Raw genomic sequence first — 103,505 nt, forward strand, 5'->3', positions numbered from 1 at the left:
AATTATACATAAAATTTCATATATAAAAAGGACTAGATTTTACCGTATGATTAATTGTTACAAATTTTATTGCAATTTTGACTCATTTTTTTGCCTTTGAAATATGTTGTGTAAATTAATTTAAAATATTCTCAAAATATTGTCATTAATTTTTAAATATATTGTTCTTGAGATCAAAATAAAAAATAATGATATAATCGGATAATTTTAAAAAATTATAACAATTTAGATATAAATAAATGCATAGATTAATAGGGAATTTCAAAGCCTGTTAAGGCTAAGCAAATTGGCTTCTTTATGCATGTCCTATATTGTAATTGCATTTGGTGTATGCTTAAGATTTTGTGGACAAGCAGGTTCTATAATCCAACACTACAATCTACTTGATCAAGTCAATCTAGAAGCCAAAAAAAGCCTACCTCCTACTAATGATAGCAACGAGGAAAACTACCCTTTATGATCAAATTTAGCATATAACTCTCCAACCATATCTTCTCTGTTCCAACAAATCAACTCAAATTCTGGGAGTAAACTACTGCTCCTTAAATTGAGAGACATGCTGCGACGTTTAGGCTGCTTAATATACAGGAAAATGCTATACTTGGGCCAATTGGCAGTTTTGTTTCTTTTAAAAGTGAGATGTTGATTGAAACAATTTTATGATTACCGATCTTGAAAAAGAGAAAAACAAAACAATTTACAAGGAACTTAACAGCACCAAAACAGAGTAAAAAAAGCTGTCTCCATAAGGTCAAGATACGATGGAACCTGAATTCTCCGCACCCCAAGAGCAAGGCAAAATTTTTGGTTTACTTCGTAATGCAAGGCGGTCAAGTTATCTTTTACTCATAACAAGAACTGAGCCTTTTGACTGAAGGGTCCTACAACTATTAGAGCAATAAAAGTTCGAACTTTAACACCTCAGGCTGAGGAGTTCGTGAAATGCTGAAGAATGAACTTTCGTATTTGATTCTGTTGTCATGCAAATTTGTAGTTGCTGACGAGTTTGGCAGTTTCAAATGAGGGCCAAATCTTGTGACTAGTGTAAGCCTGCCGTATAAGAATTCTCTACTTGAGCAATATTTAACAGCAGAACTTCCTGCTCCTTGAACTAGATATTAGGGGCAGTTTCACAGCACATTTTTCATGAGACTTGAGAGAGAGATGGCAGAAAATGTGGAAGACAAAGCAGAGGCAACCCAGGCATCAATTGCTGGCAAAAGGAATATTGGAAGTTCGAAGCAATGTAAGTTTAGCATTTGAAGTATTTTACGAACAAAAGAGTTAGCATTTGGAATCCCTCAAGCCAAAACTCGAACATAATCTGTTCTGTGTGATTTACTTGTATGTGGAAATTTGAAGGATGAATGCGCAGAGGTAAATTTCTGTTTTTTCTTTCTAATTGTAGAGAGTTTTGCTAACATCATTTCTAGCATCTTGTTAGAAGTGAATAATCTACCGTATGGAAAATTCAATAGAAACAGGAGAAAGGATTTTAAACAATTGGAAATTGTAGAAGAAAAATTGAAGCCCAAAATGGCAGATTAAACCAAAGAGTACAGGCTTGTTTAAATATGACGGCTGACTGTATTACAGCAGTCCTTACTGCATTCAGCAAATTCTGAGGTGTTTGAATCCTGACCAGTAGTAGCATACGTTGTAGAGCAGCAAAGCTCTGATTTTTTCCCCCTTAAGATCGCTTTTTAGAGTGTCAGGTTTGAGAAAATATAATTTGAATTAAGCCAAGAACATCCCCTATTTCCCAAACATAAGCAAATTAAAGGCAAGTTGACCAGCATGAATTGTTTTAGATGTTACGCTCCCTTTTTTTCCGATGGTTTTGTCTGAAATGCAAACTAGCTCAATACTTTGATGCTATTAGGTGCTTCTGTTTCAGAAAGGAAGCATAAGCCTATCACTGTTACTATTTGCAAATATACACTTGGCTGAAGCAAAGTCTGATGGACCTACTTTGCTGTTGCAGCTTCGGGCGCTGGTACAGGTCCCCGTAATTGTAGTTGGACTGCTCTTCAGCAACATATCTCTGGTTTTGATCTTAATAAGGATGGTATCCTTTATCCCTGGGAGACATATGCAGGTAAACTTCAGAGTCTTAGAGAGGCAATTTTGAATTGATGTTACTCCTATAGTCTCAAGATCTGTTTGCAATCCAAAATGCAAACCTGAACTCATTTCATGTGATCTTAACTAGAGTAATCTCAGACCTGGAGGGAAACATTGAAACAAGCTTAAATGCATGATTTTTTTCTTTGTAATCAGGACTTCGGGGTATCGGATGGAATGTAATTGCCTCTACCATCTTGACTATTGTTTTCAACGTCACATTCAGTTATGCTTCTCTCCCGGTGTGTAAGAAGTTCTATATGCCTACTCTTATTTGTTCTTGACCTGGACGTTGAAAACCAACATGCTATTGCCTAGAAAGATTAGATAAAAAATGCTATAGATTCTCCAGTTCAGCAGGCATAAAGTAAGGGAGCAGACAACTGGCTGGAAAAAGATTTCTGATTTGAAGCAGCAAATCCAATTTTAGCAGTAGGATGTAGTTACTAATTTGGTGGTGGCTTGATGTTATCTTTGTAGGGATGGGTTCCTTCTCTTCTGTTTCCTGTATACATTGAGAACATCCATAAAAACAAGCATGGAGATGATACAGAAAATTATGACAAAAAAGGAAGGTAACAATTACAGTGCATTATTACCCAACAGTGCTTGCGGTTAAGGCAGCTTTTAATGGTTTATTTAAATCTGTCATATCTATCTGCAGTTTCTTCTCAGATGATTTTGAAATGTTGCTGAGCGACCTATGTCCTCCAAAATCACCCAACAAACTCAAACTGACAGAGCTTTGGAAGATGCCTGTACATATCATCCGGTGGTTAGTTCAGGACCTACTCATGTCAATTCCCATATGATTTCATTATTGGGCCTCTAAGTAGTAGCTAGACTTATGTTACAGGATAAAAGAGAAGATGGGATGGAAAGCTCTGTATTTTTTGGCCAGGCTAGAAGCTATTTCCCTGTCAAAAGAGGCTGACGATTTCGATAGAACTTTGTACATGGCTAGGAAGCAAGCAGAGACAAAAGTGAAGTCCAGCTGAAGCAAATTTTTGTTGTCTATTTTCTACAGAGAAGTGAAACAATATTCTTGAGTGTCAGAAATTGATATGATCAGATTTGCATATTCAAAGTCCAGATTATCTGGAAAAATTAAGTATTTAACAGAATGAAGTCAGGAAAGACCATCATCGACTTTCAGCTGCTCAACAATTCCAATGTAAACAAGCTTCATGCATCAACTTGATTTGAGGCAATTATCTCTAAATGAAACGGGCAGTAACTGCGTTAATTTGTGCAGTTACATGCATGAGTTCGAAATCACACTAGCTTAAAGCCTACAAATAAAAAAGCTCTTTGTAATTATATCCTTCCATGTTGAGGACCCTTAGAGTTGCCTGAAGTCCCAAGTGTATCATCAAGAACCACAGATTTTCTGTCCAGGAATAATCAAATATGTCCACTAATGGGTGGAAGTTAATATTCTCAAGTAATTAATACAATCTTTGTGAACCCAATGTATTTGTCCATACTTCTATTACTATCTCTATCATTCAACACTGGAAGTACTTTCCATGAAGAAAACATCTTGATGTTCATGCTGCCAAGACATAGTGGTAATGTGAATGCTTTCTGATATGTTGCAATCAAAAGTTGCAGGCAAGTACATGTATACGCGTGGTCCAAGGTATAATGAAGCACCTGGACGCCATAGATAACATAGTAAAGTGATTAAAATGTGATAAATTCCAGACTTATTGCGTCACCAAAGCTAAAAAGTATTGATGAGTTAATTTGCTCTTACACTAATGACATCAGTTGTACAAAAGTAGTACATTGTAAGGAAATTGACCAAGCCAAAAAAAGATGAACAAAAAACAGTTGAGTACATACAAGCATATTCAAAGTACCAAATCTTGCAGACTTGGCTTGACCTCCGGTATTATGTTCTTGAAATTTTTGTGCCAGGATATTCAATGAACTGATGCTAGACTTTCCACATGCATAACAGGTCCATCATCAATACACTGATAGGGATGGAGCTCAATATTCTTAAATGACCTGTTTTTTAGATTGTATGCCAATATGAATGAAATGTTAGCAACTAAAATGTCCTCATATTCTCCACAAACTTGTTAGAAAAGAGTACTGGCACTACCAACCGATATTGCCCTTTCCCCTAATATCCACTCCTCCGCTTGGATATGACTTTGGTAATAATGAACAGGGTAGTCCAAGACTCCTTCAAACCATATTCTCTCATTCTTATAACCACAGTATCATCTGTAGATTTTCCAGTTGTAGCCAAGTAAATACATCCATCCTTTTTTTTTTTTTTTCCTCTCTTTGTTCTCGTATCTTACATGCTAACTATTGTCTTCTTTAGGGTCTGCTAATACTGGTCCGATAGGGAAGGAGTGTGCTGATCTGTGGCCCAGGATTGCTAGTGCTGCTAATGCCATCGTTTGAGATTTGGTCTGCCTTGTCACTTTTAGTTAAACTTTGACAAGTACAAGATTTTGTATGATATTTTTTGTGTGTGAATGGCAGTTGGCTTTGCTGAAACTTGAAGCTCTTTAGCTCAAGTATTTTTCCTTTTTTTTTTTTTTTGGTTTTTAATTATTGTTCAGTTCCCTTTTGTTTGAACAGGCATTCCCATGGTTTGCAAAACAAAAGTCTAGCTGTGAATTTGGAAGGAATTAAAAACTGGTAGTATTATATAGAAGTGGTGATTCAGAGGATTCGCTTCTGATTACCGTTCGCTTTGGATCTGTTTCGCTAATGGAAGATCTCATACGACAAAGATCTTAGGATCAGCTCAAATGTAGAAAGTTTTGGGTGGTGGTGATTTTTTTTTTCTTTCTATTGCCCATGCACAAGGCAGACTTGTTGAGTTAATAATCAGAAATCGTATTGATTCCATTAAAGAGTTTCACGCACATTTTGCTTGCACAATTGTCTCTCTTAAAGAACTGCAGGCAGTTCACTTGACTTTTCTCGTCTTCTAGTTATTACTTGCGAGTAAACATAGGGTTGAATCTGAAATTGGTAATAGTAGTTAGTGTCTCTTACTGTCTTGCTCTCTGAGAATTACTCACAATGGTACCTTTGTATCTTGACCATCGCAGGATAAGAATTGCATTTTCCTTGTTTGGATTGTGAATTTCTACGGAAACGTTTCTATGAACATATTTTTCAATTACTTTTTAATCTCGCATGCATCAAATTATTACAGTATATTTTTTTTTCTATAAAAACTTTTAAAAATAGTAATCCAACGGGGAGTGTCGATTTTTTTGGTCCAGAAGAACGATCTGCATGTTATCCCTAAAAGTAGTATAGGCTAGGCAGCAAGTTTATATGGTGACAGAAGAAATAACTTATATGTTATCCCCTTTGTATATTGATGTATCCAAGTGCTACACTTTTGTTGTTGATGCGCTTCCAATTGCTATTTCTGTTCATCCATCCACGATTGAGTTTAAGTCGATTTAGACTATTGAGATTGGCCAGATTGATCACGTCCAAATAATCGATTTAATATTTTAAAGTTCCTCGGGATAATAAAGAAAATCTATCTATTTTAAAGTTCCCCCAGCAAGGATGCAGGCGCAGCTGCTGCTGCTGCAGACAATTCTGATCAATAAATGGTAGAAATGCGTTGACAAACAAAGCGATCATTTTTTGTATGGGCATCCAATACGTTGACAAATTATAGTCAGCGGCTCCTAAACGAAAGTCGGTCGATGGAGCCCGTGTGATATGCTTTTATGACGTGTTTTAAGAAAGACTTGAGGAAGACTTTTATAACTCGGTTCTAATGTGGAAGACTTGAGGAACTTTCCAAAAATGAAGACCAACGCACTTGACAATGCTGGTGTAAAGTCAAGTATCTGAAGCCTCCTCGCATAGTGACAGTTTTATAGATTCTAATTACCATTTCACAGTCTTTAGTATATTTGTTGCAGACTTTTGGGCAGTATCTTATGGATTAATTGGGATAGAGTAATCCCTTATTTTAATACATTAGGTGTCTTGTTTGCCACGTGAAGCTGAAAATGGACAAGAAGCGCCATGTGCCAACTAATGCCCGCTGCTCCATGTCCTTTGCACCTCCTTAGTGTAAATTGCTGACCAGTTCTACAGATGGTAGCTATTTAAACCGGACAAATTAGACAGCCATCGATGCCCGTTGTAGATTGCCGACTACCCTTTGTGAGGAAAAGGATGGCAAGAAGTGTTGGCATTTTGTTAGCTATCTTTTGCTTCCTGCTAGGCTCAGCTGCAGCAGACTGCAACATTCTCAAGGAGAAAGGGAAAGATGGACTTCAAATCACCTTGAAGAACTACTGTGAGGCTTGGAGGATGAATGTTGAGCTCCATAACATCAGGGATTTTGATGTTGTGCCTGATGAATGTGTTTCATACATGGGCAAATACATGACATCAACTCAATACAAGGTGGATTCTGAGAGGAGTATTCATGAATCCATTGTCTATCTCAGCACCAGCTGCAATCTCAAGAAAGATGGCACAGATGCTTGGATCTTTGACATTGATGATACTCTTTTGTCCACTGTCCCTTACTACAAGAGAAATGGTTTTGGGTAAGTTATTTCAGCTATATATAAGATTCTATTATTCATTCGCTTTAAGCCTGATTCCTACCATTGTTTTTAATAGGGGAAAGAAGTTGAACTTGACCTCTTTGGAAGAGTGGATGAGCAAGGGCAAAGCACCAGCCCTTCAGCACTCTCTGAAGCTTTTCAATGAGCTTAAATCACGAGGAGTCCGGATCATTTTGGTTTCTTCAAGGGTGGAGCATCTCAGATCTGCCACAGTCGACAACCTTGTCAATGAGGGCTTCTTTGGCTGGAGTAGTCTCTTATTAAGGTCTGGATATGATTTCTTTTGCTAGCACAATATGCATCCTTTTAAAACATGATTCTGTGCATCCGCTCTAAATGGTGCCTGCCTATCTTTTGAGATTATTCTCATTGCTCTGTTGTTGCAGGGGAGCTGATGATGCATGCAAGGACATCCAGGGATTCAAATCTGATGCAAGGAAACAATTGATCAGCAAGGGATATCGCATTTGGGGCATTCTTGGCGACCAATGGAGCAGCATTGAGGGGCTTCCAAGTGCAAATAGAACATTTAAACTTCCAAATCCTTTGTATTATAGTGCCTAAAAATCGCAACAGTCCTCATACTCAAGAAGAGTCATCTTTTCTGCTTAATATTTACAGTCCTAGTTGCATTTAATATTTTCCTAACAATCGAGCTTGTCGTGTCCTAGCATATTTTGTCATCCCCGGTTATAGAAATGGTCCCTGAAGAATAAAATTCTGCTCTTGTGCTATCAGTTATTTCCCCTTCAAAAAGCTTAAATAAGGATCTTAAGTTCATTAGCCGTTGCTTGCAAATTATTTTCCAATCACGCAAATTATGTAATTAAATCAATCAATCTTGCACCACAAAAAGGTAATACCTGAAGGAAATGAACAGACCTGAGAGATTAAAAGAAAAAAAAAGAAGTTAAAAGAAAAAACAGTGCTGAGAGATTCAAGCATATTTCAGAGTACACAACTTGCAAATTTGCCTTTCAGAGTATTACTTTGTCGAATCTTCTTGAATAATTGATCTATTTTGGGTATAATCATATATGCCACCACCTTTTGTGTCTGCATAATTCTATATAACTGCAGTTTGGGGAATTCAATGAATCTGTTTGTCGTTTCATCTAAACAAACAAGGGATTCTCGACCAAATATCCCTTGATTATCCATTCCCAACTTCATTTGTATTGAGGGATTCGACAAAAGATTTTTTTTAATCCACTCAAATTCTTTTAAGCCGTTTGAATTATTTGATAAGCATTTGAGTTTGAAATTCGCCAATTATTTAATTAGTATTTAAATGTATTTAAGATAATGGGCTACAATTTTGACAAACTCAAATAAGTCCCATGCAGAGTAAAACCTTTCACGAGCCAATTTTGGTCTTAGGCCTTGGATGCCATAATAAGTAGTTCCAACAATTAGGCTCACGGTTTTGTCTCAGCTTATGTGCTGGAGTTTCTTGCTAGAATCATATATATGCTAGCTGACTGCATTTTACTGCCCAGATACAGCAAGGACAATCACCAGGCAAATTTCAATTTCATTCTCATAACTCGGAATATTTCAATCACTTTTACCGTACAAGTTAGGACAGTTTACATGGGAAAAGAGACAAAACTTGCTAGGCCAAAAACCAGATAACCAGTAGTACGTAGTAATAATATTATGTCCAGCATTACATAAGGGCTATTGATGCCATAATAGATAGCTGTCTAGCGAGGGATTAACTCAGAATCCTTTTTTCAGGACATCGAACAATTCACGCACGACCAGTCTCTAGCAAATTTCTAGGCCTAAGATTTACTGTTTACTGGTTCAACGAAAGCCTTCAGTCAATACCCCAAAATACATGAACCAAAAAAAAAAAAAAAGAACGAAGGAGATCGACCAACATATATGATATAACCATAATAAAGATAACAAACAGTCTGGTAAAACTAAGGCATATTTTGAGCCGTACACCCACCAAAGGTTGGAAGATTTTACCACGTTTCATCTCTCAAAATTTCCCAGCGGGTATCAGACTTTCCTCATACCTTAGAGGACCAACATAGGATTCCTGGCCAGAATATGTGTGAATTTCCTTGAGTGACTTGGTTTTTACATTGTAAGCCAATATGCTATGAGAGCCTGAGATCAATAACTCCTCGCCGGGCTTGGTGAAGAAGAGAGGCTCCCACCCCCTCACACTTCTCAAATTCGCTCCACCAGATATAGCGCACAAAGTAGCCCAAGATTCCTTCACACCATATTCTCGCATAACAAAAAGCTCGCACTTGAATGTATAACTTCCAGCGGTATATCTAGACATGCAAAGGCATCCGTCCAAAACTCCCAGCCTGTAAATAGGCTCATTCCCACCATGTACCACCGCTGGCGTGGGTAATTTGCTAAATCTGTTGGTGGTTTCATCAAAACAAACAATCAAGTCATCATTTTTATCTATCCAATGTAAATTACCGTTGGCTAAAACCGCTGTTCCCCTGAGTTTGTAGGGGAGACTAACTTCTCTCAAAGTTGTTCCCCTCTTCAAGCTGACAACCAAAGCCCTTTGAGAAGGAATTGATGAATAAATTACTACTTTGTAATCATCTGACAACTTGTCGAAGCAAAGTCCATAGGCCACTGGAGAATAAGTTATACGGTTTTCACCAAACAACATCCTACTGCTAAAGTTGATCAAACCTCTGAAAGATCTTGTTGATGGGTTCAAAAGGTAGAAGTTACAATGATTATAGTAGCAGTACCAGGTCTCATAAGTACTGAAGAGCACCAAACCATTACAAGATCCCAGAAAATTTAAATACGGTCGATACCAACATTGCCTAGGAATCTCTTGGATTGCATACTGATCGTCTAAAGAACTAAAACATCTTTTGCCACAACACCAGAAGATCGCGTGTTCTCTTCCTTTAGTCGCCAAACTGAATCGAGGATCGGATAGCAAAGAGTTCCATAACTTGCAAACCAACTTGAATTGCAATATCGATTTCACCGGTAGTCTGGAGAGTATCTCAACAATAATTTCCTCTGGTATGTGAACGTGTACCATAGTGGTCGTCCTTCCAAGTCTTCTGGGGCGTATATGGTTCTCCAAACAAAACTCGTATATGAAGAAACATGCTAATTTAACTTAGGGTTTGTCACGTTCACATTCATTGGGCAGCCGTTAGCAAAAAAAAAACTTTTGACTAGATTGTTTAAGAGCCCCAGCTTAAGTATTACTACTAGGCCGAAGCCTAGCTTACCTGTAAATAGAGAGAGTAGCCTTTTGGTATAAATAAAATTGTCGCTTTTAAAAAACCCCTCATAAACTACCTATTACTTATATTTTCCTCTATCTCTCTCATCATAAATGTCAAGAAAGTATTTTTCTTATTGTAATTTTTAATAAAATATAGTGTGATTACACATTTTATTTTGGTGAATTTTTTTTACCTGTTTATATTCAAAACATAAAATCAGATCTCATAAAAATGATTTCAAGAAAGTATATTTCAAATAGTAATATCTTTTATTACTTGCACACACATCATGCTCCTTGAACACTTGTATGCACGTTAATATAGGAGGCAAGAATATCAGTTATTTTTGTTTTTTTTTTTTTTTGAAGAAACCCATAAAAACTGGTTATTTGCGTATTTTCTGATAAGCAATTAATTCTGCCCATGGACCTCACCTCCTAATCAAAGTTACTGACCAAGAAAATACACTAAGCTGCTTGCAGATTCATACCCAAAAAAAAAAAATTGTAAATTATCTTTTTACCTTCATATGGTTTGAAGCTTTACCACATAACCGTGTATGATTTAAAAATATGCACATAACCTATACATGAATTAAGTTAAAGTGTCATCACTAGTTTTTCCATTAAAACCAACTATCAATATTAAAAAGTCAAAATCAAACTAATAAATTAATAAATTCACCCTTTCACTACTTTTTTTTATTTTCCCAAATACAATGAAAAATTGAGATAAAAAATAGATAAATACAAAATAAAAAATTGCCGTTAAAGATTTGCAGTCGTTAAAAATTTTGTTTTGAAACCTATAATGATATTTGCAGTCGTTAAATATTTGTTATTTTCTAATTCTTATTTATCTATTTTCTATTTCCATTTCTTCTATTTTTTATTTGGAAAAAATTATGATTTATTAAGATCTAGTAAGTCAAAGTATAGTTTTTTTTTTAAATCATCTATTCTCTTCCCAAAGGAAAAAAGAAAATGGGAAAGAAAAGGAAAAACAAAAACAAAAAAAAAGTAGTGAAAGCATAACTTTGTCAATTTATTACTTTGACTTTAACTTTTTTAGATTAACCGTTAATTTTAGTAGAAAAGCTAATAACGACACTTTAGTTTAAACCGTGAGAGCGTTATAACACTTTTAAGTTTTAACTCAAATTATAAGATGGTTATATCAAATTTATTAAATCAGGATTACGTAGTAAAGCACCAAACTACATTAGGGGAAAAAGCAGTAAAGCACCGGAGCCATATGATGTTCTAGAAAATTAATCAAAATCCGTCATAGAGGACATGAGACAATCAATGCACGGTGTTGCTAGCAAATTACCATGACTGAAGTAAATTGGCCGTAAGCTATTCTATTGAATTGTTATCAGTTAGAAAGCAAATGTCCACAATTTTGATGATATGGGATGCAATTAGTAGGTTGATGACTGCATTTGTCAGCAAATTCTGTGCTAAAGTAAACACTGTTTTGAGTCAATTAACTCCGGAAGAAACGAAACCAATACACAAATTGTTTCATAATCTGCTGCCACGACTGGATATTTCCGCTTTCATATGGTTCGGAGTCCAATCCAACCCACTGATTTGAAAGTTTTATTCTCTCTTAATTTTTTCCTTACGAGAGCTTTTTGAATTTTTTTTCTTTTTTTTTTGTGAAATTTGAAATTTTATAAATTTAGAATCTAGTTTCTTAAATCTGCAACTTCTCTATTATTATTAGATTTAAATTTTTCTTTGGATTTAAACCAATTTTAATTCATAAACGTGTTATCGGATCAACCCATGGATGACCTGAATTCGACCTTTTTTTTTTTGGTTCATCGAGTTCGACCTGATCCTGATCCGAACCTGCAAAGTTTCAATTCAAATCCATTAATTTCATATTAGATTCATGTCATATCAAAAATTGCCAACCCTAGCTAATTGTCTAGTCCGACCGCCAAAGTAGAGCTCTCAAATGAATTGAGCTACTCCTGAGCTTAGCTTGACTCGGTTTGTATAAGTTTGAGTTTAGCTCATTGGTTTGGTTCTATTCAAGTTCGAATATAATATTAGTTTGGCTCGACTTGCAATTCGTTCCAATTTGGATTTTCTTTACTGCTTCTCTAAAACAAATTTTAAATTATTTCAGAAACTAAAGTATAATATGCTAAAAGTTTACTGATTTTTTTTTAATGATATGTACGTATGTATATCATAGAGGTATAATATGAGCATTCACTACCTAAGTTCTTACACTCACCTGCAAGTTTTCCCCTTGTGTGTGTGTGTGTGTGTGTGTGGGGGGGGGGGGGGGGGGGGGGGGGGGGGGGGCTTTGCTCAGAGTTGAATTAGTATATCTATATTGTTTAAGCCTGAATCATCATTATGCAAAGAGAATTCGCCTAGAAGCAATAACAGAGCCAAGAGCATTTCACATCTTCGCCAGTCAAGATGAGAAGGATAGACATGGAACAATTTTGCACCAATACATCAGAATATTTGGCTAACATTGTCTGCGCAAAGGACCTAATTCATATTTGAACGCATTTTATATGTGGAAGTCTTTGACATGATAAATTTCAAATAAATAGGAAACCATAGTTATTCAATAACAGAATATTGAAGCTGAGGCACTTGGTGCATTATGCTAACACTGGTGCTTCAGAGATGCCTTCCCTCAAGAGCACCGATTGGTTAGTGCAACTATGGATGAAGGTAAACATCTTTCACCCATTCAATTTGTGGAGTCCATGCTGAAGTCCTGCACTGGCCAAGTCTGCAGCTTCAACTAAACTTTTAATCCATCTGCAGCAAACTAGGTGAGTTAAGCAGAGAAGAAAGTGCAGGACAAGATGCCTTAAAATCAAGAACTGGGGTTCTTATGTGGAGTTTTAATTGAAGGTAAACATATGCTTCCCACTCATTTAGTGGCGGCCATGCAAAACTTCTGGACGACTGTGGAATCTGAGTTGAACTTTAAGAGTCTAAGAGTCGGGAATTCTGGCATTAAGTCAGAAAAGAGAAAAAAACAAAACAAAAACTTTTGGATAATAAAACTGAAAGCTTTCGTATTAGGCTTATAACATTACTCTAGCAATATGCTTAATTCATACCAGCTGTTATTGGTTTATAGAAAAAGAAAGAGAATATTCTAGTATAATGCTGATATTCGGAATTCAACATATTGCATTTCTTCTGCCCATAAGTTCCTTAAAGCAAATTTTGGTTGACTTTGTTGGGGAGAAAATATCTGTCTATTATTGGCAATCGCTTTTAGGGTGATGTTTAGGGATCATCATAGGAAAGAACTTGACAAGGTAGTATGTTTAGCATCTAAAAGTGTTACCTCTATCACCAATAATTAAAAAAAGATGAGAAGATTTTACACCTAAATAAGAATTCCAGGCAGGTGTAAAGGACTACCTGATTTGCTGAAATGGTATATTCAAAGCCAACGATCATCACTGCCAAATTTTATGGTACAGTTGGCGTTGATTTTGTCAACATCCTCTCCACCTTTTCCATCTACCTTATGTAGCCTGCCTACAAATTGTTCTGGCATCATGCTAATGGTCAGCTTTCTGAGAGAACTGATATACTTTAGCCCCTCGGGAAGCATTTTCATTCTCCTGCACTTGGAAATTTCCAAAGTAAAAAGCTTACACATTGCTCCTTCGGCAACCTCCCATGCTTCTAAACTGTACAATTTGGAGAGTTTTAAACACCTGAGCTCAGGAAAACCTGTGGCAGAACAATTCATATTCTTTCCCACGAATGCCTCAATTTCTAAGACCAGGATCCTTAGGTTGGGAAGCTTCCCCAGTGTTTCCATTGGATCTCGTTCAAACTCAGAACCGCTTAACACAATCTCGGTAAAGCTGGAAGAGATTGTACTAACCTCTGGTACTTTTCCCATATGCCCTTCCATTCTCAAAGATTTAAGTACACCACAGCTGAACAAACTTGGAATGAATGACACCCGCTCTTCAGAGTAACAGTCAAAATTTTTTATGTCAAGCAATGTCCTTCTCAAGTGGCTCGAGTTATTGTTTATGCAGTTGATTATCTGCACCAAGTCCTTCAGCTTCCCTTCCACAGTTGCTGCTAGACTCCGAAGGTTGGTCAGCTTTATGAGGTCCTCAGCACTGCAAACATTTGTATCTAAACCTTCAAGTGTCTCCAGTTCATTCAAGCCATCCAGTTTTAACATACCACAATGATCAGGAGTTTGAAATGCCAGAGGGAAGTATAGATGTCTTAGTCGTTTGAGCTTCCAGATGACATTTGAAATTGTCAATGTACAATCATTCCGAACCCTCAGGTCGAGGGTTTCCAGGTATAAAAATTCACCAACAAATGATGGCAAATCCTCCAGGTAACTTCCTCGAAAACTCAAGTATCTCAAGAAGAATAACTCGCTCACTCCGTCTGGTAGCTTTCCATCCTGAAAACATACTTTATCAAAATCCAGAACTCTTAGCCATCTATGATTACTGAAATTGAAAAATTCCTGTCGCCATGTATGTTCTTGCCCTGATTCGTCAGAGTTGAGGATTAAAAGAGACCGAAGGTTAGCAGAGGGGCAAACATCAGCTAAGTTGTCATATCTATTTAAATATATAGCACACCTTTGTGCAGATGACCTCATTCGTGGATGATTAATGGAAGATTCCATGACCTCATAAAATTCCTCCTCTTCTCCAAGTGATATGCTGAAATCTCTTATTAGATCATGAACGTGGCAGGACATGAGTTTTACATCTGAGACTTCATCTTCATGCAGAATTACCAGGCTCCTTACCACCAGTTCACCAAAATATCGCACTGCAACGTCCATCATTGTTTCTCCGCGTTCCCTGTACTTAGTTGATATCAGACCTTCGGCAATCCAAAGCTGGCACAATTTGTCTACCTGAATCCCTGAATTGTTTGGGAAGTTTCCCAAATAAAGAAAACTCTCGCTTATACCAAGTGGCAAACTGTAGTAACTTAAAGATTCGGGACCTCTTCCAGAAGAATTTATTATGCCAAGGGTGACTTTCACAGATTGCAAATCAATTGTCCTGCTTCTCAACATACTGGCGACTAAAATTATAGCCAATGGTAAGCCCCTGCATGATGAGATTAAGCTCCGTATATTTTGTTCCAGTTCTCGGCCTTGCTCTCCTAGTTCCTGCTGATCTGAACCATCTTCTGGTGGGATTCTCCGTATATTTTGTTCCAGTTCTGGGCCTTGCTCCCCTAGTTCCTGCTGATCTGAACCATCTTCTGGTGGGATTCTCCGTATATTTTGTTCCAGTTCTGGGCCTTGCTCTCCTAGTTCCTGCTGATCTGTAATGAAGCCAATTAACCAAACATAAGATTAGAACATAAAATTAATATAGGTTTTGTCTTCTCTAAAAATCTACCCAACAGGAATATGTAAACTACAACAGTTCCCATCTATTAGTCAAAATCATATTTGACAGTAAATAACATTGGAATTTCCAAAATTTTCCTCATTTTCAATCATAATATAAGTTTAATTTGCAATTTGCTGCTCAAAAATTACAACTCTAGTTGCCAATTAGCCCCTAAAGAATTTTATATTGGATTTACCATGCTATATATATATATATATTAATTATTTCAACTTTTGTTTTTTCCTCTTTATCTTCTCTTTCATTTCCTCTCTTATTTTTCCTTTATTTTTATTTTTTTTCCATTCCCTCTTCTCACTTCTTTGTTACTACATCAATATTGATAATTGATTGAGCACAAGCTATAAGTTTTATATTTATATCCAAACATTTTTAGTTTCTAGATTATATATTGTTTGTGATATAAGTAACAAACTAACTACAACCTCCAAGAAACTTTATGTTGGAGTATGTGGTTAATAATTGGTGATGAAAACTAACGAATTAGTAGGCAAATTTTGGCAGGATGAAAGAATGAGCAAGAAAAATTTGAGAAAACTACACCTTGTAGCCCCTCAAAATATATGTTGTTCTTGTTACGAAGCATATTTAATTCAAAAAGTTTAAATTATTAAGACACATATATAAAAGTTAAAGTTTGTGATTAATCAATTACTAACAATCATAAATTGCTTACTAGTGTCAATACAATACATAACGGTTTAAAAAAAAGATGTTATAAAGAAAAATAAAAAATAAGTAAAATATCAAGGATAATTTCATTCTTAAACATGAATTAGGAAGTCAATTGAGTAGAAAATTTTTAGAGGGTAAAGTGCAAGTAGAGTCATAGTTGATAGGAGTATAACTACAATTGTTAAATTGAGGGTATTCAATTCATTTCACCAAACCTTTACCTTTGAATATGAGGCAAAGTGATTAAAAAATAAGTTAAGGGGGGCCTTAGTGCAATTAATCCGGAAAGATTTTTACGAATAGTAGTAGTAATCAGTTAATTATCCCAAAAAAAAAAAAAAGAAAAGGTTAAAGAGAGACTGACCGTCCTTTAACGCTAAGTCCCGCCAATAGGACAATAATTCCCAGCTTCGTTCGGGATCGAGATTTTGCATATCCCAGATGAATCCCGCACCAACACGAACAGCTAAATCCCTCTGCCGAGTGGTCAGGATGAATCTGCTAGCATTCTCCTCCCCAGTTGGCAAGGCCATGCGCAGGCTATCCCAGAATTCATAGGTACAACAATTGTCCAGCACAATTAGGCAAACATTTTCTTGTAGAACGTCGTGTACCTGTTGAACCAACTCCACGTCCTCAACGTCCACCGTCGACATCATCATCAACTCTTTGTTCTTCTTCGTCAGTCGCGAGGAAAGCAACTGGTCGAGTATATTGACCAATATATCTCTAATCGTCCAGTTGATACCGACGTAGACCCAGGCGAAACACTCAAAATGACCCCGAATCTGATGCTGGTTGTACACTTTGTTTGCAAGGGTTGTTTTGCCGATTCCACCCGCGCCGCAAATGGAAGCAATCACAACTTTGGCATCAGTGTCTCCAGGGACTGAAACTTCTGCCAGTCGACTTATGGCATCCTCCAATCCAACAGTATGTTCCGAGTCGTTGGAGTAATTAGCTCGAGAAACCAGCCGTTGGGCCTTTTCTGGGATGCGAGAAACTTTTATACTTTTTATTTTATCATAGCCCATACCGAGATCCGGAGCTTGTTCTCTGCCGTAGTCGACAACAGCGTCCATGAGCTGGCTATGGATGTTTTCCAACTTTTCTCCGCCCATGTATCCAGATGCTGTACTCTGATCGCCACGACCACGTGCAGATCCTCCAGATTCATGTTGGAGGCCATAAAATTCCACCTCGTTCTCAGTTGTAAACAGCAGACTTCTGATCCTTCTTTTAACTTGTAAAATCCTCTCAGATTGTCGTTCTGTTTGTGTATGGGATTGTACAAGCTTCAATGCATCAACGAGATCCCGCAGTCCATCGCAAAAAGGAGACAAATCCAACATGTCTACCCCAAAAGGTGACCCCCTTTCATACATCAGATATAGAAGCCTTTCCCTGGTAGCCGAGAGGATGTTAACCAGGCTGGTCATCTTTAGGAAACAGAACAGTCCGTGCCAACTGCGGGAATGGAAATACTGCTGTCGTGAATTTAGTTGCTTATATTTTTCTCGTCCGACAATCTTTTTGCGTCTTTATATAGGAGAACGGATGATATATGCCCTCCTTCCACCAGGGCGGAGCTACCACCCCAGAGTAAGTGGGATCAAATTTTAGTACAGTAGAATTTATTTTTAAGAGCTCTTCTCTTGCCACTGGGTATGCCGTGTCCCCTTAATCAGTCAATGGTCAACAACCATCCCCCATTCTCATTGTCTTCGTTTCTTGAAAGGGCGGGAAAAGGGAAAAAAAAAAAAAAAAAAGGAATACTCGCCACAATATTTGTTCACATTGCATTGTAAATAATTAAATATAGCCCCAAGCAGGGTGGTTTGGATTGAATATGTATCCAATTCTTTTTTTTATTATTATTTCCGTATGGTCAATTGGTTATAAATAATTTTTCTTCTTTGAGCATATCTGCACATGGAGGCGGCCGGCGACATATTCTCCGGTGGATAGGCAACTTGTGTACTTGAAAATGGTAAAGTGCAATTAACAATTTCAAAGAATTAACGATTCTGGGTGAAAAGGTAATAAATTTTTCTCCCTACCATTCTCGGTGAAAAGGTATTTCAAGTACCATTCCCATATACCAAACAAGGGGTTAGTTTTTAAGTTACACACAGGATTTATCATTCCGTGCTAAGTCACCATAATGGGGCAGTATTGATGAATTTAAATGTGAAATATTTTGGTGCATGCCCCACTTCGGTCTTTATTCAAATTAAATGCAGAGTATAGCAATATGCCTTAATACACTTTATTTTCTTTCTAGTTTTCTTAAATAATTTGCATAGTTAGATCGCTCTGGGAAAACTCTTAGATATTCGTTAATTTGGATGGTAGTTATGGAGAAATATATATATTTATCATAGTATTAAATATATTTAACTAATTTTCTCCCTCCTAAGTTACATGCCCAAATGAAGAGAATTACCAATTATCTGGTTTATCCGTTATTATCCAACTTTTCTAGTGAACAATTATATTCTCTTTTTCTTCTAACAATTGTTATCTTTTCTCATCAATTTAAATTATGTTATTTATGGATCCTCATTCTTCTAACAACATTTTGTTTTTTTTGAATAACTTCTAAATTGTTTTTATCCATATAGATCGAGTAATTTTAATTAGTCCGACTACAAATGTTGCAGCTATATGTTTAGTAATATTCAGAACTAAATATTCATTCTTGAAAAAATGGATTGCTGCGTCTTTTGTATTTAATTTAATACAAATATGTAGTTCTACGTATATGATTATTTTAACAAATTACTAAGCATTTCAAAGAATGTCTATCAACTTTTTTTGTATGCATTGCAATATTCGTTGTATCTTAGTTATACCAAAAATATGTATATAAGTATTCAAAAATTGGTACGGTATTTGAACATTTAAAATATATTAATTTTCTAAAAGTTAATATTAATGTATACTTAAAAAATATGTTGATATTTATTCTTGAATTATTTATGCTTGCACAAGTTCACTAAAAATAAAAAAAAATTAATATGCTAAAGCATTGGCTAAAGTGTTAGTTTTCTTAAAGAAAAGGTGGTCTTAGTATTCGTTTAAAGAAAATTTTACAGTAATTTTTTTTGTTTAATGAAACAAAAAGGAAATTATTCAAAGTGTTTCTCAAATTTGTTGCATTTAAAGAACGTCACCCAATGGCGATAATTAATAGAGTATCTAACGCACAAATAGAGGTTAAGAAAATATAAAATTTGTAAAATTGCCTAAATCCATTTTTAGTCTAACTGCAAAGACCATCGAATCAGGAGCCTTACAAGTCGAATCTATCCAATCCAAATCAATTGATGAAAATCTATATCTATATCTATATATATTGAAGAAGGGGTTTTTAGCAGAGAGTCTTTTAATGGCTTCTAAACTTTTCATTCTTTTTTTTAGATTTTTGCATTTATTTTAATACATAAAAAGTAGTGGGTTATAACTAACCCTATCACCAATCCAATTTAAAATTTAAAATTTAAAACTTTTCCACTATCTTTTACCTCATCTTACAACCGCTCCTACAAATCCTCTACTCATCATCCCACGCTTCCCCCTACATTTCCTCCCACGTTTCCCACTCCAATCTATGTCTATATGTATGTCTCACCAATTTTGTTTCAAAATATACATGTAATCCTAGCAGATGCCAAGTACCGGATTGCACCATATCAGTTCCAGTTGTCATTTGAGAATGATACAAAAATAGTGAAAATTTTAGATGATTGTGCAACCATCTCCCGTTTCAAGTTCAATTTGGTTAAATTGAGACATATAGAATAGTACATGGATAACGATCTACAATTGATAGATACGTCCCCACAATTAATATCATTTTTATTATATTTCTGCAAATCAATTGCTATTAATTAAAATTTTTTATTTATTACAGATGTAATTGGTTTAATTATATCTGTTGGTCCATACTATCATATATCTACTAATAACAAAATTGGTCGGCAGATACTATTGGTTGACAAAAGGTTAGTTAACAAATCTCGACATCTTTAAAACTTTTTATTTTTAGAGAATTTAGATTTGCACTTATCAAAATTTTGTTAACACAGTTTGACAATAGTTCGATTCATATTGTGGGAAAATTTGCTAATGATGATGGTGAACGGTTATATCAGTCTGCTACAAAAAATAATATTTTAATAGCATGTGGTATTTGCGTACGAAATTTCAGAGGTAAATCAATTGCTTTTAGTTATATTTTATATTATTTGAATAACTTTTGAGCGAACATAACTATACTATGCAGGACCATCATTGTGTACAATTGGAGTTAGCAAATTATATATTAATCACAATTTAGATTTTACTCGATACCTGCGCAGTTGGTGAGTTCCTCAGTAACACTATACCAAACTATTAATATTTTTTCTTACTCTTATTTACATGTATTTCAAAAAATTGCATGTTTGAAAATAATACATGTGCCCGCAAGTTAGTTATGTGACTGAGATCAAACAATTTTACAACACCACAAGCACTGTTGTTAGCAAATTCAAAGAGAATATGGATATATGAATATACAATCATGCCCACGGTAAGGTTACTCAATTTTAATTAATTACCGAACGAATTTTTTTAATTTATAATCATAACCTATATCTTCTCTCATTCTTATTAGATTAAATATTTTTGAATACTTGCTTACATTCAGAGCATGAACATAGAAAATATGTTGTACGAGTTACGCAAAAATTGTAGACAACTATGTGAAGGTCATTTTTTAAAGACAGTGTGTATGCATTGTAATGACGTGGTTGACACTGTTATTAGGTAATTAATTTCATGTATATTTAATTTCAATATATTTTTCTGTATTATATATAATATTTTATTAGTCAAACAGATACAATGTTAACATACAAATCAGAGATTCCAGTGGTAACATGCATTTTAATCTACAAGACAGATATGCACAATTCGTATTTGGTTGTGATGCTTTTTATCTCAGAAAATTACAAAGGAAAGTAGAATTTCTTAACATATATTTATTTTTCACAGTACTATTCATAAACTATGTAAAAAAATACACTAATTTCGTACATTTTTTTGGAAAAAGACGGTTCTTGAATGATATACACATTCTATCATATTTCAAGCTATTGTTAAACAGATATTACATTTTAATTTTGTTGCTACAATTTTTTCACCATTATTTGCTCACCTTTTTATTTTTATTTTTTTAATAATGTTAGTATCGTGCGTAGCACGGGTATTCTCACTAGTCTATATGTATTCAAGAAGGGGTTTTTAGCAGAAACCCTCTCAATAGCTTCTAAATTTCTCATTCTTTTTTCTAGATTTTTGTATTTATTTTAATACATAAAAAGTAGTGGGTTATAACACACCTTATTACCAATCAAATTTAATTTAAAATATTCCCACTATCTCTTAACTCATCCTACAACCACTCCTACAAATTCTCTAATCATCATTCCACGTTTCCCCCTACATTTCCTTCCACGTTTCCCACTCCAATTAAGAGTCCACTCCAACTATCTCTTAACTCATCCTACAACCACTCCTACAAATCCTCTAATCATCATCCCACGTTTCCCCTCACGTTTGCACTTATCAAAATTTTGTTAACACAGTTTGACAGTAACTCGATTCATATTGTGGGATAAATTTGCTAATGATGATGGTGAACGGTTATATCAGTCTGTTACAAAAAATAATATTTTACTAATATGTGGTATATGCGTACGAAATTTCAGAGGTAAATCAATTGCTTTTAGTTATATTCTATATATTTTGAATAGCTTTTGAGCAAATATAACCGTACTATGCAGGACCATCACTATGTACAATTGGAGCTAGCTAAATCACAATTTATATTTTACTCGATACCTATGCAGTTAGTGAGTTCCTCAGTAACACTATATCAAACTATTAATATTGTTTCGTACTCTTATTGACATGTATTTCAAAAAAATTGCAGGTTTGAAAATAATACATGTGCCCGCAAGTTAATTATGTGACTGACATCAAGCAATTTTACAACACCACAAGCATTGTTGATAGCAAATTCAAAGAGAATATGGATATCTGAATATACAATCATGTCTACGGTAAGCTTACTCAATTTTAATTAATTACTGAATGAATTTTTTTAATTTATAATTATAACCTATATCTTCTTTCATTCTTATTAGGTTAAATATTTTCGAATACTTGCTTACATTCAGAGTATTAACATAGAAAATATGTTCTACGAGCTATGCAAAAATTGTGGACAACTATGTGAAGGTCATTTTTCAAAAACAGTGTTTATGCATTGTAATGACGTGGTTGACACTGTTATTAGGTAATTAATTTCATGTATATTTAACTTCAATATATTTTTTTGTATTGCATATAATATTTTATTTGTCAAACAGGTACAATGTTAACATACAAATCAGAGATTCCAGTGGTAATATGCATCTTAATCTACAAGACAGATATGCACGATTTGTATTTGGTTGTGATGCTTTTTATCTCAAAAAATTACAAAGAAAGGTAGAATTTCTTAATATATATTTATTTTTTATAGTACTATTTATAAATTATGTAAAAGAATACACTAATTTCATACGTTCTTAATTATCAGAAAAATGGTGATAGGTTGTTCAGCCAACGAATTAATTCATGCAAAGATCGTGCATTTTCATTTGTAGTGCGCACTCCACAAAATTCAACAGAGTTAATTAAATCACCAATTTTGACTTTCGTACTAAAAGTGGATTGATGTGAAGAGTGTTCGTACTTTTAAGCAAGATTATCAAATCGAATGCTTAGTATTTGTAAGTATTTCATTTTAATAACATTCAATTACATTCATTGTAGAAATATATCATTCCCTTTTTTAATATAAATTTTTATTTTTTTTTCAGGACCCATCTTCCGAAAAAAGACAGTTCTTGAATGATATACACATTCTATTATATTTCAAACTATTGTTAAACAGATATTACATTTTAATTTTGTTAGTTCAATTTTTTCACCTTTATTTGTTCACAATTTTATTTTTATTTTTTTTAATAATGTCAGCACCGTGCTACCGTGTGTAGTACAGGTATTCACACTAGTTTTCATGTATTTGGTATAACTTATAAAATTATAGTGTAAACGCCAAGCAAGTTGTATAAATTGATAAAATTTAAGTTTATCACCAAATTGTGTGGATCTAAGTCAACACTTGTAAGAATTATACTAGTAACAGTTTGAATTAGACAAAACCCGACTTATAGGTCCCCAAAGTAGTTTTCTCGTTTCTATGAACCGTGGAGGAAAGGGTTCGGAGCTAGAGTTACTGAATCCGGCTCCTCTTCCAATTCCAAATTGCCCTGTTCATTAAAATTTTCTTTTCTCCCTTCAACCTCGCATCACTGCTACTATTAAATTGCCCTCCCTTATTGTAGTTTCTACCAAGAAGTTCATTGGAGCCGAGGAACCTTCAATCTCGACTAATCCGGTACTTCCATCTGCATAATGCATGACATGCTTTTCTTTTCCACTATTTTTCTTTTTCAGTTGCGTTTCGGGGAATGGGTGTGTGAATCTAGTTCTTCTTAGTATGATCGAATACATGTACTTAATGCGCTTCCTCAACTATGAATTGGTTCATACGATATTAAAATGATGTATAATGGATTTCACATGCAGGAGGAGCCACAAATAATTTGCATTCGCGTTTGTCCCGCGGCAGATCGAATATGTCAATTATCCGGCACAAATACAAACCGATAAACACTTCAGGTGAACATGAAGGCATCCCAATAGCAACAGTCAATCGGAAGCCTGTTCGTAGGATATGCAAGTGCCAGTCTTCAGTCCTTGCTGAACTTGGAGAAAAGGGAAAGCTCCAAGACACACAACCCAGATTTGGCCCATTTTACCGCCAAGATGAGCCGGCGGTCAATGGAAAGAAGGAAGCGTGGGATAAGGTATTGGAAAAATCTGAAGACAGGAACAAAACCAAAGAAGATTACTTGTTTGCTATAAGAAGGATAGAGAAAAGAGCCAGGGCTATTTATGCTGATGCGGATTCAGGAGACCTGGATGACTTGACAGAGTCTGAGTTCCGCTGGATGATGATTAAAGATGGTTGCTTCTTCCTCCAGTTGGCATTATTCATCCTTGGAGTTCCGTCCATGACATTGGGGTATTCTTCCAATCACATAATTTTTGGCAAAAAAAGGAACAATGAGGACGTCAAGAAATGGATTCAAGCGATGTTCTTTGTTGGAAATCAATTACCACTTTTGGTGCTAAACGAGTTAATGAAGCAAAGGTTTTTCCAGACAATTTTGCCTGAGGTGGACAAGGAAACCCCAGCAGACGTGCCCAGGAGGATCTTGTATGAGTCACTGATTTTTCCTGCTCGAGAATATATGGAAAATCAAACTATCACATCTCCAACACCCCGGAGCGGACAGCAACAACCTTCTGACTTGCTCCTTGCCCTTCACATCTCGATGTGTGGGTTGGGAGGAATTCTGCGGAATGCCAACCTCCTTGCAAATGAAACAGAAAATGTTGATCTGGAAGCCGGCAGGGGTGTCAACCAGGCCAAGGACTTGACTTTCAGTGCCATGGAGTTGAAAAAAAAGGGAATTTATTTTCAAAAAGAGGAAAAGGTGGGATGTACATGTACTCATAAGATTAATTTTAATGACTGCTTCCTCTTCTCTCGTCTTTACTTGCCGGTTTTTACGGTTGATGATGATACGGAATTAGTATTCAAAAGCTTGAAGCTTTACGAAGTGAGTCAGGGCAACCACGAACGCCAAGTGAGATCCTATCTGCATTTGATGAGTGATCTCATTTGTACGTATGAGGATGTCAAACTCTTAGCAGAGACCGGAATCATCAAGGCAGACAACCTTTACCTTAAAGAACAGTTGCCAACAATCTTGGGCAATATGGTCGGCCAGGACAAGATCAACACTTCAGACCACCCTACTTTGAGGGTCAGACTTAGGGATTACAACACAGCTCCCTGGGAAAAGTTCAAAATAGTGGCTTTCTTGATTTTTGTCTTCACCGCAGTCCAAACATTCTTTGCACTGTTTGGTTACATCAGACCCCCACATTAATGGCTTCCCACAACTTCAAGAATTCAGTGATTGGTGATCTTTGCTCTTCCTTCCTTACCTGTACTAATGTTTTGACTCGTGCAATGCACCAGTTCTTGCATTTTAAACTGGAACAACAATATTTCATATGTGAAAAAAATGTATATGAAAGGAAAGAGCTAAAAATAAAGTTCAAAAAAGTGTTATTTTACTGTTGATATCTATCAAAATGTGTTGAAAGTTATGTTAGGCATTAGGCAATCGCCCCATTCATCAACTTGAGGAAACTATAATACAGCCTTGAACATTTGACTCCCTATTGATAGAATTGTTGTAGTGCCTATTTGCAGCCTACAAGAAACACGATACTATATTTTGGCTTACACACCTTCTTCTTTGTTGAATTATTAAGTACTACATTCAAAGGAAAAGCAATGTTCTATCTACGAGAGCTACTTAAAATACTAAACCTTTTCCTTCTGCTTTAAAACCATCTCACTAGTATTCTACAAACAAAACACCCCTCCAATGTTTTAGAATTTGTACCAATGTTCTTTCATCGAAGAAACTAATATTTGGATAATTAAAACGTGTGAAGCGCCACTTCAAACCTATTTTGGAAAAAAAGACAAAGTAAAATCTATGAACAAAAGAAATTTATAAACCAAGTAGCTTTTTTTTTAAAAAAAATCTTAAAGTAGCTTGAATGATCACCAATAAAAAGAACTTAACCAATATTAGTCTTTTTTGGATTCTATACCAGATTCCTCCACTGCTCTCACTATCCAAGTACCCCAGTTAGTTTGTATACAATAATTCCAAAGCCATCATGCACCTAAGGTAATGGTTACATATCTGAGTTCAAGACTTCTAAAGGATTTGTTGTTCTCCATCCCCAAGTGAAAAAAAAAAAAAAAGTGAAGAGAGGGGGGGGGGGGTGAGGAGAGGAACAAGAGAAACTGTACAACTAAGATTTTCATATAATTGTACGATTGTTGTATATTTTATATGATTTGACATATATTTATATTTCTTTGTTGGACACACAATTTTTGTTCTTACATACCAACTTAATAATTTAATATAACCTTAATTATTAACGTACAACACCTTTTGAAAAGGGTAAAAAACAAAAAAAAAAAAACCCCCTATGGTAAACCTAATATACAGAAAAGCTCCTCATGGTTTCAAAATATACAACTTTACCCCCTCATACTTTGAATTAAATTGTAAAGGTGACGGAATCCGTTAAACTTAACGAAAATAGACAAAATGACCAAAATTCCCTGATATAATTAAGCAAAAGACAACTCAAAAAAATCATTTGTTTTATTCTCTAAATAGAGAGAATTAAGGGTTAAGGGGTAGAATAGGTATATTTGATAAAAATTAGGTATAAATTTTTTTTTTTAGGTTCCAATAAGTCATTTCCGTTAAATTTAACAGATTCCGTCACTTTTACAATTTAATTCAAAGCATGAGGTGTCGTGTTGTATATTTTGAAACCATAGGAGGGTTTTCTGTGTATTAAGCTTACCACAAGGGGTTTTTTTTTGTTTTTTACCCTTTTAAAAATGTACAACAACTATACCAATTATAGAGCAGATCCAATTGTATTGGCCCTTCTCCGGGGTTGCATACCCATTTTGATGGCTGAATTTTGCTAAATAAAGAAACCAACTTGCTTATTTGTAAAATGTAGCATTTGCGTGAAAATAAGCTGAGAAGTTGTTTCGATTAACCACTAACCACTTTCAATAAAATGAAACTTAATCATGTGAGGTTTGACTTGATGGAACAATCTTAAAATAAAAATTATTTTCATTAACGAGCCATTGTTATTATATTCAAATTACCCTCAACTTATCTTGTAGATATACACGGTCAAAATTATTTTCCTCTTGAATTTGGACGCTTTCCCTTTATACTAGCACTTTTGTCAAAAATAAAAATAAAAATAAAAACACCTGATGTAATTCATTAGCCCGGAACAAAAGAATAGACGGCCGGTTTGATGGTTGACATTGGCTAAATAAAGAACAACCAAATTGCTCATTTTGTAACATGGTCACTTGCCTGGTATAGCAGCACAGGCCCGACAGCCATGCATCCTCCAGCTAATGACGCACACACACCGAATCAAACATTTGCGCGGAAAATAATTTCGATCGCCGGTTTTCAATAAAAATGGCACGTGATTTTGACTTGATGAAATCAATCTTAACCATAACAAGCGGCGACGATTTTGTTTTCTTTTTGCGATCGACTTCAAAAAATATGCTCTTGGTAGAAACTAAGACTTGCCATTACTCGAACAAATTATGACTTTAGCGCAATTTCAGGAGTTTGTATAGATATAGAATTAGGTGTTAGACATACATCACACAAAGGAGACCAAAAAAAAAAAATATAGATATGAATAGAGATTCAAACAAAATTTGCAACAGGTACTCTGTCAATTTGACCTGCTATCACCAGGCAAATGTTATCAGTTACTCAAAATTAAAGAAACTACTTGCTTGCAAGCTACTGCTAAAATTTATCAGTGCAAGTTGCAGAAAGAATGCATGGACTCGAAATTATATAAACGTGTGTAGTTGAGATAATTTTCTGCTGCTATGACGTGCTCCAGTACCCAAAGAAAAAAAAAATTGGTTGGTAATGATGATACAGGAAAGCTCTTTATTGGCTAGGCATGACCATATTTAATATCTACTATCGGTCGATTTTTTTTTTTTTAATTACTATTAGTCAATATTAAGCATAAACTTGCAAGCGAATTTTGAACTTTATCAGGGGGCGAGTTGTAAATAGGGATAGAAGACGAGCCAAACTATTCGATACTTGAATCGAGTTTGGCTTGATAAAAATTCATTTGAGTTTAGTTCGCAAGCTAATTAAAATAAAATCTGGTAGTTGTAGAGAGAGCTGGATGAGTTGCTTACGTTTAGACAACACTTTCATACGATTTCGCATTGTTTCAGGGAAGCGAATTCACCGGCTGATCGTCTGGCAAATTATAGTGCCGACTCTACAGCAGGACAGGCTCTTCATCTATGTTTTCAGAACCGGACCGGATAGCGACTCGGCCAAGGTCAGGGGTCAGGGGTCAATGGGTTCGACCGGGGGGTCGATAGGGGTCGAACCGGATGACGTCATAAATAAAAATTATTTAAAAATTAAAATATTATATATATCATATCTAATAATATATTGATATTAATAAAGGTATATTCATATATATTTGATGTTTCAAATATATTTAACAAGAAAATACAAAAAAATTAGAACAATCAAGTAGCAATTTATATTATTTAATAAATATTAACAAGTTTAGAATTAAAATTATGAATTTAATTGAAAAATAACATCAAATTGTAGGACAATATTTATAAAGTATCAAATATTTGAGGTATACGAATAAGTTTTAATAATTTAGGGGGCCAAAACATAATATTATAAAGTTTGAATTTTTTTTTAAAAAATTACTGTTGAACCGGAAAAATCGGTTTTTTCCCGGTCAAACCCGGTCAAACCCGAATTTTGACCGGCTTTGACCGAGTTTTAAAATTTCCGGTTTTCTAAGTTGACTCGGACCGACTACCTGGCCGGTTCCCGGTTCGACCGGTTCGACCGGCCGATCCGATCCGAGTTTGAAAACAGAGCTCTTCATGATCTCATTTTCAGAAGGTCTTTGAAGGCTAGGCGTGACCATATTTGTCATGTTATTAGTCAAAACTAAGTATAACTTTGCAAGGTGTCGCTGAACATTACAAATACAAGTTATAGAAAGAATTTGAACAAATGTGTTGCCACAAGTACGATAATCAATATATATAATACGGGATAATTGAGATATATTAGCTGAAGTATCCATGTCAATATGACATGCTAGCAAGCAAAATAAAGGCTGTTTTTTTTTTAATCAAGGGAAGCTCTTCATTGGCTAGGCATAACATCGTTATTTGTGTACGCATTATCTTGCAAGTTGTTGCAGAACATCGTTATTTGTGTAGAGAAGTGGAAATTTTTTTTTGCTATCTCTGTCAATATGACATGCTAGCCAAAGAAAAAATAAAAATAAAAAAGACGTAAGGATCAAGAGAATTGAAGCGCTTCATTGGTTAGGCATGACTTATTTGTTACTAGATAAACTAGTACTAGATAACCTCATAGTCTCCTGCAGTACTCAAAAGACCAATAGAATCAGATAAGTTTATGCATAGCTAAACAAAACTTCCCAGTGATCCAGTTGGATTACGAATAGATTTCTATTCTCAAGAATATTTCGACTAAGATGGAATTTGGCCCACCAAAGCCAGTTGGCTGAAAAATGTCTTGTTGAACAATTGATAACATTTCTTTTCCCATGCAATAGCCCCTGAACTTATCTCACTCTTTGAATCAAGTACATTTGGAACTTTTATGGACCTTTTTTTTTTCTTTTGTGAAGTTGTAGCTTGTATTCCTGGTTCCTAATAGTGCATCATTATGTCCTGTCTAAACTTTGTCATTTGTAAAACAGATTTTTTTTGTTGCATATCCAATTTCCAGGTATTCCGCTACAGGCCCTTCAAATTAACGTAAATTTGTCTAGTTTAGATATTAGTTGAACTATCTTAGTCAATCTAAGAGAGTAGCGGACAAAAGAAAAGTTGTTATGATCATGAAGAGATGCTATTAAAAATAAATTTAGAAAAATCTCTTGTTCTTTCTCAGCCAAAAATCTCCTCAAAAATTTAGTGTAAAGATACAAAAGTCAATAAATGACTCAATTTCAATCTTTTCACACTTCTACAAAATTGATTAAGTAGTCAAACATAAAAGGGTAAATTCCACTTCGGACCCTCAAAATTCAGATGCACTTCTGCTTCAATTCTTAAACTTCAATTTTAGACTAAAGTACTAGTTGACATAGAAAACCAGGCCAGCAATATGAATGTATCTTAATAAGTTGTTGGGGTTAAATGGTGTCTTTAAAGGTGGGAATTGGAAAATTTTTTTCATCTTGATCTGTGAGAATCAGCTGTTAAATTTACGAGGGTCGCTAGAGTGACTTTGTGAGTAATTATGGCCTCTAAGCACTCGACTTTAAATTCAACTTGATTTTGGTACAAAAGATATGATCAATTGATTTTGCATCTATATTTTCTGGAATTGTTTGATCATTGTTTCAGTTACCGTCCATGCAAAATTGTTAGCTTTTCCGTGCAAACTGTGTTGTAAATCAGAAAGTTGCTTTGACCAAAAAATTAAACTTTCCGGCCTTCCACTAAAATGCTTTCCCAAGAACTAATCCAACTCTTCAATTTTACGGTACTTTGTTTGTGTGACTGACCCACTCGCTGTCTCTCTCTCGTTAGGTACTAGATCCGGGGATAAATTCTCAGAGAATGAAGCATCTGGTGTAAAAGGAGTTTGAATTTCCATGCTTAGAAATTCTCTGTTACAATCCCTTGCTTGTTTTTAAGGTGACCTATACTAATTCGATCATGAGATCAATTGCATGTTGCGTCATGCACCATACTTAAATATGCTTCTATCTACACTCTCAGCACTCAGCACTCAGCAATGGCAATTTTTTTTTTGGTTGCCTGTCACGGTATCCGTTGGTCGACTCGGATCGCACACCTGACTGTGGTGGGTGAGTCTCCCAACAAGGGTGATTGCGTACGCAAAGTTTTGAATCCAATACCTACTTAAACGGAACCAAACTGCTTATCACTTGGCCCAACCCCGATTGGTAATGGCAATTGATAATTGATGTAGTTGGTGTGTGTAGAATAGAATAGGTTATTGAAAAGAATCTGTTAGATTTATAACATATAGCACTGTGTGGCTTTGTACAAACACGTGCATGTGGTTTCAATTGCTAGAGTTGATTGTTATGAAGGCATCCCTATACTGTAAAGTATTTTTGGTCAAGATCTTTTTCACACGTTTTCTTTTCATTAGGTGGTGAATTACAAGCCTTGATGTTAGGTGAAGTTGATTTTCTTTCTTCCTCCCTTAAGGGTACAACATACTCCAAGTTTTTATAGGTTATTAGTAGTATTTTTTGTTATCCTAGATGAATGAAATGTAAGGATAGTATTCTATAAGCAAAACTTGGTAGGCTAAAACTTGCTTACTATAATCTCAAGTTTGATTGTAATTGTACAGCAATCATTTTTTACAACTGCACTTCTTGCATTCTTTGGTTTGTTTATTCTCTTCTATAAATGAAATGGAAATCCATCTTAACGTTAACAAGCAGCAACATATTTTCCATTTAGCACGCCTTGGAAGTTGACTTTAAAAGTGACAAACAGCATGGCAGTGATGACTGCAAATATCATTATTATAAGTTTCAAAACTTATATTTTTAATGACTACAAATCCTTAATGGTTACTTTTTATTTTGTATTTATCTATTTTTTATCTCCATTTTTTGGTATTTGGAAAAATGAAAAAGTAGTGGAAGGGTGATCGAATTTGTTAATTTATTAATTTGATTTTGAGTTTTTAATATTGATAGTTAGTTTTATCTCGATGGGCAGAATTAATTACTCATCAGAAAAAATACAAATAACTGATAATTCATCACATCTTCAAAAAAATACAAAATAACTGATATTTCATAATAGTCTACAATACTCTTGCCTCCTACATTAACGTGCATACAAGTGTTCAAGGAGCATGATGTGTGTGCAAGTAATAAAAGATATTAATATTTGAAATATATTTTCCTGAAATCATTTTTATGAGATCTGATTTTTTGTTTTGAAAATAAACAGGTAGAAAAAATTCACCAAAATAAAATGTGTAAATAGATAATCCTTGTATATCCATTATTTAAAGCAAATATATAATTTGTAATCACACTATATTTTATTAAAAATTACGTTAAAAAAATACTTTCTTGATATTTATGATGAGAGAGATAGAGGAAAATATGAGTCATAGGTAGTTTATGAAGGGTTTTTTTTTTTAAAAATATCATAAAGCGACAATTTTATTTATACCAAAAGGCTACTCTCTCTATTTACAGGTAAGCAGTAAGCTAGGCTTCGGCCTATTAATACTTAAGGCCTGGTGCAAATTTTTTGAGCTGAATAGAGAAGCTCGGGCTGACTTTTCTCGTCCAAATTTAACTGTGCGTGGACTCTTAAAAAATTTAGTTAAAAGCTTTTTGGCTGACGGCTGCTCAATAAATACGAACGACAGTTTAACAAACCCTAAGTTGAATTAGCATATGTTTCTTTTCTTCATATACGAGTTTTGTTAAGAGAACAAACTTACGCCCCAGAAGACTTGGAAGGACTACCACTATGGTACACGTTCACATACCAGAGGAAATTATTGTTGAGATACTCTCTAGACTGCCGGTGAAATCGATTTTGAAATTCAAGTTGGTTTGCAAGTTATGGAACTCTTTGCTATCCGATCCTCGATTCAGTTTGGCGACTAAAGGTAGAGAGCACGCGATCTTCTGGTGTAGTGGCAAAAGATGTTTTAGTTCTTTAGACCATCAGTATGCAATCCGAGAGATTCCTAGGCAATGTTGGGATCAACGGCATTTAGATTTTCTGGGATCTTGTAACGGTTTGGTGCTCTTCAGTACTTATGATACTAGTTACGACTGCTATAGTTGTTGTTACTTCTATCTTTTGAACCCATCAACAAGATCTTTTAGAGGTTTGATCAGCTTTAGCAGCAGGATGTTGTATGGTGAAAACCGTATTACTGATTATCCAGTGGCCTATGGATTTTGCTTCGACAAGTTGTCAGATGATTACAAAGCAATAATGGTGTATTATTCTTTATCGTTTCCTTCTCAAAGGGCTCTTGTTTTTAGCTTGAAGAGGGGAACAACTCTAAGAGAAGTCAGTCTCCCCTACAGGCTTAGGGGAACAGGGGTTTTAGCCAACGGTAATTTACATTGGATAGATGAAAATAATCAGGAGATCATTGACGGTGACTTGATTGTTTGTTTTGATGAAGCCACTAACAGATTTAGCAAATTACCCCCGCCAGCAGTGGTACGTGGTGGGAATGAGCCTATTTACAGGCTGGGAGTTTTGGACGGATGCCTTTGCATGTCTAGATATACCGCTGGAGGTTATACATTCAAGTGCGAGCTTTTTGTTATGCGAGAATATGGTGTGAAGGAATCTTGGGCTACTTTGTGCGCTATATCTGGTGGAGCGAATTTGAGAAGTGTGAGGGGGTGGGAGCCTCTCTTCTTCACCAAGTCCGGCGAGGAGTTATTGATCTCAGGCTCTTATAGTATATTGGCTTACAATGTACAAACCAAGTCACTCAAGGAAATTCACACATATTCTGGCCGGGCATCCTTTGTTGGTCCTCTTAGGTATGTGGAAAGTCTGATACCCGCTGGGAAATTTTGAGAGATGAAACGTGGTAAAATCTTCCAACCTTTGGTGGATGTACGGCTCAAAATATGCCTTAGTTTTACCAGACTGTTTGTTATCTTTATTATGGTCCATCTCCTTCGTTCTTTTTTTTTTTTGGTTAATCTATTTTGGGGTATTGACTGAAGGCTTTCGTTGAACCGGTAAACAGTAAATCTTAGGTCTAGAAAATTGCTAGAGACTGGTCGTGCGTGAATTGTTCGATGTCCTGAAAAAAGGATTCGAAGTTAATCCCTCGCTAGACAGCTATTATGGCATGAATAGCCCTTACTATGTAATATTACTACGTACTACTGGTTATCTGGTTTTTGGCCTAGCAAGTTTTGTCTCTTTTCCTATGTAAACTGTCCCAACTTGTACGGTAAAAGCGATCGAAATATTCCAAGTTATGAGAATGAAACTGGAAGCTGAATATGTACTATTTGCCTAGTGATTGCCCTTGCTGTATCTGGGCAGTCAGCTACCATATATATGATTCTCGCAAGAAACTCTAGCACATAAGCTTAGACAAAACTGTGAACCTAATTGTTGGAACTACTTATTATGGCATCCAAGACAAAATATGCTAGGAGCAGAAATTTATTCTATAACCGGGGATGACAAAATATGCTAGGACACGACAAGCTTGATTGTTAGGAAAATATTAAATGCAACTAGGACTGTAAATATTAAGCAGAAAAGATGACTCTTCTTGAGTATGTAGGAGGACTGTTGCGATTTTTAGGCACTATAATACAAAGGATTTGGAAGTTTAAATGTTCTATTTGCACTTGGAAGCCCCTCAATGCTGCTCCATTGGTCGCCAAGAATGCCCCAAATGCGATATCCCTTGCTGATCAATTGTTTCCTTGCATCAGATTTGAATCCCTGGATGTCCTTGCATGCATCATCAGCTCCCCTGCAACAACAGAGCAATGAGAATAATCTCAAAAGATAGGCAGACACCATTTAGAGCGGATGCACAGAATCATGTTTTAAAAGGATGCTTATTGTGCTAGCAAAAGAAATCATATCCAGACCTTAATAAGAGACTACTCCAGCCAAAGAAGCCCTCATTGACAAGGTTGTCGACTGTGGCAGATCTGAGATGCTCCACCCTTGAAGAAACCAAAATGATCCGGACTCCTCGTGATTTAAGCTCATTGAAAAGCTTCAGAGAGTGCTGAAGGGCTGGTGCTTTGCCCTTGCTCATCCACTCTTCCAAAGAGGTCAAGTTCAACTTCTTTCCCCTATTAAAAACAATGGTAGGAATCAGGCTTAAAGCGAATGAATAATAGAATCTTATATATAGCTGAAATAACTTACCCAAAACCATTTCTCTTGTAGTAAGGGACAGTGGACAAAAGAGTATCATCAATGTCAAAGATCCAAGCATCTGTGCCATCTTTCTTGAGATTGCAGCTGGTGCTGAGATAGACAATGGATTCATGAATAGTCCTCTCAGAATCCACCTTGTATTGAGTTGATGTCATGTATTTGCCCATGTATGAAACACATTCATCAGGCACAACATCAAAATCCCTGATGTTATGGAGCTCAACATTCATCCTCCAAGCCTCACAGTAGTTCTTCAAGGTGATTTGAAGTCCATCTTTGCCCTTCTCCTTGAGAATGTTACAGTCTGCTGCAGCTGAGCCTAGCAGGAAGCCAAAGATAGCTAACAAAATGCCAACACTTCTTGCCATCCTTTTCCTCACAAAGGGTAGTGGGGAATCTACAACGGGCATCGATGGCTGTCTAATTTGTCCGGTTTAAGTAGCTACCATCTGTAGAACTGGTCAGCAATTTACACTTAGGAGGTGCAAAGGACATGGAGCAGCGGGCATTAGTTGGCACATGGCGCTTCTTGTCCATTTTCAGCTTCACATGGCAAACAAGACACCTAATGTATTAAAATAAGGGATTACTCTATCCCAATTAATCCATAAGATACTGCCCAAAAGTCTGCAACAAATATACTAAAGACTGTGAAATGGTAATTAGAATCTATAAAACTGTCACTATGCGAGGAGGCTTCAGATACTTGACTTTACACCAGCATTGTCAAGTGCGTTGGTCTTCATTTTTGGAAAGTTCCTCAAGTCTTCCACATTAGGACCGAGTTATAAAAGTCTTCCTCAAGTCTTTCTTAAAACACGTCATAAAAGCATATCACACGGGCTCCATCGACCGACTTTCGTTTAGGAGCCGCTGACTATAATTTGTCAACGTATTGGATGCCCATACAAAAAATGATCGCTTTGTTTGTCAACGCATTTCTACCATTTATTGATCAGAACTGTCTGCAGCAGCAGCTGCATCCCTGTTGGAGGAACATTAATAGATAGATTTTCTTTATTATCCCGAGGAACTTCGAAATATTAAATCGATTATTTGGACGTGATCAATCTCAATAGTCTAAATCGAGTATTGGTGCAACTATAACCGGCCAATAAAATTTCGTTTTTTAACCAGCTAAGAGAAATCCCTTCAGCAACAAAAGTTTTCTGGGTTGCCAAAATGTGTTGCAGGGTTACCCGGCAAGACAGTGGCTAATGCCATATGTGCAATTATTTCTATGTAAATTGAGTTTTGCAAAGGTATCAAATTCTCTCACTTTTCCAGCAGCCATTTCCACAGCTATGCTTTAAACTCAATCGTGGATGGATGAACAGAAATAGCAATTGGAAGCGCATCAACAACAAAAATGTGGCACTTGGATACATCAATATACGGACGGTGAGCATTATGCAATATATAAGTTATTTCTTCTGTCACTGTATAAACTTGCTGCCTAGCCTACACTACTTTTAGGCATAACATGCAGATTGTTCTTCTGGGACCAAAAAATCTACACTCCCCGTTGGATTACTATTTTTACAGTTTTTATAGGAAAAAAATATGCTGTAATAATTTGATGCATGCAAGATTTGAAAAATGTGTTCACAAAAACGTAAAAAAATTTTCACAGAAAATCACAATCCAAACAAGGAAAATGCAATTCTAATCCTACCCCAAAAGGATGATGGTCAAGATAAATGTTACAAGTACCATTATGAGTAATTCTCAGAGAGTATTCCGGGTGCAATTGGCAAACCAGTAAGAGACGCTAACTATTATTACCAATTTCGGATTCAACCCTACGTTTACTCGCAAGAAGAAATAACTAGAAGACGAGAAAAGTCAACCGAACTGCCTGCAGTGCTTTAGGAGAGACAATTTTACAAGCAAAATGTGCATGAAACATTTTTAACCGAATCAATTAGCGAAAACTTTCTACATTTGAGCTGATCCTAAGATCTTTTGTCGTATGAGATCTTCAATTAGCGAAACAGATCCAAAGCGAACGGTAATGAGAAGCAAATCCTCTGAATCACCACTTCTATATAATACTACCAGTTTTAAATTCCTTCCAAATTCACAGCTAGACTTTTTGTTTTGCATACCACGGGAATGCCTGTTCAAACAAAAGGGAACTGAACAATATTTAAAAACAAAAAAAAAAAAGAGGAAAAATACTTGAGCTAAAGAGCTTCAAGTTTCAGCAAAGCCAACTGCCATTCACACACAAAAAATATCATACAAAATCTTGTGCTTGTCAAACTTTAACTAAAAGTGACAAGGCAGACCAAATCTCAAACAATGGCATTAGCAGCACTAGCAATCCTGGGCCACAGATCAGCACACTCCTTCCCTATCGGACCAGTAATAGCAGACCCTAAAGAAGACAATAGTTAGCATGTAAGACATGAGAACAAAGAGCAAAAAAAATAAAATAAAATAAAAAATAAGAAGAAGAAGTTTGAAACATCGAAAAAGAATATAAAATGAAATGCAAGAATGAATTTTGATAATTATGAGAGCTTCTAATAAGCAAATCTTGCTGGTCCACGATGACATTTAAGTGGAAATTAATAAGGAAATTAGCTAACACTTGCTATTACCGTCCATTGCTTGGTCAAGTGCAACAAGATTCAAAATACTTGTATTTAAGCATGCATTCGCACATAATCACCATGGTTTGAGCAAATTGTATACCTTTCATTTCACCTTTAGGATTCACAATGACACCCGCATTATCTGCATAAAGACAAACATTAACTCAGGTATCAAACATTGATCAAATGAAAAAAGATATCCCAAATCCCTGCGCATGATCCCCAAGCAAACAACAGACAATATGAATACTAGTCCAAGTATTAACATAAAACAAGGGAATGCAAAGAAAAGCAACTATGAGCTCATGCGCTCCCCGTGGAGGTAATTCTATAAAGGTCATTCCCAAAACATGAAAAAACCCAGTGGAGGTAAATCTATAAAGGTCATTCCTAGAACACCAAAAAAAAAAGAAGAAGAAGAACATGTCAACTATAAGCTTCTACTTAAGTTGCAATCAATGGTATAAATAAGACTTGGTGGATAATGATGATAATATATGTATCATGCAGCCCTTAACCTTGAGAAACATTTGAGGGCAATTCACACTTATGCTATTTGCAACTATTTTTTCAAAAAAATAAAATTTTCAAAAATATGTAGAACCAATTCAGAGTTGATTATGCATTGGTTAGCAGTTTTCAATAACACACCCCAGATAAATTGTCTGCATTGCTATGCGTATTTCAGGCAGAAGATTACACAAGCACACATCTGAAATGTTATTGTAGATTGACATTGTAATTTAACAAATTATATGTAGAAGCTCTTGCTAAAAATGTAGGGCTCCAATGGAGCAGATTTGAGCTTTAAAAAGCTATATCATATCTGCAACGAGGGGCGCCTTTGCTTTTCCAGACGTGTAACTGTATCAACCACAGAACATGAAGGTGGATACCTGACTAATGTCTGGTGTTATCTAGTTACCAGCTATTAGTAAAGAGATGGAAAAACCACTATACACAGGTACATAAACATGTAAAATAGATAGCTGAACTGACAAAATGTTCTCAGGTGTAAATCTCTGAACATGATAACTATGATAAGCAAGTAGTCGGATGAACCCAAATATCATGGGTATTGATCACAAACAAAGACCATAATAATACAATGATAATGCTTCAACCCAAATAGATCCATAAACCATCTTCAGCCAAAACAAAGAAGCAACAGATATGGAACGGATGCCAGGTAGCAGGACCCTCCTGAGACAAAAGGCTAATGAATACTTGCATAGACACATCTGACTAATTTGTTTATCTACAAAGATGCAATACTGCTGTGTATTGCATTTAGGGCCCATATGGAGCAGATGTATGCTTAAGAGGTTTTAATACATCCGTAACGATAGGCACACTCCCTTTTCCAGACTTGTAACTGTATTAACCACTAAATGTATGTTAATACCTGACTAAGACTGGGAAGGTCATCCAAGTACAATAGGAGATTCAGCATCCAAACAAAATAAATGTAAAAACACACTTTATCCATCCCACTACAATGAATGAAAATTCTGGTTAACTATTAGACCATTGCATGTTATAACCTGTCATTTATTGCAGCTATCCATCTAAGAGCTGGAAGATATGAACAATCTGTGAGTAGCGGTAATACTTAACCATCTATGAGAAGAAATGTATCGAATTGCGAAAAGTGAGATCTCATAAGGAAAATCCCACTCGATATAAATTCGACAATATCATTTCATTTGGCTGGACTAAGGAAGCATCATATCTTGTTACATTCATAGGCTACAAACGTAACATGGCATATGATGCATCAAGACAAACCCTAGCCAGCGAAAGCTAGTTTTGGCAAATCTCCTTCTAAGCCTAAATTAAAACAAGTTTTCCCCAGTCAACGTCCTTAAGAGTTAATTTAAAACCATAGTCTGCAAGACACATTATTAGCTGGACTTTAAACAATCAACACAAGTCTCCCAAGTACCACCTAACAGCAAAGAAGACCCCCGCAGAAAGAGATAGCCATAAAAAAGAGAAGCTCAAAAAAGCACAAGACAAGTAAGTAAACAACTCTCCGAAGTACACCCCAGAGCTAAACAAATAGTCATAAACATACAACTCTCTCAAGCAGCACCGAAGGACTAAGCCAAAAGAATTTTGTGAAAATGGGAAGCAAAAAAGAGATTCAAATAATGTGATAGAAATGTATCAACCTTGACAGAGCATGGTTCAATATGATTAAAACCCACTCGATCTTATGACTGACATTCATTTTACTGTAGCTGGTCTCAGGAAGCATCACGTCATGTGCACATAACACTCAAATGTTCTTGAGAAATCCACACATCAAGATGCTGCTTAGCCAGCCATCACTTCTGCACACCAAGTAATGACTTACCTAAGAACATCTCCTTTCCTCTCATGACTTGCGTTGTCTCAGTACAATCAGATGAGTACTTTCAAATTAAAAAATTAAAGAAAAAATCAAATTCCAGCAGTGTTGTAAAACAATCCTATACAAACAACCAAGACCAAACAATATATTCTTTAAAGCCCAACGACAAATGATTGAAACAATTATCCTAGATACACTTATGCCTTAAATAGACCGAGAGCTGACAAAGAAGGCTCTTTTGACAAGTCAATATCCACTGAACCGCTAATGACACAAAAAACACCCAAAACATCAAAAACATAGTAATTAATCAATGACCCAACTAACAGACAATGCATATCATTCCTGAAATCTAACATCTAACTCAACTTATGCGACATCAGCAAATGAACAAAAAAGGAGAAACCCAGAATCTTTACGAATAATGCAAAGGGTAAAAGAAATGACCTTCAAAATACATATAAACCCCGTCCTTTCGGCGCCATGGTTTCCTCTGCCTCACGATGACAGCTGGCATAACCTTCTTTCTCAAATCAGGCTTCCCCTTTTTCACAGTAGCCATCACCATATCTCCAACACAAGCCGACGGCAGCCGATTGAGCCGGCCCTTAATCCCTTTCACCGATATAATGTAAAGATTCTTAGCTCCTGTGTTGTCGGCGCAGTTCACCGTCGCCGCCACCGGTAAACCCAGTGACATCCGGAACTTGTTCCCCGCCGACCCACCTCGCCCTAACCACAAAACATTAAACCAAATACAAAATTAAAAAAAAACAAAATTTTGACGAAAAAGAAAGGGAAAATGGAAGGGATGGAGCAATTGAATGTACCTCGCTTCGACATTGTTGTCAAGTTTTTCGAGTCTGGACGAATAACGGTTCTTCTTCGGTGCCCAGGTATATATGCATATATATAGAGAGATGCCTGCAGCTGTTGTAGAGCAGGGAGTAAATTAGGGTTTTAAGGGTCTTAGATAGCATTTCACGCTTTTCTTTCCAGGGCTCCGTAAAGCACACCAGAAAGCGTGGTACACAGGTTTGCTAATTGCTATATCAATGAAATTTGGGCTGGAGACCGTTTTGAGCTTCCCTCCTTAAGCCCAAAACCAGATTGGGCTACAACTTCAGTGCTGAGCCCAAAGCTCATGATTTTTTGGTGTTGAAACTTGAAAGAACTACTTTTATTCTTTCTTTTTTGAGAGAGATGTCACGTATTCTTTTTGTTTGGGTTCCTTTCTCAAAGTGTCACTTGTTCACATAGTTGATTGATAAGTGAAAAAGGGAAAAATGATAATTTTTTGAGTGGCTCTTTGAGTTTCTGCTCGTGTTATCTTGATTTCTCATGCTTAAGAAAAAACAAAATTTTAAGGCCCATCAGGTTCTTAAATCTCAATTCTGAAGCTTTGCATTCTCCAACTTTCTTTTTCTTTGATGTGTTCGGCATCTATGGAATGGTTTCGGAGGAGGATATCTCTTGAAACGCACTCTTCTGTCCTGCAAGGGTGAAATCCAGTGATTCCTTTGAGATTAGAGTACAAAGATCCAGCAACTTTTGCTTAGGTTTCATGTGCTTCAATAGCATGATGACTAAGGCAACAATGGCGTTAAAATGAATCTGGTTTCATGGGCATATGAATTTGGAAAAAATCCAAGTTGCATAAGTTCTGAAACAAGAAAATTTTGAGAAAGGAAAACCACTACTAACAGGTCATGCATTTAAGGGACAAAATGAAAACCAGACTGACATGGCCAAGCCTATGGCCTCAGGCTCCTCAGACATCTTTCTAAAAGAAGAATCCATGAGAACAGCAGTGAATGTGTAACATCATGAATTGGTTCAGATGTTTAATGTGGTAGAACATATTTGAAAAGAAGTGGTGAGATCTAAACCATCTCTTGAAAAGGAGTAGCTATGATTTTTGGTTCAGTATCTAAACAAATAATAGTGCCTTCGCATCAAACTCGATAGAGAATCAATGGGAGAATCAATGGAAGCTATAAAGTACAAGCTTCAGCTTACAGAGAAAATTTCTACAGTTATGTAGTATGCCCTTTGTACAAGTTGTAATACTTACTGGTCCACAATGTGTGTAGAACATCTATAAAAGTAAAACTACTAAAACATCTATGCCTCGATAGCTTGTTTGGATCTTATGTTTAAGCATGAAAACACACACACATTTAGGATACAAAATCCAACTAAGAAGCTAAGATCTGCATGTAATAATGGAGATCAAACACCTAGACTTCTTTAGACGCTTTATCTGATTTAGATATTAATAATCAACTTCAAATCCATCTACGTTTCTCTAGCTTTGATATCTAGAAGTCAGCAAAACTGGTTGCTTAAATCAGCAAAATGCTTAGTACAAGCTGACAAGAATACCAGAAAGAACAGAGCTGAATCATGGAACACAAGCCAAATGAAGCATGTACAAAGATCAGAATAGTGGAAGCAGGGCAAGTATAAATAGGAATCTCGGAGCCTGAACCTGTAATTTGTTTAGTTGTTATGGATTGGAAGTTGAACATTTTGTCTCAACTACACTTTGAAATTCAAAAACAGTAAAGAAAGAGACACTTCGAACTTCTAGGTAATACAAGCAGAGAATTTTATGTGAATGCATACAGTAAATTGAAAATAAGCAGAGAAAAATGACTGACAATCAAAGAAAGTGCAACTTCTAAAGAACTATGCACAAAATTCTGGAACAGCAGCGTACCTCGAATGTAGGTAGATTAAATAAGAAATATATTGGATGATTAGTTGCCATAATAATGACACTGATCAAGACCAGTAAAGATATATTATAAGAGATCTAGCCATGTTTAAGTTACATTTTAAGTGATGGTAATTACCACGTGATAATGTTGAAGTACAGTGGTCAGAATATGAAGCTTTTGCACGCTTATATTAACTCCAGACCTATACCTTGCCAAATTCCATGTAGATACAAGAAAACAGTCATCTAAACTGTCCACCTCATTATATTCAAGATGATTACCTAAAATAAGAATAAGATCATAAAACTAACGAAAAATTAATCAAATTACATAAATTAAGCTGTAAAACACAATCTTAAAACAAATTCACCTCAACAGCAATTAGTTCCCTGTGCTTTTCACAAATGAAGTATTATGGCATCAAACCACAGAATGAAACAAAGAAAACTCAATGAACACACACACATACACACACACACACACCCCCCCCCCCAAAAAAAAAAAAAAAAAGAGCCCACAACTAAACACAAAACTAAACAAGATAAAAGAACCATCTAGAGACCTTTCAGTTCAAGAATCCTAAATCCAAGTAAAATCTCTTTCCATAGTACTAAGCTGATATACTTCATCAAGAAAAAGAAGCAACATTGCCTAAAAAAGACGCAGCAAAAGCACAAAGAGAGGCAATCTTGGATACTGGAAAGCACCACAAAAACATATCATGGAGGCAAACAACTGAAATTTAAAGAAGAAGGAGATCAGAAAACTGACCCTCATTATACTCCATTCCCTGGTAAACAGGAACTTCACACCATTGCAAACAATAACTACTGATTGAGAAAAGCTTCAGTCGAGAGAGTGAGAGAATGAGGGGTCCTTGAGCTTAGAATCTTAGCAGGGAGTAGAATCAAGTCCTTAGTATAGTATGTACTCAATGTTCGAAGCTACAAATTCAATTAACACTATGTAGGTAGAAAAAAATTTAAAAAAAAATTGCTATGTAGTAGAAAAAAATAAAAAATAAAACTCAGCAGCGCTTGGTCTCCGTGGAATAAATTGCCGAGAGAGAGAGAGCAAAATTTACTAGTGTGAAATATAATTGCTAAACAACGTAGAAAAAGGCCTACTGCCATTAGATGATGAATTCTGAAAATCGAAGACTCATCATGGTCAGCGCCAGCCTCGTGGCATTTGTAGGTTTCTCCGGCTATAGAGAGAGAAGCAAACGAATTTACAATAGTACAATACACTTGCTGAACAACATACAATAGGCACTAATGTGACTGGCTGATAGATCCCAATAAACTGAAGTCTCCTCCTACCCAGCTCCAGCCTCAGTTAGAAAGATCAGTGCCGCAGCTTACCTCTTTAACAAAACATTTCTCCATAAAATGGCTAATGCATAATCAAAGGCCCTTAAATCTTTTCAAAATTAAGATTAGACTTACAATATCTCCAATGGATGGATAACATGGAAGCAACCTCTGCATGCAACAACAGGAAGAATATGAACCATGTCTCTTTCCTTCCCAAAAATTAATGGGCATTATTCTTCAGCAACAAACACGGTCAGTGTTCTTTGGGATGCAGTAAGATCACCTCTCATGGCTTTCCCTGGTTGTAGTAGGAAAGAATGCCATAGTACATTTGCATAAAACCAAATGCTAATGTCAAAATAGAGGAAATAATAAACATCCATTTTAGCGGCTTTCGCCACTGCCAGGGTCGATTTCCTACTATTTCTCTTTTAATAGAGTGCATATTGCCAGATGAAACCAAGACATCCAAAGTTCCTAGAAGTCCTAGTAAGTCTGTTGACTGTCCTTGAACAACTTCTTCAGACTCAAGGACTTCCCTATCTTGTGTTGTATGAATCAGCTCACGAATAAACTTAAAGAAAGTAATTACCTCAGGTTCAACCCCTTGAGGTTCCTGAGCTATCTCATACTTTAAAAGACACCTTAATAAGAGCCCTGTGTGTCTGTCAACCCTCAATACAGGCAAGTATAAAACAGCCCCAAAAGCATTGGACTCATAACGCATCCCTCTAATCCCCAAATCTCCTTCTAGCTTTCGTATTTTAACACCATGTTTACATAACTTGGTCGCGGTACCAATGTCCCCTATGTCATCATCCTTTTTTGCAACACCTATGTTTGAGCGACCTTCTGGACCAAGCATGATGGATTGTAGGCAATGGATTAAGTCCATTGGTTTTGAATTCTGATCAACAATCAAGAACTTGTGTAAGGTCCTTTTTCCCAATTCCAGTGGCTGCTTACATTTAAGTGTTTGTTTAAGTACTTTAAAGAAACTAAGATCCATAAGTTTCTCAAGCACTATGAAAGGGATTTGATTTCCAACAAAGAACATGGACTCTAGCCACATGCCCATGTATTCAGTGACGCATCCTGTGCCAAAAACAAGATCGTTCTCCGGGAACTTTAGTTTTGCACCAAGAATTGAGAATGACAACAGGAGAAAAAAGCAGCCGTCTACTACCATTATCTCTTGGACCACATCCGATGTCAAACCATCCAGCACATCATCAGCATAAGCAGCCCTTACTTGGGTTTCCATATCTCCTATTGCACCCATTATTGCTGATCGCAAACATTGCGAGTTGCATAGTACATGGACAAGAGCTTTCTCTTTAATACCCTCCTGAAATTTATCATAATTTGCCCTGTAGTTTGGACCAAGTACCCAAAGCTTTCCAAATTTTTTACCATGATAGTCTGGGTTATATACCAGAACCTTGCGCTGAGCTGCTGATGCTGGCTGAGCAATGTTCTGGTTTGGACTAGGGAGGCTTTGCATTGGGGTGCAATGATTAACTCAAAATCTATGAATCAAAAAAATATAAACTTTTACCTGCAGTCATAATGATCAACCACATGTAAGTACCTGTGAGATTATATATTACCATCAAGCAATGAATTTAAAAAGTAAAGCAACCAAACTAGAGTATATTTTAGACTTTGAAAAGTAAATGAAATCACAGAAATACAAATTTACACTCATTTTGGTTGGTAAGGACTTTCATCAAATAGAAACTTTAGAAGTCACGAACTCTCAGAGGAGGTTAAAAGAACCAAAACCACAGTAAATTTGACATAGACGAGGTCAACAAAAGGACTAACAAAGGTTAATTCCAACGATAAAAAGGTTCCTGATTAGTTTCAAGTAAAATCTTCACTATCAATCAGTATTTGTAGTCCGATCCACACGATTACAGCTCAAGCTTTGTGAACAAGCAATGAAGATTATATTACAGTCAAGCCCACAAAAATTACAGCAGAGTAAGCTGCCAAGAGAATCGCATTGGTTAACTCCAAACAATGGGGGATCTACAATGATATTCCATTTGGTCAACTAAAGGGAAATTAGAGACAGTAAATAGTAGTGAATAATCAACAAAATAATCAACAAATAACAAAGTCAGATGATGCTTGATCATTCATCATCAATAGAGATCCATTGATGCTTACCGAAAAGGGACGATCTGTCTTAGATTATGAGAAGATTCCCACCAAAGAAATAATCCAGCAATAACAGCTTAAATGTGCGAAAGCTAAGATGAAATGAGGTACGTCTTTTTCTATTCTGAGAAAGAACGAGGATACTGCCAGGCAAATGCTTTGATCACTTTTCTACGTACTTTTACTGCTGCCCCCGTCCCGAACCAGCGTTTTCAGGCCATGGCACCGGTCCGATTCCATAGTAAAGACGGAAGCCGGTTGAACCGGCCATTTCCGGTTTTCAAATTAGCTCTAAGTCTGTTTTTTTTTTTTAATAGGTATTGAAAAATTACAAGATTCTTTGCCGGTGGCAATAATCGATCCGCGGTTCTGCGCTGCGGAAGCGAAACATATCAGCCAACGCACCAACGCTTTGTGCGACCTCAATAACTAGAAGAGCGGGAACATACAAAATCTACGCATCGCATAAAATAGCAAGCCATGTAGTAGCAAGTGATGACAGACAAAGGGTTTGTTTGGCAAATGAGTTTTTGTCCAAGTTTGTCTCCTCCATTTTTTTAATAACTTTAACTATAATAATTTCAAAAAAAATTTTAAACTATACACTTCAAAATATCTGAAACACACCAAAAAGATTTTTCTTCCTCCTTTCTTCCTCTTCCTCCCCCATATCAACCCACCACCACCTTTGGCGCTGATCACCTCTTTCGCCGCCAACGCCAAACGCCGACCATCTCTTCCAGCGCGGGTGTCGACAAAGGTAAGTTTTTTTTTTCCTATTCTCACTCTTCCTCTCCATCTCCTCCTCACCAATTGCCGACTGTCGGCGCCGATAATTGTAGATTTTTTTTTTCCTTTTTCCGCTCTCCTCCTCTCCCTTTCTCTCTCTTCCTCTCCTCCTCCCCTCCCATCTCCCTCTCTTCTCTCCTATTTCCGGCCACCTCCCTCCCCCTCCCCTTCCCCCCGGCAATCTGGCCGCACGACTAGATTTGACCACGTGACCAGATCTGGTCACGAGGCCAGATGGTGCCACCAAATTGAGTCAAGCGATCTGCGAAGGGGAGGGGAGGAGAAAAGGAAGGGAGGAGAGGGAAAGAAAGAAGAAGATAGGAAAAAGAAAAAAATAATAATACTGCAACTGCCAGCGCCTGTTGTCGGCGGAGGTTTGAGCGCCAGCGGCTGACAATTGGTGAGGTGAAGGAGAAGAAGCGGAGAGGAAAGAAAAGGAAAAAGAAAAGAAAAAGTTTTACAAATCTTACAAAATTTACTATAACTTTTACGGCTTGCCATCCTCTGTTCCCAGAACTACTCCTGTCCCTCTGTTCCCTTGTTACCATTGGCTGCCACGTGGATTCTTCCTTTTTGAAAGCAAGTGAGCCAAATTTGTAGAGTTAAAAATCATTTTTTGTCTTGCTAAACTGCAAAACCCCCTTTAATTACTTGGTTTAATTTATGCATTTTCTAAGTAGCCACCAGTACATTCTTCTCCATATTAGCCTCGTTGCTGGTAGGTCTAAACATATGTGCTTTTGCTAGCATGGAGAAGCGAGAAGATTTGTTAAGAAGAGAGCATCAATAGCCATCAACAACCAAGTATTCTTCTGAATTTTTCTTTGGTCTTTTTATGTTAGATTTTCAAATGAACTTAGAGATAATGGAAATTTTATTTTCGTACAAAAACGTAGCATTTGTCTGTAGAAATTTTAATGTGAAACGTAAAAAAATCTGATAGGGTGTTAATTTTGATTTCCCAATTATATGTATGGTAATATAGAAAATGTCTAAATGACTAAGTGAGCATACTTATCCATTGATGATGTACACAATACACATTGAATCTATTTAAGTTTTTAAGAACGAAGGCGGAAAAATTCGGCCATGATGTCAGTACAGAGGCATCCTAGTTTGCGAGGATGATGATGATTTACCCATTTCTATTATTCTGTGAGAAAGATAGAAAAGTCCGTAAAACATCATTTATAGTGAATTTTTAAACAAATACCCATAAAACTCATTTATCAAACCGAGCCAAAGTTTGAAGTGGTGATCTCTCACCCCACCAAAACTTAAAATTTTTTTGGGCTATTGGCCACCTCTTTTCTAATCAACCTCTTTAGTTAATGTGTTGATGGTTTCTTCCACCTTTTCTAGTTCAATATTTTGAAGCTTTCTTTTCTTTTCTTTTCTTTTCTTTCTTGAGTGCAAGTTGAGTTTTTTTTTTTTGGCACTTTATTTTCATTTGAAATTTTCTTTTCTTTGTTTTCAATATATTGCCTTTCTTTCTTTCTTTTTTTTGGTGGATGGATTGAAAGCTTCTTTTCTTGATTTGCGATTTCTTTTTTGTTTACTTGAGGTTTTCATTTCTTTTTTATGGTTGGAGAAAATTATAATCCATCAATGTGAAATTTTATTATTTTTGTGGTTGGAAAAAATTATAGTGTCAATGTGAAATTTCATGCGTCTACAATTTTTTTTAGGGGACTTAAAAGTTGTTTTTCTAATTTTGGGGAAGCTAATGATTTTTGCTAATGGTTGATTGAAGATACTATAGAAGTGGCTAATGATTGATGCTAATGGATGATAATGGATGGGTGATCACTCTTTTTATCTTATTGCTTTCTTTTTCTTTTTCCTTTCCCTTTTTCCCCGCACTTTTCCTGGTTTTTTCTCCTCACTTTTATTTTCTTCCAAAACTAGAAGAAAAAGATAAAAAGGAACAATAAGGCATGTCCCAATACATGTAGCAATGCCGGAACACCACGCCAATTGCAGCGAAATTCGTGGCCACATGACTACCGGCTAATTCCTTAAAATATACGTATAAAAAAAAATTATCCGTCAAATGCACGTCTGACTGAGGGGCTTTCTTATTCTATACGGGCTGTGCTGACTCAGCACGGCCGAATCACAAAAAAATCTATCCGGTCAACATCTAGTTTGGGCTGAGCATTTGTGTCAGCGGACGTGCTGACTGGGCACGTCCGCACCTGACACAAATAGGTTTGTGTCAGGTGCGGACGTGCCCAGTCAGCACGTCCGCTGACACAAAGGTCTCTCGGATAACATTTAAAAAAAAAAAGTTTTAGACTTTAGGATTTTTAGAGTTAGGGTACTTTAATTTGGTACTTTAATTTTCAAATTAACCTGATTAAACTAAATTTTAACCGTAATCCTAAATATACTTCATTTCATTAACATTTAAAATAAATACATTAACCTAACCTCATGATTCATGTCCCTAGATGCCTTTTCCACATGTATTATTATTAAATCATTATTAAATGCATAATAGTTGTTAATTAACGAACGATTCATGTATTCTAATAAACAGGAATTAATTATTATAATCACTTTGTGATTGTGATTGGCATACATAATAATACAACCAATTCGGATAATTATTTTTTCGAGACAACGTTTTTGCATCTATATTTTTATTATATTTTAACTACATTTTTAACTATATTTTGGATAATTATTTTAACTATACCTTGCACGCAACATATATGATATCTTACAAAAGTCCTACTACGTACATGAATTATTCATCTACATCAATATCAATCCAAAAATTTTTTTATTAATATTTGCAGATTACTTCATTTTTTTATGCAATCCAAAAATTTCTTATGTTTAGTTAATTAATATATTTTATGCATGTAAAAAAGCAATAATTTTAATTAGTTATTTCTAGTATTTCTATATGAATTATATTACATAGTAATTCGCCAAAAATTATACGATTAAACAATAAGTCGTAGTCGACAACACTATATCACTATATACACTAGTTAACTCTTTTTTAACACTTCAATATTGTAAAATTATAAATAAATTATCACACTTTACATTAACTATTAATTAATAAACTATAACAACAACACACAATGCAGAAAACAAGTTTAATTAATGTCATTTGATGACAGTATAATATAACATGTAAATACATAAATAATTAACATAATATAAATAATTAACATAATTATTTAACATGTTTAATTAACATAATATAAATAACTAACATAATTACTTAACATGTTTAATTAACATAATATAAATAATGTAATTAATAAATGCTGTAATAATAATTTAAATTACTAACCTGTATGAATCCGAAGCCAAACTGAAGGAACGAATGCAAGCAGAGGACGAGCTGCTATGATATACATGAGACAGAGAAAGCGAGAGATTGACGGACGTGCTGACAGGTTTGTGTCAGGTGCGGACGTGCCCAGTCAGCACGTCCGCTGACACAAATGCTCAGCCCAAAGTGGATGTTGACCGGGTAGATTTTTTGTGATTCGGCCGTGCTGACTCAGCACGGCCCGTATAGAATAAGAAAGCCCTCAGTCAGACGTGCATTTGACGGATAATTTTTTTTTATACGTATATTTTAAGGAATTAGCCAAATTCTACCGTGGTAGTAATAACAAAATAGCAAATTATTTGGGTAGTCACCAAATTTTTCGAAAAAGTTGAGTTTTAACCAATCAATTATTAATAGCATATTTTTATTCATTGAATTATCAAAAGTATAAATTTTAGACCATTCCATTTGATTTCACTATTAACTCTCTCAGATCTAATTATTAATAGTATATCTTGTAAATCGTGTAGGCTCTTAAATTTGGTAGAATTAATGGTGGAATTAAACGGAATGACCCAAAATTTACATATTTGATCGTTTAATGGATAAAAATATATTATTAATAATTAAATGACCAAATTTTGACTATTCAAAAAGTTCAATGGCTATCCGATTATTTTGCTCAATAACAAAAATGGGCGATGACAAGCACGTCCTATGCAAATGATCACGGGATGGCGTGCCATGTGCAAAAACTACACCAACGCTCAAGGGGAGTGTACACAAATAGGTACATCCCTTGTCCAGGTATCATACACAGTGACTATTAAAAGCTAGTGATACAATAATGCCTTTTAGATAAAAATTTACTCTCTATAAATTGTCTACCGTTTGAATAAAAATTTAGCATCTATAGATTGTCCTTTTTTGTCTGAAATTTGAAGAAATTTAAGTCAAAGTTGTAGATATCAAATTATTTACCTATCTTTTTTCAACTGCAATTATATTAAAATAAAACTCACAAAACTAAAAATTACTAGAAGAATGCAAAAATAGTAATAAGCTCATGTAGAATTGCCAATGTATCTCGTTTCGAGAATCAAGTTAACCGTAGTTCAAATGCAAATGAATTATAATAAACTCAATTAGACTACTAGTACTAGGACGCATAAATCGCGCGATGCGTGGCAGCAGCTAAACAATGGTGGTGTTTGGATAGTGTGTTATTTGAAATATTATTTGAAATATTCAAATTTGACTTTTGTGAATAATGAAACTTCCAAATAATCGTTTGGACAGCGAAATATGACATGAAATAATTGTTTGGACAGCGAAATATGACATGAAATAATTGTTTGGATAACTACAACTTTTATTTATCTTTTTTTAAACAAAGGTATTACAAGAGTCCACCATTATGACATAGATGTTAGACATTGAAGTTCCTCTGACACGATTCTCAGTACACTAAGTCTGGTGATACACCTTTATTCCATCTACGATGGCAGCAGTTGATAAAAGATGTATGTGATACTTTGACTACTATTGAAGCTCGTCATCTATCGCCTGCGGCGTCCTTGGGCTGCATACATTTGGTCCGCCATTGCATCGCGTGTTGCTTTCCATGTTTCTATCTCTGCCCGAAAAGCGTTTGGAGTCTGCATATGCACCCTTTCGCCGAAGTCGGATTGCACCTCTAATTGAATATTTTCATTCTCAAACCTTTGGAAATGGGCATCTCCGGGTTGGAACATTCTCAAAAAATTATGTAGCCCACAGCATGCAATTACCACACTAATCTGTGTGGTCATATAAAAATTGGGTACTGGGCCCTTGAGGAATTTGAATCTTGTTTTCAATACTCCAAACGTACGCTCTATAACATTTCTAAGACTCGAATGTCGGGTGTTAAACAACCGCTTGGCTGGATCTCGTTGCTGAACATTCTTGTAGGGTGGTAAGAAACCCGGAGTGTTTCTGTATGCTGCATCTACCAAGTAGTACTTCCCTATAGTTCTCAAAACATGCAAGGGAGCAAGGATGCAGAATTAGTAGCATGACTTTGTGTATATTTACGTGTGTGAAATGCCAAGTAGTTATTAATTTTGTACCTGCCGGCGGAATTGGAAAATCTGATGGCGGCATCAACGCAGATTCTAACACCCGTGCATCGTGGGCACTGCCTTCCCATCCAGCGTATACGTAGTTGAATCGCATGTCAAAATCGCAGACTGCCAGGACATTTTGTGAGTGTATCCCATGTCGATTGGTATATGCCATCTGCTCTCTATTTGGCTGGCAAGCCGGAATATGTGTGCCATCTAGAGCTCCAACAGCACCCTGTCAAGAATGAATAATCGTCTAGAAATGGTTAAGTCCTCTAGGAGAGCAAATTCGTGAGGCTGTATGCTTGTAGACTAAATTATAGGATATTACCTGGAACCATGGATAAAAGTGTCTTGAGTTTGCAATTCTTGGGTGAACATTATCGTGGTCATACGGTCTTATTATTGTGGCGGCAAATCTGCACAGGCCCTTGAGCACTTTGTGTACGTTTCGATTAATTGTCTCCGTTGACCGGTTGAATCGTTCCGCTAGCACGCGCTGAGTATGCTTATGACTTACCATGACTAGAGTCATCGCTAAGGCTTCCTCTATCTCAACCCTTTGTTGATAGGATCGAGATACATAACCGTTATTCTGGAGTATTTCACATAAACGAAGAAAATTGTCAACTGTGATACGCATGTTTTCCATACTTCGTCGGTAATGCCCATTGATCACCTGTTCAACCCACTGCCGTCCGGTTAGAGAGCCGTCGTGGTGAGGTATTTTATCCCTAGCTCGGTCACGATGCAGCATCATTAATTCTGCTGCCAAAACCAACATTGTCTCATCCCTTTCATCTTTTTCAGCTATTTGTTTTCTCCGTCCTCTGGCCGTCCTCCTATTGTTGGCCGCCATAGTACAAATGCCTCTAAAGATAAAGAGAGTAACTATAAACTGCTAAATAAGAATCAATTATTTTTGACAGACAATGAGCAAGGGAAACGATTACCTTCAAGTACTCGGTGGGTGAAAGGTATCTTTATGCTTATGAAAAACACGTTCGTCTGGGACGCCAATAGAAAGAAGCTAGAGTTTTGTGACAACTGCACGACTCCACCCATAAGGAGAACTACATATAAGGCGCAATCAGAATACGAGCAAAGCTATGCACCGGCAAATTCACATGCAAAAATGAACTCATTTTCAAAAAGGCTACAATCTTTTTCGAAAGGCTGCCATCTTTTTGAAAAGCCTGATAATCTATTATCGGCTCCTGTACAATGTGTAGAAAAATAATTCGGTGGACACAATTATCGGGTCCGCAGATAAGAAGAGAACCAGAGTAATAGCCCGTGAACCCTTTCTATTGCATGGAGTAGAGCAAGTTGTACGATCCTCCGGAGACATACAGCACTGTGCTTAAGGCTTTGCCTCTCACTTCGCACTGTGGTTCAGCAGGTTCCTCCCTGAAGGCTATGTAGACTGCTAGGACAACTTGTCTTGATGCTGTCCAATCTTACTTTTTTGATCTAATGCTCATTCTGTTCAATTCACCTTACCTCACCTGACTTTTTCATATTACCACACCCCCTTTTGAGTTCTCTTTTTCAACAAATTTCTTCATTCCAGTGATGCCCGGCTGTACAACTTGAGACTTTCCCTGAAGGCTGCATGAGTACTGTAGCAGGTACAAAGTACTTAAGCACATTTGTTAAAAGAGAACAAAGTAAATGATTGATTACGGTGTGGATTAGTTTTATTGTAATGTACATTTTACTGCCTTGCGAATAAATTTTAACTTGCCTCCACAAAAAGGGAAAAATAGATCAAAATCAAAGATCCTAAGTTGAAATGTGCCATTTGTGAAGTTCTTCTTACTTTATGCTATGGTTGTTCAGCCCACCATTTGTGAGTTAGTTTTTATGCTATGGTTGTTCAAGGACTTGACCTCGGACCTCTGTCAATTCTTGCACGTTTCTTATGAGCATAGTCCAGCCTTGCTGAACGGTGTTCTGCACTTTTGCAGGTTTCTTGTCAGCGTAGTTCAGTCTTGCTCAATTGAAAAACTACCGTGTTTCGATGTCGAAGTTCCCCAAAACTACTTCAGCTCTTGGAGAGGAAGGTACAACGAGTATCGAAGCGAATTGAATGTGGCACTGCAAAAGGATGATGAATCTAGGAATGATGCTGCTGATGACGTAATCAAGAAATACAAGCGGGTCAGTTTTCATCTTTGTAGTTTATTTACATTTGTGGTAAAGAGAAAAATTACTTGGTTGAAAGAACTATGCGATTGCAGTTACTGTACGAAATAGCAGAGCTTGAAGAAAGTAAGAAGGATGTGCAGGAGATCCATAAGGAGGCACTTGCATTATATCAAGTAACCTATGACTATGCCATAAGCACAAAAGACGCAGGAAAATGTGGGTTTGCCTGGAAAGCCGCAGGTTCTGCTCTCTTGAACTATTTTGCTACTAGCAGAAGCGAATGACTCGTACCAGTTTCACCGTCTGCTCTGCGAGAACTGTTTTCTTAGCCTCTTTTGGTCTTTTAAGCACTGACCCAACTAGGAGTGTAGTAAAATGTTAAAGAGACCTACTGATATCATGCCCCGAGTACATCTCTATACAGCTCATCCCTGAGCAAAGTATTGCACGGAGCCTTCAGAAGTTCGTATGTATTTTTGTTGTGGCCTCATCTTCCCTAAGCAACTAGTTGTTTGTTGTTGTGTGAGTGTAAATTTCTGAGCTCCTATAGCCTTGTTGGTAAATATCTGTGGGGATTGATTGAAACAAAATGTGGTCACCGTCCTTTTAACTAAGGCCTGGCCATCTACCTATGTAAGGCCTGTGTTCCAACTCAACTAAGGCCTGTGTTCCAACTCAACAAGTCAGTTCGGCTTGACACCTTTTTGTGCTTTTACAAGAATCTAAAAATCAAGAGGACAAAGGCTCCATAAAGTAGTGTACAACTAATTTTTAGTTTCTCATTTGTGTATTTCACCCAACAATAAGTATCCTTATAAACATGCTGGAGTAAATCATCCAAGGCAAAATTGCTGGAAAAGCCATATACGAAGGCTGCAACTTCCTGTCCGCAACAAAAAACTCTACAAGTGAGCTATGAAAGTTAAGCCAACAATGAGAGCTATGAAAGTAACAACAGATTTGGCCAACAATATGAGCGCTAAAAAAATGAGAGCCCTGAAAGTAACAACAAAAAAAGATGAGAGCTAAAAACTTCTGCAAAACTGAGCTATGAAAGCTACAGCCAGCAAACAAATGCCTACAATTATTCCTGTCCGCAACTCCAAGAATGCATATACGATCGCTATGACAATTCAGGCCAACAATCAATTTTTCATATGTTCACCAACCTCATATGGTAAATAGCCATTATGCAATATAAGTAACAATTAAGAACTAGCAACAAAATCTCACACACCAAAAATGAAAAAAACTAATTTCGAGCAAACTCATTTTACACATACAGTATAACAATAGATTTGTAAACAGGAAAACAACTCAAGCTTATAGTTCTTAGCGGGTACAGGCAAGTCCCGAAGGCTGGAAAAAAAAATGGACTCCACCAAACTGGAAAAAAGGGAGCAACTCCACACGCATCACTCCAAACTCTTATTCAAACCACAGCCAACTAAGACCTGGGATATATTTACCCCCCTATAACACAACCTTTGCCGGTGTGAGATAGCAGAAACGGATTTGAGACGGCAACTCTTCTGTTGTGCTGGAATAGGCTACTTCAAATTATGCTTCACCTTTCTTCCTCATATGCCTTGCGACATATGCATATCTTCCAGCAGCGTCATAGCGCATGAAGATAATCCGTTGGCCTAAATTTTCATCTTCGGCGAGATACGAGTCTATTTCTACCTTCCAATCAACGGGGATATCCATGGCTGAGACGATGTCTTGACAATTTTCGACTTTGTACTTCTCATCTCTGTCTATACGATCCTTTCGATCAGTTCTCGCCACGTCTGTGAAGTTGCCGATCCTGCTTAAGGCGTCTTCAAGTCTGTCCGCAGATGATCGGGTAGATTTTGTGCCTCTGGAACCCTCTCGCTCGCCGGAGTTACCTAAACTGCTTGCTGGTCGCTTCCCACTACTGCCTCCCGGAATAGGGGACACGTAGTACACGTCCTCCCCTTCCCAAGGGGAGGTGGCCGAAGGCGGGTGCGACGACACTGAGGCTTTGGCCTTGCCTTTCCGACTCCTTTTAGAGGTGGTTTGCTCGTTTCCGAGTTGCTCAAGGGAAATTTCTGGCTGGCTAGCAGACTGTGCTCGTGTCCCTATAGCCGTTTCCCCAATCATGATAGGAGTGAATCGCTCGTATAAGCCGCAACTAAAGGGCTTAGAAAAGTCCTCATACTCGCTGTTGGACTGTTGGTTAAAAGACACAAGGGATAAGTGATTTGTCACGTTTCTAGCTTCTATATATGCATAAGCAAACTGGTCAGATTCGACTCACAATAAATGACAAAACTAACCGAAATGAGATCGGCCCAATGGTCCTTGTCAGCAGTGAAATGCTGGGTGTCCTCTTCCCATCCGATGCCAGTTGCAGCCTTGTTGCTGAGCCCCCGAAGCTGGCAAAAAAGTTGCCATTTCTTCTTGAACCGGTAGAATCTAGATTGGCACTGCGCAGCACTGACTTCATCTCCATGGTTTTCACGCAAATGCTCGGCTATCTGACCATAATTCCATTCAAGTGATTTACGCTTGTCCCATTTTTTTGACAGCTTGAAGGCGATGTACGCATCAATGAAGTGCTCATCCATTTCAGGAGTCCACTCGAACTTACCTCCCATCGCCTATTGTAAAATTGCAAGTGCAAGTTAGTAGGCCTGCAAATATACATGATAGTAAATATTTTGAGGTGAGGCAAATGTATACCATACGGCTTGCTTCAAAGTTACTGATGCACTCTTCAATATCGTTGGAGTCAGTGGATGATTGGACTGTGCAATTGGAGGTGCAGCTGATGGGAGGAGCTAAAGACAGAAAACATGCAGAAAACTGACGTGAGTCACATAATCACATAATGCAGTACTGTATTCAGGGCCAGGAAAAACTTAAGTCTGCCTTACACTGACTATTACACTGCTGCTGTGAGTTGAGGGGCATCTCTATCAGTCTCCGTCATGGCCTTAGTTAAAACGTAGGGAAAAATTTTGGAAGCCAACTGTCAAATGAAACGTTTAAACTTGTTCTGGGTTAATGCACGCTGATTTGTTAACTCTACAAGGACAACAAATAACCGAAATATAAGAACTGCCATGTGGAGCATAACTGCCAGCATAACAACGCAGCTTTTTTCCCCCAACTCATACAAGTCTCTGGACAAGTACTAAAGTGGAAACATATTCGGCTACAAACGAATTTGTACATACAAACAAATTTCATGAGATAGGAATAGTTGAAGTATCTCTATAATTCGAAAATGTGTCGAATAAGCACAGATATTTAGCGCATATATAGCCCCAAATTTTTCAAGTTGGCCAAAACAAGCTGCACAACAAGGCCACATTCAAACAAGAGAGCAAATCCCTAAAAATTGGTCCTACGGAAATTCATGGCAACTGGGAAGATGTTTCTCAAATTAATTGTGACAACGGTGGCCATTTTCGTATTTCCCCTAAAATCGAAGGCCGGCCACACAGAAACCTCTCTCCAATTTCGAGTCAAAATTGGTGGTTTTAAGCACAAACAGGTATAAACGGAAATCAGGTGCAGCTTCAGGATTTCAAGAGAATAACGAGAAAGAAAGAACTAAGCCATATAGACATGGTTGTCCACTTCAAGCAGTCAAAAAGCTGGGTTTAATTTGTTCACATAAGTTTCAACCCTTTTGATGGTACCTGACACAAGCTCCCGGATCGGATCGGGTTTGCACTTCCAAGATGGGGGTGGAACTGCGCCGCTACTAATTGTCGGGAGAGCCTTAGCTGCTATGTGGCGGGTTAAAGGATAAAAAGAAATCAGGTGGTTAAGGAGCTGCTGCAGTTGTGCTTGAGGAAGTGGGAATAATTTGAGATGAGATCGGCTTCAGATCGCACAGTGCTCTTTGAGTAAATGTTCAGTTGCAAGTGCAAGAGACCGACAGTAAATGGCGTAGATGGGTAAAGTAATGGAGGACCCCAACGGCTAAAAAATCTGATTCTGAAACATGGGTGCCACGCGTCGTAGTGCATGGTGACCCTGCACATGAAAGGACCCAGCCCTTGCTGACAAGGCTAACTACAAAATAAAATGTGGAATGCTGAATTGTGGAAAATATTCCGTCAGTCCAAACACCAACTCCACAAAATATTTCATGTCCACACAGATAATTCAGTCCAAACATGGCCAATATTTGAAGATCATTGTAGTAAAGCATTGTGAATCTAATACAAACGTTATAAATCAAAAGCATAATGAAGTAATAAAAGCCTAATCCCTGAAGCAACTTTTTTCACTAGCATGTATTTTTCTTAAATCAAGGTCAGATAAAAGGCTTTGCTCAATCATTTGAAGATCAGTCTATCCCAACCGTAATCCAAATATTGTACTATTCATAAATAAAAAATAAATTGAACAGGTATAACCAATGCTCTAGAAAAAAGGGGGAAAAAAGTACCTGCTGCTCGATGGTGGCATAACGTGGAATAACCCATCTTTCTTTCTGGGATTGCTGCTGCTACTAATACAGCTATTGGGATTGTCACATTCAACCCTACAATAGTAAAGTTTAAATACTCAATTTATAAAATCACCAATAATAAATAAAAGGGCAATAAATGAAGATGATCAGATGGTCCATACAAATTTATAAAAATAAGTAGATCCTAGTTCAAAATAATGAAAAGAATACCCTAAGAAATAAAAGAAAAAAAAAGAATGGCTTTTTGTTTTCTTTTCTTTTTCAGGAAAATTCAGAAAAAAAAACCCTATGAAATGAAATAATTAGGAAAAAAAAAGTAGAGAAAATCACGCATATCTCACTCTAATACTTTAGCTTGAAGACCTGGAGTAAGATAACGGCCATCTAAACATCAGACATCAAAATGGACACGGCAGGGTATGGTGCTCTGATCCCTGTCAGGTTTGAATAGGGATGGCAACGGGGCGGGGTTGGGGCGGGGGACCCCTCCCCCGTCCCCCGCCCCGTTGCCTATTAGTTCCCCCCGTCCCCCGCCCCGTCCCCCGCCTCCTGCTCCCCCGTCCTGCCCCGCCCCCGCCCCGCCTTCCCCCGCTTCCCCCCGCGGGGGCACCCGCGGAGTTAATAAAATTTTATTATATAATTTTATTATAATTAAATTTTAATAAATAATCAAGTACTAAAATATCAACACATCACCAAATTATTATTCATTGTAATTTTACAATTGAAACTCATAAAAACAATCAAACAGAAGTTATTTGAATACAATCCAATATGATGAAATAAATATAACTAAAATAGTCAAATTTTCACTTTTAGTACAAATGCAATCACTAATTCATCATTGTGTTTGTGCTTTTTTTTGAGAAAAAAGTGTTATTCTATTAAGTGTAATTAGAAATTTAGTATAAATGTATTAGTAAATTTAGTATAACTAATTAATAAATTCTATTAGTAGACATGTATAATTATTCATATAATTGATAATATCAATTATATTACATAAACTAATATACATTATATAATACATCTAACTAATAATATCATTATCATAAGTTTATAACTAATTAACTTACATATAATATATAGTCATTTTTATATATATTTATATATATACATTTTTTTTTGTTTTGCGGGTGGCGGGGCGGGGGATGGGGCGGGGGTATACTCCCCCGCCCCCCGCCCCGTTTCTAAGCGGGGGGAAAAAATTCCCCCCCGCCCCCGCCCCACCCCCCGCCCCAACCCTCGCCCCGTGAGCCCCCCGCGGGCACCCGCCCCCATTGCCATCCCTAGGTTTGAAGCTTTTCTTTCAGATCATCTATAAGAGCGCAAAAAAAAAGGAGGACTGATTGTTTAAAAATAAAAATAAAAAACAGAAATGAAAGTAAAGAGACAAATTTAAGAAGTTACCGACGTTGGCTAGGCTATGTTAGTTATGTAGCTCTAAAAATGTGTAGTGTTTGAAACTCCGCACTTGGACCGTTTGAACAGAGAAATAATAGCTCAGATCCATCTGCAACAAAAGGAAAAGAAAAAAGAGTGGAGGACAAGATAGAAGAGAAGAGAAGACAGATATAGGAGAAAGGAAAGAAATATAAGAGAATGAAGAAGGAAGGAGAGATCGAACGTTCTGGAGAGAAGCAAACGAAGTAGAAGTGACGGAGCTTCTAAGAAGAGAGAACCCTAGCAGGCTTATCAAGTACTGTGAAGCCGACCTGCATGTTGCATGAAGAAAATAATGTTAAAAAATACGAGAGGCTAACTTGCTTCATCGACGACCAAAGATTGTGGTTGGATTCCTTTCACTAGTCATGCAAGGCTTATGTGAGGATGAGGATGACGAAAACATTTGAGAACCCCTCTTCACACTTAGTTTGGTATTCTAATAAATGAGAAATATAAGGTCTAGGACTGCTCAACACTATAGTTATTAAATCTGATCCAGTTTGATGGTTCAATTAGTTAATTCAATGAACTAGCAATTAGCTAGGCTGGATCTCTAATTTTATGGACCCAGTAGCTCAACCTAGTGAATCGACCTATTAATTGGGTTGGGTCTCTAATTTGATAGATAAGTAATTTGATTGAATACTAGATTCGTTGACTTGTCAATGAATCAGTGGTTAAATAGGATTGAATCGAGAACCTCGATAATTTTGTAAAGAATCGAGTAGCATTAATTTTTTGTAGGAAAATTTTTTTTGCAAATAATCGGGTAGCATTAGTTTTTGTGGGAAAAATTTTAGTAAGGTGTTGGTGTGGTTTGAACATGGGACCTTATACATGTATGAATAGTACACTGTACATTTACAGTTAAACCACCAACATTCATGTTAACTAAATAATCCTTTTTACATTATATAAACTTTTTAGTCAATTCTTTCTTTATTCTATTCTATTTCTGTAAAACAAATTTATTTGGAATCTTTTCATAAAACTTGTTATTCCTCAGACTCTACAGGTTACGAAATGGATTTTAAAAGTAACATATTATACGATTCATTTTAAATATAAATATTGTTGCTAATAATCTTTTGCACTTAAAATTCGTAAATGAATTAGATAATTACACCAAATATAAATAAAATTTTATACACTTATTACATTTAGGTTTTATTGATTCTTAAAAGAATTAATTATTCTATAACGAATTAACTGAAATGAGTATTTGCTATGGTATAGTTTATTAATATTGATACCATATATCAGATATCAAAAAAATATAATATTTAAATGGGTTAAAAACATAAAAGTACCCTGTGGTATATCTATTACACATAAAAATCTCTTGTGGTTTCAAATCATACCTATCGGTACCCTATGATTTGAAATAAAGTGCATTTTCGACGGAAATCGTTAAAGGAAACGGAGGTCAGTGAAAAGACATAAATGCCCTAACAATATAAGCGAAAAATTGGTGAAGGAATTAGTGCCCTCGCGAAAAATTGATAATTGCCCTCGCGGTTCTTATCAAAGTAGGAAGAAATCCTTGTTAGTACGAGTGCCAGCTCCAGTCTTCCTCATAGGGGTAAAAGGAAAGTCATGAGGAATAAATCAAAACACATTGGCGAAACTCCTTTTTTCATACCGAAGTTAGGCTGGCTGGCTCGACCATAGGGAGAAGAAGGGAAGTAATGAATTTCCTTCCTTGCTTGTCTGGTAGTTGAATGGAGAGCGAGAGAGAGATGAGGCATGCAGCCAGGGAAGCGGATGATAGACCTGCAGAGGCGATCACTTTGATTCAGTATCTCAGATGTTGAGGGCGGCTTAATGAAAGGCTGCGGGCTCCGCCGGGGCCTACTCGCTCGAATCGCCCGGGATTCCGTTTTTTTTTTTTTTATGGATCGAGGAGAGGTATTCACTTCGAGGGTTCAATGCAGCTAGAGAGCTGCTGCACCGGAGCTTCTATGGCTGCATGCCCATTTATGGCTATCTAGTCCCAGGGAATGGAAGGTGAGAGGCATCACTTTAATCCCGATTGCCAGGTACAGTTTCATCTCTATCATCCGACAGCGACAGGAATACAAGAAAGTGAAGATTTGCTGAAAAAATCGAAGGAAATACAAGGAAGTGAAGAGCCTGCAGATTTTCCTCCTCGATCTTAAGGAGGCACGAGAGCTTGAGCAATTCTTCGGTCAAAGAAGCTGGGTTGCTGCAAAATGCCAAAGAAGCTGATTGGCTTGAAGTTTTAATAAGTTGTCAAGGGCACAAGAGGTACATCAGCTCAAACTTTGAGTTAAAAACCCATTTTCCGAAGCAACCACGCTCCTTTTCAGTGCGTGGTTGATAATCGCGTTTACTTTAACGATTTCCGTCGAAAATGCACTTTCTTTCAAACCATGGGGTATCGATAGGTATGATTTGAAACCACAAGGAGTTTTTATGTGTAATAGCTATACCACAGGGAGCTTTTGTGTTTTTAACCCTATTTAAATATATTTCATGAGCCATCTGTTCAACAATTCACCCGCTAGTTAAACTAGTACCCCGTTGATCCACCTCCTTTGTTGGGTTCTTCTTCGAGTTGAGTTTAATAACTATACTTAACACAAAAATTAAAATGCAATTCCAAACTATTGGGATGAATCAAAATATAAAATTTTGACTGTCAAACATGAAAATTAATATGCAATGTCTAGACTATTGGACATAAAAATTAAAACTAAATCCCAGGTTGTTAGAATAAATGAAAATGCAACATTTGGAATACCAATTTTGAAAATTGAAATGCAATGTCCAAACTGCTAGGCTTAATTTAAAACGCAATCCTATACTATTGGGATAAATGAAAATGCAAAGTTTGGATTGTTAGACTTGAAAATTAAAATACTATGTCCAAACTCCAAACTCTTAGAGTTTGAGAATTAAAATGTAATCCAACCTATTGGGATGAATGAGAATGCAAAATCTGGCTACCAAACTTAAAAAATTAAAATGCAATGTCCAACCTATTGGTTTTGAAAATAAAAATAGTAATTCTAGACTATTAGGATGGATGAAAATGCAAAATTTGGGCTGTTAGACTTGAAAATTTCAAATGCAAGGTCTAGTATGGTGGACTCAAGACCAAAAATGAAATGTTAGGTTGCTGGCGGTAATAAAAATGTAAGGTCAAACTCGAAAATAAAATGTAAGGTCGAAATTGCTAAACTCGAGACTGAAAATGAAATGCTATCTACTGGAGGTAATGAAAAGGCAAGGTCTAGACTGCCAAAATTGTGTGCAAGCAGACTCGAAAATTTGAAAATTCGGTTGATCCAATCTGGACCCGATCCAAAATAATTTTTTAGCAAGATAGACAGAATTATTGAAAGTAGAAGGAGACATAGGAAATAATAATGAGTTTGTTTGGACAAGCCAAATTTGGTTTGCAAAATTTGTTTTCACAAATCCCAATCACCTTTTTATCTCACATACATCATATCACAAAAAGTGCTACAGTAAATATCTCAAATAAATCATTCAAATAAACTCTTATCCAAACAAACTCATTATATTTTGGCAAGATGGACAGAATTACTGAAAGTATAAGGGAGTGAACTATAAATTAATATATATCCCGGGGAGATTATGTAATGACTTGAAAAAAAATAATAGCAGTACTTGCATAGACATCTAATTCAAGGACCAATTTCATAAATATACGCGGGCGTGCGCGTGGAGTTGGAAGCGCTCCCTGGAGAGTAGGCAGGAAAAATCGGAGGGGAAACATGCGTATTAGAGAGAGAGAGAGAGGGGGAAAGCAAAATGTATAAAAGGGGATGTCAAAGATGATATGGAGCCAAGAGTAAGGACCAGCAATGACCTTGCCGCGGCTCTAATTTTTTTAATTAATTAATTCATGCCACCGCACATATTAATTATATACCAAATTTGCCCTTAAGAGTTAGTTAATACAAGGAAGTTTTGCATGGGAGCTTGAACCCAACCCTCTGAGTCATCCCTCAATTCTTCATCATCTCCCGTCCCGTCCTCGACTTCAGACTCCCAACACAGATTGATTGATTGCAGTCGCAACTCGCAACAGAGAGAGATTGGAGGCACCTCAACTTCATTTGCCAGAAGAGACGGTGGCGGTGAGGAGGATTATTATCATGATGCTATCACCAACAGCCCAAAAAACGGCCCCCTTCTTACAATATCTGATTCGCAGCAAAATCAGCTTTCTTTGATTGATTCATGTAATGGTAGGTAAATGAATCCATCTTCACGGTAAAACTAAGGCCTTGCTTGGATTGCTTGTTTCAGTCGGAAAATATTATCGTTTTCCGTAATCACATTTCTCTATCACTTTTTTCCCTCACATATATCAAATCGCTACAGTATTTTTTCCATGAAAAATGACGAAAAATGCAATCCAAACACAACCTAAAGATTTCTTCAAAAATCAAAAACTACGCCCCCATTATGGCATTATCTTATCTATCTGCCTCTGCGAAAACTGGAAAACAAACTTGATGCTCATGCCACAGTCCGACGATCAACAGCAACAGTAACAGAGAGGCCGAAGTTTGCATCCAGATTGATTGATTGATGAAACAAGACAGAATAGAGGGAGGGAGGGAAGCTTAGAGGCTAGAGCCAAATCAATGGCGCCGGATTTAAGCTCCAACCGCTTTTTCTTCGTGTCCCTTCTCGGACGGGATACTGAGCCGGAGGGAAGCTCAGCGGCTAGAGCCAACAAATCAAATGTCGCCGGCCGTGGGTCCTACACCTAAATTGATTATATGCCTATTGACTCCTAAGGGCAAATATGTCATTTGGACAAATTACCCTGCGGTTTCCAAATGACATACCGCAAGTGACGTCATCGATGATATATAGTTTGGTGGGTCCCATGCAAATTAGGTGGGTCCCATACGGTAACTCACATTTTCGATTTTTCAGTACACCGCAGTATGTATTCATGCTTGTAGGTTCCATTTCTCGTTTTGCGGCTTTTGCCAGAAGAAAGTTGAAAAGATTTGTGCTGCACTGCAACTCCTCTTTTATTAAGGATAAGGTAGAGATAGCCCAAGCAGAAGGCAGCAGCAGATTGCTGGATCAAGGAGATCGTACCTGTTGATGGCTGGAGCGCATGCGTGGATGGCGGAAATTGTGTATCGAGTGGTAGACTTGATGATGAAGGAATCTGAGTTGCTGTCCGGTGTGGTAAGAGGCGAAGCATTGAAGGGCCTGGGGTCAGAGCTGGAACAGATGGGTCGGTCGCTGAGGAGGTCGCCGGAGCAGCAGTGGCCGTCGCTGTGCAACTGGGATGGAGACGTGGAAGAACTGGTGTACGAAGCGGAGGATCTGGTTGACAAGCTGATCTATGATGGGCTCAAGTTTGGAGAAACAGCGCAACTAGGTGGCTTGGACAAATGGTGGCTGTTTAAGAAGTTGTGGTTGGAGTGGGTAATGCCCAGAATGACCAAGGAGGAGGAGTTACTTGATCTGACTCGACGGATCCGCCTCGTTAACGGTCGATTATTAGCGGGAGCCGCCGCTCGTTTTCGAGACGGAATGGCCAAAGTTGTTCCTGCCCTCCTCGGTCAACGGGAAGGAGATGATTTAGTTGATGATAATGTTTGCAAGACGGATCATGCTTGGAAATCACCCTCCCTTCCTGTTGAATCGGACGGCTTGGATGTTGGCATTTGTTCGGAGGACCAAGAAGATGATTTCGTCGTTGTTGGCAGGGAAGACGAGCGGAGGGAGGTGATTTCTAGCTTGCTGGCTGCTGATGACGCCCTCAAAATTATTGGGATATATGGAATGGGTGGAATCGGGAAGACAACTCTCGCCCAAAAGGTATATGGGGACTGCTCCGTCCGCCACCACTTTGATTGCTTTGCCTGGGCTACGGTGGGGAAGGACTTCCGCACCAGAAGAATTTTGGAAGATTTGCTGCTGCAACATGTCTGCCGAGCCAGGGATGACATGGCCCCATTTTCAGACTTGGACTTGGCTCAGAAGCTTTACGAGTTCCTGCAGTCCAAGAGATTCTTGATTGTTTTGGATGATGTATGGTCTGCCGATGCTTGGGAATGCCTCCGCATTGCGCTTCCGTCCCGAGAACCAACCGCCAGCAGAGTACTGCTCACCACTCGGGACGACGGAGTTGCGGAGAAGATTGCTTCTTCATCAGCCGACGACAAAGGATTCGTTCACCAGATGAGGTTTCTTAACCCAGACGAAGGCTGGGAGCTTCTCCGCAAGACGGCTATCAGAGGTCACTCTTCTTCTGGTAAAGGCATCATTCCTCCCTCTCTTCCCTCTTCCCATTGGGATATTTATTTGTATATTTTTAATTTTACTTTGAAGTTCACAAATTGCAAACCAAAGGAACTGAAACTTATGTCTCCGGCGTTCAATCACTCGAACCCTCCTCTTTACTCCTAGTAGGGGCACAGCAAAACGTCCAGCTCCTTTCCACCCCCTTCCTTCTCTCCCAAAAATTGAGCAATAATCAATTTTCCTAGTTCCTTTCCTTGCCGATTCGTACTTCTCCATGGGGTGCCATTCATGTATCCTTTCTCTTCCTCCCCTTTTCTAGTCTTATCATGCATTATTAAGTCTTTTGCGTCTGCATTGCATCATTACTAGCAGGAGTATCTGCTACTTTTTCCTTTCATCTTTTTCATATCTATTATTGGCAGCTCGAGGGGTTTGATCATGCTCAGACGCTTATCTTTCTACCACTTGCTTCTATTTAATTGCTCAGATCCTAAGGTTGATGCGGAACTGCTGGACATTGCGAAGGATATAGTAGAACGCTGCCAAGGCTTGCCACTAGCCATCAGGGTGATGGCAGGGTTGTTGGCGTCAAATCCTACACTGCACCAGTGGAAGGCGGTTCACCGCAGCATTGTCTCCTATCAAACCATCGATCAAGGTTCTCAAGTCTCCGCAAAAGTAAACAGGACTTTGGCTTTGTCATACCACTTTTTACCAGAGTATTTGAAGCCCTGCTTTCTCTACACGGCCGTGTTCCCTGAGGATTTTGAGATGGATGTAGGGAGTTTATGCCGATTGTGGCTGGCTGAAGGCTTTATATCGACAACCCATGGGTCAAGCCAACAGTCAATGGAGGACATCGCAGAGCAGTATCTGAATGAACTGGTGGCCAGAAATCTGGTGTTGGTGCAGAAAAAAGAATCCTCAACATTTAGTAGTTTGAGAACCTGCCGTGTTCATGACCTGTTGCGAGACTTCTGCTTACTGAAGGCCGAGGAGCAGAACTTCTGTGACTCCATAAGCTTCAGACACACAAATGACACCGGTCTAGCTTCTTCTTCCCCCATTTTAACTACCAGAATACATAGACTTACGTTGTCTTTTGAAGATGGGTGTGTGGTTCCCCACAATTGGAATACCTTTAAACAGCTTCGGTCCGTCTCAGTACAGACCACGTCTCATGATCATGGACATATCTTATCGACGCACATGTTATCAGAAGTGAAGGACCTCTCGAGGCTTAGGGGGTTATTTCTTTCTGGTTTTAACTACAAAGTATTGAGGTTTCCCTCAGCGACACTGGAGTTATTTCCTCGTCGGTTCTTGAGTATGAGAGATTTACCTCAAGTGTTATCGGATGTTACCAATTTTAAACGGCTTCGAGTTTTATTTTTCAGTGGTTTTAACTTTGATGTCACGAGGATGCCCACTGGCATAGAAAAGGTATTCCGCTTGAGATACTTGAGCATTAGAGGCTGTAATATCACGCGATTGCCTCCAACTATTGGCAGCTTGTTGAACTTGGAAACTCTCGACTTAGGGGAAGGCACTTGGATTAGGATGCTCATACCCAGTGAGCTGCAGAGGCTGAGCAGATTGAGGCATCTTTTTTTGCCTTGTAGCTATCAGGTCGTCGAGGGTGGCAAATTGCAATTGGATGGGTTGACAAAGCTGGAAACACTTGTTAACTTTGATTCGAGGCAGTGTAGAGTGAAAGATCTGTTTAAATTAACAAAGCTTCGGAAGCTTGTTGCTACCACGGATGTGAATTTCGAGGACCTGGAGGTGGTAATTAACTGCATGGAAACAAGCTTAAAGTGCTTACGCTTTTCTTCACTCATTGTCAGAACACATGACTCCGATAACCATTTTGTTACTCACAAATTATTGCAGTGTGCCAATCTTCACCTTTTGCAAATAGAAGGTCATATAGGCAAGTTGCCTCTGAGAATTTCTCATAGCCTCACTGAAATTTCTTTGATTGGGTCTTTGCTTGATGATGATCCGATGGAAAAATTGGAAAAGCTTCCTAACTTGTGGGTCCTTGCATTACACAACAACGCCTTTCTGGGGAAGCACATGACCTGTTCAGGCATGGGTATGCCGCAACTCAAATATTTATCCATCTCGAACTTGCGAAACTTAGAGAATTTGACGGTTAAAAGAGGGGGCATGCCCAAGCTTTCTACTTTAGAGCTTGAAGGATGCGAGCGCCTAAAGAATCTGCCTGAAGGACTCAGCTTCCTCACGAGTCTCCAGGAATTGACTGTTGCACAGATGCCTCCAGAGTTCATGGACCGGCTTTATGAGAGTCAGGAGGATTTTCGTAAATTCCAGCATGTACCTGTCATTAGAATCTGCTGGTAATTGATTTACCACACCCTTCAAATGAATTAGCAGCAGAGAAATGGATTTTTGCCCTTATAACTTGATAATGTTGATGCGTACTTTTCTTTGTGCTATCATGTAACTTGGGGTTTTATTGTAGGCCTTCTCAAAAACAAAAGATTGTTCCCCTAGCATGCAGACATGGGCTTCAGGTGGCAGGACAAGAGCTTCACTGAGGTAAAAAAATATTTGGCAAAAGTCAAGCATGCTACTGCCATTAAAACCGGCTGTTGATAATTGATTGTTTACTCATATCTGCCGATCAGCTTCCAAGAAATAGCAGCTTACTGCATTTTTTTTTTTTTTTTGGATTTCATGCCCTTTTCCGTGTTAATGGACCTTCTCAAAAAACTGAAGACATTCCTCTACCTTGCAAAGTTGGGCAGCTGATGTCGGGAGAAGATATTCAGACAAACTCTAAAGCTGCATCAAAGATGAGTAGTGTTCACAGCAGTTTGCATGCACTAATGAAAGCAAAGGAAATAAGGTAGCTGTTGACGGTCTAATTTTAACTATTTTTATTGTTAACATAAACTAATGTTACAAAGGTTATCAAGCTCTTAGTAGTACTAGAGTAGATTACAGTTGTCCTAAGCTTTGACTTTTTCTTTCCACTTGTATTGCATGAAACCATGCATAATATAAGTTTATATCTTGCTTTCATAGCTTGCTTTCCAGTAAGCTGTATAAAAGGTTAAGATTTCAGGTGCTGGATGTTCGTCTGTTGGGCATGGAGCAATACATGAGTTATGACATTTCTTTGTTATCACAGAAGGCCAAGCCTGTCAATTTAATCCTTACTTGTGGAAACCGTGTTTGATGTCTGACTCGTGTGAATTATAAGGAGTTCCTGTTCATCGAAAAGTTTTTAGTGTACTCATAGCATGTCGCCATTCACAAGACAACTTTGACTCTAAAGATGCAATTCGGTGAAAAACATAGAACAATCTCATCCATAATGAATCTGTTGATTCTTATGTTCCATGTCCGATATGATGCAGAAACCAAATTTTTACTTCTAAGATTTTCTATAGGTGTTGGCTTTTCATACACAAGTAGCAATTGTCATAACCTTGGAGAGATTTTACAGGTGACATATTTGTTTTTCTTCCCACATTTTTCTGTAAAACTTCAGGCTAAGATGTGGTCAATCTCTGCTATTCTGGCAGTAAAACAAAATTTTTAACTTTTTTGTGAGGTCCTAGCAAATTTGTTACATTTGCTCAAATGTTGCAAGTATCAACCCTTAATTTTTTCCACCACAAAAGTTTAAATGACAATTACGTTACTGTTATGTTCGATTCATATACTTGTTCGAAATGCCCTTCAAATCATATAAATGTCTGTTTTCTTTTTTGAGTGTGAAAAAAAGGAAGAGTAAATCTCTGCAAAGTAGTATAAGATTTAATCATATCAACTGCTTTTCTTGTTTTGCAATAGAGTGAATGGTTAGCAGGTTGGGCAAAGCAAAGTTATTCTCATCTAGGACATGATGTTTCCAGAAGGACATTTAACCTGTTTACTTTGGTTCCCTTCTTTATTGACTTGGCCAGTGTTCATGTTAGAGAACAATAGTTGGGGTGTTCAGACATTCTGGTGGCTCAGTCCTGTGTAGGAAATGTGATTCTGACACCTCTGTTTAATGCATGATCAGCTGTTACCATTTATGTTCTTTTTTTAACTTAATTCGGCCCAAAGTCTTTTCCTCAGTGTTCTTTTCCTCATAAGGTTCTTTGTTGATTTAATTTATAATTATTTCAGTTACAGAGACGTCTCATTATGCATCCTCTTCATGTGCCCACAGGAATTAAAGCCTCTGCAACTGTTCAGCCCATTCATCTACTCTATCTTCATAGTTTTTGTGAAGCTGTCCGAATAATTAAAGATCATCTTTATTTATTCCGCACCAGAAAAACTTGAGTAGTGAACATTAGCAATCAGAAAGGTAATCTCTAAGCTGTGTCTGATAAAAGTTAACATTCAGAAATTTGAAATGCATCCATCTTTGTAAGGGGTTGTTTTTATCAATTCTTTTTCTTTTGGCGGGGGAGGGGAGAGGAAGCGGGGAGGTGGTGGAGATCTTTCTCTGGTGGATTTTGGATACCTAACTTGAACAGAGGTGATCTTCATGCATTTTCTGACTTCTGAAATGTGTACGTCTTTCAAATTTAATTAAGAAGTTTCTGTTTTGCACTTGCATTCTAGTATTATGTTCTTTATGGTCTGGTGGACTAATTTTGCTTTTTTGTTCCATCATTATCAACATAAGTATATAAAGCGTGATTGAGATTCAGACCAAAACTTTCATTGTCGAAGAATGTGTGTGTTTTATCTCTTTTTTTTTAAATTTATATCTTTGTTTTTTATTTTTTGGCCCTTTTTGTCGCTCTACGAGGGTGGGATACAATCATACTAGGGTGGCCCTTTTTTCATCCTGTTACTAACAAAAAAACTCAACTTCAACAACTGCCATTAACTCCTAGTTTGAGTACTGAGAAAGAGAAGTAAATATAGCACTAAATGATTTCAGCTTAGATCAGATTTTCTTAAGCTAGCTTTAGGATTTTCAGACTTTTTATGTTCATTTCAATTGTTAGACCCTAGGGTAGTTCTTGTAGGATTTCCCAAATTCATGTTGTTTCTTATGTTGGCTTACGCTGATTATTCAATCGGCCTAGTTGATATAATATGACACATCAGTCCTTTTGTGTTCCTATTTTAGAAGTTTATTTCGCTAAAGATTTTTCTTATTTTGCATTTGGTGCAAGTTATGCACTTAGACTCGCGTTGATGAACGGCTCAAGCTTCACAGTCCTTTCTAAGGTCAAATTCAAGAGCTCAGGTCTTGACTTACCTTCGTTATCGGTTCCTTGAACAATGATTGGTAAAAGTCCTTGATTTGCCTCAGAGCAGGATGAACAGCAGTCCTTGACAGGTCAGGTAATTGGCAGAGTTTATAAACAACTTCAACAAAGAGATTATGGCACGCTCTTTAAATCAACAAGTCGATATCTGCATAATATTGGCTTAGGTTCGTGGATTGGCCAAGCATCAAGTTTGATAGGCTGATCTCTTAGGATTTCCAGATTCCATGTTCAAGTTGTTTGTTTCTTTTGTGCACGTTGATTGCTTAATCAGCCTTGTGAATGCGGGCGTGCCACATGATTTCTTCTGTCTGTGTTCCCATTTTAGAAGTTTATTTTGTTAACATTTTCCTTATCTTGTGTTTTTGCAAATTGTTCCTCGTGCTTTGACGTTCGACTTTGATGAATTGGCTCAAATTTCACAGTTGTTTCTAAGGTGGAGTTGGATAGTTCGGCTTTGACTTATCCCTTGGAACATGATTGACTCTTAAAAGTCCTTGGTTCAGTTTGAAACTAGTTCGGGTTTTGCCGTTTTGGACGTAGTCCTTGAACGGTACTGATTTCAAGTCCTTGATTCAGTTGAAGACAGGATCGCACAAAGTTGCTACTATTTGTGGCGGTCGTTATTAGCCTGCCTTTTTTGACGGAGTCTGTACTCACATCGAGTCCTTCTCTCCCATTCCCTTAGATTATAGATTAGATTAAATTATAAGAATACTATCGTTGCGATAAAAAAAAAAAATATGCTATGCTAGTCAGTTGGGATTGGCACCCGTCCCAAAATAATTGTCGCACCTTGAGACTTGCACTTATTTTCACACGGGCTAAGAATTCAAATGATTTAAATTTCGGCAATACCTTCTTCAGTATTGAAGGGTTTTAAATTTCAGCACTTATTTGTGTGCATTAAAAGTGTTGAATGGCCAAAAAGATATTGGAACCAAAGCTTTTAAGAATGTCTCCTAGCTGTTTCGGGGAAAGTATCCTGCACGGCCATTGATGTGGGACTCATGCAGTTGTATCAAGGGCAATTCTTGTAGTATTACAGGGCCTATCAAAGGAATAAAAGAAGCCCGGAATATTTGAGGGCATGAAATGGAAATAGGTGAAAGCTTTCATTGCCAATTATGGTAAGTGGCAATATAATTTTTGGAATGAATCAAAACAGAGATATCAAAAGAATAAAAAAAAAAAAGTTGAAGGTATATGAAATAGAAATAGGTGAAAGCTTTCAAATTTTGGAATAAATCAAAACAGAAAACATAACATTTTCAATACAATGGAGAGAGTAATTTTATTGAAACCTTAAGAATGTCTCCTACCTGTTTTGAGGTAAAGTATTATGCACACCCATTGTTTGCATTTGATGTGGGACTCATGCACTATCAAATGCTATTCTTGGCGTATCAAAAGAATAAAAAAAAAAAGTTTTGTATATTTAAGGGCATGAGATGAAAATAGATGAAAGGTTTTATTGCCAATTATGCTAAGTGACACTTTCAAATTTCAATACAATGGAGAGGATAGTTTTATAAATTTATTGCAGCGAACTTTACATTATAGGAAATGAATAAATGTAAAATCGAAAAGTTGAGATTATAATTTTGAGCACGGATTTTAATATGTGACAAATTTTATTTTATTTTTGTGTTTTTACATATCATTATTTTAGTGTCTATATTTATTATTATGCTATCTACTTTTATTGTATAAATATTTATATTACACGGTGTAATTACCATCTGTAGATTCTATAATTTCATCATCATATTTCTTTTTCCCAATAAAAGCACTTGGAGAGTAGTACAGTAGTTTTTTTTTTTTTTTTTTGGCTTTTGTTTTTTTGAGTTCAAAGGGATATGTCAAAATCAACACAGGTTTCATTTAGAGCTCAAAGTCCCTAATGAAAGATTCTGTTTTGTTGCAATGTTTCAGATATGTTGTGGAAAATCTTTCCAACGTTCTCTTCAAAATTATGCCAGACATATATGCTTATACTCCAAGTGATATCGTTATTTTCAGAATATAACTCTTACTTTTTTTTCTTATTTTTTAACCACAAAATAAGAAAGAATAAAACAAATCGGCTCATAAGAACAGAAAATGTATCGAGACACTTATTGGCTAAAAAGTGCAAGCATGTCTTGGAGAGACGGACAGCATGCTAAAGAGACAAAAGACAAAAAATATAATAGTTGGATAAAATACAGTAAACCCTGTGGGTTCGTCAAAAGACATCCAAGCACCCTATGATGTCTTAATATCCATATAATACCCTTATGCTTTAAATTGATATGAAATTTCACCTATAATTTTTATGTGACCTGCAAGTGGTGTATTTTTATTATTATTTAATGTTCTTCTTTTCTTTTCATTTTTTTTATTCTTAGTGCTCAAATTCTTTTGACCTAACTATTATGGATGTTTTTACAAATTTTAAAATTTTTTACTTAACTATCATGAGCGCTTTGATAAATTTTAAAATTTTTAAAACACTTTTAAAATTTGTAAAAAGTTTTCCATTCATCCTTTCTTCCTTTTTCCTTCGCCACCCTCCACTTGCCACCGCCCCTCCTCTTCGTTCCTCCTCCTCCTTCCTCTTTGTGACCAGATCTCTGAAGTAAGATTTCGGTAGGTTTCTGAAATGAGGAGGTTTTGGAGGAGAGGGTTTAAGAAGGTAGTATTAAGGTAGGAAAGAGGGATGGACTAAAGTTGGAGTTCTTGAAAAAAAGGCTTTTGGGGTGGTAGATTTGGAAACAGGAGAGGGAGTGCTAGCTCCTCTGCCATTACCACAATTTCTGCTCCAATCCAATTAAGGGAAAGAACTCAAGGAAAAGGAAGCACAAACCATAAGACCAACGGGTAATGTTCAACCCAGTATGCGGCATCACTGGTTCTAATACCAACGAATATAATAAGAGGAGGGGGAGAGAGAGGAAGGGGCGAGAAAGGAGGGAGAGGAGGCGGGGAAGAGAGAAAGGGAGGGGAAAGAGGAAGATGAGGACGGACGGGAATGTGGGGATATGGGGAAAGAAAAGAGAAGATGAGAGGGTGGAGGCCGATAGAGAATTAGGGAAGAAAGAGGGATGTGGCAGCGGTGGTGTAGCATTAGTGGCTGTGTCGCAGTAAAAGAAGAAGTAAAAAAAAAAGGGAAAAAAGAAAAAATAAATAAAAGTTGGCTACAAGTACCACAACAGGTAAATAGCTATATTCTACTTTTATTTGAATCATGAAGGGTTTATGTAGCCCCCGCGTGAATGGTCCAGCGGTAACGCCTCTCACCGGTGATCCTTAAGGTCCCAAGTTCGAGTCTCCGCTCCGCTGGGTTCCTCCGCGCACTTATCGCTTTCGGGTCGGGTTGGAGCGCCTGGCCCGGGCCGCAGGGGATTAGTCGGGATAGATGCCATACTGGCTTAGTTAGGTACTTACCTCAGGTATTGGATTACAGGAGCAGAGCTGGCTTTATCCATACCATATAGGGACGACGCGGATTGCTAATTGTTGTTGTTGCGTCTTCCGTCTGCTAGGAGAGAAAAAAAACGAGTCAATCCAGGGAAGAAAGAAGGAAGGGTATCTACTTTGATTGATTGCTTGCGACAGCTTCTCGATGCTCGTTAGGGGTTCAGTCCCTCAAACCAGAAACGTGAGATGAGGCGGTGAAGTTACTAATACTAATCAGTAGGCCTTTTTTGCTTTTCAGGCAGCCCTTTTTCGGGATAGGGAGGAGAGCCCCCCGGGGAAGAGTTCACTATACACATTTTCAATCTCTACAGAAAGCTGAGACAAAGTTCCATGGTTCTTGCTCGCATCTTGATTGATTATCTCTTTTGTGCGTTTCATCTGGAACCGTTTTCTCAGCGGTGGGATTGAATACCCGGATCGTGGACAAGATAGACACTAGATAACCTGGAGTCCCAATGAAAGAAATTATAATAGAATAAGGGGTGCCCTTCCGCTACTGAATCAAAGCTTTATCCCGAGCGCTAAGCAAAGTTTTTTGCTAAATGGGAAATCCGTCACTCAGGATCGACGGATTAAGGATGCGAACTGACAACCCAGTCTGAAAAGAATGGGCAACAAACAAAGCTCCAGTTTCAAGTTTAAGGCTGGGATTCCCACATTGATTGAAAGACTACACCTAAGATTTATTGATTCAAAAGAAGGAGCTCAATTCAACTTGATTTTCTTGGGGGTCCAAAAAGCAAAAAAGTTCGATCCCGTAAGAATTGACCCGGACACCCTTGTGTCGACAAAAAAAAGAGAGGAAGGGTTTATGTAGATATTTCAAAATTATAGGGTACCTGAATGTCTTTCAACGAACCGAGAGGAGATTTATTGTATTTTATCCAAAATAATTAAGTACATACCTCATGCAAAAGAAGTAGAGAACTTCACAAATATTACCTAAGGTTTATACCAAACAAATCCACTTAGACCTCTTAGGTTTCAATAATTACAGTTACCTCCCTTTATAAACATAAGTGTCAAAATAAGTACTATTAATTTATGACCAAATTACGCGAAATGTCAATAAACTATTGTGAAGTGTCGGTTTTGATCACTAAACTTTTTTATTAGCCAAAAATGTCACTAAACTAGTAAATCTGTACCATTTTAGTCACTCCATCTATTTATGCCGTTAGGAGAGATGGAAAATAACTTTTCAAGGGCGATTTCATCTACACAGTTTTTTTCTTTAAGCTTTCCGACATAAATTGCTCTCAAATGTGTCAGACAACTCCCAAAGGCATTTAATAAAAAAAAAACCCATGATTCGAGCAATCAATATCCACAACGCAAATGATCATATTGTATCAGCCATAAATAAAAAACAAAAGAGAGATAAAAAGTTAAAGAGATCTGAAGAGCGAAGAACCGATTACTTCCTCATTTGAAGAGATTATTATACCACTTAGACAAGTTTTCTTAGAGGTCGTAGCAGAAGTCGTAGCAGCAAAAGTACTCGAGATAGCTATCCGAGCAGTCATAGAAGCAAGAACAACTGCATCAAACAAAACCCATTAAAAGAACGCAAAAAGAAAAAAAGTTCAATCTTGGAAGTTTTCTAGTGCGAGGAAAGATCTCTCATTTTTCTTCTTGTTTTTTTTTTTTGTTTTTTTGTTTTTTGGATTAAGAAAAGCTATCGATTTGGTGAAGACTCCGATCTCAAAGAGTACTGTTCACCCAACCGAAGCGCAAAAGCCAGAAGCCCATGAGCATCATTAAGGAACTTGGGCAGATATAAGTGTGTACAAGTAGCATCCACGAGTAATTAATTTGAGGAGTACCGGCGCAGAGTGTCAGCTTGAGAAGTAATTGGATTGTTAATTTATTTTTGATTTTGGTGGATTAAGAAGGAGAAGGATGAGTAAATAAATGTGAGGGTTGAAAACATAAAATGGGAAAGAGGGAGGAGCTTTGGAAAAATTGAAATGATTTTGTGTGATAGTGGTGGGGGTTACTACCGGTACAAAACACCAGAAGGAGAAAAAGAAAGGAGGGGGTATGGGAGAGAAACCCTAAAAATAGAAGAAAGGGGAAAGACATTGGGGAAATGAGTTTTGTCCTGCACAATTTCTTGTGAATGGTAGTTGGAGACTTGGGGAGGTTCCATCTCAAAACTTGCACTCTTTTTTGGGGGATTGATCCGAATTTCAAGAAGAAACTAAAAAGGATTAACAAGATTGGAGAAATAAGAGTACAATTCAATAGGTCGGAGTTCCCAACCAGACTGGAGAAATAAATGCCTTTGGGAGTTGTCTAACACATTTGAGAATAATTTATGTCGGAGAGCTTCAAGGAAAAAGCTGTGTAGATGAAATTGTCCCTCAAAAGTTACTTTTCATCTCTTCTAACGGCATAAATAGACGAAGTGACCAAAATGGTACAGATTTACTAGTTTAGTGACATTTTTTGCTAATAAAAAAGTTTAGTGATCAAAACCGGTACTTCGCAATAATTTAGTGACATTTCGCACAATTTACTCTTGATTCTTGTAATGACCTTAAAGTAAAAAGTTGGGAAAAACATGCAAAAAGCACTAATTAGACTATATAACTAAATGGTAATATAACACTTCACACCAATTCTCTTAGTACCCCAAATACACTTTTGTCTCAAGAAAAAGACAAATTGAATGTGGACTAAAGCGGGACAAAAGTATGCAAAGATTGCAATGGGTCAATGGATGAAAAGGAAAGGAAGTGGTGGGGTAGTTTAGATGGTTATAGAGTTTGGCTGAATGCTACTTTGGGTAGCTATAACTATTTTAGGGGTTTGGAGAGTTGGAGATTATTTAGAGGTCTACAAAGCAAAGGATTTAGTTTGTGGTTAAAAAAGATATTAGGGCTATATTAGAGAATTCATATGATTTTTTTTTAAGCTGATGTCGTTAAACTCTTTGTTATTATTGCAAGTGCACAATGATGGAACCCAGATTTTAGTTTTGGAGGAGGAAGAGTGATACTAAATGTAAAATGACAGTTCAATAGTTAAGTATAAGAAATTTTTAAGAATAAAGACAAAGTATAAAGAAAAGCTTGAAGATTAGACTTTATACCATTCTAGTTACTATTAATGTGAGATTTTCAAAATGGTAGTTGAAACTTCTTCAGTTTGTATCATAATTGATTTTTTTGGGTCTTTCATTTCCTATAAAACACATAAAGTATTACTTTAGTAGCTATTTTAAAATTATAGTAATTAAAAAAACTAAGAGTTAATTTGTCATAAAAAATTTGGTTAAAAGAAAAGTTAATGTTTTCATAATTATTATTCAAAAGTAGTATCAATCGCATGGTAAAGTGTACACTAATGATATGCTTTTGTAAGGAAACTAATTTTTTTCTTTTGTATATAACACTTATTAAACAAAATAACGAAAAGAACTACTAATAATTATATTTAGAGAGGCCAAAGTAATACAATTTTATTTGGTGACTAAAATTATAGGGGAGAATTTTAATATTTGAAAAACTTTTGGGGGGCAGCCGTCATCCCCTTCCCCCAATCCCTGTCGTACACCCCGTTGTCCCTGCCTCCAGGTACCATTTGTCACCTTTTTTTCCTTAAAAAAAAAAAAGAAGAAAGAAACTACATTTGTTGCCTAAGGTTAAAGAGCTGTCAAACTGGGGAGATCAGTTTAATATTGAGAGATGTTAGGGAGGATTCCAAATTATTCCAAGATAAATGATAAGCTTAGAGAAGTCAAAAAGAAAGAATTTGATCGAAACATCCTCGTTATTTACTCGTTATTTCCTCCTACTACCGGTGGCCACCGGGACAGAAGATAAGCGTCGCAAATCACAGTACCCACCACCACAACTCCCCTTCTTTCCACCGTGGCGACGGTCCCGCTGTTCCAGTAAGTCATATTTTCCTTCTTAGTTTATATGAGCTGGTGATTATTTTCCCCGTAATCAATGTTTTTAAACTCGGAGTAACTTGCTGCGAAGTCGTTTGCAGCTCAATTTGGAGTATTATTGCACTATCTGAACCTTTTTGCTGTCATCTTTCAGTTTATGCCGGAATGAATTTGTCCGGCGATAACATCTACTGTATGTAGCTATGAGGATAGGATGACGTTTAATTTCTTTTCCAAATGCACGTGCCTTTTGCCACAGCAATTCGCTTCTTTTGTCTGCTACTCAGGAAGATCGGCTGATTACTAATCTTGGACATTAGAATCAATCAGGTGATTACGTTTCTGCTTGCTCCAGTATTAGTTGTCCCTTTGCTGCTTGACTTTTGATTGGTCCTTTTCTCATTTAAGAGCAATTGATGGAATGGAATTATACTCTGAGAAACCGTCTGTTTAGTCAACGAGTTACCCACTCTTGATTTCTTGGTCCTACAGTCTTTGGCGGTAAAATGGCTTATGGGTTCTCATAATCTACTTTCTTTTAGATCGGGTCACACCGGTAGCTAGATTCATCTTTTGATTGGATTCAACATTCAAAGACTCCCCCCTCCCCCTTCTCCAATCCTTGAAGTCGAGGTCCCTCATTTCGAAGTGTTCCCTTTCACTTTGTCATAATGATTCATAACTGGGAAATGAGTTATCCTCAATTCCTTACTTCGTTATTTTCTTGTTCCTTGAATATATATATATATATATATATATATTGAGTAATGGTTCCACAAATAAATTTAAGCATATTTTATATTGAAAGCATACTTGCTTATTAAAAAAAAGAAAAAAAAGAGGAAGAAAGTGTACTCGCTTTGCTCGATTTCGAGATGATTTGAAAAAGTAATTGGACGATATATTGTTGTGATATTGTTTGAGTAGTTTCTTTTTTCCCAAATGAATATGTTGGCATGTTTTGAATTGATTATTGTATTTAATTGATTTTGGTATTAATGATAATTTATTTTAAGTATCTAGCCAATTTTGTGAGTCAATTCGTTTACAAAGAAAGAAATTTGGAGTGTGAAGACAATAAATAAAAGTAAATGAATACAATTTCCTTTTCTTTTGAAAAAAGAAAAGAGTACTTTGAATTCATAGGATGGGTTATCCAAGGATAAGGGGCTGGGAACAATATATGGCCAACATTTGGCTAACAATGTAAAATTTGAAAATATAAGGCTAAGCAATGCCAAGTAACTCTAACATAACCAACATGTACAGATAAATGTGAATAGTGACTGCATCCTTGTTAAAGAGTTGCATACGTTAGTTTAATAATGACCTACAACCCATTCTAAACACATTACTTCGTCCAGAAAAGGGTGCACGGAGATCGTTTTTGCCTTTGTTTCCTTACTCAATTTATCTAAACCAAACTGTTGAGTGTTGACCAATTAAGCCAAAAATCTGGAAGCAGTTTGTGTGTAGCTCAGAAATTTCTTGAGCCTATCTAGACGAGCTCTCTTAGTAGATCTGGCTAATGGACCAGTCCCTAGTCAAGTTTGGTTGAACTGACTTGATACAAACTCCTTTATTTTTGGCTTGGATAATAATTAGGGGTGACAATTTTTGACCTAACACGATACAAGACGAACATGATAAAAAGAGTCTTACTAAACCATAGCACGAAAAATTTTGCATCACAATATATCGACATGAACATGACACGCAAATGAAATCTGTCGTAATAGGTAAGCTGGTGGGTTGACACAATTGAACCATTAAAAATTACGGGTTAACATGGTTTTAACCTGAATGAAAATTATATTGGCCTTTTTATTTCTTGAATTTTCTCCAGAATTTATATCGAAATTTTTAAAAAAAATACTACTTGGTTTCCTCCTAAATGTACAGCATTAAATTGGTAGTTTCTTCCTAAATTTATGGTTTAAGAATTAGAATTACGAAATTAAACTCATAAATCCACACATACAACCTCTATGATCTTTTGACTTTCCGCATCTGGCCTTCATTCTAGCTGGCCTTCATTCTAGCTTTCTCAAATTGACAAATACTTACCCTTAGATCAGTTGTAGCGTTTTTTTGTTCCTTCACTATGATCAAACTTTTCTATGTAAATTTTAAACTCTTCTACAAGTTTACCATTGCTGTAGACTAATTTTTTTGAACATATTCTAGTTTGTACTGCTTTCCTTTCACATGGTTTTGCCCATTCTTATTTTTCTTTTTCTCCAAAGTTTCTTGTTTTTTGTTTCTTTAGTAAAACTTTTTTCCTGTTGTCAATGAGAAAATGATGCATTCAAGACTTAATATAGGCAATGCTGATTCAGATTGAGAGAACATGACATTTTCCTAAACAGACTCATGATTTACTATTTTGGGATGTTTCATCTATAATTTTACAACCACAACACAAAAGTCAAGTATGTGATATATTGGTTTTGACGCGTTTAACATGAACACAGTCATGACAAGGCTAGACACATTAATAGCCTATTAATAATCAAGTTAAGAACAAAAACAATTTTAGTCTCATTGGAACGCCAAATCACATTTAAACATTCATAATATTTAGGTCTCTTAAGGGGCATCCGATAATACTTGCTATTATTTTGGTCTGACTAGGTATAGATATGCCACGGGACAATGCATTCGGTGATATTTGTATACAGATATAACTTCAGGCTTATATTGATTTGTTGCTCTGGACAAGCGTCCAAGGCTGTAAAGAGGTGCCGGTATGCATGGGTCTGTCTAGGTACCTCTTACGGAGCAATGGAGGATGCCTGTGTTATATGGGCCTGGATTTACTTACAATATTTTTCGTGCCTGTGTGACTGCAGTGATAGAATGTGAATGTGCACTTCATGGGGTATGCATACATGCTGCAAGTTTCTTTTCTTCTCTTTTTTCTTTTTTTTTTTTCAAGTTACTTTGTTGGCTTTTACTTTCCAAATTTGAACCAAATTCAAGAAGAGCGCATTATTAAGCTTTGGTTATTTGGTTGAGTCTGGATTGCTAAACAGAATATGTTCACTCTGAGTTACTCAACATATTTGCCCATCTTGTAAAGTTCACATTAGAATTTTTTCATGACTGAGTTTTCCTTTTCAGTGGAGAGGAAGATACATAATTGCCACATTAGATATGTTCTTTTGTGTCTTCGCTTTATTTGAATCTTGTACCTTTGATTACCTTATCATCTCCAATATCGTCTCAACAGTTGCAGTACCAAATGTCCTTCAATGTACACAGTCAGACAACAATTACACTCAATTTACTGTGATATACAATCAATTAATTTTTTGTTATACCTTGAATGCAAAACAACTAGCTCATACGGTTAAACCTGATATATACCTGTATACGGCGGACAAGACGTTTATGCTTGTTTGAATATGGTACCAGGTGGAAGCTGAGTCTTTTTTATCCTAATGCAAAATACATTTGGCCCAACATATAACACTCTGCGACAGATACGCATCTACTGGGCAGAATATCATAGTGGCAAATTTGGACAGCTTTGGGTATTTGGCCCCAATTATCGGACAAAAGAGCTGGACTTCAGACGGGATGCAAAGAAGCTAGCTTTGGATTTCCTACTGGAGAAGTCAGAATGCACTCTGCCAGATCTCTTGAGTACATTAGAAGACATTGAAGAAAAAGCAAGAGCTACTTATGCTGAGGAAGCTTTGCAGAATATTGACCAAGTTGATTTTCAAGAATTGATGGCAGTGGATGGTTGTTTTTTTCTCCTGATTGCGTTCTTTATTCTTGGAGTGGGGTCACCTGGCGTCGAACTTAAGTTTTCAGATGATCATCCTATCTTTGGGATAGGATGTGTGAAAGAAAACATGGACATGTGGCTTAGTTCCATGTTCTTTGTCGGGAATCAGATGCCGTTTATAGTGCTCGAGCAGTTGATGAAACTGAGGTTCTTTCAGGAACTAAAAACAAAAAATGAATGGAAGCAACCACTGGAATTGGCAAAAAGAGCCATATATGAGTTACTCGTGACAGAGCTGGATCAAAAACCAGTTGATCTGATACATTGTCTCCAGAGACTTGTGCCTGGAACAAAAAGTGGTTCAGGTGTAGTTATCCCTATAATGGGCAATAATTTTTGTGATGAAACTGAGGTTATACCTTCTGCCAAGGAATTGTGTGAACGAGGCATTGCATTTCGAGCACTAGAGAAAGATCTGGGAAGTAGAGGAATTCATTTCAAGCTTGGTTTCTTCAGTGCTGTTCTTAACTTGCCTATTTTCAAGGTTGACAGGTACACAGAGCTGGTGGTGGAATCTGTTCGCAAGTATGAAATTGTTCAAGGAGCCCAAGGGATTGAACCAGAATCAAGCTCCTTCCTTAAGCTTTTAAGTGAGTTGATTCGCTCACCACAAGATGTTGAAGTACTTTCCTCCCAAGGAGTCATTCAAGGAAGAGCAGAGGGCTTGCCGATATTTCTGAGCAATTTTGATGGCATGGTATCGTGTGAACATCTTTGCAATGTGAGGAGAGAAATCAAAGAATATCCCCTGCGGCTGTGGTGGAAACACAAAAAGCTCATTGGCTTCATTAGCATGACTTCTGCAATTCTTTTGCTTGTACTTGCATTCTTGCAAACAGACTATTCTGTTCTTGGCTACAACAAACAGGGACATTCGTAATCACTGATCTTATTTCGGCACAAATGAGATCCGACTTTGAGCTCTCTTTGTTCAATCTGAAATATTACTAGATTTATATTTGATGTACCCTCAAAGGGAAAAAAACACTATAATTGATGCTTCTGCAATGGGATCTGCTGGAGGCATTATATAGCGAATTAGGAAATGTGGTTAAGTGCAGGACTGCTGATAAAAGTTGGATTCCAGTTTTAGCTTTACAATGGATGAACCATTCCAATACAGATATATCTAGAAGTCCTCACCCTCGTGCTGAAAATATATTAGTGTATGGATACAAAAAAAGGGGGCCTTTAAGAGCCAACCCAGTTTCAAGCTCTGAGTTGCATATTACTGCAGTTGATTTTATTCATGTTCTTTTTATGTATATAGCGTAAGTGGGAGATCTCGAATCCGGAACCTCTTACTTACATTCCTTTTCCATGTACCACTCAATTCATTCCTCCTCCATCCGTCATCTATTTTGCATAGTCATGTTCAATGTTTTTATATGCTTAATTTCATTGTCTCAAATTTGGCATAATATCTGTATTTACTATTTTTCATTGTGAGTGATTCACTGGTGATGAGTTCTATATCACATTTGACTTACAGTGATATAATTAAAAACTTAATTAAAAATATTCCTTAAAAATATAAGCAACATCTTTCTATACATAAAGACTGAACGGGGTTTGGCATAAAAACAAAAAATTGTCATTATGTATTATACCAAATATATCCTTCCAATATGCATCTATCCATCCACGTCTTATCTACTAAAATTCCCACTCCTAGACTACTATCACTCAACCCTTCTCATGTTAGTTTCTCAACAGCCACCACTTTCCCATCCCACTATTAAATCTGTGAATTAAGGGTGCAATTCCACCACTCCTTGATGTTTTATTTTTAGTTTCTAATGATGCAGCAGAAGGCCACAGTAGAGGTTTTCATTTGTGACATTCTTCGCTAATGATAGAAGTTGTCATGGCAGTTACCAACCCTGGCATTCCACCAATGAAGATAACATCCTGCTTCTACGCTCTATAGAAGTTTTGAGAATTCAAGAAAAAGTTACGATGAGACAAGCAGGTTTATCCTCTGTGATTATGACATTTTCTATAATTAAATACGTTTTCTCAAAATCACATTGTAACAAATTAAAGGTATAATTTTACCACTCCTTCATTCTTTCCATCAAGGTCCAAATGGTTTTCTACATTTTAAATAATCCCAAAATTGGAATTTATACATATCTAGCAGTGAACCATTAAAGAACACAACAACTATTACAAGTATAGTTGTTGATGTACTATAATATTCATGCTCTGCTGCCTTCACCTCAAAACAATCAACGCGGACCGAGCCAAACTACGCAACTACTGGTAATTAATTCATAGTATAGAAAAATATGAAGTACACGAGTCATCAAAATCCTCCAGATCTTCAGCTTCCAGACAGCACAAAAGCCACACAAGGGAACAGCTAGAAAGAGATTCCGGGGGGCCATTACCTTCAAATAACAAAAGGAAGGAATTTAACAAGCAAAGAAGATTTTCCAGAATTCATTCTTCTAGAGAAGTAGTCCGATGCAGAAAAACCATTTGGATTCTATTAACTAGACTTATATTACATAATGTTCATACAGAAAGTCAGAAACCTCATTTACGTATCTATAGAGTTACGAGAAATGTTGTTTGTTCTGTGCAATACTTTTAAGCTTTATTCTTAATAAGCTTCTAATAGAGGAATGTCTTCAGTTTTTTGAGAAGGCCCATTAACACGGAAAAGGGCATGAAATCCAAAGAAAATGCCGTAAGTTGCTATTTCTCAGAAGCTGATCTGCTGATACGAGCAAACAATCAATTATCAACAGCCGGTTTTAATGGCAGTAGCATGCTTGACTTTTGCCACATATTTTGTTACCTCAGTGAAGCTCTTGTCCTGCCACCTGAAGCCCATGTCTGCATGCTAGGGGAACAATCTTTTGTTTTTGAGAAGGCCTACAATAAAACCTCAAGTTACATGAGAGCACAAAGAAAAGTATGCAGCAGCATAATCAAGTCATACGAGCAAAAATCCATTGCTCTGCTGCTAATTCATTTGAAGGGTGCGGTAAATCAATTACCAGCAGATTCTAACGACAGGTACATGCTGGAATTTATGAAAATCCTCCCGACTCTCATAGAGCCGGTCCATGAACTCTGGAGGCATCTGTGAAACAGTCAATTCCCGGAGACTCGCGAGGAAATTAAGTCCTTCAGGCAGATTCTTTAAGCGCTCGCATTCTTCCAGCGCTAAAGTAGAAAGCTTGGGCATGCCCCCTCTTTTAACCGTCAAATTCTCTAAGTTTCGCAAGTTCGAGATGGACAAATATTTGAGTTGCGGCATACCCATGCCTGAACAGGTCATGTGCTTCCCCAGAAAGGCATTGTTGTGAAATGCAAGGACCCACAAATTAGGAAGCTTTTCCAATTTTTCCATCGGATCATCATCAAGCAAAGACCCAATCAAGGAAATTTCAGTCAGGCTATGAGAAATTCTCAGAGGCAACTTGCCTATATGACCTTCTATTTGCAAAAGGTGAAGATTGGCACACTGCAATAATTTGTGAGTAACAAAATGGTTATCGGAGTCATGTGATTTGACAATGAGTGAAGAAAAGCATAAGCAGTTTAAGCTTTTTTCCATGCAGTTAATTACCACCTCCAGGTCCTCAAAATTCGCATCCATGGTAGCCACAAGCTTCCGAAGCTTTGTTAATTTAAGCAGATCTTTAACTCTACACTGCCTCGAATCAAAGTTAACAAGTGTTTCCAGCTTTGTCAACCCATCCAATTGCAATTTGCCACCCTCGACAACCTGATAGCTACGAGGCAAAAAAAGATGCCTCAATCTGCTCAATCTCTGCAGCTCACTGGGTATGAGCATCCTAATCCAAGTGCCTTCCCCTAAGTCAAGAGTTTCCAAGTTCAACAAGCTGCCAATAGTTGGAGGCAAACGCGTGATATTACAGCCTCTAATGCTCAAGTATCTCATCCGGAATAGCTTTTCTATGCCAGTGGGCATCCTCGTGACATCAAAGTTAAAACCACTGAAAAATAAAACTCGAAGCCGTTTAAAGTTGGTAAGATCTGATAATACTTGAGGTAAATCTCTCATACTCAAGAACTGACGAGGAAATAACTCCAGTGTAGCTGAGGGAAACCTCAATACTTTGTAGTTAAAACCAGAGAAAAATAAACCCCTAAGCCTCGAGAGGTCCTTCACTTCTGATAACATGTGCGTCGATAAGATACGTCCATGATCATGAGACGTGGACTGTATTGAGACGGACCGAAGCTGTTTAATGGTATTCCAATTGTGGGGAACCATACACCCGTCTTCAAAAGACAACGTAAGCCTATGTATTCTGGTAGTTAACATGGGCGAAGAAGAAGCTAGACTGGTGTCATTTGTGTGTCTGAAGATTATGGAGTCACAGAAGTTCTGCTCCTTGGCCTTCAGTAAGCAGAAGTCTCGCAACAGGTCATGAACACGGCAGGTTCTCAAACTCCTAAATGCTGATAATTCTCTTTTCTGCACCAACACCAGATTTCTGGCCACCAGTTCCTTCAGATACTGCTCTGCTATGTCCTCCATTGACTGTTGGCTTGACCCATGGGTTGTCGATATAAAGCCTTCAGCCAGCCACAATCGGCATAAACTCCCTACATCCATCTCAAAATCCTCAGGGAACACGGCCGTGTAGAGAAAGCATGGCTTCAAATACTCTGGTAAAAAGTGGTATGACAAAGCCAAAGTCCTGTTTACTTTTGCTGAGACTTGAGAACCTTGATCGATGGTTTGGTAGGAGACAATACTGCGGTGAACTGCCTTCCACTGGTGTGGTGTAGGATTTGATGCCAACAACCCTGCCATCACCCTGATGGCTAGTGGCAAGCCTTGGCAGCGTTCTACTATATCCTTCGCAATGTCCAGCAGTTCCGCATCAACCTTAGGATCTGAGCAATTAAATAGAAGCAAGTGGTAGAAAGATAAGCGTCTGAGCATGATCAAACCCCTCGAGCTGCCAATAATAGATATGAAAAAGATGAAAGGAAAAAGTAGCAGATACTCCTGCTAGTAATGATGCAATGCAGACGCAACAGACTTAATAATGCATGATAAGACTAGAAAAGGGGAGGAAGAGAAAGGATACATGAATGGCACCCCATGGAGAAGTACGAATTGGCAAGGAAAGGAACTAGGAAAATTGATTATTGCTCAATTTTTGGGAGAGAAGGAAGCGGGTGGAGAGGAGCTGCCCCTACTAGGAGGAAAGGGGAGGGTTCGAGTGATTGAACGCCGGAGACATAAGTTTTCTTTGGTTTGCAATTTGTGAACTTCAAAGTAAAATTAAAAATCTACAAATAAATATCCCAATGGGAAGAGGGAAGAGAGTGGGGAATGATGCCTTTACCAGAAGAAGAGTGACCTCTGATAGCCGTCTTGCGGAGAAGCTCCCAGCCTTCGTCTGGGTTAAGAAACCTCATCCGGTGAACGAATCCTTTGTCGTCGGCTGATGAAGAAGCAATCTTGTCCGCAACTCCGTCGTCCCGAGTGGTAAGCAGCACTCTGCTGGCGGTTGGTTCTCGGGACGGAAGCGCAATGCGGAGGCACTCCCAAGCATCGGCAGACCAGACATCATCCAAAACAATCAAGAATCTCTTGGACTGCAGGAACTCGTAAAGCTTCTGAGCCAAGTCCAAGTCTGAAAATGGGGCCATGTCATCCCTGGCTCGGCAGACATATTGCAGCAGCAAATCTTCCAAAATTCTTCTGGTGCGGAAGTCCTTCCCCACCGTAGCCCAGGCAAAGCAATCAAAATGGCGGCGGACGGAGGAGTCCCCATATACCTTTTGGGCGAGAGTTGTCTTGCCGATTCCACCCATTCCGTATATCCCAATAATTTTCAGGGCGTCATCAGCAGCCAGCAAGCTAGAAATCACCTCCCTCCGCTCGTCTTCCCTGCCAACAACGACGAAATCGTCTTCTTGGTCCTCCGAACGAATGGCGTCAACATCGAAGTGGTCGTCTAATTCAACAGGAGGGGAGGGTGATTTCCAAGCATGATCCGCCTTGCAAACATTATCATCAACTAAATCATCTCCTTCCCGTTGACCGAGGAGGGCAGGAACAGCTTTGGCCATTCCGTCTCGATAACAAGCAGCGGCTCTCGCTAATAATCGACCGTTGAAGAGGCGGATCCGTTGAGTCAGATCAACTAACTCCTCCTCCTTGGTCATTCTGGGCATTACCCACTCCAACCACAACTTCTTAAACAGCCACCATTTCTCCAAGCCACCAAATTCCGCTGTCTCTCCAAACTTGAGCCCATCATAGATCAGCTTGTCAACCAGATCCTCCGCTTCGTACACCAATTCTTCCACGTCTCTATCCCAGTTGCACAGCGACGGCCACTGCTGCTCCGGCGACCTCCTCAGCAACCGACCCATCTGCTCCAGCTCTGACCCCAGGCCCTCCAATCCTTCGCCGCTTACCACACCGGACAGCAACTCAGATTCCCTCATCATCAAGTCTACCACTCGATACACACTTTCCGCCATCCACGCAAGCGCTCCAGCCATCCACAGGTACGATCTCCTTGATCCAGCAATCTGCTGCTGCCTTCTGCTTGGGCTATCTCTACTTGTAAATTGCACAAATCTTTTCAACTTTCTTCTGGCAAAAGCCGCAAGACGAGAAATGGAACCTTCGAGCATGAATACATACAGCGGTGTACTGCAAGAAGGAAAATGCGAGTTACCGTATGGGACCCACCTAATTTGCATAGGACCCACCTAACTATACGTCATCGATGATGTCACCTGCGGTATGTCATTTGGAAGCCACAGCGTAATTTGTCCAAATGACATATTTACGCTTAAGAGACAATGGGCATATAATCAATTTACGTGTAGGACCCAAGGCCGGCGACATTTGATTTGGCTGAAGCCTCTATGCTTCCCTGTCCCAGTATCCCGTCCGGCGAGAAGGGACACGAAGAAAAAGCAGTTGGAGCTTAAATCCGGCGCCGTTGATTTTGGGCGGAATAGCTTTGCAGAGATGTTCGAATACTTTTTACAAGCTTTCTGCACTTTTTGAACGCTCAATGTAGATGTCAACAACAAAGTAGTAAAAATAATCGATTTAACCTGATTTTTCTTCCCTCTCTCCCACTTCTACCTTGTTCCATCAATGTAGACGCCACCCTGCAAACTTCGGCCTCTGTTACTGTTGTTGATTGTCGGACTGTGGCCTGAGCATCAAGTTTGTTTTTCCAGTTTTCGCAGAGACAGATAGATAAGAGGTAATGGGTGCATGGTTTTTGATTTTTGAAGAAATCTTTAGTTTTACCGTGAAGATGGATTCACTTACAATAACATGAATTAAAGCCGCGAGCCAGATATCGTAAGAAGAGCTGCGAGTCAGAACTCAGAAGAAGCGCCTTTTGGGCTGTTGGTGATAGCATGATAGTAAAATCCTCCTCACCACCATCTCTTGTTTGGACTTCGGAGTCGAAGAAGTCAAGGACGGGACGGGAGTTATTTAACACGTTGAGGGATGACTCAGCGGGATTGTTAAAGCATGTGTGGGTCCCATGCTAAGTCGTCGTATTAACTCTTGAGGACAAATTTGGTATTTAATTAAACGTGCGGCGACATTAATTAATTAAAAAATTAGAGCTGCAGCAATGACCCCGGTCCTCACTCTCTCTCACACAGGCACACATATGTATCCCCTCCGATTTCCCTGCCCCCTCTCCAGCGAAGACTTCCAACTCCACGCGCACGCACGCGTATATTTATGAAATTGGTCCTTAAATTTAGATTTCTATGCAAGTACTGGTATTATTTTATCAAGTCATTGCATAATCTCCTCAGGATATATATAGTGATTTGTACTTTGCTCCCTTATACTTTCGATGACTCTGTCCATCTTGCCCAAAGAAAAATATTCCGTGTCTCCCTCTACTCGTGTAAGCAAATTAACCTCCTATTGTACACAAAAGAGGGGAAAAAAAATTCAACGGAGCAAATTAACCAAATCAACATTCCCCCTCGACTCAATTTCAAACAAATACCACTGAGTTTGTTTGAACAAAGATAATTTGGTTTGTAAAATTTATTCTCACAAATTCCAATCACCTTTTTATGTTCCTAATCACCTTTTTATCTCACATATATCACATCATAAAAAGTGCTACAGTAAATATCTCAAATAAATCATCCAAATAAACTCTTATCCAAATAAATTGAGTTTGTTTGGATAAAAATTTATTTGGATGATTTATTTGATCCAGTTACTGTAGCACTTTTTCTGATGTGATGTATGTGAGATAAAAAGGTGATTGAAAATTGTGTGTATGATGCAAGCAAAACAAAATCTGAAATTTTTATTCCAAATTCTTGTTGTCCAAACAAACTCAGTACTGTGATTTCGTAATTTAGATTTGGCTCGCTTTCTCAAGCATACTGCCATTAGTGAGAGTCCATACCAATTATGTAATTTTTATGTTATATCTTCACTTCTATATTTCTGCTACTTCTTTCTGAATCATATTCATCCTCTTGGTTTTAGAATTAATCTTTCTTACACTAACAATGTATACAATGTTGGCGTTAGATAGAGGACAATTATACAAAATTTAAATTTAAAATTTAATTTTTGCATATATCCAACGATGATAGTGTATATACTGTTAGTTAATGTATATAAAATTTACTCTTAGTTTTAAGCATAAACATGCAAATCTCACACTCATGGGCTAAATTTTGGTGTAAAAAGTTTACATTACATCACAGGTTTGGGCGAATTTCGGTGCACATTATATAATAGACTTAAATGATATTTTTCTTAAAGACATTGCTCATTATATCATAGGATTAAGTAAATTCATATTACCTTCGCACGCATCCTACACTTGCATGAACAAGAGATAGCTAAATTTCTCCCCAGACAATACCCTATCATACTCCACACCACACTGTACTACCAAACTAGTCACAGCACCAAAATAACTAGTCTGATCTGCTTGACGCATGGCCTCAGGGCTAAAAAACTAGTTTAGTATAAAATGTATACTGTAATAAAATTCCCCCTAAGCGGCCACCACCTAACTTGGTGGGGTGAATCCTTGCTTCTCACTAAAATGTCACATTTAAGTAGTTTGCTTTAAAAAATTTAGGCGAGTGTGTTGTGTACTCGTTTGATCCGATGATGGTTCAGTCCCCTCCGAATTATTCCTGGATCTCCTTAGATCCGCCCCTCCCCCTTAGTGTAGAATAGATTAAGTTATACAACTGTTATCGTCTTCGAAAAAAAAAATAAAATTCCCCCTTTTCTGTTTATGCTCGCTTTCCACAGTTCACTTTCTGACAAAAAGATATAAAATTTTTTAGGGTTAAAAACAAAAAAGCCCCCTGTAGTAAGCCTAATATACAGAAAAACCCCTTATGGTTTCAAAATATACAACACGACACCTCATACTTTGAACTAAATTGTAAAGGTGACGGAATCCGTTAAATTTAACGGAAATGACTTATTGGAACCTAAAAAAAATTTTTTATACCTAATTTTTATCAAATATACCTATTCTACCCCTTAACTCTCAATTCTCTCTACTTAGAAAATAAAAAAAATGATTTTTTTGAGCTGTCTTTTGTTTAATTATATCAGGGTATTTTGGTTATTTTGACCATTTCCGTTAAGTTTAACGGATTCCATCACCTTTACAATTTAGTTCAAAGTATGATGGGTCGTATTGTATATTTTGAAACCATGGAGGGCTTTTCTGTGTATTAAGTTTATCACAGGGGTTTTTTTTTGTTTTTTACCCAATTTTTTATTGTCACTAGCCTAATATACCTCGTATCAACAATTATTCACATCACAAGCAATTCATCAAAGAAATAATATGTTGAAATTCAACAACTTTTATTGCTTATGAACTTGAATTGAAAAGTACAATTACCATCAGTTTAGCACAGTTTTTTATTACCATAGTAAATTACCCTTATATTTACTCCATATTTTATTTAAGCTTGTAGCATACTCGTAAGAACTTATATTGCCAAATTTCTTTTGACATTTATTTTTTGAAAATAATTTCTACATCTAAAATTCTTTATTTTGATAACTATATCTCTGACCTTCCATTTTCGTTTTGGACATGATAAGTTCCACATTTCATTAGATTAAACTCAAAGTGAACAAAAAAAATAAATAAATAAAAAGATCAAATGAGTTAATCTGTCATCTTATACTTGAAATCCTCCCCAAATATGACAAAACGTAATTTCGTATATAAATATCGTACATTTTTACTACTTGTGGAAACATACATTTGCACAAATGTCCACGTGCAGGAAAATATGAATCCTGTTGTGCTGTTCAAAACAGGGGCCATTTCATTTTCCATGCTAATTTATGTCCCTCTCAAAGCCGAGTCTCGCAGCACATGCGACTCTTACCATCTCAAAGCCTGCCTTTTAGACTTTTCCGAGGTTTCTGGGTGAGGAAGATCATGGACTCGATTAAGGGATAGCGGTCAAACAACGTTTTTTCATTTCTCGGGTGGAAGAGAAGTTCTTTTGGTCGTTCATTCGCAAAATTTGTAACTTGACCCTCGGTCCCAGCTTGTTACTGACTTTGGGCAGTGCCAGTACTTACGGTCTGAGACTTTCTGAGCAGCCAAAACAGCAAGTCAACGTCTTTACTCAGCTTCAGATGTAGATCTTCACATAGCATCTTTCCTGGGAAATTGATTTTCTTTACTTTGCCTATATCCTAAAGGATGCGCTCCCTTGTTGACTTTTTCCCTTCTGATGTTTCACTTTCAGGTCTTCTGGTAGGGTATGACTTTCGTGAAGAAGTTTTTTAGTGTTGATGATTTGCAGACACTGAGCATGACCGGTTCACCTGGCTATAATCGGACGATAACAAGGAGATATCTTGGGTGATCGGGAATGTGGATTTCTGTAGATGCAATTGTGCATAATCTACTTGTGGTTTGCGGATGCCTGAGCCTGAGGTATTAGCTTAGTAGTAAAGAACGTTATCGAAAAATTGATTTAGCCATGTTTGTATTCATGTCAGGTGATCCTTTCCTTTGATAACTGTTGATCCTCATCTCTCCCCATTTAGAAAAAAAAAAATTTCTGATTAGACAACGCCGTGAATTGAATTTTATTCTTTATTCATGGGTTTTCTTCTGAACTCTCAAAAGTACCACATGGCTTGTAACACAGGTAGATGTAGCATGCCTCATTGTTGTGATGTTATAGTATAAAAATCAAACATGAATAGATCAAAGTTCCCTTGTTTTCTTTTGGCTATACAATTCCAAAAATTCCCTTCCTGATGATGTCTTTGAAACATAGGTAGAATGCTAACTGGAACGACCAAGAAATTTCAGCTTCTTCACAGTTTGTGTGTCCGTGTGCGCGCACGCCTTTTTTTTTTTTTTGGTTTGGCATTACGAAAATTACAAGTTTATATTGGCCTTATTTGTATTCCATTGTGGATACTGTTTTCTTCTTAGGTGTATCACCTGTGTGATTACAAGTGAAGTACAAGACTGTTGAACTTTACTTCATTGGTCTTTCACTGTAGACCTTGCACCCCATTTTGGGATCATGCATTGAGCAGTTTTTGGATTTTCAAAGTATTTTTGGTACAAATCAATGAATGGACCAATTGATGCGTGCTTTGTTGAATGTTAATTGCAGGCGGAACTTGGAAAGTATGTTCTAGTATTGAGATTCTTATTGGTGATAACCATCCAAATGCTTACGCAAAACCAGACATTTGCACGGCAAATATGCAAATATTGGCCGGAATATCATAGCAGCGCGTTTGGGAATCTTTGGGTATTTGGCCCCCATTACAGGGTTAAGGAGTTGGACTTCAGATGCAATGCTAAGAAGGATGCTTTGGACTTTGTACTGGAGAAGTCAGGATGTACTCTACCAAGACTTCTGACTACACTAGAAGATATTGAAGAAGAAGCAAGAAGTACTTATGCTGATGATACATTAAACGACTTACAAAGAGTTAAATTCCTGGAAATGATGGCAATGGATGGGTGTTTTTTCCTCCTGCTGGCGTTCTCCATTCTTGGAGTGGGATCAACCGGCACAGAAGTAGGATTCCCTGAGAAGCATTTGGTTTTTGGCATAGGATGTGTCAGAGAAGAAATAGACCTGTGGATCCGTTCCATGTTCTTCGTGGGGAACCAAATTCCGCTCATAGTACTGGAGGAAATCATGAAACTAAGATTCTTTCAAGAATTAAAGACAGAAAAGCAATGGAATCAGCCACTGGACTTCGTTAAAAGGGCCTTGTATAATTTGCTCATAGCCGAGCATCAGCCGAAATCAATTGATTTGATCCATTGCCTCCAGTCGACCTTTCTTGGGAGAAAAAGTGGCTTACATGTCACTGTACCCATAATGGACACTGATGCAAGTGATGCAATAGAGGGGATACCTTCTGCAACAGACCTGTTTAATTTAGGCGTAAAATTTGAAAAATTAGAGGGAGAATTGGGAATTAGAGGTATACACTACACATACTCTGCCTTTAATCATGTTCTATACTTGCCTGTTTTCAAGGTTGACAGATACACAGAGCTGATTGTCAAGTGTCTTTACAAGTACGAGATAGTTCAAGCGTCCAGAGGCATTGTACCAGATGTATCCCCCTACTTCAAAGTTTTCAGTGAGCTACTGCGCACACCAAAAGATGTTGAACTCCTTACCTCACAGGGAGTCATTCAAGGACAACTAGAGGGCTTGCGACGACTTCTGAGCTCCTATGACGGCATGGAACCATCCGAACATGTACGCCATGTAAGAAGAGAGATCAGAAAACATCCTCCACCGGACTGGCAGATGTGCATAAAGTTCTTACTAAAGCTGATTGCCCTCATTGCTGCAATTCTCACTTTGATTTTTTGCTTTCCTGCAAGCAGTAGCCTTCTTGGCTGCAACAAATAGGAATACGCTCGCTCGATGATCTTATGGCATCTTATGGCAGCCTATGGCCTTCTTGGCTACCACAAACAGGAAGGAAAAGCAGACTTGTTGCTTGATGATATTATGGCACCATAAACTATAAAGGGAGAGTGGACTTGTGCTCGATGACCTTGTGGCATCATCATAAAGGGAGAGCAGAACTGAGTTTGATTTTTCTCAAGTACTTAATATTGTGAAGTGAATTTTTTTTTTTTGGTCATTGTTGGTACTGCGAATAGGACCATATTTGCTCAATGATCTTATGGCATCATAAAGTGAGAGCAGATTGAACTTTGCTTTATGAGTTTTTGTAATACAACTATGTTACAGTTAATTATGATCCTTGCTGCATCATTACAGTGAATCAAATCTCCCTAAATTAACCCCATTCCCTGCACACCAAAAAAATATCCATTGAAGTCTAAATCAGCGGTAGCTTCTCCTGCATTTGTATCAATCCAAAGGCGTATTACAGGAGGGCGCTCAAATCAAACTCCAGACCTATTCCCAGCTAACTTCTATTTAGATACGAGAAATATTAACCTACATTGCCCACCTCGATCATATTCTAGGCAGTCAACTAACATAGGAATAAACACATGAAACGAACCAAAAAAAAGTGCTAAATTTAGCGATTAAGCTGCAAAACACAATTAAATACTAGTAGTTTTCAATTATTTTAACACCACGTTTCCAAATCTGCTATATGGCAGATACTAGCCTGGTGGCTCTAGGTTGAATCTTTGATTGGGATTGAGAAATATGACTACTCGCTTGGAAGTAAAGCAGGTAGAATGGCACATAACCTGTAATTTGGGCCAAATGACGGGGACCTACGATACCCAACTTCCGTTATTTGGGTATGAACACAGACCACAACTAACCTGTGATACATAGCACAACAGACCACAACTAAGCATGTATTTCACCTATAGAAATGTCGAAACATATCAAGAACTCTGTTTACTTTTTTTCCATTGGCAGCAGCATATTGTAGTTTAGATACGGTCGAGTTTAGTAGCCTCAACTCCAAATACAGCAGTACAGCTAAACATTGGGGGGAATCAACTAATGAAGTACACATAGGAGCAAATGCATACAGGCTCTATAAGCCACACAGACTTAGGCACCAGCATGCTTGGAGGCTCTAAGGTGGGTTCAAAAACTGGGGACTATGAGTATTCCCTTAAAGACGAGTGTTTAGTCTTAAATCTCGCAGTTGAGCAACTTAGAAGGAGCTGGCCCATATGTCAAACCTGTACTCCTGGACATAATTTCTTTTGCTTCTTTTTCGCTAAAGTCTATGTTGTACAGGTAGATTGTGGGCGAGCCATAGACGCTCACAATCTGGCCATTAAGAGTAGGAAATGTAGCCAAATCCTCCATCATTAGGGGTTTTAATTTCTTTGCTGTTCAAGGAAAAAAAAAGTGCATAGGAGCAGCGGCAAGAACAAAGTTAGTAGCAGAATTCAATGATATACAGTGTATACTTAGTTTAGGAGTTTCAAAATATTCGTTGATTTATCTCTAACGCTCATCTAGGGATAAATTTGATACTGATAAACTACTTCACTTACTAGATCTCAACGTTTAATTATATTGCAAGTTTGAACAGGTGATTGATGAAATAACCAATCATGTAATTCCTGATTAGTACTTTCAACTTTGAATAGCTTGATGAATTTTGGATATAATTATATAAAAGGACATATATGGTCTTCTTCATATCACAGTTTGTCAAGATCTTCTATAAAAGGAGAACCACGAAAACAGTACATGCCTCGACAACTCGTGTGGATCTCATGCAAATGACTGAAAGCACATAAACCTTTAGCATACAACCACCCAACTAAGATACTATGATTTGCATGCCATAACGTTAGTCATACCTAGATTTCTTTAAACACTTTATTTATTTATTTATTTTTGTAAATTCCGTTCCTTTTATTGATTTGCAATGTAGAACTGGCAAGAGAGGTTTACAACCTAAACAAAGCAAAAATTACTGAGAAATATAAAACAGGCTAGAACAGGATATGCACAAGTGAATAGACTACTATACAGAAAAATGGTCCCTGGCAGAGCAAGTGACAGGTTGTCGGGCATGTGCAATAATAAAAATAAACCTACTCGAAGAAAATATAATTTTCTGTATATAGTAGTGAGTAGGGTCGAATCCACAGGGATTAGGAGTAACTGTTTCTTTTAAAATTCAAACTAACAAGGGGGTGTCTTTGTATAAAGGATGCCAATTAAAGCAACTCAACCAAAAATAAAATAGCCAACTAAAAATTAAATGACAATTCACTAAAATCAGAGTAATAATAATTAAAAGTCTAGCCAAAAAATAACTTCAACAATGATTCACCCAATTGATTATCGATGCAAAGGCAATTCCAATTAATTACTAATAAATAGGTTATAACTGCTAAACAATCGATGACAGTCAACCCCTCCTTACCGTGCCAATGATTAAGGTGCGCCCGTTAATCACTGTTCTAATTGAGAAATAATCCTAGGTATGCCTGTAAGATTTAATTTTCCGATTGCCTTACGTATTAGAGGAATTTTATTCTAATCAAATAACGCACTACCAGGGTTATTTTAGATTAGCATGCGTATTTCCCTGACACAAACCTAATCATGCCAGTCATCACTATATTAGGGCAATTAAACAATTACGTATTTAATGCTCTAATTGATAATAGATTATTAAATCAACTCATTATTTGGATCCAAAACAATCAATTAATTAAATAATCATAAGCATTGCAATAAGGGAATATGCAAATATTAATAAATAAAAGAAAATGATAAAATTAAATCGATCTCATAATTTTTAGATGTACCAAAACTTCCGTTGTTTCTTGACTAGAAAAGGAGATTTAGTTCATCCCGAATACGAAAAACCCACGCAAAATTGTAGCAACCGTTGCGCCCATTGTCACAGAAATTGGGAAAATACAATTCGTTTGCGCAGCGAAGGAAAACGAAGCTACAGAGCAGAATTCAATGCTTCTAATCGTCCATGGAATGCGAGGGAAGAAAAACCACAAAAAGATGAAAAGCTAAAGTCAAAAGAGAAAAGCTACAGTGAATGGTTCTAATTCTTCAATTGCTCCTGACATCCGACGGGTAAAGCTATTAAGAGTCCCACTAACATATGAAGAAGAAAAGTCAAAGGAAAGCTATATAATATCTAGTTCCTACTGCGCCTGTGCGGCGTCCGCCAGCTAGGGGAAGAAGAATACTCCACCCTCCCCTTCTCAATGCTGTCTTTCGAAATTATGAAAAAGAGGTCACCTCTTGATCTTTCAAAAATGCCCCTGGATGCCTGCTACTTGAACTCTTTGCTAAGGACTGCTAAAATGGGCACTTGTTATAGTATTTTTGTTTTACTCCCTGTAATAAGTGCAAATTTTCAAAAGTGAATAGAATCTAACAATTAATCCACATCGGATCAGGTAATAGAGAAAATTAATAATAAGATAAATGATAAAATTGTAACCAATCAATTCCCTTCACACCTAAACCATGTTTGTCTTCAAATATGAGAACAACAAATAAACATCAATATTAGATAATGGTTATTGCTCCATTTACCAAATTGCCAAGATACCACAAAAATATATATATCAAGTATCAGCGATCAAAATTCAAGAAACATCACTCCGGTTAGCTCTTAAACCACAAACTCCTCCAATTTCAGCAAGTCCAACTTCCGATGAACAATTGCCTCCTCTAGGTTCATGTTGCACTACTTTATTGCCCAGAAAGCCTTGTGATCGAATTTCACTGGAAGGTGACACGGCTTCTCAAATACCAATCTGTAGGGTGACATGCCGATAGGGGTCTTGTACGCTGTCCAATAGGGCCAAAGTGCATCTTCCAACCTCTGACTCCAGTCCTTTCTATCGGGTCGCACCATTTTCTCTAGTATAGACTTGATCTCTCTATTCGACACCTCCGCTTGACCATTGGTTTGAGGATGGTACGACGTCGAGACTCTGTGGAGTACACCATACCTTCGAAATAGCGCCGCTATGGTCTTGTTGCAGAAGTGTGTCCTCCTATCACTAACAATGGCTCTTGGCATCCCGAAACGCACAAAAATGTTAGACTTGATAAAATCTGCAACCACTTTCGAATCATTAGTCCGGGTGGCTTTAACCTCCACCTATTTAGGCACATAATCGACTGCCAACAAGATGTATATAAAATCAATTGAGGTGAGAAAAGGTCCCATAAAATCTATGTCCCAAACATCAAAAATTTCTACAAAAATCAATGGAACTTGGGGTATATGATCTGTACGACCTATATTACCTTCCCTTTGACAGCGATCACAAGATTTATAGAACAAAGATGCATCTTTAAACAATGAAGGCTAATAAAACCTACTCTCTAATACCTTAAAAGTAGTCCTCTTAGGTCCAAAATGACCTCCACAGGCGAAAGTATGACAAAAAGTTAAAATTGATTGAAATTCAGCCTCACTTACACATCGTCTCATTACTTGGTCAGCACACCTCTTCCACAAGTACGGGTCATCCCAGATGAAGTACTTGGCATCGCTCTTCAACTTGTCCCTCTTCGATTTTGGCTAACTTGCAGGAAAATTACCCGTTACTAGGTAGTTAACTAGATTAGCATATCAAGATAATTGAGACTTTAAAGAAAATAGGTGTTCCGCCAGCTAGGGGAAGAAGAATACTCCACCCTCCTCTTCTCAATGCTGTCTTCCACAAATTGCTAAAAAGGGGTTGCCTCTTGATCTTCCAAAAATGCCCTTGGATGTCTGCTACTTGAACTCTTTCCTGAGGACTGCCAAAATGGGTACTTGTTATGGTATTTTTGTTCTACTCCCAGTAATAAGTGCAAATTTCCAAAAATGAGTAGAATCTAGCAATTAATCCACATTGGGTCAGGTAATAGGGAAAATTAATAATAAGATAAATGATAAAATTCTAACCTATCAGCAAGTTACAGCACAAAGATCTCTGTTGCTTCGAGTCTCAGCAACATTCTTCCACCAAGATTTCTTTAAACACTTTATTTTATTGAAATGTTAATCATCAGCTCGAGATCCTTCTACCTGTCTATAGCTGTGTTCTATAGAGAATAAAATGTTAGTTGCTTAAATCAGCAAAATGTTTTAGCTATCAGCTAACAAGAATACTAGAAAGAAAAGGACAAAATCGTGGAACACTAAGCCAAATGAAGCACTCGACAAATTAGAACATTGAAGCAGGAAACGAAGCATACATCTCTAAGTCTGAACTTGTATTGTTATTTGTTGTTCGAGTAAACTTTTAATTTAAGAAAATATAAAGAACGAATATTTCCGTGCAATCCAAGTTACGAATTTTTGACAAAAGCAACCTGATATGATCTCCATTGTATACAAAACTCGTGATCAACAAACTCGGTTGTAATGGTGATATTCAAGTTTGGCAGCAGAAAATCTACGACCTAATCTAACTCCTGAGGTACGAACTTCTTGATATTTCAACCCATAACCTAACGAGTTAGTGAACCAAGATTTTGGTAGAATGACGCCATAATCAAGTGTGATTCTTGATTGATAAACCAAGATTAATACTCAAGAGAAACTCTAAAGTATTCAAAAGGAACTCACGAAAAGTCAAGAGAAAACCTCTCAATTTTGCTGAAATTTTTGATTAATTATCATGAAAAACATTTTTTAACTCTTTTATAGAGTTTACAAGACACTTAACCAACTTCAACTAGGAAACTAATTGACAATTCGGCCCCCTAAGTCTTCCCTAAGCTGGCTGACTCTAATAACCTAAAGAATGACTAGAAAAGTCATGCAAAAATAACTCAAAATAGCAACTAAATAATTTGGTATGCATCTAAGACAAAAGTTAGCCGAATGCAATACTTAAATAACGACTAAACAAATGACTCTATGGACTAGATTGCTGGATCACTTGAAGTAATGTAACAATTGAATGTTCTTCTTGATGAAGATCTTCAACCATCTTCGAACCTTCAATTGATTCACGAACAACATGAACTAATGTGTTGATTTGGTTGTTAAGCTTGGCTCGCGAATGAACTAGTAATGGAACCAAATTGAATTGGATCATCTTCAACTTGACCGGCATCTTGCATGTCCTCATCATCCCCCCTCTTGAAAAAGATTTGTTCTCAATCTTGGGCAAAAATGTTGATGATAGAAAGAACATTGCATATCCTCCACCTGGATCGAAAACCATAGTAAATAAGTAAATGGAATCCATTGAACCAATGTTGAAACCCCCGATGTCGATGCGCTTAGATTGAAGCAAGCATGGATAAGTCACAGCAATAACAACGACAATTTTTGCATGCTTTTTGCACAGCTTACATTGAAACAAATGATGAGCAGTATGCTTCCAAAATTCTTTGGAGTACCAATATTATTGCAATTGAAATGCCTTAAAGAAAGTAACACAACAACCGGCATCTTGAACTTGATCAACTCGACACGTGCAATGCATCCACATGTCTTGGAAGTAAACTCCTCCACTGCCTTCACTCTTGGCAAATTATAAGCTTTTAAACCATAGGCACTCTCGGCGGTTGTCATCTCATTGGATATTGTGATTGCTTTCTTAACCTACTTAAAACAAGGAAAACTTGACAAAGCAATGTTAAGGTTGTTAGAAAGGCAATAAATCCCCTCACTCTCATTTTTGTTGATACTCAAAATCAACTCACTTTCCCTCTTTTCTTCCTCTTTCTCATTCAACACTCTAGATTTTTCAATCTCGTGCTCACTCTCAAGTATTATATCATTACTTACATGTTTATGTTGTACCTCACTTCTCTCACATAAATCTTCAACTAATTCTTGATTTTGAACCAGGGTAGGCTAAAGTTCACGAGCATCAACCTCAACACGATTCTCTTTAAGAGATTTTTGAGAATTGCAATCAACTTGCTCATTCATTTGCTTTTCTTGAAGAAGGCATTGGCAAGGCTCCTATCACGACCCCTCTTTAGATGGCTCCATCTCAACCTTAGAGCTATCGGATTTTTCCATATGTGCTTTGCCCTTGGATGATTTGGAATGGCTTGCATTGCTGCGTGTCCTATAGAGCTCCTCTTGGATCAATTCCAAGGTTGGATTGAGCATTTTTCTAAATTTTGCTTCCAAAGCCGAGGTAAGAAGCTTTACATCAAAAGGTTGAGACCCACCTTTATCTCCACTTGACATGATTTTCTTACCTGCAAAATTGTTAGTAAAAAAAAAATATTTCCTCACTTCACTCCCTTATGTGTATTCTCTCACACTTGTGTATCACTCAAATAGATAATCACTCTATTAAGCTCACTAATATTTCTCAAGGCTTTGTTTGCACCCCTTTGAAGAAGTTAGAACCTCCTCAAATGTATATTGGTTCACCAAAGAAGTCACACAAGTGTAGCGCTTGACTTTTAAGGCTCAATATAAGACAAATCTGACTCAATCTGAGTTGGTGTGAAGTGAATGAGGCTGGAAAATGGAATAAACAAAGTTGGAAATTTGCTGGAAGAATACTTAGATGATCAACACAAGGAACTACTAGTTACGTGACACAAACAATTAGCAAATGACCCGATACAAA

General features: G+C 37.3%; 14 protein-coding genes across 32 annotated transcripts; 7 read left to right on the forward strand and 7 right to left on the reverse strand.

The window, feature by feature from the left end:
- The first annotated feature begins 1,127 nt into the window (after nt 1-1,127).
- On the forward strand, nt 1,128-3,599 carry LOC113735405 (peroxygenase 1-like). Its single transcript, XM_027262416.2, has 6 exons — nt 1,128-1,246; nt 1,985-2,098; nt 2,281-2,366; nt 2,605-2,699; nt 2,789-2,899; nt 2,981-3,599. Exons 1-6 carry the CDS (start codon nt 1,147-1,149, stop codon nt 3,120-3,122), a joined length of 648 nt encoding a protein of 215 aa, XP_027118217.2. The 5' UTR covers nt 1,128-1,146; the 3' UTR covers nt 3,123-3,599.
- Nucleotides 3,600-6,259: 2,660 nt separating this feature from the next.
- On the forward strand, nt 6,260-7,441 carry LOC113733749 (acid phosphatase 1-like). Its single transcript, XM_027259934.2, has 3 exons — nt 6,260-6,686; nt 6,763-6,972; nt 7,094-7,441. The coding sequence occupies exons 1-3, from the start codon at nt 6,265-6,267 to the stop codon at nt 7,269-7,271; spliced, it is 810 nt and encodes a 269-aa protein (XP_027115735.1). The 5' UTR covers nt 6,260-6,264; the 3' UTR covers nt 7,272-7,441.
- Nucleotides 7,442-8,700: 1,259 nt separating this feature from the next.
- On the reverse strand, nt 8,701-9,753 carry LOC113735406 (F-box protein CPR1-like). The gene has a single exon (XM_027262417.1). It carries the CDS (start codon nt 9,751-9,753, stop codon nt 8,701-8,703), a length of 1,053 nt encoding a protein of 350 aa, XP_027118218.1.
- A 2,693-nt stretch (nt 9,754-12,446) lies between these two features.
- On the reverse strand, nt 12,447-17,622 carry LOC113735407 (putative disease resistance protein At1g50180). Its single transcript, XM_027262419.2, has 3 exons — nt 16,399-17,622; nt 13,363-15,270; nt 12,447-12,744 (listed from the first exon to the last, which is right to left on the reverse strand). Exons 1-2 carry the CDS (start codon nt 17,471-17,473, stop codon nt 13,385-13,387), a joined length of 2,961 nt encoding a protein of 986 aa, XP_027118220.1. The 5' UTR covers nt 17,474-17,622; the 3' UTR covers nt 12,447-12,744; nt 13,363-13,384.
- A 5,724-nt stretch (nt 17,623-23,346) lies between these two features.
- On the forward strand, nt 23,347-25,260 carry LOC113735408 (uncharacterized). Its single transcript, XM_027262420.2, has 2 exons — nt 23,347-23,529; nt 23,721-25,260. The coding sequence occupies exon 2, from the start codon at nt 23,771-23,773 to the stop codon at nt 25,151-25,153; it is 1,383 nt and encodes a 460-aa protein (XP_027118221.2). The 5' UTR covers nt 23,347-23,529; nt 23,721-23,770; the 3' UTR covers nt 25,154-25,260.
- Nucleotides 25,261-32,442: 7,182 nt separating this feature from the next.
- Nucleotides 32,443-33,522, forward strand: LOC113735409 (F-box protein CPR1-like). The gene has a single exon (XM_027262421.1). It carries the CDS (start codon nt 32,443-32,445, stop codon nt 33,520-33,522), a length of 1,080 nt encoding a protein of 359 aa, XP_027118222.1.
- Nucleotides 33,523-34,109: 587 nt separating this feature from the next.
- LOC113733723 (acid phosphatase 1-like) lies at nt 34,110-35,345 on the reverse strand. Its single transcript, XM_027259913.2, has 3 exons — nt 34,852-35,345; nt 34,566-34,775; nt 34,110-34,444 (listed from the first exon to the last, which is right to left on the reverse strand). Exons 1-3 carry the CDS (start codon nt 35,271-35,273, stop codon nt 34,267-34,269), a joined length of 810 nt encoding a protein of 269 aa, XP_027115714.1. The 5' UTR covers nt 35,274-35,345; the 3' UTR covers nt 34,110-34,266.
- A 1,533-nt stretch (nt 35,346-36,878) lies between these two features.
- On the reverse strand, nt 36,879-40,833 carry LOC113734331 (large ribosomal subunit protein uL14). The gene is made up of 4 exons (XM_027260836.2): nt 40,650-40,833; nt 40,267-40,551; nt 37,564-37,605; nt 36,879-37,243 (listed from the first exon to the last, which is right to left on the reverse strand). The coding sequence occupies exons 1-4, from the start codon at nt 40,660-40,662 to the stop codon at nt 37,161-37,163; spliced, it is 423 nt and encodes a 140-aa protein (XP_027116637.1). The 5' UTR covers nt 40,663-40,833; the 3' UTR covers nt 36,879-37,160.
- A 2,600-nt stretch (nt 40,834-43,433) lies between these two features.
- On the reverse strand, nt 43,434-47,629 carry LOC113734330 (uncharacterized). Of its 2 annotated transcripts, none has more exons than XM_027260835.2 (2): nt 46,034-47,629; nt 43,434-45,449 (listed from the first exon to the last, which is right to left on the reverse strand). In XM_027260835.2, exon 2 carries the CDS (start codon nt 45,360-45,362, stop codon nt 44,145-44,147), a length of 1,218 nt encoding a protein of 405 aa, XP_027116636.1. In that variant the 5' UTR covers nt 45,363-45,449; nt 46,034-47,629; the 3' UTR covers nt 43,434-44,144. The 2 variants fall into 2 exon arrangements, with proteins under 2 accessions (XP_027116636.1, XP_027116635.1); XM_027260834.2 differs by having other exon boundaries at nt 43,434-45,416; nt 46,034-47,628.
- Nucleotides 47,630-55,610: 7,981 nt separating this feature from the next.
- LOC140037593 (uncharacterized) lies at nt 55,611-58,257 on the reverse strand. 2 transcript variants are annotated; one of them, XM_072082022.1, is made up of 5 exons: nt 58,042-58,257; nt 57,271-57,365; nt 57,077-57,174; nt 56,671-56,994; nt 55,611-56,563 (listed from the first exon to the last, which is right to left on the reverse strand). In XM_072082022.1, exons 2-5 carry the CDS (start codon nt 57,305-57,307, stop codon nt 55,928-55,930), a joined length of 1,095 nt encoding a protein of 364 aa, XP_071938123.1. In that variant the 5' UTR covers nt 57,308-57,365; nt 58,042-58,257; the 3' UTR covers nt 55,611-55,927. The 2 variants fall into 2 exon arrangements, with proteins under 2 accessions (XP_071938123.1, XP_071938122.1); XM_072082021.1 differs by lacking the exon at nt 58,042-58,257 and having other exon boundaries at nt 57,271-57,421.
- A 6,439-nt stretch (nt 58,258-64,696) lies between these two features.
- LOC113734334 (putative disease resistance protein At1g50180) lies at nt 64,697-72,585 on the forward strand. Of its 15 annotated transcripts, none has more exons than XR_011841489.1 (6): nt 64,697-66,549; nt 67,027-68,902; nt 69,028-69,104; nt 69,285-69,414; nt 70,732-71,867; nt 72,217-72,585. XR_011841489.1 is itself a non-coding variant. In XM_027260840.2 (4 exons), exons 1-3 carry the CDS (start codon nt 65,388-65,390, stop codon nt 69,101-69,103), a joined length of 3,114 nt encoding a protein of 1,037 aa, XP_027116641.2. In that variant the 5' UTR covers nt 64,697-65,387; the 3' UTR covers nt 69,104; nt 69,285-69,604. The 15 variants fall into 15 exon arrangements, 2 of the variants coding, with proteins under 2 accessions (XP_027116641.2, XP_071938125.1); XR_011841497.1 differs by having other exon boundaries at nt 69,306-69,414; XR_011841488.1 differs by lacking the exon at nt 72,217-72,585 and having other exon boundaries at nt 70,732-71,046; nt 71,696-72,146.
- Nucleotides 72,586-79,012: 6,427 nt separating this feature from the next.
- Nucleotides 79,013-83,854, forward strand: LOC113734335 (uncharacterized). The gene is made up of 3 exons (XM_027260842.2): nt 79,013-79,154; nt 79,309-79,484; nt 82,572-83,854. Exon 3 carries the CDS (start codon nt 82,598-82,600, stop codon nt 83,828-83,830), a length of 1,233 nt encoding a protein of 410 aa, XP_027116643.1. The 5' UTR covers nt 79,013-79,154; nt 79,309-79,484; nt 82,572-82,597; the 3' UTR covers nt 83,831-83,854.
- A 1,126-nt stretch (nt 83,855-84,980) lies between these two features.
- On the reverse strand, nt 84,981-90,442 carry LOC113734339 (probable disease resistance RPP8-like protein 2). 3 transcript variants are annotated; one of them, XM_072082027.1, is made up of 5 exons: nt 88,293-90,354; nt 86,537-87,834; nt 85,959-86,428; nt 85,757-85,833; nt 84,981-85,343 (listed from the first exon to the last, which is right to left on the reverse strand). In XM_072082027.1, the coding sequence occupies exons 1-4, from the start codon at nt 89,662-89,664 to the stop codon at nt 85,758-85,760; spliced, it is 3,216 nt and encodes a 1,071-aa protein (XP_071938128.1). In that variant the 5' UTR covers nt 89,665-90,354; the 3' UTR covers nt 84,981-85,343; nt 85,757. The 3 variants fall into 3 exon arrangements, with proteins under 3 accessions (XP_071938128.1, XP_071938126.1, XP_071938127.1); XM_072082025.1 differs by having other exon boundaries at nt 85,959-87,834; nt 88,293-90,442; XM_072082026.1 differs by lacking the exon at nt 84,981-85,343 and adding an exon at nt 85,421-85,672 and having other exon boundaries at nt 85,959-87,834; nt 88,293-90,442.
- Nucleotides 90,443-93,277: 2,835 nt separating this feature from the next.
- On the forward strand, nt 93,278-96,243 carry LOC113735018 (uncharacterized). The gene is made up of 3 exons (XM_027261894.2): nt 93,278-93,603; nt 93,715-93,905; nt 94,603-96,243. Exons 2-3 carry the CDS (start codon nt 93,891-93,893, stop codon nt 95,869-95,871), a joined length of 1,284 nt encoding a protein of 427 aa, XP_027117695.1. The 5' UTR covers nt 93,278-93,603; nt 93,715-93,890; the 3' UTR covers nt 95,872-96,243.
- The last annotated feature ends 7,262 nt before the right edge of the window (nt 96,244-103,505 follow it).

Source organism: Coffea arabica, chromosome 3c (genome assembly GCF_036785885.1).
Source record: "Coffea arabica cultivar ET-39 chromosome 3c, Coffea Arabica ET-39 HiFi, whole genome shotgun sequence".
Lineage (NCBI taxonomy): Eukaryota > Viridiplantae > Streptophyta > Magnoliopsida > Gentianales > Rubiaceae > Coffea > Coffea arabica.

What these genes read in the sequence shown, in the direction of transcription:
- LOC113735405 (XM_027262416.2), top strand. Translation starts at nt 1,147, where the DNA reads ATGAGACTTGAGAGAGAGATGGCAGAAAATGTGGAAGACAAAGCAGAG. An exon ending in TATTGGAAGTTCGAAGCAAT is followed by an intron (nt 1,247 to 1,984) that starts GTAAGTTTAGCA and finishes TTGCTGTTGCAG; the next exon opens with CTTCGGGCGCTGGTACAGGT. An exon ending in TCCCTGGGAGACATATGCAG is followed by an intron (nt 2,099 to 2,280) that starts GTAAACTTCAGA and finishes CTTTGTAATCAG; the next exon opens with GACTTCGGGGTATCGGATGG.
- LOC113733749 (XM_027259934.2), top strand. Translation starts at nt 6,265, where the DNA reads ATGCCCGTTGTAGATTGCCGACTACCCTTTGTGAGGAAAAGGATGGCA. An exon ending in TACAAGAGAAATGGTTTTGG is followed by an intron (nt 6,687 to 6,762) that starts GTAAGTTATTTC and finishes TGTTTTTAATAG; the next exon opens with GGGAAAGAAGTTGAACTTGA. An exon ending in TGGAGTAGTCTCTTATTAAG is followed by an intron (nt 6,973 to 7,093) that starts GTCTGGATATGA and finishes CTGTTGTTGCAG; the next exon opens with GGGAGCTGATGATGCATGCA.
- LOC113735406 (XM_027262417.1), bottom strand. Translation starts at nt 9,753, where the DNA reads ATGGTACACGTTCACATACCAGAGGAAATTATTGTTGAGATACTCTCC.
- LOC113735407 (XM_027262419.2), bottom strand. Translation starts at nt 17,473, where the DNA reads ATGACCAGCCTGGTTAACATCCTCTCGGCTACCAGGGAAAGGCTTCTA. An exon ending in GGACTTAGCGTTAAAGGACG is followed by an intron (nt 15,271 to 16,398) that starts GTCAGTCTCTCT and finishes GCTTCATTACAG; the next exon opens with ATCAGCAGGAACTAGGAGAG.
- LOC113735408 (XM_027262420.2), top strand. Translation starts at nt 23,771, where the DNA reads ATGTCAATTATCCGGCACAAATACAAACCGATAAACACTTCAGGTGAA.
- LOC113735409 (XM_027262421.1), top strand. Translation starts at nt 32,443, where the DNA reads ATGGTACACGTTCACATACCAGAGGAAATTATTGTTGAGATACTCTCT.
- LOC113733723 (XM_027259913.2), bottom strand. Translation starts at nt 35,273, where the DNA reads ATGCCCGTTGTAGATTCCCCACTACCCTTTGTGAGGAAAAGGATGGCA. An exon ending in TACAAGAGAAATGGTTTTGG is followed by an intron (nt 34,776 to 34,851) that starts GTAAGTTATTTC and finishes TGTTTTTAATAG; the next exon opens with GGGAAAGAAGTTGAACTTGA. An exon ending in TGGAGTAGTCTCTTATTAAG is followed by an intron (nt 34,445 to 34,565) that starts GTCTGGATATGA and finishes CTGTTGTTGCAG; the next exon opens with GGGAGCTGATGATGCATGCA.
- LOC113734331 (XM_027260836.2), bottom strand. An exon ending in GGTTTATATGTATTTTGAAG is followed by an intron (nt 37,606 to 40,266) that starts GTCATTTCTTTT and finishes GTCTTTATGCAG; the next exon opens with ATAATGCGGGTGTCATTGTG. An exon ending in TCCTAAAGGTGAAATGAAAG is followed by an intron (nt 37,244 to 37,563) that starts GTATACAATTTG and finishes TGTCTTCTTTAG; the next exon opens with GGTCTGCTATTACTGGTCCG.
- LOC113734330 (XM_027260835.2), bottom strand. Translation starts at nt 45,362, where the DNA reads ATGCAAAGCCTCCCTAGTCCAAACCAGAACATTGCTCAGCCAGCATCA.
- LOC140037593 (XM_072082022.1), bottom strand. Translation starts at nt 57,307, where the DNA reads ATGCCCCTCAACTCACAGCAGCAGTGTAATAGTCAGT. An exon ending in ACTTTGAAGCAAGCCGTATG is followed by an intron (nt 56,995 to 57,076) that starts GTATACATTTGC and finishes ATTTTACAATAG; the next exon opens with GCGATGGGAGGTAAGTTCGA. An exon ending in ATTGGGCCGATCTCATTTCG is followed by an intron (nt 56,564 to 56,670) that starts GTTAGTTTTGTC and finishes TTTAACCAACAG; the next exon opens with TCCAACAGCGAGTATGAGGA.
- LOC113734334 (XM_027260840.2), top strand. Translation starts at nt 65,388, where the DNA reads ATGGCTGGAGCGCATGCGTGGATGGCGGAAATTGTGTATCGAGTGGTA. An exon ending in CAGAGGTCACTCTTCTTCTG is followed by an intron (nt 66,550 to 67,026) that starts GTAAAGGCATCA and finishes TTAATTGCTCAG; the next exon opens with ATCCTAAGGTTGATGCGGAA. An exon ending in CCTGTCATTAGAATCTGCTG is followed by an intron (nt 68,903 to 69,027) that starts GTAATTGATTTA and finishes GTTTTATTGTAG; the next exon opens with GCCTTCTCAAAAACAAAAGA.
- LOC113734335 (XM_027260842.2), top strand. Translation starts at nt 82,598, where the DNA reads ATGCAAAATACATTTGGCCCAACATATAACACTCTGCGACAGATACGC.
- LOC113734339 (XM_072082025.1), bottom strand. Translation starts at nt 89,664, where the DNA reads ATGCAAATTAGGTGGGTCCCATACGGTAACTCGCATTTTCCTTCTTGC. An exon ending in CAGAGGTCACTCTTCTTCTG is followed by an intron (nt 87,835 to 88,292) that starts GTAAAGGCATCA and finishes TTAATTGCTCAG; the next exon opens with ATCCTAAGGTTGATGCGGAA. An exon ending in CCTGTCGTTAGAATCTGCTG is followed by an intron (nt 85,834 to 85,958) that starts GTAATTGATTTA and finishes GTTTTATTGTAG; the next exon opens with GCCTTCTCAAAAACAAAAGA.